The sequence below is a fragment of the Euleptes europaea genome, chromosome 1 (genome assembly GCF_029931775.1).
Source record: "Euleptes europaea isolate rEulEur1 chromosome 1, rEulEur1.hap1, whole genome shotgun sequence".
NCBI lineage: Eukaryota > Metazoa > Chordata > Lepidosauria > Squamata > Sphaerodactylidae > Euleptes > Euleptes europaea.
The window spans coordinates 23,958,214-24,060,217 of NC_079312.1; the positions used below are offsets into that span (position 1 = coordinate 23,958,214).

General features: G+C 44.0%; 2 protein-coding genes across 2 annotated transcripts; one reads left to right on the forward strand and one right to left on the reverse strand.

The window, feature by feature from the left end:
* Positions 1-16,467: 16,467 nt before the first annotated feature.
* Positions 16,468-33,957, forward strand: LOC130479659 (C-type lectin domain family 2 member A-like). Its single transcript, XM_056852054.1, has 5 exons — positions 16,468-16,603; positions 18,994-19,092; positions 26,520-26,704; positions 32,543-32,646; positions 33,846-33,957. Exons 1-5 carry the CDS (start codon positions 16,468-16,470, stop codon positions 33,955-33,957), a joined length of 636 nt encoding a protein of 211 aa, XP_056708032.1.
* A 9,604-nt stretch (positions 33,958-43,561) lies between these two features.
* Positions 43,562-92,660, reverse strand: LOC130473796 (killer cell lectin-like receptor subfamily B member 1B allele B). Its single transcript, XM_056845394.1, has 6 exons — positions 92,576-92,660; positions 62,518-62,607; positions 59,907-60,038; positions 55,443-55,597; positions 50,780-50,892; positions 43,562-43,688 (listed from the first exon to the last, which is right to left on the reverse strand). The coding sequence occupies exons 1-6, from the start codon at positions 92,658-92,660 to the stop codon at positions 43,562-43,564; spliced, it is 702 nt and encodes a 233-aa protein (XP_056701372.1).
* Positions 92,661-102,004: the final 9,344 nt, after the last annotated feature.

Sequence of the window (102,004 nt, forward strand, 5' to 3'; positions counted from 1 at the left end):
TGTGGGTGTCACATGACATCATGCAACATGTCTCCCCATTCTGAAAACCACCTGCAACCACCCTAGAGATTCTCCTTTAAATGAAGGGGGGCGGGAGGCCGTGTTTCTGTGGATTAAACAAGAAAGCCCTCAAAGAAGGAGGAGGAGAAGAAGAAGAGTTGGTTTTTATATGCCGATTTTCTCTACCTTTTAAGGAGAATCAAACCAGCTTACAATCTCCTTCCCTTTCTCTCCCCACAAAAGACACCCTGTGAGGTAGATGGATCTGAGAGAATGTGACTAGCCCAAGGTCACCCAGCAGGCTTCATGTGGAGGAGTGGGGAAAGCAACCCGGTTCTCCAGATTAGTGTCCACTGCTCATGTGGAGTGGGGAATCAAACCTGGGTCTCCAGAGTCCACTGTTCTTAACCACTACACCATGCTGCCTCTCACCTAAGAATGGCCAAGATGAATAAGAACAACATTGTATGGCTGTTCCCATTTAGTTGGCAGTTTTACTGCATTCAATGCTAGGGAAAATCCAGGATGACTAGATTCACGATAGTGTGGGTAGGACGCAACTTTGTAATTGAAAGAGATGCAGTGTGGGTAGACAGCACTCACAATATGTAAACTAGCTGGGAGATTATGAGATAGATATTTCCTATATCTTCTTCTGCTTTCCAACTACATGCTACTTTTGAGTTACCTTTTTTATTTTTTATTTTTTTCAGATTTGTAGCCCTCCCCAGCAAGCCAGCTCAGGGGGGTAATATCAGTTTTGTATCTCTTTGTGCCTCCCATTCACACCTTTAACCATTCCTACCACACTGACAGCCTGATTTTGCAGCACCAGCTCTATTTCCACCTGGCATGGCTTTGCTCTACTTCAGCTCAGCTCTTATTGTTTTTTTGTTAGTCTCCTGGTGCTTTGTTTCCTTTTTGTGGTGATGCTAGGGAGCCTGGGAACTGTCATTTCCTTTCTAAGGAATCCCAACAGAGATGTCCTATGCAGGAGACGGTGTGTCAGAGCTCTTCTTCAGGATTTAGAAGTTCAGTTTTTCCCAGGTTTCCATCACAAAGGATTTCACTCGTTGAAGAGGGTTCCACTGGCTTTTCCTGTCTCTTCATTGGACCTAACAGCCACAGATCCTGCCTTCCAGGACTGTGGGGCTTTCCCGTCAGGCTGAACATGGACTGACACAAACAGGACACAGGGTCTTATTCCAAGACACTGAAAGACTGGACAATTCTACCAACTATTTTGTCAGATTGCACAGAGAAGCCATTGAAATTCATAAACATCAGCACAACTTTAACAGAAAAGAGGAGAGTTTAAGAATGAATAAGGCTTGGCTTCCTGTTGTGAAAACCTCCAGACTAACAAAGACAACATTCAACAATAGCCATGCAGATTAGTTTTGGATTACACACATTAACAGATCACTTCAGGATACAATGGTTCCATATTAACATACCATACCATCATTAGCACATTATCTTGATACTTACAGGACAATGATTAGCACATTACTTTTGCAGGACAATACTCAGCTCAAACCCAACCCCTTTCTGACTATATATTACTCTTCCTACATCCAGTGTTAATCCTCTGAAGATGCCTGCCACAGTTGCTGGCGAAACGTCAGGAAAGAAAATTCCAAGACCACGGTTACACAGCCCGGATAACCTACAAGAACCAGTGAAACCCTCTGTTTCCAGCTGTGACCACATGCAGAAGTCTGTCCCTGGCTTTGTCTAATGCTGCTGGGAGCCTCTAGCTGGCTACTGCCTGGGCATTCTTGACACTGGTGAACTTTACTACTTGTTCCCTTACCTGTTTGGACTGCAAGGAGGTGGAGGAGGTCAGGAAAGAGCCACAACTGTGCAGCAGGACAGGGAAAGAGCAGCTGGCTGGCTATAGCTCCCACCCCACCACTGCCCTAGAGCCTCCTCACAGGGCTGTCCAATGAGCTCCACCCAATACTTTCCCAGGAGCTCAGCACAGGCAGGAAGAAAAAGCCAAGTCCATTCAAGTCCAAATTTTTGGTACTCTAGACAACAGCCTGGTTTGCCTATATGTTTGTGCCAGTCCTAAGTGCCCACGTGGCTGGGATTGATGGTGTAAATCTCTTCTACCAAGAGGCTAGGAAAAGATGCATATGATTTCAGTGGAAAAGATGCACATGATTTGTCCTGCCCACATGGATCATGTTATTTATGCATGACCTACAACATGGGACCACATCACGTAGACTGTGGGGCTTTCCCGTCAGGCCTGGAAACAGATTTTTCTCCCCTTTTTCTTTTTTTATCAAACATCCTGCCCTAAAAGAAATTATGGAGAACTTGAAAGCTCAGTGTAAACATTTTAGTTTGGCCTAGTGAAAGCTATTAAACCACTGTTGCTGTAGGCAACCATATGGATCTAGTTGCTCAGAGGATGAAAACGGCAATTAAGCTGTGAAAGGGAACGAGATCACGGTCTCCTAGGGTCACCTTAAGTCGTGATGGTTACCAAGGATACTGCATCGTAACCATGGCAGAGCTGGGCAACATATCAGAAGCTCTCAATGTCAGATAAATTGACAGTGTTTTGATATTATTACCATTCAATAGGAGCACCCCTTCCTCCCTCTCATCCATAGCAGGCCATCCTTATACTATGGTAAGCAGAAGAACAACATTACATATACTATGGTAAGCAGAAGAACAACATTTTTGGCATACATATATTGTTGTTATAATACCGGTTTTAGCATGGCAGTAGAGAAGAGATATAATTTGAAATTGAAATAAGAAGATATTTGAATGGCAAATATGAGGATATTTGAATAACAAATATGACGGACAGAAAACCAGATCAGCACTCTTTATCCTTGATGTCCTGTCTGTAAATGACTATTCAGCCAGCCTGGTGTAGTGGTTAAGAGCATTGGTTTGGAGTGGTGGACTCTAATCTGGAGAACCGGGTTGGTTTCCCCACTCCTCCACATGAAGCTAGCTGGGTAACCTTGGTCTAGTCACAGCTGGCTGAGAATTCTCTCAGCCCCACCTACCTCACAGGGTGTCTGTTGAGGGGAAGGGAAGGTGATTGTAAGCCGGTTTGATTCTTCCTTAAGTGGTAGAGAAAGTCGGCATATAAAAACAACTCTTCTTCTTTCCCCATGGGTGCTGGTTGAAGCTAGGAGTGCCACTGCTGTGGCTGCCAGGAATGCTGATGCTTTGTGCACTACCCACATGGCCACCCATGGCAGCACTGGGCGGCGCATGCAGCTGGGAGCACAGCTGATAAAGCATTCACAAACAGGCAGTGGAAGGGAGTGGATGCAAGCATCCAAGTAGATGCAAGCACCCTCCTCAGCATATGCTGACACAACCCTGCAAGAGGCTTAATGCAGTTATAAACAAACCAGTGTGAACTTGATATCTTTAATCTTTGGTATCTTTAATAATCTTTAAAGCTAGGGTTGCCAGCTCGGGGTTGGGAAATATCTGCAGATTTTAAGGATGGAGCCTGAGGAGGGTTGGGTTTGGGGAGGGAAGGGAAGGGATTTCAACTGGGTATAATGTCATAGAGTCCACACTCCAAAACAGCCATTTTATCCAGGGGAACTGATCTTGGTTGTCTGGAGATCAATTGTAATAGTGGGAGATCTTTGTATGCCACCTGGAGGCTGGCAACACTACTTAAAGCCCTAAACAGTCTGGTAATTTCATATCTACAGGACCTCCTCTCCCTATATGTTCCCCTAACAATACTTTGTTCTTCATCACTTGGTCTGCTGGTAGTGCCTGGCTGTCAGGTCTGAGTTCACTTGGCTATTCCCAAAAACTAGACGACCAGGAAGGTCTCCTAAGAAGCAGGTTTATTAAGGAAAACACAGAGTGGAGCAGTAACTAACGCAAGGGATTCATGGACTTCAATGGGGAAAGAGGAACAGGGTAAAACATAATAAAGGCAATCTACAAATATGATGGTTGCCAGGGCGATCCCTGGTTCCCAGGAAGGTTTATCGTTATCACGCTCTTAGAGGCCTCCACAGACAAAACATAAACATAGCTGCGCAACTCAAAGTCCTTGAAGAGCCATCTGCTTTCGGGGTATGATTCTCAGGCCAGTGCCTGACACTGGCCCACAGGTGACTCAACTGTCCTCACCAAGATCAAGAGCTTTTTCTTAAGTGGTTCTTGCCTGGTAGAATTCTCTGCCAAAATTACTTTCTAGATTCTGTAAAGCCTGTAAGATGAAGTAATTCTGCCTAATTAGCCGGGGGTTTCTCAACAATTTTGCCCTTAACCGACTTGTTAGGGACAAAAGGGAAGGGGAGTTCAGCTACTCTGTATCTTCCCGATTGACGTGGACGCCAGACTGCCAACGCGCATTTGAGACTTTGAATAGATTGTTTACTTCTGAACCTGTACTCAAGCATCCTGATTGTGACAAACTGTTTGTGGTTCAGGTAGATGCGTCTGATGTAGCCATGGGAGGGGCGCTTCTTCAGAGGGAGGAAGCGGAACAGCTACATCCTTGTGCATATTTTTCTAAGAAGTTTTCCCAATCGGAGCTCAACTGGCCCATTTGGGAAAAGGAGGCCACCGCAGTTAAACATGCCTTAACAGTGTGGAGACATTTCCTAGAGGGGGCCAAGATTCCCTTCAAGGTGTGGACAGATCACAAGAACCTAGAGACGTTAAAGGGAACACATAAGCTGGCTGCAAAACAAGTGTGCTGGGCGGACTTTTTTTTCAAAGTTCCGTTTTGTGTTGAAGTATGTTCCCGTCAAACAAAATCAGTTAGCGGATGCTCTGTCTCGACTCCCCCAGTACCAGGGTAAGGTGGAATGCCCAACTGGCTCCCTCTTTACCCCAGAGCAAAGGGGGGTTATGCCCAGTTTGGCCGTGCAGACTTGTTCTCAGGCATGGCAGACCCCTGCTGCAAATGGGGGTCCAGATACAGCAAGGGAGGATCTACCACCAGACTCCTCCCAAGAGGAGTTGCCGGTGTCTTCCAAAAATGCCCCAGGAACTTTTCCCTTAGAGGGGTTACCGGACTCATTCAAGGTTGCCTTGGTCCACACATACCAAACAGAAAGCACCGCGGGTACCCTGCCAGACAAAATGACATTGAAGGAGGGTTTGTGGTTCAAAGACACTAAACTGTATAAACCTCACTGCGGAGGGAGGCGATGGCTTGAGCTCATGGTTCTAAAGTGGCAGGTCATTTTGGTTTTGTGAAAACCTTACATTTACTTCACAGACAGTTTTGGTGGCCAGGAATGAGAATGGACTTAGACTCTTTTATTCGTAGCTGTCCCACTTGTGCCACTGCGAAATGGGTGATGGAAAAACCACCCAGACTATTGAAACCTTTGGAAACGCCCTCAGGACCCTGGGAAGTTATTGCCATGGACTTTATAACCGATCTTCCCCCCAGTCGGGGGGAAACAGTACTCTGAGTGGTTACAGATCTGTTCCCTAAACAGATACATTTGGTTCCTTGTGTGGGGCTGCCCACAGCCCAAAAGTTGGCATGGTTGTTTGTGTCACATGTTTTCAAATATCACTCATTTCCGCTCAAGATAATTTCCGACTGTGGGGTCCAATTTGTAGCTAGGTTTTGGAAGGCCTTCCTCAAGCTAGTGGGGGTGGAACAGGGTTTATCTAGTGCGTATCATCCCCAGACCGATGGGCAAACAGAACATGTCAATTCTGTGTTGGAGTGTTATTTGCGTTGCTATGTTAATTACCACCAGGACGATTGGGTAGATTTACTGCCTTTTGCTGAATATGCCTACAACAATGCCACACACCAGTCCACAGGTTTCAGCCTGTTTCAAGCGGTATACGGTAAAGAATTTGGACCCTTTGGTACCATGGATCTCTCAGGGGAGGAGGGGTCTGCTGAGGTGGCCAACTGGGCCAAAGCGGTACAAGATACCTGGCCGCGGCTACAAAAGAATCTTGAACAAGAACAAATACAAAATACAGGCAGATAAGCGTTGTTCCCCAAGTTGGAACTTTGCGGTGGGGGACCTGGTCTATCTGTCCACAAAGAACCTGCGTTCCTTATGCCCGTGCAAGAAACTGAACAAGAAATATGTAGGACCCTTTCCCATTGCACGGCTCATAAACGAGGTCACTGTGGAACTCAGTCTTCCTAAGTCCCTGAGAGGGATTCATCCGGTTTTCCATGTCAGCCTGTTAAAGAAGCATATACCCTCTCCGGAGTGGCATCCTGAAACCCCTCCCGAGATCCCAATACTGGTGGGGGGAGAAGAACATTTTGAAGTGTCTAAAATCCTTGATTCCCGTATCTGCAAAGGGAAGCTCTATTATCTGGTTCGTTGGAAACATTTAGGTCCAGGTCATGACGAGTGGGTGGCCGAGCACCACGTGGCTGCCCCCCGGCTAGTCCGCCAGTTTCACACCGCCTACCCCGACAAGCCTCGCCCGGTTGTAAGAAGCGGGGGGTGGGGCTTGGGGGGGGCAGAATGTCAGGCATTGCTACTTTGGAGTAGAGGTCTGGCAGGCAAGTGTGGGCCAGAGGCTGGCCTCCTGTCAAGGCCCTGGCTGGGCTCCTTCCACTGTTAAGTTTTAGCTTCTGCAGACCAGAGGCTGGCCTCCCTTCAAGGCCAGGTGCTAGCTGCTGGTCAAGGCTATGTTATTATCTCATGCTGGCTCCTGTTTGTGTTTTGCTATTATGGCTTGAAGCCATGAGAAATGTATCTTCTCGTAACCTGAGAGTTCACTCTGTAGGTTGCTTTCACTTTGAATGCTTTTCAGTTGAAACCCATTTGCTTTACCTTCTGTAAATCTGTCTTTTTGCTCCAAATAAATTAGCATTGCTTAGGATCCTGCCTGAGCGTGTCTGTTTATTGGAAGCTAGGGATAGACACCTGAGTCTGACAGCCAGGTTCTGCCATTGAGGACAGTTTTCTATCACCTGTTAGCTGTGCTGCCTGTTTTTGACAGCAATCAAGGATGTTGGTTGTCGGGTGCCAAATGATCATGCTTTATTCTGATGCCTGAGCTAGGATACTATTTTAAAGATTGTAATGTAAGATTTTGTAAGTATGTTTTGTTTGTATTGATAGGTGGGGGTATTCGGCAAAGCTGTATTGACCCCTCTTGAAAGAAAACCAGTATTTTGGGGGGGGGGCATTCCTCCTGAAAAAATGGCAGCAATTTAAAGGAAGCCAAAAAACAGAACCTGAATCATGCAAATTTTTGGACCACTTTGGCCCCCTCACCATTAAAAAAAAATTCTGTGAAGACAACAATTTGTTCATTGCAAACACATGTTTCAGGCAACCAAATAGACGATTGTATACATGGACATCTCCAGACAGCTAGTACAGAAATCAAATAGATTATATAATTGGAAGCAGAAGATGAAGAAGCTCTATTCTCTGTTAAAACAAGACCAGGATCTGACTGCGGTACAGATCATGAATTGTTAATATCGAAATTCAAGATAAAGCTTGCAGAGAAACACCAGAACATTCATAGTACCAAAATACATCCTAAGCAATATTCCTGAAGAGTTTAAAGACCATGTAAAGGACAGATTTGCATTACTAAGTTCAAGTGAATGTAAACCAGAAGAATGATGGGTAGAAACTAGAGATATTATCAAGGAAGAATGTGCAAAGACTATTCCTGTAGCCAAAAGAAAGCCTCGATGGATGACTGAGGAAACTTAAAATTGCCAAAGAAAAACAAGAACCAAAAATAAACGGTGACAGAAACAGAATCAAATGTCTAAGTGCAACGTTCCAGCAACAAAGAGAACTATTATAATAACCAGCGTAAGGAAATAGAAGAGAACAACAAAAAAGGAACAAGTGATTTGTTCCACAAGATCCAATAAATCAAAGGGAAATTTAAAGAATGGTTAGGCGTGCTGAATGATCAACATGGAAATACATTAACTGAACAGGACAAAATAAAGAAAGGTGGGAACAATACACTGAAGAACTATACAGAAGAGATGAAAGGATGACAGATCCCTTACAAGAAGAATCTTATGAAGAAGAACCTACAGTTTTAGAAAGTGAAGTAAAAGCTGCACTGAGAGCAATTGGGAGAAAAAAATCACCAGGAGCAGATGGGATATCGATAGAAAATAGCAAAGACTTGAAAAGACTACTTCTGAAAGTTAAAAGAGAAAGTGCCAAAGCAGGACTACAGCTGAACATAAAGAGGACAAAAGTAATGACTACAGGAGAATTACACAACTTTAAGGTTGACAATGAGGAAATTGAAATTGTTCAAGATTTGCTATTCCTTGGCTCCATCATCAACCAAAAGGGAGACTGCAGCCAAGAAATCAGAAGGAGATTGAGACTGGGAAGGGCAGCCATGAAGGAGCTAGAAAAGATTCTGAAGTGTAAGGATGTGTCACTGGCCACCAAGATCAAGTTAATTCCTGCCATCGTATTCCCTATTACTATGTATGGGTGTGAAAGCTGGACATTGAAGAAAGCTGATAGGAAGAAAGTAGATTCCTTTGAGATGTGGTGTTGGAGTAGAGTGTAATGGAAACAGTGGACTGCCAAATAAATAAATCAGTGGGTTATAGATCAAATCAAGCCTGAACTGACCCTAGAAGCTAAAATGACTAAATTGAGGCTATTGTACTGTGGTCACACGATGAGAAGACAAGAGTCACTGGAAAAGACAACCATGCTAGGAAGAGTTGAGGGTAGCAGGAAAAGAGGAAGACCCAACAAGAGATGGATTGACTCAAAAAAGGAAGCCACAGCCCTCAATTTGCAAGACCTGAGCAAGTCTGTTAAAGATAGGACATTTTGGAGGACTTTCAATCATAGGGTCGCCATGAGTTGGAAAAGGTTTGATGGCACGTAACACACACACACCATTAAAAAGAACCTTTCCCCTTCCTTCCATCTCCCCTCACTTGCCTGCTAGCTGGCCAGGGAGCGAGAACTCTGCTGCCACACCCTCTGGGCTCCACATGGGGCTCAGAGGTGGCCAACTCCGTCACTGGACTCAAGGTAAGTGAGGGGAGGGAGAGATGGGGAAGGGGAATTGAGGGGTAAAATTCAGATTCAAGTCTAATGGAACCAATATTGAGAGGGGGGGGGGAGGAATCTAGCTATACCTGATACAAGGGTTCGGGAATATCTGGGTTTCACAAAAAAATTCAGGTTCATTAGATCCGAATCCAAATTTTACCAAATTCTTTTTGCACACTACTATTGTTAGATTGTTTTATTTAAAGTTATGAGGCACCCTGAGTCCTGTGACCCACAGGAAGTCTATAAATAAAAAAATAAAAATAGTGTTGTCATACCAAACCACACTGGGTGATGAAGATAGTCTAAATGTAAGCAATGACACCACAGCAAGGAAACTATATCAAGGAAATAATATCAATGTGATATTATTTTAAAAGCAAATGTTGATTTTTTCCCCCTGCTTCTGAAAACTTCCCTCTCACTTAAGTGTTAAATGCAAACTAGATGCTTTTTCTAGTTCTCCTTGCTTTTCCAGTCTGAGAGGACAGAGGAATATAGATAGTAACTGAAGTAAACAAAATTCCATAGCTAGGTAGTACTACTTCTTCTTTTTTGCTTCCTATTTCTCAGACTTAGGGACACCTCTTTGACCTGCCTCCTAACTATGAAATATAAACATGAATTTTTTTTGGTTATATAAAATGAACCTTGTATCCTGTACCATTCTTATCAGATTTTTATACCCTTGCACAAAAATCCCTACTCAACACACTAGCTAGCATGTGTTGTCTAGTTAAGAGCAGTGGTTAAGAGCAGTGGACTCTAATCTGGTGAACCAGGTTGGTTTCTCCACTCCTCCACATGAAACCTGCAGGGTGACCTTGGGCTAGTCACAGTTCTCTCTGAACTCTCTCAGCCTCACCTACCTCACAAGGTGTCTGTTGTGGGGAGAGGAAGGGGATTGTTAGCTGGTTTGATTCTCCTTAAAAGGTAGAGAAAGTCGGCATATAAAAACCAACTCTTCTGCTCCTTCTTCTTCTAGGCCGGGCTTTCTTGTTTACTCTAAAGAAACATGCCCCCCATTTAAAGGAGAATCTCTAGGGTGGTTGCAGGTGGAGATTCATGGGTGCTTTCAGAATGGGGCGACATGTTGCGTGATGTCATGTGACACCACACCACCATTTCTGGCCAAATTCTCACATGTGATGTCACATGTCTTTGCAGCACTCTTGCAATCCTCGAAACTCTATGGTGAACCATAGAATTTGGGGGGACTGCTAGAGTGTCACTGTGATGCATGACATCACTTCCAGTTACTCAACCTGAAGTGCTGCATTGGTTTTGGCCCCACAATTTCTCCTGCTGCTGCAGCAGGTAGCAGCGGGAAGTGCGGGCGGCAGGTCTCCCATTCACAGGAGCAGGTTGTAGGCAAAATTCCTATATGTTGTAACATCACTTGCTGCTGCTAGTGTGGGCGCCCATTTTCACTTCCTTGTCTGGAAGCACCCTATAAATTCTTTTATTTTGAAAGTAAAACTAGAAATGGTTCAGCCTGCCTTTCTCTTTCACCAGAAACCTGATATTCCTATGAAACTGAGTTCTGTCCCCATACCCCTTTTACAGTTCTACAGAAGGGTGTCATACTCTGCTTTCTGCCTAATTGTTTCATAGTGTGACTGACGCGGAAGCCAAGCGGATTAGCAGTCTTGTCCAGGATACCCATCAGAAAGTCCACGGCCACATAGAAAAAGTGTAGTTTATTTGTACAGTGCAGAAATATATACAGATACTCCTTACACACTCTCCACTCATAACATCCCGCATAGAACTGCGGTCTCACTTCATTATATACACCTGGTGGACGCAGCCACCAATCACAGTAGATATCCAATTATCCTGGCATTGCTACTGCGCATCAGCCACCTGGCTATAGCTGGATCAGGCCAGCTTTCTCTAGCTCCCCAGGTACTTTCCAGGCTGATTACATCATCCTTAGATCTCACTGATCTATCCTGCACCTGTCAAACTAACTGACAGACTTGTAATCTTGACAGTGACTTTCTCAAGACAAGTCTAAATTGTTATCCTCATGGGAATTGGGTGAGAATGATTTTCATAATTTGCAACATCACATGTCTCTGCCTGGAGAAGAAGAGAAGAGTTGGTTTTTATATCTCGCTTTTCATTACCATAAGGAGTCTCAAAGCAGTTTACAATTGCTTCCCCCCCCCACACACACACACAACAGGCACCTTGTGAGGTAGGTGTTTTTGTGTGAGAGAGTTCTGACTGTGTCTGGCCCAAGGTCACAGAAGATGATATAGGAAATATCTATCTCTAATTTCCCAGCTAATTTATCACTACTATCTCTTTCACTTACCAAGTTGTGCCCCCACCCACACTATTGTGAATCTAGTCATGCTGGATTTTCCCTGGCATTGAATGCAGTAAAACCTGCCAACTAAATGGGAACAGCCATAAAATGTGCTTATTCATTTTGGCCATTCTTCGGTAGGAGCCAGCGTGGTGTAGTGGTTAAGAGCAGTGGACTCTAATCTGGAGAACCGGGTTGGTTTCCCCACTCCTCCACATAAAGCCTTGGGTGACCTTGGGCTAATCACAGTTCTCTCCGCCCCACCTGCCTCACAAGGTGTCTGATGCGGGGAGAGGAAGAGAAGGAGAGTGTAAACCGCTTTGTTTCTCCTTAAAAGGTAGTGAAACTCTGCATATAAAAACCAACTCCTCTTTTCCTCCCATGTTCTTCCGCTGATCTCAGATTAGCCGGAATGATCTAATGCACGAAAATGGGAATCGTTTAAGCGAAGACTCTGGTCCTCCCAGACGGGCTTTTATGAATTCGGGATGTAAGCACACCCACTCTTTACTCCCAAAATTATTGCATACTCGTTACCATTCTTAACCACTCATTCCAGACAGGCGCCTATAGCAAAAATAAAGCTGCTTTTTAAAGACTGACGTTTTTAGAATAGGGTTGCCAGGTCCCTCTTCGCCACCGGTGGGAGATGTTGGGGGCGGAGCCTGAAGAGGGCGGGGTTTGGGGAGGGACATCAAAGCCATAAGAGTCCAATTGCCAAAGCGGCTGTTTTTCTCCTGGCCATCTGATCTCTATTGGCTGGAGATCCGTTGAATTAGTTGAACTGAATTGAACTTCCCTCCCCTTTCCCCGCCTAAACTTGGGGGCGGTTAAGTTTCTCTTCTCTCCAACGGCTACGCAGTAGAAGCAAAGTTTGCACCGTTTCTGCGGGCTCTCTTTGCTGAACAGGTAAGTAGAAATGGGGCTCGGTGGGTGGGAGGGGCTCGCATTAAACTTACTGCGAAGAACGTCAGAAAGAGCCTTCAAGGGGAGGGGGCAGGAGGTAGAGTTGCCAACCCCAAGGTGGTGCCTGGAGTTTTCCTGGAATCAAAGCTACACAGATGACTTATCAGTTTATGAAAAACGTTATTAATTATTGGTTCTTGTAGGTTATCCGGGCTGTGTGACCGTGGTCTTGGAATTTTCTTTCCTAAGGAAAGAAAATACCAAGACCACGGTCACACAGCCCGGATAACCTACAAGAACCAATGAACTCTGACCGGAAAGCCTTCGACAATAGTTATTAATTATGTTCATAAGCCAGGAAAGTTACCTTGATTTTATGACCATGCAAACTTGTATGACAATGTGATCAGTTTTTTTTAACACTTGTATTGCCAATTCCCCCCCCCCCTTCCTTCTTTCCATTTATTTTGGTACCTTTTCCCTTTCCTAATAAATAATAAAGAAAAAAAAGATAGATGAGTATTCCTGGACAATACTTAAGAGGGTAGAATCTATGGCATTATGTCCCTGCTTAGCTCCCTTTTCTCCCTAAAGTCCCCCCTCCTCTGGCGCCACCCCCAAATCTCCAGGAATTGCTCAAGCTGGAGTTGGCAACCCTAGCAGGAGGAGAGGCATGTGGGGAGAGCTCTGTTGCCCGTGGGGTTAAGCATTTATGGGGGTCTACTGGATACCACGAGGAAGCTCAGATTGCCAACAGTTCTGGTGAGCTGGACAGCCTCCACAATGTTTTGTATCCGTTTGGCTGATCCTAATAAAAGGAATTGCACGTGTTCCATTTCTGTTTTTGAAAGTTTCAGACAGTTGATTGCTTTTGCCTTGCAACGGGTAACTTTACAAAGCTGCCCCATAAATCCAGCATTATTTGGGAAGGGGGGGAAGTCTCCATGAAGTATAATCAATAAATAGTGGTGGGTGGGTGGAGGTAACAAAGGAGAGATTGTATGTTTGTTCAGATAGGGCAGAAAATAGCAAGTTGCTGATGTAAATGTTTATTACATGTACTAGTGGATGTACTAAAACGCATGACAAGCCAGCCCATTAGAAGCAACGGGAGAGGATGCCCGGCCCATTGAAGATAATGGGAGTCTGGAATGTCAGATGACTTGCATGGGCTCCATTGAAATACATTACAGCACAAGAGAGTTGCAAAGAAAATGTGGAATGGATTTTCCAGTAAGGTCTCTAAACCCAGATACTCTACTCTGGGACTGGAATGGCAGCCCCTGGGACTTGCAAAAGTGTCCTGGAATGGGATTGACAGCCTCCCAAGGGGATTGACAGCCCCTGGACCTAGCACAAGTGTTCTGGGGCAGGACTGAAAGCCCCCCAAGGGGATTGATAGTTTCTGGGACTCACACAAGTGTTCTGGGGCAGGATCAGCAGCCCCCCAAGAGGATTGATAGCCCCTGGGACTCGCACAAGTGTTCTGGGGTGGGATGACAGCCCATGGGACTAGCACAAGCGTTATAGGGGGGAATGACAGACCCCAGGGTGGAATGATAGCCCCCGGGACTAGCAGAATTGTTCTGGAAATGGAAAGACTGCCCCAGGGATGGAACGACGGACTCTGGAAGTAGAGTCAGTGCTCTCCACCTGGAATAATAAATTGTACAGTGGCATGAAATACTTTACATTTTAATTAATACTTCAGGAAAGTGTGCAGTTTTCACCGAAATGGTTCCACAATAATTAACTTGCCTATGAGAACCTCTGTTTTCTTAGACTTTCATGATGTGACCCACCTCCTCTGTTGTAAAGTATAAATCTTGTCCTTTCCCCCCTTCTAGATCCAGTTTCCATTCCTTCTTCCCTCCTGACCTCCATGTTCCAAATTGTGTCACACCTTGCCTTAGTTCCTTGCACACTTTTACCCTGTCAATCCCCTTGGGGGGGGGACTGTCAATCCCACCCCAGAACACTTGTGCTAGGTCCAGGGGCTGTCAATCCCCTTTGGAGGCTGTCAATCCCACTCCAGAACACTTGTGCTAGTCCCAGGGACTGCCATTCCAGTCCCCGAGTAGAGGTTACATCAGACAGCAGCAATTTGATTACTATCCGGGTTTAGAGACCTTACTGGAAAATCCATTCCACATTTTCTTTGCAACTCTCTTTGTGCTGTATTTCAATGGAGCCCATGCAAGTCAGTGGACATTCCAGGCGCCCATTATTTTCAATGGGCTGAACATTCTCTCCGAGAGCTTCTAATGTCATGCGTTTTAGTACATCCTATTAAGGGCTCAATTAATTTCTGGTTGGGTTGCTTACTAAACATACCGGAGAAGTCTCTTTCATCTCCAAGCTTTTCTAGATAAGTTTGCTCAGCAAAAGTTTAAGGAAAAAATTGGATTGGCTCTGTAAGTTCTTCACTGAAAAGAACACAATTTCTTGTTGAAGGTGTTTTTTCAGTTTGTGTTTTCTAAATCAAACAATATTAAAAGCCATAATTTCCAAACTAAAAGCTGTTAATCTGTGTAAGAGGCACAAATAACATTTGATCGACCAAAAGCTCTCTAAAAAGGGCTCTTGGTTTATACAGCTCTTTCTGAACACTGATGGAGATTCTACAGCTCTCGCTTCACTGGGCTACCTATTCCACAAGGATGGGGGGAAAGCCTTTGTTCCGGCTGATACCAATCCAGCATCTGTTATAGCATCTGCTGCCAAGTGGTGTTTTATGCTATTGCCAGGGTGCTTCAGTACTAGAGCATCTGCTTGGCATGCAGAAAGTTTCTGGTTCAATCCCTTTCATCTCCAGCTAAAGAGGGTCAGGTAGTAGGGGATATGAAAGATCTCCCCCTGGAACTGTGGAAAGCAGCTGCCAGGCTATAATTATAGTCTAGTGAAATAATTATAAGCAGTTGCCAGGCAGAACAGGCTATAATTACCTTGAGGGACCCATTGTCTGACTGTATAAGGCAGCTTCATGCACCTGGTAGCTTTGTGCTGGGTGCAGAGTTTTAAAGAGCTGTGTGATGAGGAGAACTGAGGTCTCTGCGGTTTAGCATTTAGAGCAGGGGTGTCAAACATAAGGCTTGTGGGCCGAATGTGGCCCCTTGAGAGCTCTTATCTGGCCCACAAGCCAGCTAAGGCAGCCACCCTCCCCTGCTCCTGATCTGGGCTGGCGAGGCATGGCCTGGCCCAACCAAGTGACATTTATCTTATATCTGGCCCTTGTAACAATTGAGTTTGACACCCCTGAAAGGTGTGGCATACTTTCTGTCTAGATATGCCCTGCCATTACAGTGTATGGAACTTTACAGCAAAAAGATAGGTCCCTGTCCTGAGGAGATTACAATTTAAAATGGGTTGCCCCAGCTTTCTACTGTCCTTGCTCCTGACCCTATAACAGCCACTTAACATAAGGCTAAGGTCTGAAGACATTTCTTCCATCACTTTAGCTCCATCCCAGATTTGTTGATTCACCAAGCAGGAAGCTGCCTCATACTGAGTCAGACCCTCAGTCCACTCAGGATCGGTTACTCTGACTGGCAGCAGCTTTCCAGGGTCTCAGACAGAGGTCTTTCATGTCACCTGCTCCCTTCAACTGGAGATGCTAGAGAGTGAGTCTGAAGCCTTCTGCAAGACAAGCAGATGCTCTGCTCTTGATTCACGGCTCCCTCCCCTAGTTTGAGGGACTATTATAGAATCTCAGATTATAAATTATAACGATGTATTATTGAATTTTCTAACAGATTTGTTCTTAGTAGGTAGAAGGCAATAGAAATATAAATTATTAAAGGCTTGAAAAGACTAAATCATTTCTGTTGTGTGACTTCTTTCCACAAGGGCACTGACCAAAAAGGAGGAGGAACAGGCGCTTCAACTTCTGTGAGAAAGGAGGAACAGATGCTTTTGTGGCCATCCCGTTAGTTCTGTTTCTTCAACTATAAACGGCTATTTTAAAGCACAACAGTAGAAGATATATAAAGTCCAGTTTGGCTGGGCAATGGGTCAGAGCAAAACACACCATTAAGTGGTATTTACACTGTGTTTTCTCTGATCACATCACATAACCAAACTCTGCTTTAGGCTGTAATCCACTCACCTGTTTTGGAAAAAAATCACACTAAGAGAAAATACCAAGTTCAGCATAAGAAGGACCTCTGGGTTAACTCCCTAAAAGGCAGTTTAGGGTTTGTGTAGCCTTCTGGGATGAGAGAGAAGATGACTGGATTTGAAATTGAGAAAGCGATGGAAAATCATGCTATGAATTCACATATAAAATGGAATGGGGAATGTAATGGAAGCACGACTGTATGCTCAAGCACGTACAAAACATCCACTTTGAAACCTCCATTTGGTAAGTAAAGCATAAGCAGGATGTCTGTCTCTACCTGATGTTACAACAGTTAACAATTTGTGGCTAGGGTGACCTAGGAATGCTAATCTATGTTGATTGTGCTTTCTTTCCATCCTTCCTCAGGAAAGTCCTGGGCATTTTCCATTGGGGGGGGGGTCTACATATAATTCCCTCTTGCTTGAATCTTCTTTCCTTTTTTTGATTTTTTGTTAAACATCAGTAGATTTTCAGTGGGAAACACATTTTAGGGCTGTGACCTTTATTTGTGCCTGATTCAGTTGGAAAGCAATTTTCAGCAACTGTACCCCTCATATATGCAATCCTTTTTTGTCAAATTGCAGCTAGTTGGGAAAAAGTGTCCGAGTTATACAGCCAATCACATTCTGGGGTGCAGAACAGGCACAGGGTGGTGTTTGGCAATGCAAGAAAGATAAAGATAGTGTGGCAAAGTGGATCTTGAGGCTTGCATTTGTCAATCCCACAATTAATTTGTTAATTACAAATTATCGCAGTATATTACACACAGCAAACAATATACATGGAATACTAGCAAGCAATAAAGGCAATGTATTACATTATTAAAATATTGATATCCTGTGTTTCTTCTAGGATTTGAGCATGCTTCTTGTAGCATATCTATGTGTGTCTCTTACATAGCTCAGTATAGCAGCAAACAGTAAAGCAAACTATAGAAGGGGAACCTTTAAAACTCACAGGGTGAGAATTGGTACCCCTCTGCTAGCTCATATAGCTCCAAGTCCTCTCCAGACCAGTCTGAGATGGTGTGATTATTCAGTCCTCTGCAGCAAGAACATAGGTTAACTCTTTTGGTTGGAAAAAGCATTTGTTGATTACAGCACACACACCTGAAGTCGGAAGCTCATTTGATGGTACACAAGGCGGACTTTTCGGTGGCAGCCCCATGATTATAAAACAGCCTCCCCAGTGAGGTATACCTGGTTCCCTCACTTTAAAACTTTAGGAGGCACCTGGAGACAGTTTCATTTAGGATGGCTTTTTTTGTGTGTGCCTACTGGTGTGTTTTAAATTGTGATTTTAATTTGTGGTCTCTTATGTATTTTCTGTATTCTCATATATTATGTTCTGTTTATATTGTAAGCTGCCTTGAGTTCAGTAAGGTAGAAAGGTGGCTAATAAAAGATAAATATACTATTGAGAATAATTAAAATGGCTTTTTTACTTAATTATTTCATTACAATCTAAGCGTAGAGTAAAAGTAAAGGTCCCCTGTGCAAGCACTGGGTCATTCCTGACCCATGGGGCGACGTCACATCCTGACGTTTTCTAGGCAGACTTTGTTTATGAAGTGGTTTGCCAGTGCCTTCCCCAGTCATCTTCCCTTTACCCCCAGCAAGCTGGGTACTCATTTTACCGACCTCAGAAGGATGGAAGGCTCAGTCAACCTGGAGCTGGCTTCCTGAAACGAACTTCTGTTTGGATCAAACTCAGGTTGTGATCAGAGCTTGGACTGCAGTACTGCAGTTTACCACTCTGCAGCATGGGGCTCCTATTCTTACCACAACCTTGTGAAATAGGCAAAATGAATATAACTGGCCTAAGGTCTCCCAGTAAGCTTTCTAGCTTAATCAGGCTGTAGTCCTAAGGACATTTTCCTAGGAAAATGCTCCATTTAATAACATGAGATTTACTTGCTTTGGATTGCTCCATAGGATTTTAATTTGGGTCTTTCTGATCTAAATCTAATCCACTGGGCACTGTCTGGAGATGAATAGTTCAGTCAATTGAAGGAAATTTGACAAAGGAATAATTGTTTGTGGTATATGTTCTCAGCCCACTTTTCTAGTTTCAGAAATCCCCAGAAGCTGTTTGAACAAAGGCAACAGTGAATTGGAAGATTTCCCAATGTCATGCAGGAAATTACCACATCTGAATAGCTAAAAGCCATGTTTGATCTGGATGCTTGGGTGGAGGGATATAAAAGGACTGTTTTCTCTAGAAGCATCCGGCTGGCCATGGGAAAACAGGATGCTGAATTAGCCCTGTTACAGGGTCAGCAAAATAATGTTGACAGCCCTTGTCCTAGTACCAGGACTTTTTGTTCTGTTTTCCTGCAGTAGGTTGATAGATTTGCGTCTGATATAAATCCATGCCTTCTTTTAGTTACTTTAAAAAGTGAATGGGACATTGGGTTGGGTTGTTCTAGTATTTGATATGACAACTTTAAACCTAAGTAGCTTTGGTGCAGCATATGTAACACCCAGTCAGAAATCCTACCCTAGCAGGAAAGGAAGTTATGCTGTTAGTGTCTTGGGCAGATTGCTTGGAGCAGTTTCTTTTAGTTACTTGAAAGGACTGCCTAGAACCACACTGAAACCTGGGAAGCATCAACACTTCTTTTCCCCCTACAGGGTTGCATTCTTGTGTCAAACGCAAAACCGTTTTTTACTTCGCAGTTGTGGGTGCGATACTTAATCTCAGTCTGATCACCGCCATCCTCCTGTTATCAGGTAAGTGAAGAGTCGCACTGATCCCATTATGCTGTGTTCTAGGGCTGTTGAATTAAAAAAAATTCGCTATAGTTCGGATTCGGCTGAATTCGGCAAGTTTAGATTCAGGATATGCCGAAGTCCGAACTCCCCCGCTTCGGGTCCGTGCAATTTGGAGGGAATTCAAAGTTCGGGGAAAAAATTCGGCCGAATAAAGCCATTAAAAACACAACCGCACCTTTCTGTGGCTCTGGGGGGGCATTTTTGGGGGTAGAGGTCCCAAACTTTGAGCAGAGCTTCAAAGGACGCTTCTTGAAAGACCCCCCAAGTTTTGTAAAGATTGGGTCAGGGGGGGCTGAGATATGGGCCCCGAAAGGGGTCCCCCCCACCCTTAATGTGCATCTCTGAGCAGAGCTTGCCGCCCACGCACAAAGCTCCCAGCCCCGACAAACAGCTGATAAGTTTGCAAAGCATTGCAACACAACTGCAAGCAACACGACTGCAAAAGCAACACAACCTTGTAAGCAACACCTTTGCAACTATGCAAAGCAACACCTGACACCTGGGAGTTTGCAAACCATGGAAAGAGACAGAGGCAGCTAGCTATGCATAATGAGCAGGGGTGGAATTTCCCCTTTTGCATCGGACTCCAAATGCATTCTTTAAGTCACCATTTGAAAACAAGTTTTGAGCAAGCATCCAAATAGACCTAACCGCTCTTATGAATGAGGGAAAACCTGAAGACACACAACTGAAACCCCCCCTCAAACCAGGGAGAGAGAGACTCGAGGGGGAACACCCCCCCAGGCAGAACCGGCAAAAGCCCCCTTTGGCTTCCCCCCCACCCACAGAAACTGCTCCCTCCCCACACACACACAGACTCTGCTTCCCCCCCCACACACACACACACAGGAGAAAAATTATAGATTAAAGCCCCCAAAGGGGTCTTACTGTGGCTGTCTTCTGTTCCATCAGGAGGGGCTGGGGAGGACTTGTAATCCAAGACGATTCCAATTAGGCACGGGACGTTTTGCTCTGGAGATGCACAGGATCAGCTGATCCATTCATCACAATAGGGGAAAGGGGAAAGCCCATATCTCGGGACCCCCTGACCCAATGTTTACAAAACTTGGGTGGTCTCTAAAGAAGCCTTGTCTGAAGCTCCGCTCAAAGTTTGGGATCTGCACCCCCAAAAATGCGCCCCCTGCAGCCACGGAAAGAGAAAAGGGGGGGAGCCAATATTTCTGCCCCCACTGAACCCATCTTTACAAAACTTGGGTGGTATCTTAAGAAGGATTGTCTGAAGTTATGCTGAAAGTTTGGGGCTGTATCCCCCAAAAAGCGCCCCCTGCAGCCACGGAAATGGAAAAGGGGGGAAGGGAAAAGGTGTGGAGCCCATATCTCGAGACCTCCTGACCCAATGTTTACAAAACTCGGGGGGTATCTTAAGAAGGCTCATCTGAAGCTCCACTGAAAGTTTGGGGTCTGTACCCCCAAAAATGCACCCCCTGCAGCCATGGAAAGAAAAAAGGGGGGGAGCCCATATCTCGGGACCCCCTGACCCAATGTTTACAAAACTTGGGTGGTCTCTTAAGAAGGCTTGTCTGAATCTCTGCTGAATGTTTTGTGTCTGTACCCCAAAAAATACACCCCCTGCAGCCACAGAAAGGAGTGAATGTTAGCAAGCACCCCCCCACACACACACACACAAGGATTTCCCTCTCTCTCTCTCTCCCTGGCCGGGCCGCACATCAGCTGATTCCTCCAGTACTCAATCCTGACTGATTGGCCAGAAGAAGACCCAGCTTGGCCACCTATTGGCCGGGGGAGGAGAATGCTGCTTACTGACGGTTATGCTGCTTACTGACGGCCGAATTTGCCGGATTTATTCGTGAACTCCCGAACTCGCTGAATTCGGCCCCCCCGGTTGCCCACCGTTTTTGAGTTTGGTTCGTCCCTAACTAAAAACCACCGAATCAGGGGAAATTCGGCTGTTTTTCAGTTCGGGCCGAGCCGAATCAACAGCCCTACTGTGTTCTGTTGATTATGAACTGGTTTAAGTCTTACAAGCAGCAATTCCTTTTGACCAGTTTGCTATCTCAGACTTCTTGTTCTCTTCCCCAGAGGTCACTTATTAGTTCTCTCTGTGATCACTATTAGCCTGGATGGACAGGCATCCTTTTATATACTTAAAGTAGGTCATTGAGCCCATACCAATTATCTAAACTAATAGTTCTGAATCTGCCCTCTTCTATGACCCACCAATTGTTCTGTCAAAGAACCATGACAGACATAAAAATCCTACTTTTCCCAAGAGGGCCCTTTATATTGGTTCTTGTAGGTTATCCGGGCTGTGTGACCGTGGTCTTGATATTTTCTTTCCTGACGTTTCGCCAGCAGCTGTGGCAGGCATCTTCAGAGGAGTAACACTGAAGGACAGTGTCTCTCAGTGTCAAGTGTGTAGGAAGAGTAATATATAGTCAGAAAGGGGTTGGGTTTGAGCTGAATCATTGTCCTGCAAAAAGTACCAAAGGTAATGTGCTAATCATTGTCTTGTAAGTATCAAGATAATGTGCTAATGAGGGTGTGGTATGTTAATATGGAACCATTGTATCCTGAAGTGATCTGTTAATGTGAAATCCAAGGCTAATCTGCTTGGCTATTGTGGACTGTAGTCTTTATATGTTTACAGTCAATCTGTTATTACTACCAGCATGCCCATAGGTCACAGATGGATAATCCATGGCAGGTAGAGTTGGCAGGAGATGGCATATCACACTTGCAGTTGGATATGGAGACTGAGGGAGAGCGAATTCTTGTTATGAAAACCCTGTGTCCCACCAGGACGGCTTCTGTATTCCACTGGTGCTGCACAAACTATTGGAAGAGTTGCAATGTCTAGCGTGCAAAGGAATGAGAAGAAGACCCAGCAGGGGCGGGAAAGTGGACAGCTAGTTAGGGCTGTAAAGGTTAGAGATCTTTCCAACGTTTTTTCACACCTCTTGTCTGTCCTTAAACTGATATTCTTAGGGGACAATTTCCTCCTTGGAAGTCATTCTACCCTCTCACGCCTTTCTCAGTTAGACAGACAGCTAGAGGCTCTGTCTCTCAGCTTTCCTATCCTAAAATGTAGTTCCCTCAATAAAGGCAACTTTATCTTTAATCAGTGAGTCCGACCCTTCTCTGTGTACTCCGCATACTCTGTCAACAAAGGTTAAGGTGGCCCAGACTCAGCTTGCCCCAAGGCTCAGCAGAGTTAGCGGACAGACACTTTGCAGACACAGAAAGAAAGGCAGCAGTACTGGTCAAGAAGCAGCAGGAGGGAATAGTCACCTTCTCAAACAAACTGTCATAAATGCTACTCAGGACCCTCCCCAGCTGCAAATAGTGTTAGCCATTACCAGACCCAGAGAGAAACAGACTATCAAATAAATTTTTCATATTAAAACCAGGAGGAATGCAATCAAATATGTGGATTATCGATAGCAGTTGCACATCCCATTTATGTGGTGATAAAAGCTTATGTGACACTTGGGATGAAAGTAAAAGGGATACATTATATGTGGCTAATGATCAGCCTTTAGAAGCAATGGGGACTGGAGATGTTACCATTAATTGCCTCTTACTGGAAGGACAGGTGAGAGAAACTTGCATAACAAATTGCCTTTATGTACTCATGCTTGTAAACAATTTAATTTCAATAAGTTCCCTAACAGACAAGGGAATGATTACACGTTTGGGGAGAAATGCCATATTAAAGAAGGAAGAGGTGTGACCACCCAAGGAACAAAAAATTAGGATGGATTATATTATCTTGATGCATATAGGCAGAAAGCCAATCTTGTTAAGAGATGAGATCATAGAAACTGCCTGAATCAGTGACACAGGAGATTTGGTCACAGAGACATTAATGCAATAAAGCAACTTGAAAGCCAGAGTTTAACTAAGAATATTCAAATCACTGCATACCCCCTGGCAGAGAAGTGTGAAATCTGTGTTAAGGCAAAAGGTGTCAGACCAAGTTTTTCCAAGGCTCAAAGTAGTGGGAGAACACAGCATCTCCTGGAATTGATACGTAGCAATGTTGTTGGACCTTTTAAGACACAAACCCCATTTGGAAGCAAATATTTGCTGACCTTTATAGATGATTTTTCAATGTATACTGTGACTAACTTTCTAAGAGACAAAAGTCAAATATTTGACAAGCTTAAAAGTTACATAGCTCTTGTAAACAACAGGTTTAATTGAATGCCAATAATTCTACATGCAGATAATGGAGGGGAGTTACGTGGGAAATGAAACCATTTTTGGCAGAATGTGGAATAGAACATCATCTGACCACACCATTTACACCAGAGATCAGTGGTCTTGCTGAGAGAAAGAACAGGTCCTTGACTGAAATGGCGATGCAAAATTACCAGAAAAATATTGGGGAGAAGCTGTTAATACTGCAACTTACCTGCAAAACAGATTACCTACCAGAAATCACAGATAGCACACCTTATGAACAGTGGTATGGGTACAAACATAGTGTGAATTATTTAAGAGTTTCTGGTTCAAAGGTGCTCAGCTACATCCCAAAGCAGAAGCGATCAAAGATGGATCTTAGAGCTGAAGAAGAGATTTTTGTAGGGTATGCACTAGGATGCAAAGGATACAGAATCCTTGAACCAAAGACAGAAACAATAAAAATCTGCAATGTGGTCTACTTTGATGAAAGCGAGAAAGCAGATTGCAGCAAATGTACTTCAGCAGAGCAAAATCTAGTAGGGCAGCCAGGTGAAGTCTATCTGAGCACCATGGACAGCACACTTGAAGCTCTGCAGATGAGAGTACCTCAGACAGCGCATAAGAAGTGTCTACAGAGCTTGTTCAGCCAGAAGGGGCCAAAGAGTCATCTGAAACGCTCAGCCAGATCAAACAAAGGAGTACCACCTTTGAGATTTGCTTATCTTGCAAAGGCAGCAGTAATCCAAGAGCCCTGCACATGGGAGGACATTGCAAGAATGCCTGCCAGAGAAGCAGAAAGGCGAAGAAAAGCTGCAAAAGAAGAAACTGATGCACTAATTCAGAACAAACTTAAACACTTACAGAACTGCCACCTGGAAAGCAGTGGGATGCAAATGGATCTTTAAAACCAAGGTTTATCTTTAATTACCGTATATACTCGGGTATAAGCCGACCCCCCAAATTTGAGGCCAGAAAAGGGAATTTCTTATTGACCCGCGTATAAGCCGAGGGTCAATAAGAAATTCCCTTTACTGGCAATGCTGCGGCCGCCATTTTAGAGCGCAGGGCCCCTGCCCCAGGTCGTCCTCCCGCCGGCCTCCCGGGCCCTCCCGACCCACCCCAACCCACCCCCAGTGCCATCCAAGGGGGGGAGGGGGAAGAGCCCCTGAACCCCCTACTCACCCGGAGAGGCGGCGAAGCTGCGGCGGCGGCGCAGCCTTCCTGGGCCGGCAGGAGGCCCCTCCAGGCCGCTGCCAGCCGGAGGAAGGCGCCTGGGTGTGTGGGCGGTGGCGGCGCGGCCGGCAGGGGCCTCCTGCTGGCCCGGGAAGGCCCCTGCCGGCTGAAGAAAGGTGCCCAGGCGCGTGGGCGGCAGCGGCGCGGCCGGCAGGAGCCTCCTGCCGGCCCTGGAAGGCCCCTGCCGGCCGAAGGAAGGCGCGTGGGTGGCAGCGGCGTGGCCGGCAGGGGTTTCCTGCCGGCCATGGAAGGCCCCTGCCGGGCGGAGGAAGGCGCCCGGGCGCGTGGGCGGCAGCGGCGCGGCCGGCAGGGGCCTCCTGCCGGCCCAGGAAGACTGCTGCCGGCTGGGGAAAGGTGCGCGGGCGATGGCGGCGGTGATGGTGGTAAGTTCACCCCTCCCCTCCCCTATTGACCCGCGTATAAGCCGAGTTCGGCTTTTTCAGCCCTTTTTTTGGGCTGAAAAACTCGGCTTATATGCGAGTATATACGGTAGTGAGTCTGAACCTTCTCTGCATACTTAGCATTCTCTGCCAACACAAACTACTGGTTGAGAACCACAGGTCTAAGCAGTATAAGTTAAACTGTGTTAAACTTTTGCTTTGAAAATTGGCCTTTGAAAAAGCAACGTGTAAATAGCCTGAGCCTTGTGGCAACTTTAGTTCAGGGGTGTCAAAATCATTTGTTATGAGGGCCAGATATGACATAAATGTCACTTGGTCAACTGAGCCATTTGTACCATAAAATCTAATGCTATGTACTGAAGATACAGACTTTATAGAAGACACAGGCAAAAGCAATTAATGATATTGTTGTTTACTTAAAATACAAACATGCTTAAAACAATAACATGTTAAAAGAAAATACTGTAAGTTATTGTTTTAAGCATGTTTGTATTTTAAGTAAAAAATCAAGTAAAAAAAATGATATCAATTGGCATTGCCTGCGTCTTTTTAAAAGTTTGTATCTCTGGTCCCTGGAATTACATTTTAAAAATTTTTTAACTGGGGGGGGGCTGCCTTGGCTGGTGAGCCTCCCTCAGTCCAGAAAGAAAGGGACAAAGAGAAAAAGAGAAAGAAAGGGGGAGAGAGAAAGAAAAAGAGGGAGGAGAGAGAGAGAGAAAGAAAGGGAGAAAGAGTGAGAGGAGAGAAAGAAAAAAGAAAGAAAGCGAGGGGCAGAAAGGGGGAGGGACGCTGGCTGGGCTCCTGAGGCCGCTGCAGCCCCGGGAAGCCCAGAAAGGGAGGGGGAGCGGGGGCTGGCTGCCACAGCTCTACGGGCTGGAAAAAAGCCCTCGGCGGGCTGCATCTTTAACACCGCTGCTTTAGTCAAAAATGTTGCCCGCAAAAAAAAACAAACCCTAACCAGATTAGAATTGAGATCACGCTCCCCCTTTCTGCGAATTCTCTCATACTACATACCAAAATAGAACTTTTTGTGGTCTTCAGAGCAAGCACCTGCATTCACAGGAAGCCACTGTCAGTTAAAATATGCACAGTGGATCTTTCCAAATGTTCTACTGCTCAGTGAATGGTATGCAGAGCAGCCTCTTCCTATCTGTACAGCATTTCACTGTCCAGAGACTGATAATATTATACAAGAGCAGAGGTAGCATTCTACCTACTGATCCTTCAAGTTTATCTGAGAAACCTGAAATTCTGATTAGACAAGGTAGAAATATAATGCTTTTCAATAACTATAGTATGACCATTATTTTATTTATGTAATTAATTAATTTGTACCCCACCTTTTCCCCCAGTGAGGACCCAGAGGACATTGTTCTCCTCTCCTCTGTTTTATCCTCTGTTTTATCCTCACAACAACCCTGCTTGGTAGGTTAGGCTGACTGGCCAAAGGTCACCCAGCAAACTTCCATGGCAGAGTGGGGATTTTAAATCAGGTCTCCTAGATACTTATCTGACACTCTAACCACTACACCACACTGGCTCTCATTAGAGTAACTCACCTTCTGAAATGCTTCTTATTTGCAGTGAGGACAAAGGAACCATCTCCAGCTCTTCCTACTTGCCCAGTGGTCTCCTGTCCAAATGGCTGGGTTGGATACCAAGGGAGATGCTACTTTTTTGCAGAGGTTGAAGCGAACTGGACATCTAGCAAGATGCACTGTTCTTCTCTCAATGCTACTTTGGCTGTGGTTGATTCCCAAGAAGAGATGGTGAGCATTTAGTTATTTATACGGTGCACATGTGAACAAATGAAGCAGCCTTATACTGAATCAGACCATTGGTCCATCAAAGTCAGACTGACAGCAGTTCTCCGGGGTCTCAGTCTTTCATGTCACCTAATGCTTGATCCTTTTAACTGCTCTACCACTGAGCCATGGCCCCTCCTCTTCCACCTCTGGTATGGAGCCAGAGATGGAAGCATAGGGATTCTGCACATAATTTCTAAGCACTTGGCATGGGTGGGGGGATTATTTTGCTTCAGATTACAATTGTAATTTTTGTGTATAGTTTTGAGTTTCAGAAATGAAATTCTGTACATGTTCATGTGCCTTTATGGTGATGGTCCAATACTGTCCAGATCCCAGTGATCATTAGCCTCTCTGAAGCTGATGCTCGTCTGGAAGAACCGCATCCCTCCAAGCTCTTCATTGACTTGCGCCTGGCAGGAAGACCAGTTGTGCCACCACTCAGTTGAGCATGAGCTTCTGGGAGGCTGGCATGCATGCATGTTTTTCCTTTGGCATAAAATACAGCCTGAGTGTAAATGCTGATACTGGGAGTAGGGATGCACAAACACCTCCAGTTCTCAGTCCACCACAACATATATTTAAATCCAAGCACCTGCAGTAGAAGCACAATGTCTTCGGTTTCAGAAATCTTTGTGTTTGAAACAAGTTTCCTCCTTTTTATAGAGAGAAACCCGGCTCAATTTAGAAGATGTCGTTTCGCATCTGAGTGCTAGGTTTTATAATGTTGACCCATAAGTAGACCTGGGCTGGGTCAGAGCCAGGTTCCATTCTCCTGGTCCCCATAGTGACTTGCTAGATGCCCATAAGCAGGCCATGGAAGAAGCAGCTTCCAGTAGCACTACACAAAATTATACACATCACTGATGAGGACTTGACATTTTGGGGGAGAGCAACTAAAAGGTACTACAGTCTAATACAGGGGTCCTCAGTGTGGTGCCAATGGGCCCCATGATTAGGGTTGCTGACCTCCAGGTACTAGCTGGAGATTTCCTGCTATTACAACTGATCTCCAGCCGATAGAGATCAGTTTCCTTGGAGAAAATGGCCACTTTGGCAATTGGACTGTATAGCATTGAAGTCCCTCCCTTCCCCAAACCTCGCCCTAGGGTTGCCAGGTCCCTCTTCGCCACCGGCAGGAGATTTTTTGGGTGGAGCCTGAGGAGGCGAGGTTTGGGGAGAGGAGGGACTTCAATGCTGTAGAGTTCAATTGCCAAAGCGGCCATTTTTCTCCAGGTGATCTGATCTCTGTCGGATGGAGATCAGTTGAATTAGCAGGAGATCTCCTGCTACTACCTGGCAGTTGGCAACCCTACCTCGCTCTCCTCAGGATCCGCCCCCCCCAAAACTCCAGGTATTTCCCATCCCAGAGCTGGCAACCCTACCCATGGTGCCCACCAACACCTTTCCTGGTGCCTGCCAATCATTTTTAGAAAGTGTGTTGGGCCAGGGGGAGCTTTAGCATAGCAGGGCTTCTCATTGGCCACAATATTTGTAACCAATAAGTTCATTTTAAAAGGCATCCTGTTAAACAGCGCTTTTGCCTGAAATGCTGAAGAGTTACTGTTAGAGTTATGCATGACCTTGCTCCCTGCCATTTTGAGTTTGGCTCTGCCTCTTGTGGCAGCCATTTTGTAGTTGCTCCCATCACTTTGTGACAGAATTCCAGAGGTGCCCACAGGATCGAAAAAGTTGAGGGCCCCTGGTCTAAGATAATTTCTTTTCTCTTAGGTCATACCCTGTCTTCCATTCCTTTCTCATTAGTTATGGAACGACAAAGTCTGGATGTCTGTTTCTGTAAATGTCTCATTTTTGGGAAGAGATGCTGTGTAATTCTTGATTCAGTCCCAGGATGATTCAGTTATGCAACAATTGTGTCTGGATGAAAGGTCTTTGCCTTTGTCTTTGCCTAGAGACTGGTGCCTCTGTACACAGGGTTGCCAACCTCCAGATAGTGGCGGGAGATTTGCTGCTATTACAATGGATCTCCAGCCGATAGAGATCAGCTCACCTGGAGAAAATGGCCACCTTTGGCAATTGGTCTCTATGGCATTGAAGTCCCTCACCTCCCCAAACCCCACCCTCCGCAGGCTTCACCCCAAAAATCTCCTGCCGGTGGCAGGGACCTAAATAAACAAACTTATGCTGAAAACAACTATGTTTAAACAATCACAGCACACAGGCTCATAAGTAGAACAACATTTACTAACAATAATCTGACTGCACTATGAAAACAATCAACAGTACAAAGTACAACTATCCAGTTTACAACATATAAAGAAATAATATCGAGGGAGTGGATTTCTCCTTTTCAATTTTCTTTATAAAGGCGTCAACATGTTACTTCACCAGGAAACGCTGATTTGCTATTCTTTGCCTTATGGCAGTATAAACCTCGCCCTTATCACCGTCAGCATATTGTCAGATTACTGCGTAGACAAGAAATGAGATTTGTACATCTTTTTAAAACAATGAATCCAGCAGGTTTGAATAATGAATTCGACCTAGCATGTTTCCTTTAAAAATTCTTTGCCTTTAAAAACAATATCAGCTTTTAGGAATAACCTCAGCTGTTAGAAATAAATCAGAATGAACTTAAATCCTAGCAATTCTGGGGCTCTTAGAAGCCTGCAGACAGATAGAAGAACCTTGTGAGGTCCACTGATTCTTGGCATGGTGAGCTTATAAGCAATATATTATTTTCAATTGTTGTAATGAATTATATTGTGCATGGTAAGATATATTTCATGTTATTTTGCAGAGGTACCCATGAAAATACTTCATAGCATTGCAATTCGCATATAAAAAGAAAAAAGACAAAAGACCAACTGATGAAGCAAGTTTTATTGCGAAACGAACACCAATCTGGAGGTGCCGTTTTGTTTGTTCATTATTGAACTCCATTGTTAAAAAATGGACATTTTTCTTTACATACAATTTGGACTGTGCATGATTAAGGAGGAATTCCAGTGTTTCCTGGTGAAGTAACCTGGTGACATCTTTATAAAGGAAATTGAAAAGGAGAAATCCACTCCCTCGATATTATTTTCATTTATATGTTGTAAACTGGATATTTGTACTTTGTACTGTTGATTCTTTTCATAGTGCAGTCAGATTATTGTTAGTAAATGTTGTTCTACTTATGAGCCTGTGTGCGGTGGCAGGGACCTGGCAACCCTATCTGTACATGATGCGAGCAGTTGAAGGGAATTCTGTGGGGAAAACTATGTATGATTCTTCCTTACCACTTTTCTATTAACTGAAAGCAGAGACTAGGTCAGAGGATCAGCAGGCTGGGAGGAGGAGATGAAAGTTTTCTTTGGCTGTTTTTCTGCTCAGAATCTCTCCTCTCAAGCTGCTTTCCCACCTCCACCTAGGCTGGAGAAGTGGGCTAGAACTAATAAAATGCACTTCAACCAAGACAAATGTAAAGTTCTGCATTTAGGTAGGAAAAATCAAATGCATAATTATAGGATGGGGGAGACTTGTCTGAGCAGTAGTGTGTGTGAAAAGGATCTTGGGGTCTTAGTAGACCAAACACTGAACATGAGTCAGCAGTGTGATGCGGTAGCTAAAAAGGCAAATGCAATCTTGGGCTGCATCAACAGAAGTATAGTGTCCAGATCACGCAAAGCGATGGTATCGCTTTACTCCGCTCTGGTTAGACCTCAACTGGAGTACTGTGTTCAGTTTTGGGCACCCCAATTTAAGAAAGATGTAGACAAGCTGGAACGTGACCAGAGGAGGGCAACAAAGATGGTGAGGTTTCTGGAGACCAAGTCCTATGAGGAAAGGTTGAAGGAGCTGGGTATGTTTAGCCTGAAGAGGAGAAGACTGAGAGGATATGATAACCATGTTCAAGTACTTGAAGGGCTGTCATATAGAGGAGGGTGCCGAGTTGTTTTCTGTTGCTCAAGAAGGTTGGACCAGAACCAACGGGTTGAAATTAAATCAAAAGAGTTTCCGTCTAGAGTCATTAGGAAGAATTTTCTAACAGAGCGGTTCCTCAGTGGAACAGGCTTCCTCGGGAGGTGGTAAGCTCTCCTTCCCTGGAGGTTTTTAAGAAGAGGTTAGATGGCCATCTGTCAGCAATGCTGATTCTATGACTTTAGGCAGATGATGAGAGGGAGGGCGTCTTGGCCATCTTCTGGTCACTAGGGGTGTGGTGTGGGGGAGGTAGTTGTGAATTTCCTGCATTGTGCAGGGGGTTGGACTTGATGACCCTGGTGGTCCCTTCCAACTCTATGATTCTATACTTGGAAAAAGATATTATCTGCATTTCTTCTCTTTTGGGTGGAAAAGCAGTTTGGAGTGGGTGTGTTTTGTCTGTGGTTTTGAGTAGAATTGGTAAGATGGAAAGATATAGGAACCCCTGGCCCTAATCATATTTGTGACCTCCCACATATGCTTTCAGTGTTATGTCTGTGGAAACTGTTTGAAATATGTAATTTGGCTGCTAATTAGACAAATAGCTACTAGCAACCGCAGACTTATTTTTTGGACAGCGTGGTATTCAGTGGAATTTCTCTATGCGACATTCTACATGAGTGAGATCATGTGGATAAAATAAGCGACTACCTCACATGTGTGAAGAAGTACATGCCATCAAGTTGCAATCAACTCACTGCGACCCCATTCACAAAGTGTTCCAGAGAAGAGAGAAGCCAAGGTGGTTTGGCATTGCCAGTTTGGCATTGCCTTTGTCTGCATAGCAACTCCAGTCTTCCTTGGGGTTCTCCCTTCATGGTACTAACTGTGGCCAATGCTACTTAGCTCCCAAATTCTGACAAGCTCCGCTTAAGCTGGGTTATTCAAGCTGCTTACAGGTGTGAATTGGCAGGAAAATATGAATCAGGTCAAGGAACTACCTTCCCTGGCCAGCTTTAAAAACAAAGTTCTGATCATGCCCTTTATAAGCTATTTCATTGTCTTAATCACCTTTTATTAGGGAAAACAATCCTATTATTTATTTTATTTTATTTTTCGATTTCTTGCCTGCCTTCCCCAGCCGAGGCCAAGCTCAGGGCGGGTCACATCATTTAAAATGTATATCAGCCATAAAAATTTAAAAACAAGAAAACAATAACATTTTAGAAAAAAAAAAACCAGGCAAGTAGACAGGCAGGCCACCCCCTCAGATGGAATCCAGCATATAATACAGAAGGCGGAGAGATAGGGAAGTCAGCAGATGAGAGATCCGTGGCTGCCCTCAATTATAGGCCTGGCAGAATAGCTCTGTCTTACAGGCCCTGCAGAACATTTTAAGGTCTCGCAGGGCCCTGATGTCACCAGACAGCATTCCACCAGGTGGGAGTCAGGGCCAAAAAGGCCCTGGCTCTCATCAAAGACAGCTGCACACTCTTAGGGCTGGGGATCACCAGTAGATTATTATCAGCAGATTGTAATGCTCTTCCGAGGTATACCAGGAGAGGTGGTCCCGAAGATATGAAGGTCCCAGACCATGTAAGGCTTTAAAGGTCAAAACAGCACCTTGAACCTGATCCGATACTCCAGCTGGAGCCAGTGCAGATGACGGAGCACTGGCTGAATATGCTCTCGGGACGGGACCCCAGTAATCTTATTTCTTCATCAATGATTTCCAGAATAAAATTAGGATGAAATGTCAAGAGCCCCTCTTGACATTTCATCCTAATTTTATTTTCCAGCTTGAAATTGTTCTGCATCTTACCATCTTGGATAAGGCTCTTATAGATGATCTGCATGTGTTTAATATCTGTACAGAATCAAATAGTGCACACCCAAAGTGGGATCAGTAATGTGTACATGCTTTTCTTTTTTCAGGAGTTTATGTTGCGCTACAAAGGTGATGCAGACCACTGGATTGGCCTCCAAAGAAACATAAGTCAGCCCTGGAAATGGACCAATGGTACTATTTTCAATGGTTGGTGAGTCTCTCTTTTGTATGTTTCAAGCAGTCCACGTCCAGAAAGCAGAAGTTCTGCTACATTATTCAGCAATGCTGGCCATGGAATAGTTAGGGCCATTCATAACATCTCTAAGAGTATGTAGTAATTCTACATCCCTCATACATTTTAAACTGAATTTCAACCAAAATTAAACCAAGAAAAAGTAGAAATGCAGTCTTGTGAACAGCATTACTCAAACCCCACCCTCTCCAGGCTCCACCCCCAAATCTCTAGGAATTTCCCAACCAGTTTGAAGCATGGCAACCCCAAGCTGATCAAATACAAAAGCTATGCCTGAAGAAATGTCTTAAGGTGCGGAGAAAAGGGGAAAATGCATGTCTTATACCACTCATGTCTAGTTTCACTCAATGAAACTGCTTTTATTTATTAAGATACAAAAAGTGGGAGCCATTTTGATTAGATTCCTAAGGCAGTTTAGTACCATTATTGATACTTACTGCAAAATACAATTGAAAGGAATGTCTGTAGTGGTTTGAAAGAAGTGCTCTTTGAAACAGTAAAAAACAAAACCCAACACCTAGTTATATCAAATTTATTTTTTATTGCTAACTTCTAACAGGGTGGTCTATTATTCAGCCTGATGTTTTTAAAAAGTTTGAAGCATAGTACCATTCATTAGTATCATATTTGAAACCTATGCAAAAGTACTCACCACATATCCATGTCTTTAGCAAAGTAGGATTATTTACGCACTCTTTCTCAAACACAAGAACAACCTTGTAACCAGGCATTGAAGGAGCTATGTAGAGCCACTTATTCTAAAGAATTTTAAAGATACAAGTTTGGGCCTGTGGTAAATCCCTAAGGGAAGACATTTCCAGCAGTGGAACAGGGATCCCTCATTTCCACCTTCCCACTGAAGTGCTGCTGTTTGGGGATAAGGGTCTCCCAGAGCCAGCTTGAAGGGGTCTGTGTCTGAGGCTAGCCCAATCTCATCAGCTCTTGGAAGCTAAGCAGGATAGGAGACAACCGAAGAAGTCCAGGGCTGCTACATGGAGGCAGGCAATTGCAAACCACCTCTGTTTTTACTTTTCTTGAAAACCCCTCTGGGGTTACCATACGTCAGCTGTGACTTGATGGCACTTTTCCACCAGCTGAAGAAGGGTGAAAATCACCCCCCTTACCAAAAATTACAATTCCGTTTTTGTACACTTCAGGTTTACAATTCTTGGAGGAGGAAGCTGTGCATATGTGAACCAACAAGGTATTGCCAGCTCCAGCTGCTCAAGACAAGAACAGTGGATCTGCAGTAAACCAGTTGTGAGGTGACCCAGATTATTATGTGCATCGCGTGAGCTTCTGATCCATACGGAACACACTTGTGGAGGTATTCATAATGCACCGGACCCCTGCTTGCCTTCACCTAAGCCAGGGGTGGGGAACCTTTTTTCCACCAAGGGCCATTTGGATATTTATAACATCATTCGCAGGCCATACAAAATTATCAACTTAAAAATTAGCCGACCAAGCCCCAAATAGGCAGCTGCCCCAGATGACCCCCGCCCCTGAGCACAGGCAAGCAGGTAGGCATCCAACCAGTGGCGCCCTCGCCCGTCTGGTGGCACAGGATGTTCTGTTGCACCTGCCGGGCATAGCCATCCAGCGGCACGCTGGAGTTGCTCCTGTTCTGCATGGTCGGGGCCGTATTCTACAGCCGGCTCCTGCTACCTCTGCCAGCAGGGATGAAATGAGGACACACTGGCTAAGAAGTCCCCCTCCCCCGTGCATTCTGCCCCTGCCCCCTTTGACCCCTCCATTGACACCACTTCTGCCCCCAGCCCTCTTGTATCACAGAGGGAATATGTTTCTCCATAGCCTGGGTGGGAAAGGGTTAATACAGTTTCTTGGGCGGTCCTAGCAGCTCAATAGCTAATGACTCTTCTGCAAGGGGGGGGGGAAGGTTCCTTTTCTCAGCAAAACTCACATTTGCCTTAAATAGAGGCTACTCCTGTCCGCGGGAGGGGGTGGATCACCAGTTTTAGATCCTTCTGAGCGAGAGATCTGCCAGGACCCAGAAAGGGCCAGACAAAATGATTTTGCGGGCCTTAAATGGCCCCCGGGCCTGACGTTCCCCGCCCCTGACCTAAGCAATAGGAAGTTCTGGGCAGCTTTCACTGCCTTCTTCAGAGAAGGAGGGACTAGACTTATGTTTATCCAGTGCTCAATAAATATTGGATGAGCAGACCAGTAAACAGACAGGTATGTTTATTCATATAGATGTCTATCATATCCCCCAGAATCTTAAAATCCAAGACGAATCCAGAATTTATGCCATTCAGCTCTCCTTGCAAACGCTGTCCAGACTCCAGAAATAGTGATATCAGCTCAGTTATCTGAGCTGATATCTAGCTCCCAGCAGCTAGATATGATGGGAGATCCACATACTTGAAATAAGCCAGAAGCTCTGCCAAAGAGGACATGCTAATTTAAAGGGAGAACCAGTTTCTCCATGGGATCTCTGTCGCCTAGAGATCAATTGTAATAGCAGGAGATCTCAAGCCACCACCTGGAGGTTGGCAACCCTACCAATAGTGTGCTAAGGATTAAATCTGGAGTGGATGTCCCCAGTCTGGCACTCCAGGAAGTGATGCTGATATAAAAGTGACTGAGGATAAATGTCTCTCTTATCACCAAGCTATGGTCCCTAGCCCCCAGCAAAAGACAAGACAGTTAACCAGCCCAAGCACCTGGACATCAATATGTATTACTTAATTCTTCCTTTCCTTCTCCTTAGATGAGATGGACTGTTTTCAAAGCCCCCTTGTGGTGAAAATGAAAGAGGAGAGGAGAAGGGTTATTGCTTACATGGCGTGGAAACTAAAACTGGAACTTTAACTCAGTGATACATTCAGTCAACACATCGCTAATTGATTAAAATTAATCCAATGTATTGGGGGTGAGAAGGGCTGGCATCTGCAGTATTCATGGTTCTGTAACAGCTGTAGGATTGCACAATTAAAAACAATGCAATACAATTAAAAACAGTACAATACCTACAACAAACAATGCAGTAGGAACTGGAGTACAAAATTAGACCATGCACTAGAAAACTATAGTACATATTATAAAGCATGATTACATTTTTCAAAAATTGCTTAATTTATCTGCTATAAAATACATTATAACCATTTATCACAAAAATTGCATGGTACCACCTTAAATCTCCATAGTTATATACCTGGTGGTGTCACGGTCTCTGACATAATTATGGTATTTTGTGTACATGTGCAGAATTAATTCCCTGTAGAGCTTGAACACATCATGCAAACTGAGCCACAAGCTGCAGAGGTTTGTGTAATGAAAAGCCTGTGTAATGCAAATGTCCTTAGAACAGGCTGACAGAATTCTCTCAAGGTCAGCTCTTTCAAGAGCTAACTAACTAACTAACTCTGGTCTTGTCCTTGGAGGGAGAAAAGCAGAGCACCTTTCATTATCTGTCAGAAAGATGTAACTAAAATCACCTTTTCTGACAGCTGTCAGCTGAATCTCAAAGGCAGAACAGTTTTGCCCTCCTCAAGGTCTACTGAAGATATCTTAATGTACTGAGAGTGCATTAATAGCTTAAACTTTGTTTTTTATAACTTAAAGGCATTAAAGATTCCTGCAGTCATATCAAGGATATGAGTAATATGCTTCCTTGCTTTCTGTAACCTTGCTCAAGGCTATGTGCTACTGACCAAATGGTCACAAAGTGACAATGTAAGCAATAATTGTGTTTTATGAGTTATATAGTTAAATATTGTGCTACAGATTTCTAAGTAGTCTCATTTAATGCGTATTGTCCTAATGAAAAGAGTGGTATAAAAATTAAGTATATAATGTGATCATGAAACTCAGAAATGAGTGTTTATACTTTAAGCAAAATAGACTGAAAGGAAAGGAAGCCCATATATGGTCATGGGGAGCTGAGCAGCTGTAACTATGGCATTACTGCACTGCTCATGATATCTGATAGAAGGAATAAAAGGTATCCCTCTTGATGGATAAAAATGTTGTCTGAAAGGGGGAATAAAAATGCCCCTTCACTCTTAATGAGTCTAAAACAGTATAAATACAGCCACAGTACAGCCAGAGAATCAGAACCTTCCAAAAGGCTCTCAGAAAAAGGCTGAATGGTATGTATGGCTTAAATACATTACTCTAGACTTTATGAATTAGATACTTTGAACTGAATCAGAATAATTTGACTGTTATATTTTAGAAGTTGGATTTGAAACTGAATAGTATGTAAGACTTGCTTTTACTTCATGCATTGTAAATACATACATTGTACTTTGCCAAGAGTTTTTATAGAAGTGTTAAAGACTTGATAATCTGCATTTATACATATTTTACTAGAAGTACTTCAATAAAAAGACTTGCTTTTTAAAAGTAGGTAAAGTTGTTGAGTCCTGCTTACTTGATGATTGGCTGAATAAGATAACTTCACTTTTCAGTAAGTGATACATTCTAAGAGCCTATCATCTGAACAGCACGACCCGCTTCAGTGGAACTCTCTGTGCAATTCTGCAAGGCCTGCAAGAAAGAAAAGTTCCGCGAGACCTATGGTTGAGGGGAGGAACAGTATCAATCTGTAGCTGGTCTCCTTCTCCTTCCCTTCATTTTATATGGTGCCATTTATGACAGTAGGCGCAGAGTGGCAAGGTGCAGTACTGCAGTCAAAAGCTCTGCTCACGACCTGAGTTCGATCCCGACAGAAGTCGGTTTCAGGTAGCCGGCTCAAGGGTGACTCAGCCTTCCATCCTTCCGAGGTCGGTGAAATGAGGACCCAACTTGCTGGGGGTAAAGGGAAGATGACTGGGGAAGGCACTGGTAAACCACCCCGTAAACAAAGCTGCCTAGAAAATTTCGAGATGTGACATCACGCCATGGGTCAGGAATGACCCAGTGCTTGCACAGGGGACCTTTACCTTATTTATGGACAACTGTATTAACTCAGCATTGTTTTAATTGTTATGTATGTATAACGATGTTAGCCGCCCTGAGCCCAATTCGCTGGGAGAGGGCGGGGTATAAATACAATTTCTATTCTATACAGTACAAAGTTTTATTTTTTGCATTTTCCTTTGGCTTAATCTTATTCAATTACAATGTAAACATGTGGCAGACAGATTGGGTGGGTCTAAATGGGGCAGGGCCCTTGGGGCTGCCGCTGGATAGCATGACAAGGGGGAAGTGATGGAGAGTGCCGGGGTCAGGGGGCACGAGTCAGCCTGACTATTGGGCCAGGTATGGTCCAATACGCATATGATTGGGCGGGGCTGGATCATGGATCCTGCAGCTCTGGCTGGAGAAGGGATACCACTGGGCATGTATGAGCTAGAGTGGGATGGGGGAAGAACGGGAATGAGGTCCCAATGGAGGGGCCAGTTATTATACCAGACATTCAAAACTATGCTTCAGCATGCCTTGGGGTGGTCAGCCAAGGGGGAGGGCCTGGATACTCGGTAACAAAGTGAGTGAAACTTCACCACGAGGGTATTAATAAAACTATTCTAACAGACCCAGACAGTGCAGTGTGGTCCTTTGCTGAGCCATGCAAGGCAGACCCTTGCCTAGCTTACTGCAGCTGACAACCTTGCAGGTGAGCTGGAGGATGTCAGCCTCATGTGACAAAACAGTTGCCAGTTTTCTATCAAATTATTTTGAGCCAACTCTCCCCCCCCCCCCCCCGCATTGGACTGCATGCTATACTTTCCCCTCTTACATAAAAAACTGTACTGTATGGAACCAGATCTCTTTGCTAGGAGCTTATCTTTTTTCCAATGCATTAATACTCTTATTGCTGTCGACAAAAGTCCCCGTGGGTGATGAAATCAGGCCCTGAAAGTAATTTAATACTGGGGACGTGCTATTGGATGCTCAGGATGACCTTGAACACATGAATACATGAAGCTGCCTTATACTGAATCAGACCCTTGGTCAATCAAAGTCAGTATTGTCTACTCAGACCAGCAGCGGCTCTCCAGGGTCTCAGGCAGAGGTCTTTCACATCACCTACCTGCCTAGTCCCTTTAACTGGAGATGCTGGGGATTGAACCTGGGACCTTCTGCATGCCAAGCAGATGCTCAACCACTGAGACACAGCCCCTCCCCACCTTGAGATGGAAAACTAATTCAGGGAGGCATCTAAAGGAGAGGGAATTGTAACTTTAACTACCCTCATATTGACAAGATAAATGTATGTTCCAGTTGTGTCAAAGAGGTAAAATTTCTAGATACCTTAAATAGGGTTGCCAACCTCCAGGTGGTGACTGGCGATCTGCTATTACAATGGATCTCTAGCCAATAGTGATAAGTTTACCTGGAGTAAATGGCCCCTTTGGCAATTGGACTATGGCATTGAATCCCCAACCCTCCCCAAACCCCACCCTCCTCAAGCTCTGCCCCAAAAACCTCCGGCCGATGGCAAAAACACTAACCCTAAATGACTGTGCCCTAGAACAGCTGGTCATGGAACTGATCACAGGGGAAATTTCCCTGGACTTAATTCTCAGTGGTGCTACTCAGGACCTAGTGTGAGATGTGGACCACATACATGTAAATTAAATTTGATGCCACCATAATCACTATTTCCAATAGGTTTTAAAGTGCCAGGGAACTTCAATACAGTTATATTTGACTTCAAAAGAGAAAACCTCTAAGATGAGAAATCTGGTTTTAAAAAAAAAGCTGAAAGGAACATTCAAGAGGGTCAAAATGCTTGAAAAGGCTTTTGAGTTACTCAAAATCTTGAAACTAGAGGCTCAGTTATCATGTATACCACAGGACAGGAAAGATAGTACAAAGTCTAAGAAGTTACCAGCATGGCTATCAAGCAGGGTGAAGGAAACTAATAGAAAAAGGCTTCCTTCAGAAAATGGAAGGCTTATCCAAATGAAGCAAACAAAAACTAACACAAACTTGCACAAAGGAAATGCAAACAGACATTTGTCTTTGTTGAAGTGCATTTTATTAGTTCTAGCCCATTTCTCCAGCCTGTCAAGATCATCCTGCATCTTGGCTCTGTCTTCTACCGTATTTGCTACCCCTCCCAATGTATCATCTGCAAATTTAATAAGCATCCCCTCTATTCCTTCATCCAAATCATTCATAAAGATGTTGAACAACACAGGGCCCAGCACAGATCCCTGAGGAACTCCACTAGTCACTTCTCTCCAAGTAGACGAGGAACCATTAACTAGCACTCTTTGGGTACGATCTGTCAACCAGTTGCAGATCCATCTAACAATAATAGGATCTAACCCACATTTTCCCAACGGAAGAATCAAATGGGCTTACAATCACTTTCCCTTCCCCTCCCCACAACAGACACCCTGTGAGGTAGGTGGGGCTAAGTGTAACTAGCCCAAGGTCACCCAGCTACCTTCATGTGTATGAGTGGGGAAACAAATCCAGTTCACCAGATTAGCCTCCTCATGTGGAGGAGTGGGGAATTGAACCCGTTTCTCTAGATCAGAATCCACAGCTTCTTTAAATACATTAGGATTTATGGAAGACAATGGAATTAAAGGAGTACCAAAGGATGATAACGTTCTCATCTGTCTACACTGCTAAAGATACTTGTCAGATACCTGTTCCTGAACAGATGTTTTCAGGAGGGGAGGATGTGGAGCTTGGGCAAATAGCAGTAACAAGGGAGGAAGTTCTAGAACATATAGCCGAATTGCAAACTAACAAACCATTTGGGCTAGATGGTATTCATGCCAGAGTTCTTAACTTACTCCTGATTTTTTTGGCAGTCAATCTACTAGCATTTAAATTGGCTTGGGAAAATTATTCCGCATTCATGCCCTTGCCTCTAAATCCCTTCTGCTGTTGAGTCGGCATATTTCTTCAGCACATGGCCAAACAGGACTATCCAGCAAGGGTGCTTACATGGCATCAGCAATGGTGATGGCATCAGCAATGGTGTCACAGCACCCACCCCCCTTTTTTATTTTTTGCACATGGAGTCTAGTGCTATTGTGTAGAAATGGTAGAGAGAATTCCTTCTCCACCAAAATTGTCACTGGCTATTCTCTGTTTACTGATTAGATGATCAGCGCACATGTGAAAGGCTCAGAGAAGAGAATGGTCAACAAAATGATCCACAATGATTCTCTATGAAGGTTCATTGAGGTTCGTGCAAGGAGAGTCCCTTCAAGCTACGCTGTGAATTTGGGGGCTCTACCTTGAAAAGTGCCCCCCAGGACCCCAAAAAGCCAAATAATTCATAGAATCAGAGTTGGAAGGGACCACCAGGGTCAACAAGTCCAACCCCCTGCACAATGCAGGAAATTCACAACTACCTCCCCCACCCCAACCAGTGACCAGAAGATGCCCAAGATGCCCTCCCTCTCATCATCTGCCTAAGGAATCAGCATTGCTGACAGATGGCTATCTAACCTCTTCTTTAAAACCTCCATGGAAGGAGAGCTCGCCACCTCCCAGGGAAGCCTGTTTGGCTTTTTCCAGAATTGCCTATTAGGCTTTAGCTTTCTCCCCAGGGTTTGTGCATTCAGTAAACCTGAACTGGAAATTTACCAAAATGGCTAATTTCGGGTTTATTTCCGGTTTGGGTTTATCGATATGCACAAGCTTACGACCCTACATTAACCAGAGCCATTTCAAATAAGATGGAATGCAAAACTTTGCCAACAAATAGTAGCAATTAACAGAAGCAGTCACCACTACGGAGTGGTAGGCACAACCCCCCCCCCCACATGTCTTTTGTTTTAAAGGACAATTTTAGCAATAGAACATTGAGGGGGAGGCAAACACACATGTGGAAGAATTGGGGAACAGAATGCTAAAGAAAATGACTCCTGAGCTGGTGTTAAGTGTTGCCATTTTCAATAGTATGTGAATGATTGGTGTCTCCTCCTACCCACCCCGAAGATTAGTGATTTCTTTTTTTAAAAAAATGGCAATAAAATCGCTAGGTGGCTGGAGCATTCAAATAGCAGGTTCTCTGAATTCCCAACTTTCATTTTTAAAAAATGCCTTTTTGCTTATATCTCTGCAAGGGAAGGAGCTAGAGACTTCATTCATAAATCTCTGGAACATGGCTAATACATTACATAGCCCAAATGGCATTACCAGGTACTCATACTGACTGTACCTAGAGCTAAAGGTGGTTTTCCACTCATCTCCCTGCCAAATGCACACAAGATCATAGGCGCCATGAAGGTCTAGTTTTATGTACACCTTTGGCCCCCACAGGCATTCAAGAAGTTCTGAAACCAAACGTAAGGGGTACCAATCTTTAATAGAAATTTTATTTAAAACTCAATCATTTCATAACCTCAGTCCCCCACCTTTCTTTTTTTTATAAATAGTACAGGGGCTGAAGTAGGAGAAGTGGATTGATGTATGAACCCTCTTTGCAAATTTTTTGCTAGAATGTCCTGAAGTTCTGTTAACTCAGGCTCTGACAATGGATAGAGGTGTCCTGCTGGTAACGGGGCTCCAGGCACCAAGTAGATAGCACAGTCATATGACCAATGAAGAGGTAGTTGATTGGCTCTCTTTTCCTCAAACACATCCTCAGAATCCACGTGTTTCATTGGTATGGACAACATCTCAGGTTGGGCTGTGGCCCCAAGCACCGTGGATTGCATCTGATGTGAGCAGGGCGTCCTAAACTGAAGTTTTCATTGGGCCCACCCAATAACAGGATTGTGCATCATTAACCAAGATAGCCCCAACACAACCAGAAATTGAGGCATACATACAATATCAAAATGCAGCTGTTCCTAATGCTGCTGCACATGCAGAGTGACTAACTGGGTTTCTTGGGTGATCAATGGCCTCTACAAAGCCAGGGGCTTCCTTAGAATGTAATGGCACCTGATACTGCCTTGCAAAGGCAGAGGCCATGAAACACCCAGATGCCCCTGAGTCTATGGTCGTTTATGCATGGGAGTTTTACCTAAGGTTCGTTGCTCACTGGACCCACACTTTCCTGTTGGGAATCTATACACCAGCAGTCTCCAAGCTCAAATCAAGAAGCATTTGAGTCCCCGCCCCTTGAAATGGTGCTTTGTAATTGGCTGTAGAGCTTACTATGAGAGAAAAGTCATCCCCCCCCCGGAAACCCAATTGCTGCATAAAAAAAGTATTTTAATAAATGGAGCTCTCTAAAAGGAACCGAGGGGGGGGGGGCAAGCCTCATTTCTAAAATCCTTTCTTCTTCTCAGAAAGAACTCTGAGGAAACCAGAAGCATTTTAATGCCCGCCCCTCGACATGCTGCTTTGTAATTGCCTGTAGTGCGGTCTGTGAGAGAAACGTCACTCCCCCAAGCCTCCGTGTCCCATGCTTTGCCTTATGCAAGGGGATTTTACCCAGGCTGAGCTCAGGGGAGATGGAAGAATCAGGTTAACAGAGGAATGGGAAGTGCCGGGATTTGTGAGGGCTGGCTGCGAGGTTATCTCTGATGGATGAAAAACTCATGCATAACTCCAAGGAACAACTGAGACAGACTGGGGGCGAATGTGAGTGAAAGTACCCATGCATAAACATCCTATAATAGCACACACTTGAATCTCCTGCCCCCCAGGCAAGGGAATTTGCACTGGAATCCAAAGTGGTCTGGGGCCAGTGCAAGGGAGGCCATCAGTTGTGGTGGAATGACCCAAGCCACCTAGCCCACCCTGGCTTGGGGCCTGTCCTTTGCCAGCCCTGATCAAAGTCTCCTCTTTCCTGGGCAGCCACTAGCATAATGCCATGAGAGTCACAACATCAGTTCCACATTTCAATAGATGACGAATGTAAATTATGTGCATTGTTGGTCAGATTCTTGCATTTCAAACCAAGGAATTTTGGTGAAAATAGATACATTATTCTCATGGGATTTTATGTTCCTAGCAAATATAATAATTTTATCATCTATCATAACAAAATGGGATCTTTCTGGCAAATCCACCTGCGTACAGCAGTGCAGATGTCAGATGTGATTTTGCTGCTTTTTATTCCTCCACAGTTTTCATTTCCAGAAAAGCTTGGTGGTTCTTGCAATCTGCAGAAGAAAAAAGGGGACAATTCCTCATCAGGCGTAAGGCTGTGGCAATTCTTCCCTGTCCTGATAAGAAGCTACATCTTCTGTCTCTCTCCCAGCTCTGCCTTTGCTCACTATTTCAGTTTGTGGTGCTTTTTGTATCATGTAGAAATGTAAAATCTCCAGAACTGCTGAAGCCATGGGACAAAACAAAACTATTTTTCTGTGTTTTTTTCCAGGTTAGGGCAGGGTTGAAGCAGCAGGCAAAGCCAACTACAAAATGTCAGGGAGAAAAACTCTACTAGTAACTCTTCAACATTTCAGGTAGAAGCTGGCTTAATAAGATGCCTTTTAAAATAAACATATTGTTTTAAAATATTTTCATGCGTACACACTGCTTACTTAAAGTCAAGCAGTGAGGATCCTTGTGCCGTGGTGGCAGTTTTTTTAAAATAAATTTTTATTAAATTTTTATAATGAAACATAAAAACAAACAAATACAATGAAATAAAAAACAAACCATAAAAAAGAAAAATATAAAAAAGAAAATACAAAAAAGTACAGAAGGGTATCTATATACCTTAATTATTACATTCATGAATACAATATTATAAAATTAAAGAAGATACCTCTTTTCCCTCCACCCACCTAAAAAGTGACCCTTCACCTGACTTCCGAAGAAGTGTCTAAACAGTTTTTATAACACTTAGTAACAAAAAAATTATAAAGTTATTAAAACTAGTTTCTATAACTCGTTAATTAATACTGTAAAGTCCATTTTTGCCAAATTATCCCAATATGAGGCGGCCTTAAACCATGTTTTTTAAAAATCTTCCATATCTTTTCCATGTAGGAATTCCGTTAATTTGGCCATCCTCATATACATCCATAATTTCTCTCTCCAGTCAATAATTGAAGGTTTATTCACTTGTTTCCAAACTTTAGCTATCACAATTCTTGCAGCAGCAAAACTATATTGGCAGATGACCCTATCTTGGTCATTCAAATTTTTTGGTGGAATTCCCAATAAACAAAATGCTGGCTTCCTTTTTACTCTACCATTAATCAAATTATTTGTTTCTGTCAGTATTTTTCCCCAAAATCTTTTAATTTTTTTACATAACCACCATACATGCATATATGTTCCTCTTTCCTTTCCACATTTCCAACATATTCCCATATATCCTCTATTCATCTTAGATATCATCACTGGGGTTATATGCCATCTATAAAACATTTTATATAGGTTTTCTCTAATTTCATTGGTAAATTTAAATTCTCTCTTCCATAAATTTTCCCATATTTCCAAATCAATATTAAATCCTAACTCCTTCATCCATTTAATCATAACTGGTTTAATTCTTTCTTGTTCTAAGTTGGTTACAATTAATAATTTATACATTCTATCTATCAATCCTTTATTTCCTTTTGTTAATATTTTCTCTAATTCAGATTTATTTTTATTAAATCCAAGCTGATTATCTTTATTAAATATGACTCTTAGCCTATAATACAAAATTAATCCTTTATATCTAATTCTTCCCTACTTTTTAAAACCCATTTTCCCTCTTTCCAGTCAATGATATTTCTATACATATCCATATCTAAGTTCAGCTGTATTCCCCTTCTCATATGAGCTTCTACTGGATTAACCCATCCCGGAGTCTTCTTTTGTAAAATCCCTCTATACTTTTTCCAAATTTGAAATAATCCGCCTCTAATAATATGAATATTGAATTCTTTATTTACCTTTTCCTTCTTATACCACAAATATGCATGCCAACCAAAATGTAAATTATAACCCTCTAATTCTAATATTTTAGTATTCTCTAACATAATCCAAGTCTTTAACCAAACGAAACAAGATGCCTCGTAATACATTTTTAAATCTGGTAGCCCTAAGCCTCCTGTTTCTCTTAGTTGAATCAAATTATTATATGTTATTCTATGTTTTCCTTTACTCCACAAAAAGTTTAAAATATCTTTTTTCCAAATTTTAAATATTTTAGTTCCTTTAATAATTGGTAAGTTTTGGAATAAAAAAAGCATCTTAGGTAGGACCATCATTTTAATTACCGAAATTCTACCCCATAATAATAAAGGTATTTTTTCCCAATTTTTCAAATCTATGTTAATTTGCTGCCAAATTTTAATATAATTATTTTTAAATAAATTAAAATTATTTGAAGTTAACCAAATACCCAAATATTTTACTTTATGTTCAATAATAAAACCAGTACATTTTGATAATTCTTGCTGCTGCAGAAGTGAGATATTCTTAACCAATATTTTTGTTTTATTTTTATTTATTTTAAAACCTGCAAGCTTACCATAAACCTCAACCATTTTGTTCCATTCTACAATATGAGTAATAGGGTTAGTTAAAAAACAAACTAAATCATCCGCATAAGCTTTAACCTTATAATGATTTCTCCCTATTTTATAGCCTACAATTTCTATATTATTTCTAATCTTTCTCAATAGAACTTCTAATGTTATAATAAACAATAAAGGTGAAAAAGAGCAACCTTGCCTAGTACCCTTTTGAATTTCAAATTGTGATGTTAAATCACCATTAATCAACAACCTAGCAGTTTGATAAGTGTAAATATTTCCAATAGCTAATTGAATTGTTTTCCAAAATCCATGTATTCTAATACTTTTCTCATAAATTTCCAATTTACATCATCAAACGCTTTTTCTGCATCCAAAAATATCATTGCAAAAGGTGTAGTATTAAATTCCGCATATTCTAAAAGATCTAACACTATTCCAACATTCTGACTAATCAATCTTCCTGGAAGGATTCCTGCTTGGTCTTCATGTATAATCTTATTTAATACAATATTCAATCTATTTGCTAAAATCGCCACAAAAAGTTTATAATCATTGTTCAAACCGTGGTGGCAGTTTTTAAAGATCTGCACGGAGAATCAGATCTCATGTGAACACATGAAGCTGCCTTAAACTGAATCAGACCCTTGGTCCTTCAAAGTCAGTATTGTCTACTCAGACTGGCCAGCAGCAGCTCTCCAGGGTCTCCAAGGCCAATCAGGAGCTCTGCTGGGTAAAAGCCCTGTCTGGCCCTGCCCACTTTCTAAAAACACTTGGTGGGTGCCAGAAAAAGTGTTGGCAGACACCATGGCACCCACAAAAAACTGAAATATATACAATTCCTATCAACTATAAACAGATTTAAATACATTATTTAAATGTGTTATTTATAACTTAAGAACATAAGAAAAGCCATGCTGGATCAGACCAAGGTCCATCAAGTCACACGAACACATGAAGTTGCCTTATACTGAATCAGACCCTTAGTCCATCAAAGTCAGTATTGTCTACTCAGACTGGCAGTGGCTCTCAGGTAGAGGTCTTTCACATCACCTACCTGCCTAGTCCCTTTAACTAGAGATGCTGGGGATTGAACCTGGGACCTTCTGCATGCCAAGCAGATACTCTACCACTGAGCCACAGCCCTTCCCTTAAAGTCCAGCAGTCTGTTCACGCAGTGGCTAATCAGGTGCCTCTAGGAAGCCCACAAACAAGACAACTACAGCAGCCTCCTGTCTGTGTTCCACACAATAGGGATGCTCCACTGACCCTGGGGAGAATAGAATATAAAATCTTGCTATTTGGAATATTTATAAAAGTATAAATACCTCTCAGACCAACCCTAAGTGCAGCACTGACACCATTAAACAGGATTTATGCCCACTCTGCAGAAGTAAAATATATGAAAGAAACACCCCTAACAAGATGCAGAACAGAGAAATTGTACCAGGCCAGCACCCTCTGCCACCTTATTGGAAGCCACCAAACACAGAATAGCACACTGCTTCCTCCCTTACAAGACACAAAGAGATAGTAAACTGGCACATGCCTGTGCATCAATTTCCCCCTGAAATCAGGCCACCAGTGCTCGCTGGGATGTTAAACACACCAAGGGAGAGAGCAAAGAGAAAAAGCAACCTCCAGTGGAAGAAGCACTGTGGTGTGACTGGGAGGTACCCTGGAGGGAATATTCTCCAGGGAACTCTTGCAGATGTGGGTTTGAGTCCCCTCTTGGAACCACGTTCCAGTTTGCCGGGGGCACACGAATGGAAGGAAACAACACCATTCCAGCCACAGCATTCACACAATTCAGGAGTTCGCTCAGAAGAGGCAATCTTGATAAAACACTCAAAACTGCTCCAGTGCAAGGGTTCAGGAGTTGGAGTTCCAGGCAATGAAAGGTAATCTTGGTAATCCCCTGATAGCTCCCTAACCAAAGTCACCTCTGTGTCCAATGGGAGGCCTGGAGGATTCTGCTCTTGCTAAGGGGGATGCTGGTCAGAAGGCAGAGCTCACCTTTGCCCAGGAACAGGCCAGGCAGCAAAACAGCAGCAAAACACAAGAACCCACAGCTCACACATTCTGGAGTAGTCTTCTAATCACACACCCAACAGGGCACATACCAGCCATATATATACCAGTGCCTGAAGTCACAGGGATAGCAAGTCACTATTTCAAGTTCTGCACATCACTAGGAAGCCCAGACATTAGTGCCAGGCATGACTGAGATCCATAAAAGGGGGAGGGCATTTTGTCCTAGTCCTGTTGGCAAAACTAGATGGGCCGCACATGCTTAGAGAAAGGTAGGGTATAAATTAAATAAATAAAAACAATAACATTATCAGACAAAGGATCTGGGGGAGTGTGTAATCGGGGTCCTCTTCCCCCCTTCAAGAGCATAGCAGAGCACACCCCTCAGCCCCCTCCAGTTGTAAGATGCCTGCTGAAGATAGCTGGGGTCAGTAAGAAGCTGGGGGTGGGAACCAATCCCTCGCTATCAAGCAACAATAAAACAGTTGCACAGCAAACCACTCTCCTCTTGAAGAGCATCAGGGAATGCTGAAAGCAAGTCAGATGAGTGGGGTTACCAAGTCTCTTATTCTGGCAGGGCTCCAGTCCTTTCACCAAGTGTACTGACACCACAGGTAGGACTGTTCCCCATCACTGCATACCACAGAGAGGGATATCCGTGCTGGTCAAATAATAGTTTGTTAACCAGCTTGTAATGGTGCAGGAGCAGGGTGAGAATGAGAGAGCTGGCAACTCCAGAGCAAAACAGCCAGATGCATGCTGGTCACTGCAGCTGTTGCTCATGTTGCAGGATTAGCAGATGGTTGGCAACATATTAGGAAAGGGGTCCTTCAGGGCTCTCCCCTATTGGATGAGCATTTATTGCCTCCCTTGGCTTTTTGTGCTCAGAGTTCATTTGCCATGTAAAGTACCCTTTCTGTGGGGTTCCTACACCAAAGTCCCCCTTGTGTATTCCAAATATGCTTAACAGCAGACAGATTTCTAATTGGTTCCAGATTTCTACCATTCTAACCCTATTGCATTGTTTATTGAATGTCCCATCCTGTTGATTATATTGGCTTGTTCTGTGTTATCCACCATGAGACCCAGTGAGAAAGGCAGTGTGAAGGTTGGCTACAGGGGGCAGGTCAAGAGCACAGCAGGTTCAGGCTACTGGCTTCAACTATCTCCACAGACCACCCAGGCATATCTAAGTTACTGGAGGAGAGCAAGCGGAAATACACAAAGAAGACCCTGTCTACTCCTCTCCTTCTGGGCGCAAATATATCTTGGAGTTGAGTGTTGTATATTTTTGTTGTATATTTTTACAGACAGTACACCTCTGAATCTTCCATAACAGAGTTACACACTTCTTACCCCATGACTTCAATGGATTTAAAAGGGTTTAGATCTGCTTTGGATGGCACAGCAATGCTTTACATCATCTTACATAAACATCTTCATACTGCACATTGTGAGCGTATATAATGTTTGCAATAAAAAGCATTTGTCTTATTTCAAAAAAGAATATTTTTCATAGAAGTTTTTTTTAGTGCTCCCCAAAATTTATATTTTTTTCACTAGAAAAGTGGGAAATAAACCTCGGGGTAGGGGAATAAAAGATAAATAATTTCTCTCCCATTCTTTCTCTTTATCTGAGCATCTATCCTAACTCTCCTTTTCTGATCAGGATGGGGGCAACTTAGTCAGAAATGGTGCAAATGGTACTCAATGCCAATTCACAAAGTCCTCATAGGTCAATTATGCTTAGGAGTTTTACTTGGGGTTCCATGCTCGCTTGACTCACACTTTTCTCTTACAAATTCCAAAGTTGCTATGAACCAGCAAAAGTCACTAAACTCAAATCCGGAAGTGTCTCCCCGCCCTTTGAAACACTGTTTTGTAATTGGCTGTAGTGCTTACTGTGAGAGAAGCGTCCAGTTCCCCCTCCCCCAAGGAAACACAAGTGCCATGTTAAATAGTATTAAAAACAAAAACAAAATGAAGCTCTCTAACAGGAACTGTGGGGGGGGGGAGAGAGAAACCAACCCTAGTTTTTAAAAGCCTTTCTTCTCCTGAGGAAGCAGGAAGCATTTGAGTCCTTGTCCCTTGAAACACTGCTTTGTAATTGGCTGTGGTGCTTACTGGGAGAAAAACGTCACCCCCTCCCAAGCTTCTGTGTCCTGTGCTTTGGCTTATACGTGGTGATTTCACCCAGGCTGATCTCATGAGAGATCAACAAATCAGATTATAACAGCAACAGGAAGGCCTGGGATTTGCAAGGGCTGGGCACGAGGTCATCTCTAATGGATGGGAAACTCATGCATAACTCCAAGGAACAACCGAGTCAGACTGGGGGTGAATGTGAGTGAAAGTACCCATGCATAAATGACCATAGTCACCGCAAGGACTTTGTATGAGGCATGCAATGGAAGTTCTGTGCCTCCCAGATGCATGCAGGTACAATTCTGATAATGACCACAGAATATAGGGAGAATGGCCTTCAGCCTCCTCCCCTCCTCAGCCTCATTTTCATATCTGAGGAGCTGCTATTTGCTCCATTGAGAAACTTACACATAGCTCTCATTACAAAGAAGAGGCCAATAATTCCCACTGCATGTCTGATATCAAGTCCACAGGGTGGCCACGAGGACTTTGTATCATGTGAACTGGCCCACAGATCACCCCAAACCTTAGAGACTTCATGTTTTATTCTTTAGATTTCAAAACAAATCATCGAAAGGCATCCTGAAGAAGGAACTACTTACAGATTCTGGTCAAACTCATGACCTGTAATCCACACCCATTTCTTCTCTGATGAAGAAATGAAGAGTCCAAGCCAGTATGTATGTAATTTCTCTGCAATCTTCTCGAAGAACTCCTGTATCATAAGTAGAGTAAGTGTTTTATGTAACTAGAGAGTGCTGTCATTTTCTTGTTATGTTCCTGGAAATAACTAACGATGGGCTGAAGTATTTTTTCAAAAACAATTTCTAGGCATGGGGGCTCCATTTGAACAGCAGAAATGCAGTGGCAATGTCTTAGCCACAAGGGATGCTAGTCTCTGGGACATGTAGTTTCCAGGGCACCCAATATTCATACTCAGTTGGAGCGTCAAGATGTCAGAGATGTAGGGAGATGTTTGATTCACATTCTCAGTTGGCATGGACATATTTTAGACATTTGGAAACCTTTTATTGAGGCTTATCTTTAGACTTGCCACTAGGGGTATGCACCAATAGTTTCCAGTATTTTTCAGGTTCGAGTTTAATAGACCTGAAAATTTCCAAAAACTCTGACAAAGCCATACCAGTATTTAGGGAGAAGGGTGTTTGGCTTTATTCAAAAATTTGCAAATTGTTGGATCTATTAAACTGAAACCCCAAAAAATCCATGCTGCCTCCAAACTCCACATGGGTCTCGGAGGTGGCAGTGCAGAGCTCTGAGCCCCCTGCAAGACCCACATGGAGGGGACAGAGTTCTGTGCTGGCCTGGCCAGCCAGCAGGCAATTGAGGGGGAGAGGGAGGGAGGGGTGAAGAGGGGATTCCTCCCCAGTTTTTTTTAATGGCACCAGGTCCAAAGCAGCCTGAAAAATGCTGAAACATTTTAGCATTATTAGGGATCTGCTTTTCAGCTCCCTTTAAATCACCACTATTTTTTTGGTAGAACCCTCCCCCCACCCTCAATATCAATAAGGTATTTTTTTTTGGGGGGGGGGTTGTTCAGTTTTGTTGAATGTACATCCCTTCTCGCCATCTGTGAGGTGGGGTGGTTCTTGTTCCCCCTTTGAACCCTCACAAATTTTCCCTGTTACCAGTAGCTGAGAGGAGGTTTAAATATTTTTAAATCCCCACAGTCTGTCACCCTTGTTTGTGTGAGGAGAAAGTTTCCTTTTCCTCCCCCCAGATGAAATAGAGAGGCTTAGAGGCTGAAGCTGATTTTAAAAGAATGAATTCAAAATTGAAGTTTATTATTTACAGAAAGGTTGTTGGATTGTTTTTCTTTAAGAGAGGCACAAAGCTTAGTTGGTTATAAGTGATTCAAATCTTAGATGGTTACAGGCACAGTACTTAGTTCTAAGTTCAATTTCTTCAGGTTACTCAGTAATATACTCAGATATTGTTCAATATATTCATATATTCAAAATACTCAGGGTGGACTCAGACTACTCTAGCACACAAAATACCAGAGAGTGGAGATTCATTCACAATCTTTCCCACTCCTTAGATTTGCCCTCCTCCTGTGGAAAACAAATCTTTCTTCCCCAAAACGCTGAATTAGGAGTCTCCCTATTTCAGGAGCCACCTCCCACTTAGTGACTGAAGAAAGGGTTATCTCTCTACCACAATCTTCCCCTTGTCAACATTCAGGTTTGGTTTAAACACACTAGGTAGTACATGAACACACAGGTTCCTAGTCTCTCTCTACACAACTGCACATTTATGGAGCTCAGGGGCATTTTTCACGGTAGATTTTGCTTGTTTTGCCACGGACTAAAAAAACCCACTATTTAAATGTTTTTTTCATGGCCGCGATTTATCCCTGTCAATCTCGATGTAGTTTTGGTTTTTCATGGGAACAAAGCACGCTGCATTTGACAACGGTTTGGTCTGTCCCTTTTGCAGGAGGCCTCCCCTTCCAACAGGCTCATTGTTTATGCCTGCCCCCAGCTCCGCCCCAACTCCGCCCAGCAGATTACCTCCTGCGGTTCACCAGCCCCAGCGCAAAAAACAAGCACCAGTCCCTCTGGTCTCCTCCATTTTTCTTCCACCCTCGCTCTGTTCTGCTTTTGGAACAGTCAGATTCCAAATTGGGGGGGGGGGGGAGGCAGCGCTTTCCTCAAAGCTTCCCTCTATTTTCTATAGGTGTGGAACCCATTGCCCTTTAATGATAGACAGGATTGGGGGGGGGGGGGCAGGAATTGCATCCATGTGCCCAGAGAAGTGTTTAGCTGAAAGTGGGAATGGCGGGCGGGGGGGGAGAGGAAAGAAGGCCCCTGGCTTGCGCTCCGGCCATGATCCGGCCACATTGCATCGTGAGAGACAGGAGGGCTCCTAGCTTGCACGCCAGCCCCGATCCAGCCAGTGTGCATGGAGGGAGTGGAGAGGAAAGAAGGCCCCTGGCTTGCGCACCGGCCATGATCCGGCCACAGTGCATCGAGAGAGAGGAGATAAGAGCACGCTGGCCGCCCCTCTTCAGAAGAGTGATGGGAGGGAGTTTTGCCTTGGATTTTCCGCTCTCAGCATGCACATTTTTCCCATCCGATTTCTCAAAAATCCCCCCTCCCCGCTGGGGTAGAGGGGCCAACAGCCCCTTCCCTTGAACATCCCCCCCATGGGTCCAGCTGCCCTAGACAGAGCTGCCACCACCACCACCCCCAGCACACGAGGAGCATATGGCGTGGCCCCGCCGGTCTCCCCTTGGAGCCGTCCATCCGACGTCCCCCTGGGCTTGGAGGTGTGGGCCCAGCTCCAAGGCCCATCCCGGGCGAGGGGCGGGGAAGGCGTGCTGCCTGCCCGCCCGCCAGCCTCCGGGACGGAGGGAGAGAAGTGCCAGGACTCTAGGCAGGCAGGCAGCAAAAGGGGCGGTATTCTTGTCTGAGCGCGAAACTCCCCCAGCCAATCACCGTTCTTGGGGGAGGAGAAAGGAGACGTCACGGGGAGGGACAGCGGAACCCAAGCAAACATTTTTTCATGGGCATCCGAGCAACAAAACACGCTTCTACTGGAAAGTACGGCTCAGAAGTGGTTTGGTTTGCCGTTGACATAACGCGGCTTTTATACCTCTATCAGGGAAAAGCCGGATCTGCAGTGAATAACCAAAATTTGACTCCGACACAAATCAGCGTCGAAACAGCAGCAAATCTCCGTGAAAAATTCCCCTCAGAGTTAAAAGCTCAAGAATGCTTCTCTCCCTCCCAAAAGAACCCTATCAGCTCTCCAAACTGACTGCTGGCATTGGCTGACTGTTCTTAAGCCTCAGAGTTTAACCCTGTATCCATCACACTATCATTTTTATTTTTTATAGTTTTAATTTCTTTCTGTTTGGGGTAATCAAAATTAGTAAATATTGTTTTTAAAATGTTTGATTCACATCCTCAGCTTTAGTAAAACCCTTCGGGACTATGCTGCTCAATTCATGAAGAGTAAAAGCTAGATGGGCTGTAATTCTAAGCCAGACAAATAAGACTTTGACAACATTAGGTGTGGTGAAATGCCTTATATGCCCAAATTTATGTCAAAGTTTTAATACTTGGGTTTGCACTCTGTAAATGCTCAGAGAATGCTAACCATTTTTTATAGGCTAGCTGGTACACAAAGAAAAAGTGGGGTGGACATGACATCTCCCAGCACAAGAGCCATCCAGCTTCATACATATGCAGATAGATAGAAAAGTTACACCAAAGCCACAGAACTGTGAACCTTGTTGCAGGCCTATAGTAATGTAGGTACATATAGCTTGGAAATATACCATAGTAGCTTGAAATTATGTATAATGGTTGCTATGAATGTTAATTAAAGTGGAGCTCCTGCCTGGAAATTGGTAAGCTTCTAAATACACTGTCTATTTCAACAAGGCGAGATGATAAACTAAAGGCTGGATGTTGAATCAGCAACCTTCACTAAGTATAAATAATAAGATAATACCAAATTATTTTTGGCCTGAGTGGGGGGTAATAGGCTTTCGTTTTATGAAGTTAAATAGCCTTGCTTCCCATCATTTTTATGTCATATTCTCACTATATTATAATTAATCTGTTTGACACTGAAGATATAATCACATATCTATGTTAGTTATCTACTGGACCACCTTTCTGGACCACCATTCTAGACAGGATAGAGTGGAGACAGGAGTCTCATCTAGTCTAACTAGCTAGGATGAATGGAGATGCAGGAGGTATATCCTGCCCTCATGGTGCCAAGATGGAGAAGAGTGTGGAAAGAAGATGTTAGCCGAAAGGAGGGAAGATTCCCTGAGAACAGCAGTCTACTCATCAAAAGGGATAGCATCAGAGCAATAGAAAGAAGGATGCTCAGGGTTCTGACCTATCCATTTCTCTGACCCTCTATATTCCCCCTCTTAAGTCTGAGGTTAAGGGACATCATGAAGTCCTTCATTTCCAGCATGACCTTGGTTCTTGGAAACATTGGCAGGGAATAAGTGGGTTCCTTTCCAGTTTCTTCCAAGCTGGCTCTTGGTCATGAGCTTTCCTCACTTGCCACCTGACCATTAACTTTTAAAAGGCTCATATTTTCAAGGATACTTACTGCTACTGCAATATCACTGGTCTGACAATGTTAACGCTTTATAAAAAAACAATTAATTAAATAGTTCCTAAAGCCATTGCTTTAACAATTATGCTTTTGGTCAAAAAGCTTTGACCTCACCATAAACTCAAAAGGTCATGAAATATGATGTTGTTCTGTTACCATCTTCTCGTCGTCTTGGATCACCGCCAGCTGAGCCCCCTTCTCTGAGCAGTCCCTTTCGCTCTCATTCCAGGATTTTAAATCCTTTGATAGCCAGTAGCACTTGTCCTGGTGGAGGTGCCAGTGTGGAGAGCATAGCTGGCAAATGGAATTCACTGGAGAGGGAGAGATAGACATGCAATTACGTTCCTAACTAATCACCCATTTATAATAAGTAAAGCTTAGCCAGCAAGTGTCAGAATCTCTCTCTTGTTAGCTAATTATATGCCTGCTGAGGCTGAGTAGCACTCTGGTCAGTGGCTGCGTTTCAGGTTCTGGCTGGAACTAGTGCACACAGGCTCACCATAGGACAGCAAACCTAGACAACTGGGTGTCAGGCATTTTCTGGTTTGTGATGAAGGGGGACATGGGGTCTGGGAGGAGCCTCCGGCATGAGGCACAGATCTCCGCCGAATGCAGGACTGGCGGGACAGGGAAGTAGGCTTCCAGCTCCAAGTGCAACGAGGGCGGGAGAGTGATGAGGAGTATTGACGTCTTCAACACCAGAACCAGGAGCTGGTCGAGCAGGTAGCCATGATGCAGGGCTTTATAGAGGGACTGGCAGGAGGTGGCTAACCTCTGTCGGGCGCAGGTGTCCCAGCCGGCGCCTCTGCCGCCCCAGCAACTGGCTCCATTGCATCCTCAACCACCACATGCTCTGCAAGCGCCTGCTCCTCTGCAAGTGCCCGCTCCTCCACCCGCTCCCCAGCCGCAACCACCAGCTTCGCAGAGGGAGCTTTGAGCCTCATTTGACGGCTCAGGGGACAAACTCCCGTACTTTTTGCTCCAAGTGGACGGTTTCATGAGGGAGCAGGGGGCTACTTTTGTCTCAGAGGAGAGTTGGGTACAGTACATGGCATCGTTACTGGATGGAGAAGTGGCGAGCTGGATGGTCCAACAGTTAGACCTTCGTTCCTGTGTGCTGCGGTCCCTAGATGACTTTACGGTTGTGCTCAGGCAGCGTTTCGAAGACCCATTCCAGAGGGAGCGGGCCAAGATGGCCCTTCTTCAACTCCGCCAGCGGACCAGGTTGGTGATGCAGTACGTGGGAGAATTTCAGTTGCTAACAAGCAAAGTGGTGGACTGGAGCGAAGCCACGCAGGTGCAGTATTTCCGAGAAGGACTAAACCCAGAGATTCTCCACTGGACGTTCGTGAAAGGCGACCCTCCTGATCTTGAGGGATGGGTTTTGCTGGCAATGGAAGTGGAAAACCATCAGCAGCTATTGAACTTGTCAAAGCAACGAAGAGCGCAAGACTTGGGGACGCAACCTGAGCAAGCAGCCCAGAGAGGGGGCTCCCGACCGCCTGGGAGGTCAGCTGCCCCGACTACGGAGAAAGCGAGGCGGTTTCAGAGTGGAGCGTGCCTAACTTGTGGCGGAATGGGACATTTCGCTGCTGCTTGCCCTTTCTGGCCCGAGGGGCCTCCTATTGCTTCCTGCTCGACCAAGGACGAACCGGCATGGGCTGGGGGCAAGGATCATCACAAGAGTGCGGCTCCCAGAAGGCGAGGAACTTCTGCTCTCACCCTCGCCCCAACCACCCAGGAAGACAGGCATACGGCGCCACTCGATCCAACGGGATCACGGATTACAAATGTGACCATGCTGAGCCTGCATGGCTCGTCAATGGCAGAGGAGGACGAATCTTGGAGCAACCAGCCAAAAAACATCCCAGGTTTGCTGTAACCGGGGCTCCGCAGCAGACCCTGACCGTCGAGAAGCAGGGAGCTCCAGTGATGGTGAGTGATGTGGGAGAGACTATTTTTAGATGTTACTTTACAGAATTACAAGCCCCCCCCCCCGGATGACAGTGGAGACCTTAGTGGACTTGGGGTGCACACGCACTTTGATCAGTGAAAAAACTTTTAAAGCTTTAAAAGTAAAGGAGGTATGCTTTCCCCAGGCTGTCCAGTTCGCTCAAATGGATGGCAGCGACTTTCGGCCCCCCCCCCCCGGTGGATAGGCATACGGGCCGAGTGGCGATGGGAGTTGGGGCGCATTGGGAACAAATACATTGTACCATTGTTCCAGGCATTCGGTACCCAGTGGTACTTGGAGCAAATTGGTTACAAGGACATGGCCCCACCATAGATTGGGCAGCCAGGACTATTGCTTTCTCCCAGCCGCAGTGTGACCACCACTGCAGAGAAGTGGCTGGGCGAGAGTGTGTGGCCATGGCATCGGGGCCTTGGAGTTCTATACCCCCCTTACTCCCCGAAGGGTTCGCCCCGTTTGCGGATGTATTTAATGAGAAGGAGTGTGATGTTCTGACCCCCCACAATAAGATGGACTGTGCTATTGAACTGGTAGGGGAGGGCAAGCTACCGAAAGGAAAGATTTATCTCATGAGTTCTAAGGAGAAATCGGTGCTGCGGGAGTTTCTGGACAAAAATTTGGCCCGTGGTTTCATCCGACCCTTGTCCGCTCCTTTCTCCGCTCCCTAGTTTTTTGTGCGTAAAAAGACGGGTGATCTACGCTTATGTATTGATTTTCGCAGACTCAGTGCAGTCACACAGACTAATGCCTACCCTCTTTCATCGATTCCAGACCTGCTCAGCCAGCTGAAAGGTCACATTTTCACCAAATTGGATTTGGTGGAAGCTTATTACCATGTTCGAATATGGGAAGATGACGAATGGAAGACCGCCTTCTCCAGTTGTTTTGGAATGTTCGAATACCTGGTTATGCCCTTCAGGTTAAGTGGGGCTCCTAGTTGTGTAATAGGAAGTGACACCACACAAGGTCTTGAAGGACATTGTGTTTCCCACTTTTGATGTGGTCCACATGACCCTTACCAACTCATTTATTTAGGGCTTATCCTGGATTCAGAATTATTACTGCAATGCTCTATTAATCCTCCAAGTCTCTAGGATAAAAGCATAGAGATTCAGGGGATTGCTACAGCATCACATGATGTGTGATGTTACTTTTGGTTGCATGACTGGAAGTGGCATTGTGCAGCATCATGCAACACTGCATGACACTTATCCTTGCCCCCCCCAAAGATTTCTAGTATTGACAGTCCTCAGCTGACAACCCTAGCAGGAGTCACATACACTAATGCATTAACTTATTGACTCACCTTAGGAAACCTCCCAGCAATTTTAGATGGTGCTCACCAATACTCAACTGGTCGATGGGTGGAAGCAGGCCAGCCAAACAAACAGGGGGGCAGCAATCATCATCCCCACGTGATGAAGCCACTTTTGGTGAAACCTGGAAGTGCCAGCGTCAGGGTGACACTGTAGCACTTGTCCCAAAAAACCCTACCTCACCTCCATCTCCCCAGTACACATGTGTACACAATCAAGGCATGTGCTAAACAAACAAATAAGATCTTAAATAACGAAATGGAATTGGGAAAACCAGACTGTGAAGGGCAGAAATGTGCAGTTATTAATACCCTTTTGCCTAAAATACCTGTGATCTGCCTCGTTGAATTCCAAAAAATTCAGTAGAATTTCAAGCAAATCCTAGACAGGCTTGACACCCAGGTTTTGCTGGAGGTGATGTCATGCCATTGCTGATGGCCACCCTTCACGTCTCACTCCACTGGGTCTCCCTCTGTCTGGCAACCCTATCTGAGGCAGAGGTACCACCACCAAAATCTGTGCATTTTTATTTTGGGATGAGCTGGAGAGTAGTCAAGGACCTGCTAGGTGAGGCCATTAGCTTCATCCTGGACAACAGACTTGGCTAAACAAGGGTTGTGCATATGTGCATATTGTGATAATGCTCTCAAACGGCTACATTGAGGTACTACTCTCTGCACTGTCGACTCAGTTTGTTTTTCACTGAGATAGGAGTGTGGACGCTACCAAAATGAATTACTTAGTTGTTGAAGTTACTGCAGGAGCAAACTGTTCTACTATTGTGGACACAACCATAAAGCAATAGGGAGTTTATTAGGCAGATATCCTGTTTGCTTGCCAGTTTGCTTAAAGCACTGGTTCCCAACCAGGGGTCCGTGGACCCCCAGGGGTCCGCGAGAACTAAATTAAGGTCCGCGAAACAAAGTTATAAACCCATAATAAATTAATATTTTCAATTAAAAGTTCTCTATTATAAAAATATATTCAAATATTATTCTAAGTTTAATGTTTAACTAACAGTTATGATTAAAGTTTATTTTCAAATTCTCAGAATTTTTATTTTGAACCTTGGGGTCCCTGCACTGAACAAAAAAGTCCTAGTGGTCCCTGGTCAAAAAAAGGTTGGGAACCACTGGCTTAAAGTAATGCAAAGAGAAGAAGACTGGCGCCTTCTAGAGGTTTAGCATGGAACATACACAATATATACCATGATATTTCAAAGCAAGCACAATAGTGAAGTCCGTCTGTGAAGGGCTGTGAAGCTCTGGTAGCTTGACACTTTCCCCTTGACTAAGGGGTCAGCAAAATAAAGGTACAGTTTATTTGTTTTACCTGAAGAGTTGCCTTGGCTTTGGTTGCAGAGTCTGCTCCGCAGAGAAGCCTGGAAACTGTCTAATGAGCAATTGCTTTTCACTGGGCAAGAGTCAGCCCCAGTTTTCCTTTTCTCAGCCTCCAACTGCAACACTTCAAAAAGAAAACAATAAAATAAAATAAAAAGGAATATAACGGGGACTCCCCTTTAAATCTGCTTTTTAAAATAAGAGCTGCATCATCCATATTAGAACACCAGCTATGGGAAAGTCACTTTGGGGTCAGTGAGGATATTGCAATGTGTGAATCTTAACTGGAAACACTTAATAGAATTTGTGTCACTAGAGGGCAACCTGCTTTCAGAACTCTTGAGAGCTATCACAGAGCCCCTGAGACACCCAGTGGATCCTTTCATTTCTGTGACGCGGAGAAAGATAAAGCTGCCAAAGGCCTCATCTAGAGCTCAGCTGTTGCTGTATTATTCCCCCTTTAAAGTCTGTATTGTAAATATTAATTAACATTGCCTGAAAATGCCCTAGACATGCTGTGGAAGACTATGCATCTTGAAAGCATAGTAAATCTGTATGTTGCATGTAGGGCTGCCAACCTCCATGTATTTGCTGGAGATCTCCTGCATTAACAAAGGTTGCATTAGATGACCCTGGTGGTCTCTTCCAACTCTGAGATTAAATAAAATAAATAAAATGGGGCTTCAATATGGTGAGTTTCCTCTCATTTTCTCAGCTCAGTTCCCCATGGCTGATATTTACTGCCCCACCGCTTCAGTAGAGCTTTTCAAGTTTTTTAAACTGATAATTGACATATCAAGATACTGCTATAGTGATATGTAAATTAGTGATGTTAAATTTTTTTTGAAGCCCAGTCATGTTATGCAGCACAGACATGATGCCTAGGTAGTTGTATTTGATTTCATTTGTGTGTGTGGTCCACTGAAATTGGCACCAAGATGTTATCTTCCTCAGGTTTTGTGAGGAGTGGGTCAGTGTGAAAGTCTGGAAGCTTCCTTTCCTAGACTCCAAACAGGGGAGGCAGGAGGCGTAGCTCAGTGGCCTATTGCCATCCTGAGGGTGGTTGAATTTCCCAAGAAAGGTTTCTTTATCTTCACATTGTCAGCAACCAATGGTAAGTGGGCTGGTGATGAGGTGAAGCTTTGCCATCTGTTGGGCACCACACAGTAACCTGGGATAGAAGGCAGGTCTCTGGCAGAGAGGTAGAGGAAAGAGCAACAACTCTGAGCAACTTTAGGATTTGCTAAAACAAGCCAGGATTCAATTATTTGTTTGTAGACCAAATCCTGGGGCCACGACCTAACCACTGCTGAAATAAGCTGTTCATATTATATCTGAATCAACCCAATGAAGCCTGCATTTATCAAGGCAAACCAGGATCTAAGTGATTGTCACTGTGCTGAATCCTATTTTCACAAAGTGTGTATGTAAAGTGCCATTAAGTCACAGACGACGTATGACAACCCAGTACAGTGCTCAAGGCAAGAGGCTAACAGAGGGGGTTTGCCATTGCCTTCCTCTGAATAGCGACCCTGGTATTCTTGGGTGGTTTCCTATCCAAGTACTAACTAGGGCTGACCCTGATTAGCTTCTGAAATCTGACAAGATCGGACTAGCCTGGTCCATCAAGGTCAGGGCCTTTCCATAAAGTAACCATAGCTAAAATAAACCATGGTTTCATGTCATATCTGAACTGAAATACCAAGCTGAAGGATTATGAGTTTTAAAAATGAATTTTGTATCCCATCAAATAATTTTCAACTTCTTTCTTAATAATTCAGTTTTGAATATTAGTGCAGAGTGGTAAGCTGCAGTACTGTAGTCCAAGCTCTGCTCATAACCTGAGTTTGATCCCGACAGAAGTCAATTTTAAGTAGGCAGCTCAAGGTTGACTCCGCCTTCCATCCTTCCAAGATTGGTAAAATGAGTACCCAGCTTGCTGGGGGTAAAGTGTAGGTGACTGAGGAAGGCACTGGCAAACCACCCTGTAAATATAGTCTGCCTAGGAAATGTTGTGATGTGATGTCACCTCATGGGTCAATAATGACCCGGTGCTTGTACCTTTACCTTAAACTTTTTACGCCATTTGTTTGTTCAAAATTGCAATTCATAATTAGTGTATCAAAGTTGAGGCCAGAGTTCCAGAATCAGAAATGCCTGCCCCTAAACTGATTTTTGACAGTGGAAGCAGAAAACCATCCCTAAGCATTCAGTTCCATGCTTGGTCCATCTAGAGAAGTAATTCTTCTAATTTTTCTCAGCCACTACCTACAGGCACTTCCTATTGCCCTCCACAAAAGCATTTCCACTCATTGGCTTAACATTTTCACAGAACAAATAGTGCTAAAAATAAGGGCAGAATACTTGCCAGACCATACCTAGCTTCCTTTACAGGAGAATGGAAACCAGTTTCTTAGAAGATGGATTTTAAAAATAACCAATGGGCAATTTCTGCTAAAGGTAGAAACATCCTGTTCTTCATTTCATGGTAAGAGAGTAGAGAGGGGGATGGACTTCCCAAAAGAGCATTGGTAGAAAAGAGGAAAACCTGGTAAACATAAAAAGCCGAAGTGCTTATAAGTAAAAATTCCTCTATTACTCACCCAGGGCTATCACAACAGCCACCAGAATGACAATCCCAAAGCACGCCACCCATAGTGTGATCTGGTACCAACGGGGATTCCGGGGTGCATCTGTAAAGGATGGCAGACAACTTATGCAAACAGAAGAATGCAAGGAGAATAGTTTGCCTCTTGATAATTGATTGTGTGTTGAAGAATGTTGCAGAGTAAAAGAACACTTGGCTGGAAGCAAGGCTTTCTCTACACTATGTTACTTTCATCCAATTTTTTTCAGCAATGATTTTATCAGCTATTAAAGAAAAGGAGCCCCGTGGTGCAGAGTGGTAAGCTGCAGTACTGCAGTCAAAGCTCTGCTCACGACCCGAGTTTGATCCTGACAGAAGTCAGTTTCAGCAGGCTCAAGGTTGACTCAGCCTTCCATCCTTCTGAGGTCAGTAAAATGAATGCCCAGATTGCTGGAGGTAAAGTGTAGATGACTGGGGAAGGCAATGGCAAACCACCCCATAAACAAAGTCTGCCTAGAAAAAGTCAGGATGTGATGCCACCTCATGGGTCAGTAATGTCCTGGTGCTTGCCCAGGGGACTACCTTTACCCTTTTAAAGAAATTTAAAACCAATTTTTGTCATGGGACAAGTTTAAGCTATTTGGAGGAGCAGAATGAAGTTGGTAGTTTATCCAGAGATGCTGGGTTGGATCCAAAGGTTGGGTTCTGCTAAAAGTGGAACTTTCCTCCCGTGCAAGGGATCCTTCCTCCAACACAAGAAGCCTCGCTCTAGCAGAAGAGGAATATTCTTCCAGTGGAAACCTGCGAGTGTCGGAGGAAAGCTCCACTGTTAGTGGAAAGAAACCTTTATTTATGGCACTTCTGCGCTATATTGATAATGCTGACATCAGAATGTGGTAGCAGTATATTACTATATATTTTCTGTGTTGGGAAAAGCCATGTGCGAAACTGATGTTGTTACCAAATACAAGGAAAGGCATGCTAAAAGTAATCTGATGCTATCATCAGCAGGACCCAGCAGAAACAAGAGAAGCTGCAGCTTGGGCTGCTACTACAATGGTGGCACCAGAGTAAGCACATCTCTATCATTCTGTTGGTCTAATATCTGTTTCCTCCTTTCATTGAGAAGTAGCCATCTAGTTGTGGTGAAATCCCTTTCACCCCAGGATTTATATCAAGGCTATATTGAATTGTATCTATATTCTTCTCATGACTGTGGGGGAGGGGGAAGGTGTGTTTTTGCAGTTTGAAACAAGTGCACAGAGGAAATATCAGTGGTTGTGCGACACCTCTTGACACCAGAGCAATCCAACACTGTTATTAATGCAGATGAATCAAGTTAGGAGAATGCAAATGAAGTGAGGGGCCTACTTTACAGCTAGAGTCACACCTAGAGTCACAAAGTTTGGAAGACCACAGTGACAAAACAAAAACTCTTCCTGTAGGACATCTGGGTGGTGGTAAGAAGAAATACAGAGGTTATTTACACCTTTGACACAAGGGTCAAGGGACAGCTGTTTTACCTTCATTCAACCAGCTGGTTCATACCTGAGCTTCATCTTGATAGTTTCATTTATTTCTACAGTTTTTATCTCGTCCTTTTCCCAATGGCAGCAACATCCCATTTATTTAGTTAGTTATATTTGTTAGATTTCTAGGCTGCCCTTTCCTGACAAGTCAGGCTCAGAGGGACTTACAACCATATAAAACATAACAATTGAGCTTGACACCCCTGCTCTAGAGATGAGATGGTGGCAGCAGGAATAAGAGAAATTGCCAGAAGCACCCGTTCCATCACACTAGCCAACTGGAAGAATCCTCTATGACCATTCTCAGGGTGTCTGTTACCTCCACACCTCTTCTCTCCCCCCCAGCACACCTGTAATTTGAAGTCTTTTATATTATGGTGACACAAACACCTTCTTCTTTCCCTTATAATTATAGATCATTTAGGTGACTGAACCATGCATAGAAACAAGAATTTTTTTAAAAAACTTTTTAAATGATTCCTCCTGAGTTGATGGATCATTCAGAGGCAACAGAGGCCTAGTTTCTTTAACTCAGATTTTATTACAAGCAACTCGGAAATAAACTGATAGGGCTGCCAAGCCCCTGGTTGGGGTGGGGGATCCTCTGCCCCCATTGCCTGCCACTGCTCTGAGTGGCAGCAGGGGAAATGTTTTTAAAAACCCACGAAAGTAACTGCAGCATCATGTCATTTCGGGTAAAAACAAACAAACAAATAAATAAGTGTAGTTCAAGTGTCAATATTTGATTTATAAAGCGCCTTCCATATTTCCACATTTTCCTTCCTTTCATCATAGAATTGAAGGGATACAGAGTTCTCAGCTGGTCTATGATCCATGCATTGGTGCAGGTGCATACCTCATGTTTAGCTGTGGCAAAATTGCAATATCACATGCTGCTTCACACCTCACTTGGAATAATCTGTGATTAACGTCAATGAAATATTGGTAGAAGTAACCTGAGTTGGCTCACTGGGAAATTCAGAAGCATAGGAATGATTTGTTGGAAGATCGTAAATACGGTAGACCTTTTATCATATCAAAATGTAGTTGTATGAATTTTGGTGTAGCAATTCTGTTGTCATATTCAGTATTTGAAGATTTTATATTTTATAAATAATTTACTTCTCCATTTTGGAGGGGATGTATGTATGTATGTATATATGTATCTACTCAAAACATTTTTTATCTTCCTTTCTACCATTATTGTCCAAGACAATTGTTCAACAACTGAATGGTATAAAATTATAATTATTTTTTATTAAAATTATTCACTTAATACTTTAAAAATCTGAAAGGATGAAATTCCCTAATATGAAAGGAAATGGAAGAAGGATCTTTGTATGTCAGTTTCACAAAATGTATGAAATTTCATTTTGGTTAATGTACTTCAAGATTAAGCTGTATAATGTAAACTCTACTTAGGACGGCAAAATCTTTGGTATGTAGCTAGAGTTAACTTGGCAGAAATTGGGGATGGGGGAATGGCTTGTTTGGAATTGTCAAATGCAAGTGCACCAAGGGTTGGGAAGTGCTTCAGTTACAAAATACATTTGTGAAGTGCTGGCCAATGCTTACCTAATACTGGAATGAGACATACAATGAGAATATTTAAAACTTTATATTTTAAGCTATTTGGATATTTTCTAATATGATGATTTCCCCCTCTGTTGTTTTTACCATGGGAGGGGTTGAAGAATCTTTAACTAATATAAAGTTATTAAACTACTCAGAGGTCACTTCAGTTTCCCAAGTTCTGGCATTAAAATTTAGGTTCTGTAAACCAAAATACCGGGCGGGGGGGGGGGGCAATTTAGAGAAATAACTACAGAACTCAGGTCTGAATGTTGATTATGGAATGTTGCTTGTTTCACAGAAAAGAATGAGACTTAAACAAGATAATAAGAAAATAGGTTGATTAACCTATAATCAGATGATTACAAAATTTAAACAAGACTGTTACCCACAAGGTAAACCAAAAGAACATACAGAATTTGAAGTTATGGTAAATAAATGGATCATATTTGGGGTAAATTATATAAACTGTTGATTAAATATGAGACTGAGCAAGAACAGATCAAAACATGCACGATAAAGTGGATGCAAAACTTCAAGAAGGAGATTTCAGTGTATATGTAACCAGGACACATTAGAAATGACTGAACACATCCCATTTGAGTGCATGTTATATGATCATACACAATCAGGCCCTCTGATTCCCTTGTTAGTGGATTGTCCCAGACCTCTCAGAAAATATCGTCTAGAGCGCCTTTTGTCAGACACAACACCAAATTTATCTGTTAGTATGGCCAGATTTGCCTGGCTGGCAACTAAAATAAGACAAAATGCACTTAAGGCACTGGAATAACCAATCTATGATTAGAATCTCTACTGTTTTATGCATACCTTGGAGGATTTTATCCCTTTATTCTACTTTTTAATCTCCACTACATTTTTATCTTTTGCATTATCAGATCATAACTATTTATGTATGTATTTAATTACATTTTTTTGGGATATTTGATGGTCTACGACTGCAAATAAAGTCTGATACACACCACAAGGCCAGGGCACCTGAAAACAGCCAAACAGTAGGGCTGTTGGAAAAAAAAAATTCAGTAAAATTCGGATTCGGCAAAATTCAGCCCATTTTAATTCGGGAAATGCCGAAGTACGAACTCCCCTGATTTGGATACGTGGAATTTGGCACCAAGTTCCGAGTTCGGGGAAAAATACGGCCGAATAAATCGATTAAAAACATATTCGTGCCTTTCCACAGCTCCGGGGGGGCATTTTTGGGAGTAGAGGTCCCAACATTTCAGGGTAGCTTGAGGGGACCCTTCTTGCAAGAACCCCCTCAGGGTCCCCTCAAGCTACCCTGAGTTTGGGACCTCTACCCCCAAAAATGCCCCCCGGAGCTGCGGAATGCCGCCAATGTGCTTTAAGTGGCTTTATTCCTGTCGGGGATTTTGGGGGGTAACCCCTTCCGGGCCCCATATGTTGGGACCCCCTGAACCAACCTTTACAAAACTTGGGGGTTCTTGCAAGAAGGGTCCCCTCAAGCTACTCTGAAATTTTGGGACTTCTACCCCCCAAAATGCCCCCGGAGCCGTGGAATGCCGCCAATGTGCACACGCACCCCCACCCCCATGGGGATCTCTCTCTCATACAAACACACTCTCTCTTTCTCTCCCTGGGCCGCGCAGCAGCTGGGCTCATACACTCAACCGCGACTGATTGGCCAGAATAAGACCCAGCTTGGCCACCAATTGGCAGCGGGAGAATGCTGCTAGTTGCTTACTAACTGACAGTTATGCTGCTGATTCAGAGACCCCGAATTTATTTGGCGATCACCCCGAACTCGCCGAATTCGGCGTGTCATTTTCCCGTCTTTTTTGAGTTCAGTACCATCCGAACTGAAAACCGCCGAATCGGGAAATTCGGCTGTTTATTCGGTTCGGACAAATAATAACTTGGTTCGGCTAGTAATAACTTGAGAGAAATTTGGTACAAGCAATTTTTTAGATGGTACATCACCCCAATGGACATTAAAAATGATCAAATCATCTGATAATCGTTGATGGAAGTATAAAGAATAAGACGGAACTTATTTTCATTTGTGATGGACATGCAAAAAAGTAAAGATATTTTGGATATAAATTGACCAAGAAATACAAAATGTGTTGAAAGTTCATTTTCCCATGGAACCAGAAATGATGCTGCTGAGAATAGAATTTGGAAATTTAGAGAAGAAGCACAGAGACCAATTTCATTATATGATTACTGCCACAAGAGTGGCATTAGCAATGTTGTGGAAACAAGAAGATATCCCGAAACTGGAAAGATGGCAAGATAAGATGGCTGAATATGCAGTGATGGTGAAACTATCCAATTTGTTAAAAGGAGAATCGAATCGATGGAAGAATTTCAGAAGAAATGGGCATCATATTACGAATATGCAAAACTCAAGATGTAATACAGTAATGTAGAAGTTAGTAAATATTTGTATTTAGATGCATAGATGTTAGTAATTATTCGTATTTAGTAAGTTAGTAAATATTCGTATTTAGATGCATAGTAACATGCCAGTGACTTGGTGCGGGATGTGGATGTAGTTGAGCCAGTTGGCAACAGTGATCACAATGGCATCAAATTTAATTTATATGTAAGTGGGAAAGGGACTGGGAAATCTCACACAATTACCTTTGACTTTAAAAGAGGGAACTTCTCTAAAATGAGAAAACTGGTAAAGAGGAAGTTGAAAGGAACAGTTAGGAGGGTTAAATCTCTGGAAAAGACTTGGGGGTTATTCAAGTCCACATTACTAGAGGCTCAGCTAGATTGTATACCGCAGGTCAGGAAAGGTAGTAATAAGTCCAAGAGGTCACCCCCATGGCTAACAGGTAAGGTGAAAGAAGCAATTAGAGAAAAAAAGTCTTCCTTCAGAGACTGGAAGCTTTGCCCAAACGAGGCGAACAGGAGCAAACACGAACTTGCACAAAGGAAATGCAAGCAGATAATTAGAGATGCAAAAAAAGATTTTGAGGGGCATGTTGCTAAACACATCAAAACAAACAATAAGAAATTCTTTAAGTATATTAGGAGTAGGAAACCAGCTAGGGAAGCGGTTGGACCATTGGATGACAATGGGAGTAAAGGAACACTAAGGGAGGATAAAGCGATTGCTGAGAAACTAAATGAATTCTTCTCATCTGTCTTCACTATTGTACAGGACAGATTCATCCTCCTGATTTTTAAGAGGGGAGAATGAGGAACTGGGGCAAATAGTGGTAACAAGGCAGGAAGTCCTAGAACGTCTAGACAAACTGCAAACTAACAAGTCACAGGGACCAGACGGTATTCATCCTAGAATTCTTCAAGAACTCAAATGGGACATTGATGAACTTCTAACAAAGATATGTAATATGTCCCTTCGATCAGCCTCTGTACCAGAGGACTGGAGAATGGCCAATGTAACACCCATTTATAAAAAAGGTTCCAGGGGGACCCAGGAAATTACAGGCCAGTTTGCTTAATGTCTGTTCCAGTTAATTGATGGAAAGCATTATTAAAGATAGAATTGTCAAGCATATAGAAGGGCAGGGTCTGCTGAGCAAAACCCAACATGGCTTCTGTAAGGGAAGGTCCTGTCTCACTAACCTGTTAGAGTTTTTTGAAAGCGTCAATAAGCATGTGGACAGAAATGAGCCTGTGGACATTGTGTATTTGGATTTCCAAAAAGCTTTTGACAAAGTCCCCCACCAAAGACTACTAAGCAAACTCCATAGTCATGGGATAAGAGGACAAGTCCTCTTATGGATTGAGAGCTGGATGAAAAATAGGAAGCAGAGAGTAGGAATCAATGGTCAGTTCTCACAAAGGTGGGATGTGAGCAGTGGGGTCCCTCAGGGATCTGTGTTGGGACCGGTGCTTTTCAACCTGTTCATCAATGACCTGGAGGTGGGGTTAAACAGTGAAGTAGCCAAGTTTGCAGATGACACCAAATTATTTAGGGTGGTTAAAACAAAATCGGACTGTGAAGAGCTCCAGAAGGATCTCAACATCCTGGAAGAATGGCATTAAAATGGCAAATGAGATTCAATGTGAGCAAGTGTAAAATGATGCATATTGGGGCAAAAAATCCTAACTTCACATATACACTGATGGGAACTGTGCAGGCAGTGACAGATAAAGGGATCTTGGGGTGGTAGTGGATAGCTCAATGAAGATGTCAACCCAGTGTGCGGCTGCTGTAAAAAAGGCAAATTCCATGCTGGCCATAATTAGACAAGGAATAGAGAATAAAACTGCTGCTATCATACTGCCCTTGTACAAATCTATGGTGAGACCACACTTGGAATACTGTGTACAGTTCTGGTCACCACACCTAAAAAAGAATATTACAGAGCTTGAGAAGGTGCAGAAAAGAGCAACTAAAATGATTAGGGGACTAGAGCAACTGTCCTATGGGGAGAGGTTAAGACGCTTAGGCCTGTTTAGCTTGGAAAGAAGGCGGCTAAGGGGTGATATGATAGAGGTCTATAAAATTATGCATGGTTTGGAAAGAATGGACAAGGAGAAGTTTTTCTCCTTCTCCCATAATACTAGAACGCGAGGTCATCTGTTGAAGCTGGAGGGTGAGAGATTCAAAACAGATAAAAGGAAGTATTTTTTCACACAACGCATAATTAAATTGTTGAACTCCCTGCCCCAGGATGTGGTGATGGCTGCCAACTTGGAAGGCTTTAAGAGGGGAGGAGACATATTCATGGAGGAAAGGGGTATTCATGGCTATTAGTTAAAATGGATACTAGTCATGCTGCATATTATTCTCTCTAGTATCAGAGGAGCATGCCTATTATATTAGGAGCTGTGGAACACAGGGAGGATAATACTGGTGCAGTCGTCTTGTTTGTGGGCTTCCTAGAGGCACCTGGTTGGCCACTGTGTGAACAGACTGCTGGACTTGATGGGCCTTGGTCTGATCCAGTAGGGCCTTTCTTATGTTCTTATGTATATTCTAAAAGGTATAAGCTGAGATGATAATGAATTTCATATGTAATAAAAAGTAGAAATAGAGGGTGCAGCAAAGCCAGAGGGTAGAATAAACTCAATCAAGAATAGTCGTAATAAATATTGTATACTTTTTAGGCAGAGAATCGGGGACAGTCATGAATAGTTGGAATAGTCATGAATACAATTATAATTAAAGCAGATATAATGGCAATGGTTATAGAATAGTATATTAAGATTAACTTTTTAAAAGATATAAAATGCAAATTTTTGAAAAGGCAATTATGTACCAGAACCCCTAGAAGGGTAAAAAAAGACTGTGTGAATGTGTGTTTGTTATTGTCTTGTCTGTTTTATAAAATTCTTAATAAAATATGTTTTTTTAAAAAGAAAATAATGACACAAAAAATTCACACAGGTTTGTCACCCCTTAAAACAACTTAAGAAAGCCTTCGACAATAAATTAAGAAAACCTTTATTCATGTACAGTGACCTGCTCACTTCAGCACAATCCCACATATACATGATGTTAAGCTTAGTTAATTTTGTCCCAAGGTACGAGATTATTCAGGCTATGATAACCACACACACCGCACACAGAGACATCTTTCCTCCTGTTCTTCAAAAGAAACATCTGAGTTTGGGATGCCCTACCATACCATTTTATCTCAGAAACTGTACAGAATATATTTTCCCCAAGAGCAAAGACAATTCCTATGTATTCAGCGTTAACAGCACCATATGCACACAATCACCTGGGCATGGCTATGGAAGAATCTGGTCATGGTCGTTGAAGAATAGGATTGGAAGAGACCTCAACCCATCATATTGACGGAGAGCTTCATACGTACTTTCTGGCCCCTTGTTCACAAGGTAAACATTTTTTTAAGCACTAGATAAAATCTGGGAAATAACACCAAAGCTCACTTACTGAGCTGTTGAGTTGGATGAAAGAGGCTTGAGGCTTGACGTTCAGAAGGGGTCTTGAGATCAGCATAAACTATTTCCCCAGCCATGCTGGAAGCAGAAGCTGCTCTCTGTGGCCAGGGGAAGCCGTCCACGCTTTGTGAGTCGCACACGAACCTGACTGAGCAACACAATCCATACCCAGGAAGTGCTGGTCACACTCAGCTATTGAATTCCTCCACCACCACCGTGTGGGTGGTGGAACTTTAATGATTTTTTTCATCTCTACCTAATCACGAAATCTCCATGTAGACACACTAAGTTAAAATGTGCCTCTCCAAAATGGCCAGTTCAAATCAGCTTCTAAAAGATGGATTGACATCTCAATCTGCTCCTCTGCATCTCAAAAGGGAAGACAGTTGTGAAACAGCTGCAGAGCAGCCCCTTGGAATATTTATGCGAATGTACTTACTGTCCAGTTATTGTTAGGGATGCCAGGAATTTCATGGTGAGCATATTGGTCAGGCAAACACACCATGTTTGAAAACTGCAATCACTCATGAGTCACTCATGGGTAGCCTTCTCTTACTACCATACAAGCCGAACAGCTGACAAACAGCTGTGCACAGTACCTGCTGTGGCAGAATTTTGTTCATATGCTTAGCATGCGCTTGTGCATCTGTGCTAGGGTTGCCAACCTCCTGGTGAGGTAGGATTGCCAGCCTCCAGGTGGTAGCTGGAGATCTCCTGGTGTTACAACTGATCTCCAGGCAACAATGATCAGTTCCCTGGGAGAAAATGGCCACTTGGGATGGTGGACTTTATGGCATTATATCCTATTGAAGTCTCTCCCCGCCCCAAACGCCATCCTCCTCAGGTTCCACCCTCAAAATCTACAGGTATTTCCCAACCATGAGCCGGCAACACTAACGGTGAGGCCTGGAGATCTCCTGGGATTACAACTGATCTCCCAATGACAGAGATCAGTTCCCCTGGAGAAAAATGGCTGCCTTGGAGGGTGGTATCATGGGTCAGCCTGCTAAAGCTTCTATCAGAGATCAGTCTGCTGAGGCTTCCTCAGGAGTAGAAGAGCTGGAAACTGCTGCCAGGGAGGAACCACAGCAGGCAGAGCAGGCGCAGGCAGATGACTGTGCCCCATGCCTACAACCACCCAGGGCAGAGGACTCACCTGGACCCAGCAGCAGTCCCCCACCACTGCTACAACAGCAATGCCAAAGGGGTAGAACCCTCCTCCTTCAGTGTAGGAGAAGTGCGAGATTGCAAGCTCTATGGAGAACCATGCCAGCTGACAGCAATGAGGAGGATAAGCACCCTCCTACAAGAACTGCTGAGTCAGAGGAATCAGCAACAGCTGGGTCCTCTTAGGCTATTTAAACATTAGCAGGCAGGCTGTTGTGGGAGCAAACTGTGTTTTCACTCCGTGCTATTTGTGAGTTACTGACCTGAAACCCTTTGTGAATCTTTGACTCTGAACCGGACTGTGACTCTTTTCTTGGACTGTGTTTACCTGCTTCTGACCCTTGGCTTTGAACTTGGACTTCTCTTGACCATGCTCCTCTGGCCCTGGGACCTGACAGGTGGACTCTGTCATTATACCCTACTAAGATCCCTCTCCTCCCCAAACTCCACCCTCAAATCTCCAGGAATTAACCTGGTGTTGGCAACCTCACCTGTGCAATAATTAAGTTTATTCTCTCCCAGAGTCAAGAAGAAGAAGAGGAGGTGATGATGGTGGGTTTTATACCCTGATTTTCTCTATCTTTAAAGAGTCTCAAGTCGGCTTGCAATCACCTTCCCTTCCTTTCCTCACAACAGACACCTTTTGAGGCAGGTGGGGCTAAGGGAGTTCAGAGAGGACTGTGCCTGGCCCAAGGTCACCCAGCTGGCTTCATGTGTAGGAGTGGGGAAACCAACCTGGTTCACCAGATTGCAGTTCACCCCTCCTAACCACTACACCACGCTGGTTGGGTCTACTAATTATATGCTGTTGGAGGCTAAGCCACATATAAGGCTGTGAAAACTGTGCATGTGTAAAATAACCTCAATAACACAGATTTCAATAAACACCAAACATTAAAATTTTCAAAAGCATGCATTTATTACCATTGATTTATATGATATTTATGTGATTGGATTGCTGAGTGGCCTGCAGTGACTGATCTATTGTATGGTATTTATTGCATATATGTGGGAGATTTTGTATGTATAGCATTGATTTGATTTATGTCTAGCATTATATAGTGTAGGCATATCATCATTAAATGTGCAACCTTGATATGAAAACTTGGTAAAGATTATAAATAGGTTGTTTTTGCTAGAACACAAGCCCTGGAGGTTGACAACTACAGAATTTCAGTCCAGAGAAACCCTTGAGATTGGCAAACACTCTTTTTTCCAGGCAATTCCTGGAGGGTGGCAACACAGAATTCTTTCTTCGGGTCAGCCCTGGAGGTTGGGAATGCATGTTTTTTCCCCTCAGGTTTGTCCAGGAGGGTAGTAACCACAGAACTTGCAAGTTATTGAAACTTGATTAAGATTATAATAGGTTGTTTTTGCTAGAACACTATCATTCTAACAACCTAGGTTCTTCTTTTTGAGTGAGTGGCCTGCAGTGACAACAGATCTGTGAGGAGATAGGAAGCTAGAACTCTTAGTAAGCTGTGTGAGAATATGTATGTGTGAAACACTGCCGATTGCACCACATTGACAGGTGAGTCTGTATGGGGACAGAATTCCAGAGATCTCGTGCCACAACCAAGAAGAGCCTTTCCTGGGTCACACCATCCTAATCTCAGAAGGCAGGGCACCCAAAACAGGGCCTCAGAAGTTGACCACAGGCAGGCTCATAAGGGAGTAGGCAGTCCTCCAGGTTTGTTGGTTCCAAACCATATAGGGCTTTTGAAGATCAACACCAGCACCTTGAATTGTGCCCAGAAACAAATTGGAAACTAGTGCAGATTGAACAAGAGTGGTGTGATATGCTCCCTGCAACCCTCTTCAGTCAACATGCTGGCCACAGTGTTCTGCACCAATTGCAGCTTCTGGACAGTCTTCAAGGACAGACCTACATAGGGCACACTGCAGTAATCTAGTCTAGATATTACCAAGGTGTATATCACAGTGGCCCAGAAAAGACCACAGATGGCTGACCAGTCGAAGCTGGTAAAAGGCACTGCTGGCCACACCTGCCACCTGTTCATCCATAGTAAGCCACAGTTCAGCAACATTTCCAAACTACAGGTGTGCTTCTTCAAGGGAAGTGCAAACCCATCCAGAATGGGGTACCTCCAGGTCAGACCTTCAGTTCACTAGTACAGAACAAATAATGCAATAAAAATATAAAATTGGATAGCAATGCAATAGAAACCATATAATGCATGCAATAAAATAAACAGTGCAGTAAAGGTAGATCACAACATTATAAATGATGAAATAAAACAGCATAATACATTCAATAAACAATGGAATGAAAATTGTTGGGTTAAAATTTCTACAGCCATTAAAGCTACATCTCTATTCCTTTATGTTCCTTTTCCCCCTTAGATTCCTTTTATTTTGGTCATCTTCTGGGCATGGAGTATGGGGTCACTGGGGGTGTGTAGGGGGGAGGTAGTTGTGAATTTCCTGCATTGTGCAGGGATTTGGACTAGATGACCCTGGTGGTCCCTTCCTACTCTATTGTTTAGGAAGGCATTTCATAGAATCATATTCTTTTATTATTAACTGCAAAAACAGAAGCAGTTAATTCATTTATTTTGCAACAACAGGGGCAAGGAGACAACTCACAAATGGATTTCCGGTGTAAATTGCTGAAATAATAGGTTCCAGAAAATTTTGGATATGGATATTTTGACATTGTGATGATACAGATGTTTTTGAAATAAACTTTGCATCTGCTTAATTTTTTTAAAAAAATGGCATTTCAGCTTATAAAACAAGGGGTAAGCTCCTTAACTGAGAACTAAACTCAAACCACAAAAATAGTTGCATAGTAAGCCATGCATTTTGACCATAGACTTTGCAGCCTTGGCCTGAGCTCACAGTGGAACAAATGAGTCACTGGGTAGCTTGAAAAGGCATAGGGGCTTGGTGGTTAACACAAGCTATGCAACTGAGCCTCCATTACACAAAGGACCCCTTGTTTGAAAAGGATGTGGGTACACAACATTTCATGTGACACCCCGATTCTAATACCACCCACCCCACACTCTATTTATTTATTTCACTTATATACTGCCTTTCTCCTCTATGGGTAGAGTTGCCAACCTCCAGGTACTGCTAAATGAATCACTGGTGTGATCAGGTAGACAATTAAAAAAATCAGCTTGCAGCTCATATTCAAACACACACATATATATATATAATAAATGGAGAGACAACTTAAATCCTAACACTGTGCAGTAATATCTACAAGTGAACTAACAGGGGAACTATGATCCTAACACGAAAATAACGTTATTTTGTGCCAGCTTGGTCCTCTTGGAAATTCCCGCAGCACCTCTGGGCCAGCGGCTTGCAATGTCTGTTCATTGTTACAGACCTCTGTTGAATAATTCTTCTTCATTTCCTAGGACCGGCTTTTACAAGGACTGTTTACTTTATGGAAAGTCTCATGGACTCTTAGGGAAACTTTGACATATATTTTGTATATAATTTGTGTTGGTATTTCGTGTTAGGATCATAGTTCCCGTTAGTTCACTTGTAGATATTGCTGCACAGTCTTAGGATTTAAGTTGTCTCTCCACTTATTATATATATGTGTTTGAATATGAGCCGTGTGCTGATTATTTTTTGATTGTCTAACCTCCAGGTACTAGCTGAAGATCTCCTGCTATTACAACTGATCTCCAGCCGACAAGAGATGGAGAAAATGGCCGCTTTGGCAATTGGACTCTATGGCATTGAAGTCCCTCCCTAAACCCTGCCCTCCTCAGGCCCCGCTCCCAAAATCTCCAGGTATTTCCCAACCCAGAGCTGGCAACCCTAACTATGGGGACCCAAAGCAGCTTACATGATTTTCCTTGCCTCTGTTTTATCCTCACAACAACCCTATGAAGTAGGTTAGGCGGAGAGTATGTGACTGGCCCAAGGACAGCCAGTAAGCTTCCATGTAGGGTTGCCAACCTCCAGGTACTTGCTGGAGGTCTCCTGCCATTACAACTGATCTCCAACCGATAGAGATCAGTTCCCCTGGAGAAAATGGCCATTTTGGCAATTGGACTCTTTGGCATTGAAGTCCCTCCCCTCTCCAAACCCCGCCTTCCTCAGACTCCGTCCCAAAAACCTCCCGCTGGTAGCGAAGAGGGACCTGGCAACCCTACTTCCATGGCAGAGTGGGGATTCAAACTTGGGCCTCCCATTCTCTAGTCTTACACTCTAACCCAGGGTTGTCGAACTCATTTGTTATGAGGGCCGAATATGACATAAATGTAACTTGGCCGGGCCATGTGTTCCATAAAATTTAATAGAATAATAGAATCATAGAGTTGGAAGGGACCACCAGGGCCATCAAGTCCAACCCCCTGCACAATGCAGGAAATTCACAACTACCTCCCCCCTCCACACCCCTAGTGACCAGAAGATGGCCAAGATGCCCTCCCTCTCATCATCTGCCTAAGGTCACAGAATCAGCATTGCTGACAGATGGCCATCTAACCTCTTCTTAAAAACCTCCAGGGTAGGAGAGCTTACCACCTCCCGAGGAAGCCTGTTCCACTGAGGAACCGCTCTAACTGTTAGAAAATTCTTCCTAATACTAGACGGAAACTCTTTTGATTTAATTTCAACCCGTTGGTTCTGGTCCGACCTTCTTGGGAAACAGAAAGCAACTCGGCACCATCCTCTATATGACAGCCCTTCAAGTACTTGAACATGGTTATCATATCCCCTCTCAGTCTTCTCCTCTTCAGGCTAAACATACCCAGCTCCTTCAACCTTTCCTCATAGGACTTGGTCTCCAGACCCCTCACCATCTTTGTTGCCCTTCTCTGGACTTGTTCCAGCTTGACTACATCTTTCTTAAATTGTGGTGACCAAAACTGAACACAGTACTCTAGTTGAGGTCTAACCAGAGCAGAGTAAAGCGAAACCATCACTTCACGTGATCTGGACACGATACTTCTGTTGATGCAGCCCAAGACTGCGTTTGCCTTTTTAGTTACAGCATCACACTGCTGACTCATGTTCAGTGTTTGGTCTACTAAGACCCCAAGATCCTTTTCACACACACTACTGCTCAAACAAGTCTCCCCCATCCTATAATTATGCATTTGATTTTTCCTACCTAAATGTAGAACTTTACATTTGTCTTTGTTGAAGTGCATTTTATTAGTTCTAGCCCATTTCTCCAGCCTGTCAAGATCATCCTGCATCTTGGCTCTGTCTACTACCGTATTTGTTACCCCTCCCAATTTAGTATCATCTGCAAATTTAATAAGCATCCCCTCTTTTCCTTCATCCAAATCATTTATAAAAATGTTGAACAACACAGGGCCCAGCACAGAACCCTGAGGAACTCCACTAGTCACTTCTCTCCAAGTGGACGAGGAACCATTAACTAGCACTCTTTGGGTATGATCTGTCAACCAGTTGCAGATCCACCTAACAATAATAGGATCTAAACCACATTTTCCCAATTTGTCAACTAGAAAACTATGTGGAACCTTATCAAAAGCCTTACTGGAAAAGCCTACAGCATTCCCCTGATCCAGCAAGGTAGTAACTTTCTCAAAAAAGGAGATAAGATTAGTCTGACATGACTTATTTTTGAGAACCCCATGCTGGCTCTTAGTGATCAGATCTATCCTTTCTAAATGCTCAAGGACGGACTGTTTGATGATTTGTTCGAACACTTTTCCTGGTATAGAAGTCAAGCTGATGGGTCGGTAGTTACCTGGATCCTCCTTTTTCCCCTTCTTGAAGATAGGGACAACATTTGTCCGCCTCCAATCTTCTGGCACCTTACCTGTTTGCCAAGACTTTTCAAAAATAATGGACAGAGGTTCCGAAACTACATCTGTAAGTTCTTTGAGTACCCTTGGGTGCAGTTCATCTGGCTCAGAGGATTTTGTTTCATTTAAAGAAACCAGGTGTTTCAAATTAAACTCAGGATCGATGAACACCGATCGCGCGTGCGCAATAAGAACTTAGAGGCGCCGCTTACCGCACATTATCTCCAGGCTAAACATGCAGACCACGAAATGCAGTTTTTCATGGTCTGGCAATTCCAGGGTAAACCACACCATCACCAAGACATTGACAGGTTATTATTTCAGCAAGAATGCAGATTTATTTTTTTATTTGATACGTTAGCGCCAAATGGCCTGAATATGAATTTCGATTTGTCCAGATTTTGTAAAAATACAGCAATATTTTATATTGTTCAAGCATTGTATATGACTGTATGTATGTTACAATCACAGTTATAAAATTGTCTTTTTTGTATGTAATTAATAACAATGACCCAGATTCTAGGTGCTTGCCCCTAATTGGATATTTATATCCCAGCTGTGGGGAATTAGACACGTTCTCTTTAAATCAGGAACAAATGTTACACTGTTTAGATGATGCAGATTAGACATCCATTATTACACGGGGGCTATGAGCCTGTTTTTGGGTATGTAATGTCTTATCTTTATGTATTTATTTATGCGCTTAAACTCCTTGTAAGTTTTCTTTGACACTGATGAGCACTAACACATTTTTACAGAACAGAAGTTCTGAAGAGAATATGTATTTGTGGACTGCCAATGATGAAAAAGTGGTTGCGAAATAGGATATTTACCAGAGACCTATTTTGGCTTTCACCCCACAACGTTGAAGATCTTTATATCATTGGACCTTTGATGCTACTTTAGAAGAATTCTACACATGTTTGATCATGTTTTGGCATCATTTGTATTAAGTCATTTATGTGCTGTGCTTGTGCTAATTATACTATTTGCAGTAGCAACATTGTTTTTGCGTTTTTGCCATTAGTGCCTGAGATTTCCAATAGCCACACTTGGGGCACTCGTCCTTGTTTTGATTGCCACCTGGAGGTTGGCAACCCTACTCTACACCCCCATAATGTTTAGGCATGCTGAGTCACCTTCACTCCAACACTATAGGGTCTCAATATACTCATGACTTTCCCTTCCTTTCAACCAAAAAACTCCTTATATTCAGGTATTATAAATAGTACAAAGGTTAACAAAGTGGAATGTAATCTCTTGACTGCAACACATATCTTTTAATAAGACCAGGTGCTCAAACAAATTAGAGGAGGGTAAAAGGTGTTTTTGATCAGATTATGTTGGAAATTTTTATGCTTGGAAACCAGTTCCCACAGGCACAGGGGCACAATTGGGATAGAGGCACACACGGGGAGGGGACTTTACCCCTCCCCTGGCCATTTTCCTGACCTGAAACAGACCTGGGGAGCCACTATTTGCCCCATTATGGAAGAGGTTTAAGCTCCAATCCAAATGAGGCTTTGGGAATTGCTTTCTGAGCTTGGAACTCACAGCAGATATTTGAGTAACAGGACCACAGGTGGACCTGGAGAAGATGTGAAGAAATTGTAACATGCAGTGACTAAGACCTGTTCACAGTTTGTTTGATTGTTATGGTTCCAGTGGAGTAGGGTTGCCAGCTCTGGGTTGGGAAATTCCTGGAGATTTTGGGGTGGAGCCATGGGGAGGGTGGGGTCTGGGGAGGGGATGGACCTCAGCAGGGTATAATGTCATAGAGTCTACCCTCCAAAGCAGCCATTTTCTCCAGGGGAGTTTATCTTTGTTGGCTGGAGATCAGTTGTAATTCCAGGTTTCCAGGCCCTACCTGGAAGTTGGCAACCCTAGAATGGAGGCGGTTTCAGTTCAGTTTCGTTAGACCTGTGCTTTGTGAAAATGATTTAAAACTACACAAAGATGTGCTGGGGAACAGAAACAAAATAAGTTACCTGGTGGCATTCTCCCTTTCATAGTAATCGTAGCATAACAAAGCCCCAAATCCCTTAGGAACCCGAAATGCCAAGCTAAACAGCTAAATAGAGGACTGAGAGTGGCCCACCAGATCTAAAAATGTTTCCTGCTCCATGAATTGTGTATCCTAGGGGGACTAGCACACTTGCTGTGTGTGTCTTTCAATTGTACATACTTCTGTAAAGTTACCACCAGGTCGTACACTCTGTTTTTTGTGTCCCACAGTTCTGAAGAAGCAACACTGTTCTCTCTTTCCCACAGACTGGCTGTTCTGGCGATCTCAGATACAGTGATATATGGATGAGTGTCCTTAATTAGTGTCTAGAGACCTAGAAGGAAGAAAAAACAACGGCTTTGACATATTGAACCTGCAGCCTAAACCTTTGGTCTTTGATCAGAACACCAAGCAAGTATGGAAGAAAATACAAATGTACCGGTATCTTTAGAGCATCGCTGAAGTGCTTGCCAGCCTCTGCTTAAAGACTGCCAGTGAGGGGGAGCTCACCACCTCCCTGCATAGCTGATTCCACTGTTGAACAATTCTGACTGTAAAAAAAACTTTTTCCTAATAACCAGCTGGTACCTTTCTGCCCGCAATTTAAACCCATTATTGCTAGTCCTATCCTCGGAGAGGGGCTGTGGCTCAGTGGTAGAGCATCTGCTTGGCATGCAGAAGGCCCCAGGTTCAATCCCCAGCATCTCCAGTTAAAGGGACTAGGCAGATAGGTGATGTGAAAGACCTCTGCCTGAGACCCTGGAGAGCCGCTGCTGGTCTGAGTAGTAGACAATACTGACTTTGATGGACTGAGGGTCTGATTCAGTAGAAGGCAGCTTCATATGTTCTTCTGCTGCCAACATGAACAGCTCCCTGCCCTCCTTTGCTCACTCAGTTAAGAATTTATTACTTATACTGGACCCAGCACCATTGCTGGTAGGGCAAGCTATTTCAGTGAAAAAACACTTTCTTCCATCTCCATTTAGCCCAGACAAAGGTTCCCTTCCTTGACCCAGTCAATCTGGCCACATTATCCATGCCATGATAACGTTGCCATGAGGCTACCATAATGTCCTCTACATAGATCTGCTCCTTGAAGACAGTTAGGAAATTTCAGCTGATATGGAAAAATATAGCTCAATTACTATAGGGAGCTAGATCAGGATGGGTAGCCATGTTAGTCTGCCTGTAGCAAGAGTCCAATAGCAACTTAAAGACTAACAAAAGTTCTAGCAGGACTTTCCTGAGTCCTGTCTCATTACCAATGCTGATTTCTCTCTGCATATCGCACCTGATCCGGTCATATCTGCTAATGCCATTTACTTGCTATTGACATTTATATGCTATTGCCATTGGGTGTGTGAATTCACTCTTCTCTACTTAAGAACTCACATTCTCACATTCTAGCTGTATCTGAAGAAGTGAGCTGTGTCTCATGGAAGCTCTGCCAGAAATTTTGTTAGTATTTAAGGGGATATTGGACTCTTGCTTTTCTACTGCTATAGGGAGCTAAGCAAAATATGCACATTATACCTAGTCTGCAATAATTCCTCTGGTTACTGACTAGCATCTGGGTTCAGATCAAGGTACTGATTATTACATACAAAGCCCTTCATGGCCTTGGACCAACATATCTTCAGGGCCACCTCTCCTTATACTTTCCACTGTGACACCTTCACTTATTGAACAAAGCCTTCTGAAGATGTGCCACTGCAAATGTTGGGTCACAACTGTGCATACCTGCGTATTCTATGTTGGGAAACCAACCTGGTAGAAGGGCCTGTCTGAAGAAGTCAGGAAGGTTCCCACTCTTTCATCATTCTACAGAATGTATAAAATAGAATCATTCAAGAGAGCATAAAAAGAATGGGGTTGGGGACGAGCTGTGACTCAGTTATGGGGAATCTGCTTGGCATGTAGAAGAGCCTAGGTCTGTGTTGGCAAACCTATGGCACGCGTGCTGACTCTGGCACACGTAGCCCTCTCTGCCGGCATGCGTGGCTCAGCTGTTCCTCGCCCCTCCCTCTCTCAGCTGAGCTGCGGACCGTGGCTCAGCTGTTCCTCCAAGCCGCTGTCCTTTCCGGCTCTGCCCCGGATGGGGGAGGCTGTAGCCTAGCAGTTCCCGGCATGCCTAGTGGTGCCTCGTGTTTTTTCTGGTCGAGGCAGGAGCTACCTCCTGAGCTGCAGCCTCCTGGAGCAGGCGAACTGGCCCTGGTTCTGGGACGGCTGGGAGCAGGACAGCAACGGTGGCGGCAGCAGTGGGTCTAGCCCCCCGGCCGCCCAGCAGCGGGAGAAGGAGGGCCAGCCTGATCGCAGCAGGCTCGACGGGGTCGGGGAGAGCCGCCGGGCCTGTCCACCAGGACCCCTGCGTGGATCCGGTATGGTTTGGGGCACCCCGGGGTAGGGGCGCGGGGAGCCTTGATCTTTCGGCGTGACCTTGAGCCAGGCACTGGCGGGATGCGGGAATGCAGAGGTGATGCAGTGGGGACGGGGTGGGGTGGGGATCTGGCTGGCAGGAATGAGTCGCTGTGGAGCCAGGTGGGTGGGAGGGGGCGTCGTCGACGTCCATCCCTCCGCAGCCGCCGCAGGATGTTCATCTTTGATAGGCGGTGGGGGGGAATCCTTCCCACCCCCGGCTCTAAAAACATCAAACAGCTGGGCGCGGCTGCGGGTCCAGGAGGGGAGGGGCCGTGGCTCAGCGGTAGAGCATCTGCTTGGCATGCAGAAGGCCCCAGGTTCAATCCCTGGCATCTCCAGTTCAAGGGATTGGGCAAGTAGGTGATGTGAAAGACCTCAGCCTGAGACCCTGGAGAGCTTAGGGGAGGGGCTGTAGCTCAGTGTTAGAGCATCTGCTTGGCATGCAGAAGACCCCAGGTTCAATCCCTGGCATCTCCAGTTCAAGGGACTGGGCAATTAGGTGATGTGAAAGACCTCAGCCTGGAGAGCTGCTGCTTGTCTGAGCAGACAATACTGACTTTGATGGACCGAGGGTCTGATTCAGTATAAGGCAGCTACATGTGTACAAAACATAGTGGCATTTAAACAGATGGTTAGGTTTTGTAATATGGTTTACACAACAGCAAAAATCACATTACTTGTTCAAAAGCATGCCAAATGCAAACTTTAACCTTTCAATAAAAAGTTGTTTGTATCATTGAAAGCTCTGTTATTGTGTTTTTCTTTTAAGGCAAAAGATGTTAACATATGAGTTGTTTTTTCTAAACTAAAACCTAAGTATTCAGGTTAAATTGCCTCATTGGCACTCGGTGATAAATAAGTGGGTTTTGGGTTGCAGTTTGGGCACTTGGTCTCTAAAAGGTTTGCCATCACTGCTCTAGGCTGATCCTTCATTGAGCAGGGGGTTGGACTAAATGGCCTGTATGGCCCCTTCCAACTCTATGATTTTCTGATTCTAAGGGCAGCTGAACACCGTCAAACATGAGAAGCTCAGTGCCTCCAAGACCCCAGCCTTCCTGGCCAGCATCGACTCCATTTTGTCAGGATTCAGTTTAAACTTCTCCACCCTCAACAGCTTGATAACAGCAGGCAGATACTCTCGCAGGACAGCTGCAGAAGTGTAGGGCAGTTTTGGCAAAGAAATATAGAGCTAGGTGTCATCAGCATTGTGACTGTGGTGGGGGTGATGCTGGAAAGTGCTGTCAAGTTGCAGCCAACTTAATGGTGACCCTGTATGGTTTTGAAGGCAGGAGACTAAAAAAGGTGGTGGTTTGCCATTGCCTGCCTCTGGAGAGCAACCTTGATATTCCTTGGTGGTCTCCCATTCAAATACTAACCAGGGCTGACCCTGCTTATCTTCCAAGATCAGGACTAGCCTGGGCCATCCAAAACCACAAATGGTCTCTCCCAAGTGTGTTACCTAAAGACAGCAGCAAGCAACCTAGAACACTGCTCAGTTCATAAAGCATTACAAGATAGATTATCTTGTGTTCTGCGTCAGGCAAATCAATAGGGTTGCCAGGTCCCTCTTCACCATTGGCAGGAGGTTTTGGGGGCAGAGCCTGAGGAGGGCAGGGTTTGGGGAGGGGAGGGACTTCAGTGCCATAGAGTCCAATTGCCAAAGCATCCGTTTTCTCCAGGTGAACTGATTTCTTTCGGCTGGAGATCAGCTGTAATAGCAGCTAGTACCTGGAGGTTGGCAACCCTATAAATCAACACTTTGGCAAAGAGTGACATTTTTGTTTTTCTAAAATTTGCACTCTGCCAGAGGCACCTTGCCTGTTGCAGGCATCTGATGCAACAAGAAGTCCATGAAAATGCAAACACTTCAATCTAGTGGAGAGTTTCTGTTGTTTTTAGAATTTACTCAGTAGAACTCAATCATGGTTATGTCCCCCAAAGCCTTCCACCACAATCAGCTCCCTATGTGAAAACATTAATATCTCACCATGCTTGGCCTCTTAGCACATGATCACAGTGGATTATAGATTCCAGATCTAGTGGTTCACTCTGATGTTTGAGCAAAGTGTCCTGAAACCATTTCAGCCTCTGCTCAAACTCTGCAGAGTGCAGCCCCTTGGTTCAGTTGACCTTGATTCGGGAAAAGATGAGCAGTGAGTCTGGGCCTCCTGTTCTCTTTCGAGGTGAGGTTCAGTCATGAGGTTTACCTGCTTTCTGTCTGAGCAGCATCTTTGAAAAAAACCTCATATTACCTAGGATACATAGGGCCTCTGCAATGCAACACTGCAAAACCTTGCCATATAACACTTTAATAAATAACATTGTCTCCAAAAAGCCTTTGCATTTAAAAAGGATGCTTTGGTTGCAAAGCTTTTGACATCACTGTAAACTCAAAAGTCATGAAAATGTAACCACGTTACATGTTACCATCTCCTTCTTGTCTTGGATCACCACCAGCTGAGCCCCCTTCTCTGAGCAGTCCCTTCGACTCTCATTCCAGGATTTAAAATCCTTTGATAGCCAGTAGCACTTGTCCTGGTGGAGGTGCCAGTCTGGAGGGCAGATCTGGCAAGTGGAATTCACTGGAGAGGGAATGACACTTTTATTGTGTAATGTTGCTGGCTAAGCTTACACATTATCCTGGTCACAAGTTATAGTGAATGTATGTACAATCTGTGTACTGTGTTGTAATGAACTGTGGACCTCGAAGTAAGGATGCCAACCTCAAGGTGGGACCCGGGGATCTAGGGTTGCCAGGTAGGCAATTGGCTGCCAATCCTCCCAGGTACTGTGGTGTGGTGACCATGTGTGCGCGCCTGCGCATACACACGCGATGACATCACTTCCAGGTTTACCCCCAGAAGAGCCGCATTGCTGCAGCTGCTGTAGCACTCAAACCCTTCAATCATGATTCTGTCCCCAAAAGCAGCCGCGGCGATGTGGCACTTCTGGAAGCTGGGGCAAGAGAAAGCCAGGGCAGGCAGAGGATGGCCATCATGGCTCAGACAGGGCTGACGTGACCTCCAGTGATGACATCAGCTAGCACCGCTCACCATGAAGCCTTGGAGAACCCAGGCCAGCCAGACAGGAGAACAGCTGGGCAAGGAACGACAGTGGTGAGCAGAATGGGGCAAGAGGGCTTCAAGAGCCCTAACCCAGCCCAAGAGGAGGTGACGGGCCTGATGGAGACTGGCTGGGCCCAGAGTAGAAGTGGAGCAGGATGGAAAGGTATGTAGTAGACTGAGCAGACACAGGAGGATGGCTTTAAGGAAGGGAGAAGCTGGGAGGATGGGGAGAGGAAGACAGCTACTTCCCCAGCTTTTATGCCTTTCTGGAAGGGAGGGGGAAATGGATTGGGTCTGGACCAGGAAGAGGTGGGGCTGTAAAAGCCTATAAAAGAATCGCTCACACATGTGGGTGAGGGGTACATGGGCTGAACGTAGACCAGGGGCTTTCCCCATCTCATCACACAACGCATAGTTAAACTGTGGAACTCCCTGCCCCAGGATGTGGTGATGGCTGCCAACTTGGAAGGCTTTAAGAGGGGAGTGGACATGTTCATGGAGGATATGGCTATCCATGGCTACTAGTCAAAATGGATACTATTCATGCTGCATACCTGTTCTCTCCAGGATCAGTTGAAAAGAGCAAGAGTTCAGTAGCACCTTAAAGACTAACAAAAATATTTTCTGGCAGGGTATGAGCTTTCGTGAGCCACAGCTCACTTTTCAGGTATCTGAAGAAGTGAGCTGTGGCTCACGAAAGCTCATACCCTGCCAGAAAATATTTTTGTTAGTCTTTAAGGTGCTACTGGACTCTTGCTCTTTTCTACTACTGCAGACAGACTAACATGGCTACCCACTGTGAATTATCTCCAGGATCAGAGGAGCATGCCGAATATATTAGGTGCTGTGAAACACTGGCAGGATAATGTTGCTGCAGTTGTCTTGTTTGTGGGCTTCCTAGAGGCACCTGGTTGGCCACTGAGTGAACAGACTGCTGGACTTGCTGAGCCTTGTTCTGATCCAGCATGGCCTTTCTTATGTTCTTATGACAGAGCCTGTCAGCAAGACAGTTCAGGGGAAGGCAGGACAACCAGGGTGGTTCAACCCCTCCCCTTCCTAATTCTGACTATACTAGCCATTAGATAGGTGGCTGATGGTGGGACCCCTACCAGGGGGCGCAGGGGACTTCACATTATCCCCTGCTGTCCTGCTGCCGCCTCCTTAAAGACGAAACAAGAAAGCAGGAGAACAGAGCGACTGAAATTACCCCAGAATAATATCCAGAGCAGCTCAATCCTTACAGGACCTACGTCCTTCCCTCATGGTGAAAGATGGAGAAGAAGGTGTGTACGCGCTGAGTGGAGGTGCTAAAAAGAGGAAGGAAAGAAGTGTTTCCCTGAGAGTAGCAATCTACACACCAAAGGATAGTGTTGGAACAGTAGAGAAAGGATGCCCAGTGCCTCGACCCCTCTATCTCTCTGACTCTCTAGTCTACTCTCCCTCTCTGAAGTCCGAGGTTAAGCGACAGCAGAGTCCTTCACTTCCAACTTTTTTTGCTCTGCCTTACCTGTGCCCCTAATGGCTGCAGAGCAGAACGGCACTAAAATAAAATAAATGCATTAGGATGAATAAAGGAGGATTCCAGCTTCACTGGGCCCCAAGCTGTATTTTGTACTCCCAGTCCCCCACTGTTGGCAGCCCTGCCTGATTCTAAGGGATCAGCAGAATAAAATTGCAATTTATGAAGTTTACCTGAGGAGTTGCCCTGGCTTTGATTACAGATTCTGCTTCTTAGAAAAGAGTGGAAATTGTCTGATGAGCAATTGCATTTCACTGGGCATGTGCTGGCATTGGTTTTTCTCCTCTCCGCTTCCAACTGTAAAATTTCCATAAAACAACCACTCTTATCAATAGGAATAAAAAGACCCCTGTTTTTCATAGTAGTGAAACTATATATGTTTTCGCCTCAGCTATGAAAATATTTTCTTTGTAAAAAATGGGAGACAGGCTCAACAGAGTATTTGACAGTACCCTTGAGTAATATAGTTATCATAGAATCATAGAGTTGGAAGGGACCACCAGGGCCATCAAGTCCAACCCCCTGAACAATGCAGGAAATTCACAACTACCTCCCCCCCCCCCCCGCTACCCCTAGTGACCAGAAGATGGCCAAGATGCCCTCCCTCTCATTATCTGCCTAAGGTCACAGAATCAGCATTGCTGACAGATAGCCATCTAACCTAAAAAACCTCCCGGGAAGGAGAGCTTACCACCTCCCAAGGAAGCCTGTTTCACTGAGGAACTGCTCTAACTGTTAGAAAATTCTTCCTAATGTCTAGACAGAAACTCTTTTGATTTAATTTCAACCCATTGGTTCTGGTCCGACCTTCTTGAGAAACAGAAAACAACTCGGCACCCTCCTCTATATGACAGCCCTTCAAGTAATTGAACATGGTTATCATATCCCCTCTCAGTCTTCTCCTCTTCAGGCTAAACATACCCAGCTCCTTCAACCTTTCCTCATAGGACTTGGTCTCCAGAGCCCTCACCATCTTTGTTGCCCTCCTCTGGACATGTTCCAGCTTGTCTACAGCTTTCTTTAATTGTAATGCCCAAAACTGAACACAGTACTCTAACTGAGGTCTAACCAGAGAAGAGTAAAGCGATACCATCACTTCGTATGATCTGGACACTATACTTCCGTTGATGCAGCCCAAGACTGCATTTGCCTTTTTAGTCACCGCATCACACTGCTGACTCATGTTCAGTGTTTGGTCTATTAAGACCCCAAGATCCTTTTTACACACACTGCTGCTCAAACAAGCCTCCCCCATCCTATAATTATGCATTTTATTAGTTCTAGCCCACTTCTCCAGCCTGTCAAGATCATCCTGCATCTTGGCTCTGTCTTCTACAGTATTTGCTACCCCTCCCTATTTAGTATCATCTGCAAATTTAATAAGCATCCCTTCTATTCCTTCATCCAAATCATTTATAAAGATGTTGAACAACACAGGGCCCAGCGCAGAACCCTGAGGAACTCCAATAGTCACTTCTCTCCAAGTGGACGAGGAACCATTAACTAGCACTCTTTGGGTATGATCTGTCAACCAGTTGCAGATCCACCTAATAATAATAGGATCTAACCCACATTTTCCCAATTTGTCAACTGGAATACTACGTGGAACCTTATCAAAAGCCTTACTGAAATCTAGATAAACTATGTCGACATCATTCCCCTGATCCAGCAAGGTAGTAACTTTCTCAAAAAAGGAGATAAGATTAGTCTGACATGACTTATTCTTGAGAAACCCATGCTGGCTCTTAGTGATCAGATTCATCCTTTCTAAATGCTCAAGGACTGACTGTTCGATGATTTGTTCAAACACTTTTATCAAGGCCTAATACAACACAGGAAATTGAGTGTCATATGTTTGGAGATGGCTCTGAGACAGGATACTTTAAGCCTTTACAATCAATGTGGGACTGAAGGCAAAATGGCTTCTTCTCATACTAAAAAATAAAGGAGTCCTCCTTCAGCCACAGAAGCTTTCTGGTTTGGTATTAAAGGTAAAGGTAAAGGTCCCCTGTGCAAGCACCGGGTCATTTCTGACCCATGGGGTGACGTCACATCCCGACGTTTCCAAGGCAGACTTTGTTTGCGGGGTGGTTTGCCAGTGCCTTCCCCAGTCATCTTCCCTTTACCCCCAGCAAGCTGGGTACTCATTTCACCGACCTCGGAAGGATGGAAGGCTGAGTCAACCTTGAGCCGGCTACCTGAAACCAACTTCCGTTGGGATCGAACTCAGGTCGTGAGCAGAGCTTTTGACTGCAGTACTGCAGCTTAACACTCTGCGCCACGGGGCTCCTGGTTTGGTATTACTGTTCACTTATGTTTGTTTTTAGCTGCGTGAAATTATAAACATCAGGGTTATAAACCAGGTTATAAATCAGGTTTCTAAACATACCCCCTCTGATGCTCACCCAAAAGTCTCACAGCTATGACCATGATGACCATCCCAGTGAATGCAACGAACAAAGTAATTAGTTGCCAACTGGTAGCCTAGGAAGGATCTGCAGAGGTGTCAGCCAAGTTAGTAAATTCAAGATTATGTTTAAGAATAGCTTAGTGTCTGCCACCATATAAATGACGGCAGGCTGAAGGACATTACAGTGATAAGATGTTTATTAAGTCAAGGTTTTTTCCTATACAATGTGGCCTGCACCATGCAGTTATCAATATAGTCATATGTAGTTATCAATTCAGCAAATAACACAATTGTTTCCACTGTAAATTAAAAGCAGACTTTGGCAGCACAATTCATAAATCCATTGACATTTTCAAATGCATATTAGGCCACATTAAAAAAAATCTAATTTTGAGGTCAAAAATTGGGGTTCCAAAATACTAAAGGAAAAACTGTATGTGTAATTGAAACAGCTGCAACCCAAAGGGTGAATTTTGATTGCAGAATCTAGAGTTGCAGATTTCTTCACAGATCCTCAGCAGGTAGGGTTGCCAACTGCCAGGTAGTATTCAAAACAGTAAATTCAACTGCAAAGTGAAGTAGTACTCAAAAACACAGTTGTGGGCTACTCATATAATACACAATATTCTTTTCCGTATACAATTTTTTTTCTCTTAACTCTAGTGGTAAGAAAGAAAATTCCAAAAGCAATTATTTTTGCTGTCTATACATCATTTTATATGCATGATGCAAAGTCTCAACATGAATAGATAGGCGTAAGTAATAATAACATAATACAAATCTTTTGATGAATATCATATATGTTCATATTCAATAAAAAAGATGTTTTCCGTTTGGTAGTGGTACAGGTTGCCGGTAAATGCCTGTTTCAAATTCTTTTTTTCTTTTTTTTTACATTCATTTTAATTGTTGAAATACGGCCTAACCAAGAAATTTGAAGCCTGCCCCATCTTTCCAAGTCTTTTTTAATTTTAGTCCATGTCTCATTGTAATTCAAATCAAATAGTGAGTCATTTCTATTTGGGATTTTAATTCCTAAATACTTGACACTTTTTTCAGGGTTGAGCATTGCAAATAGTCTGAAATCTCCAATTTTTCTTTGTTGGACAGATTGAAGAGAATCATGTCAGTTTTTTGTTTGTTTAATTTGTATCCTGAGAAGTAACTGAATTGGTCAATTTGATGTTTTATTTCTGTCACAGACGACGTGGTGCTGTTTCAAATTCTTCATCAGCTACCCCAATAATTCACGGAAGCCTTTGCAGCAAACCTCAGCGTCTGGGATGGAATCCTGTTCCTCAGAATGCTATATATGTATTTTTTACAAACGCCAACAATTTGTTCTTATAAACACAATTCTTCACAGTAACTTGTGAGGTCTGACCTGACAACAATTCTATCCTTATTCATGGTCTGCCAGGAGATCTGTCCCCGGACAAAATCCGTCCCCCGAATGTCCCCGGATTTGATTTAATGTCCCCAAATTTATATTTTAAGTTGTGGGGATCCACCGGCCGTGCCTTCCCATGTTGGAGTTTTGTCGGGCGGGGCCTCCTCGGCCTCAGACCATTCAGAAGGGGAGCTAGAGCTGTCTTCCCCTTCTGTCGTCGCCAGGGTTGCTCTCTACAAGCGAGAGCCACACCTCTGGCTGAGCAATCCTCCTTGGCCTCAGCCCCGCTGACCTTCCCTTCCCCCCCAATCGTGCTCTACCCCTTTTCTTCCCCCTCTGACGCTTTTTCGGGGCCTTGATGCCTTTCAGGCCCCTCTTTTCCATCCCTCCTCCCTGTTGGTGCCGGCCCTGAGATCCTTCTGGCTGTTTGCCTAGCCTGCCTGCCTCTCAGCTGTTGGGCGGGGCTGGGCTGGTTACGGGAGAGGTCTCTCTCCCTGCCTCCTGACCCATGGGGTGACGTCACATCCTGACATTTCCAAGGCAGTGTTTGCGGGGTGGTTTGCCAGTGCCTTCCCCAGTCATCTTCCCTTTACCCCCACCAAGCTGGGTACTCATTTTACCAACCTCGGAAGGATGGAAGGCTGAGTCAACCGCAAGCCGGCTACCTGAAACCAACTTCCGTTGGGATCGAACTCAGGTCGTGAGCAGAGCTTGGACTGCAGCTTATCACTCTGTGCCACGAGCCTCTGGTTGATGGGAGAGGGTTTTAGTCTTCTGTTTCCCTCTCAATTTATGTTTACTGTTTTATATTGGCCACATTATACGTGTTTTATTTTTATTCTAACCATTTGTTAATCTTCTGGAGCTGATTTTAAATCGAAATAAATTTTGATGATGTATTTAAAAAAACAACCAGTTTGATGTATAACCGCAGAAAGAAAGGGGGGAGATTTGGCGTTTGGTATTTTATTTTTGGTTTTAACAGAAAATGTTTTTAACTGTTATTATAAGCTGCCTCGAACCACAAAGAAAGGCAGGATACAAATTGTTTTAATTAATTACAAAATATTTGCGTCTCAAATGACATTTTAGATTCAAAAACTTACAGCTATAAGTTGTACCCGAAGTAGAGCTTGTGCAAATGGAAAGAACTTCAGCCTGCTTAATTGGGGGAGGAATGCCTTTGAGTTCCAGCAATTGACCTTTTGAACTGCCACCCCTCAGACTGCATTCTCCAGCTCTGGAGAATAGCTTTTGGGGTTGCAAGTCTTGGGGGCTGCAGAAGAGGTCTATTTGCATGTGGCGCTCATGGTTCTTTGGGTCCAGCTTAAGAAAAGTTTGAAATTGGTACCTCGTTTCTCAGCAGGAGAAGCAGCTCTTGAAGCATTCCTTCTAGCCTGGATGGTCAGAACAGTGTAGCCTTCTTCATCCTCCATTGTGGCCTCTTGAAAAGAAAAAGGTGCAAAAGGCAGTTCAGAGTCTCAGTCGGAAGCTGACGGAAGCTGAGGATGTGACAGCGGCCAGGATTGATGGTCAAACGTTTATGTCTTCATAGCTTCCAACCACAACAAGCCATCTGCAGCTCAGCAAATGGCAATGGAAATAATGTCTTTTAAAACTTTTTACTCTTGTGGGGAAGATGGGTAGAAGAAATTAGTTTATGATAGAAGATAAGAATTTTTCAAATGTAGGTTGGATTTGAGGTTCTAGGGGATATGTGTGTCTGTTTGCATGATGGTACACAGGGCCGGTCCCAGATTTTGGGGTGACCTGGGAGACACTGCCCAGGGCCCCTCATCTGACCACCATCATTCATTGGAAGATAGCCCTGATTACTGTGGAGTGTTTAACCATTCCTAGTTCTTTTACTGGGAGGGAAGGTGACATAGTATAGCCCAATCTTGTCTGATCTCAGAAGCAAAAAAGGGTCAGTCCTTGGAAGGGAGACTACCAACGAAGACCCTGCAGAGGAAGGCAATGGCAAACCACCTCTGCTTCTCAGTTGCCTTGAAATCCCCTTGCTGAGGCCGTCATAAGCCAGCTGAGGCTTGATGGCACTTACACACACACAGTTCCTTGACTCTTTCAAATAAAGGGCAAGAGTCCAGTAGCACCTTAAAGACTAACAAAAATATTTTCTGGTAGGGTATGAGCTTTCGTGAGCCCCAGCTCACTTCTTCAGATACAGCTAGAATGTGAATCACATCGGTCTTTAAGTAGAGGAACAGTATGTAAATGTGAATAGCAGGCTTGATTGGATTAGGTGTGATATGCAAAAGAGTCTGTGATGTCCAGGGGAGAGATGGGTGTGGAGAAATCAGCATTGGTAATGGGCCATGAATGCAAGTCAGCATCATAAATTTCTTTCACCCTTCCATCTCTTTACAGTGTTCCCACTAGATGGCACTCTGCCTTATTTTTAACACATGGTGAAATATGACACACCTTCGATTTAGTGCCAAAGTTGGCAGTCTTCAAGGATAGTTCTCAAGTTTACACTCTGTACAGGCTCAGAGGTTATAAAGCTCAGAGGTTATAAAGTGCCTTTGCCTGGCTGGCAAGGGGGAAGAGAGAGAGGAGTGGGTATGACTTGCCTCCCAAGTATAAAGCCATCCTGTACTCTGACTGCAGTGCCTCTCCAGAATCTCAAGCAGGGAAAGATAGTATCCAAACAAAGGAACCTTGGGGCAGGGCTGTTACCATCACACCCTGCTTGTGGGCTTCTCAGAAGCATCGGATGGGCCACTGTGGGGAATAGATGGGACTTTCATTTATTCAACAGGAATCTTCTTGTGAAGCAGAGAACTAACTTGGAGGGGGAAAGAAATTATGTGATAGAATCACTTTGACCATGCACTTTGCAAGTTTGCAGGGGAACAAATGAGTCAAATTCATCTGGCAGGCAGCAGGCAAAAGAATAGGCCACAATGGTTAGCAAGTATTTAGACTAGAGCTAGACAAGCAGACTATCTCTGTGGTCAATATGAACAGAGATGGCATTGTAGTCTATCTTTTTATTTTTTTTTGGAAAGGATGTGAGTATAGTGTGAGTGGGGAGGGAAGGCAGCATGGTATAGCTATAGCCTGATCTTGACAGATTTCAGAAGCTAAGCAGGGTCAGCCTTGGTTAGTATTTGGATGGGAGACCACCAAGGAATACCAAGGTTGCTCTCTACAGGAAGGGTTTGGCAAACTATCTCTGTTAGTCTCTTGCCTTGAAAACCCAATCAGGGGTCATCATAAGTTGGCTGCGACTTGACGGCACTTTACACATACACACATACCGTGACAAGAGGCTGGCTATAGCTTTGGACTGCCACTTTGACACATCACTGTGACCAGGATCCAGCAGAGAGACAGTGTGAAATTCCATGCAGGTGTCTATTCTTCCATTGTGCCAGGGCATAGAGATTTTAATTCACTCTTTATGATAAAATGTATTCCTTTCCTCCTGAGGTGTGCAGTCATCCCATAAACTCAGGAGAGAACCTAAGAGGAAACCTGTTGTGATTGGAGCAATGTTCCATCTAACCCAGCATATGGAGACAGATGCAGCCAGATGCTTGCAGATGATTAGGAGAGGTGTGTGGCTCAGTGATAGAGCATTTGCTTGGCAACCAGAAGATCCCAGGATCAATCCTTGGCATCTCTACTTAAAAGAATCAAGTAATAAGTGATGGGAAAGACCTCTGCCTGAGATCTTGAAGAGCTGCTGCCAGTCTGAGTAGACAATAAGGACCTTGATGGACCCAGGGTCTGATTCCATATAAAGCAGATTCAAGTGTTCATTATAAAAAAGGGGAGGAGCCATGGCTGAGTGGTAGGGCATCTGTTTGGCATGCAGAAGATCCTGGGTTCAATCCCTGACATCTCCAGTTAAAGGATCTAGCTGTAGGTGATATGAAAGATCTCTGCCTGAGTCTAACTAGACAATACTGACTTTGATGGGCCAATGGTCTTACTCAGAATAAGGCAGCTTTATGTGTGTTCATGTGTTCCATCAAGCTGACAAATAGAGCTTGATTTAGATATATTTTGACTTGGTTTTTCTCTCACATTTTAGACCAGGTTTGTGTTAAGAGAATAAAATAGGCAACAGGAAAATGATGTAAGCCGCTTTGGGTCCCCCTTGGGGGAAAAGGTGAGGTACAAATGAAGTAAATAAATAATTATACAAAACTGCAAACTGCGGGAGGGCAGATAAAAGAAAGGATGACTGATGAGTGGGAAACAGGAAGCAGGGAAAGGGGGGAGAGGATATGGGGGCTGCCAGGAAAAGAGAGAGGAAAGAGTGTGAGGAAGGGGATATGGGTCACCCCTTCAAGTCCTTGAAGGTTCTCCACTTGAGGTGGTACTAACCATAGCTGACCTTGCTTAGCTTCCAAGATCTGACGAGATCAGGGTAGTGGCACATTTAACAATTCTTTCTATATAAGCTTTTGTAATCATGCTCACTTCTTCTGATAACTCCATACTGGAAGAAGCAAGCATGACTCACAAAAGCTCATATACAAATAATTGTTGTTAGTCTTTAAGGCGCCACTGGACTTTTGTTTTATTTCCCTGGATGTGGCATCTTTGCCCTTCTCTGCCAGTCATCCACCCTTCCTCCTCGTCTCTGGCTGTAAACAGAAAAAGACTCAGATATCCTCAGCAACTGCTGCCTCATGTGTGTGTGTGTGTTAAGTGCCGTCAAGTCGCTTCCGGCTCATGGCGACCCTATGAATAAAAGTCCTCCAAAATGTCCTATCTTTGACAGCCCTGCTCAGTTCAATTGATCAATTGCCTCATACTAATTGATAAAGAGCAGGGTGGTATTTCCAGAAATTATGAAAACAGACTAGAAATGAAGTGTTGTTGTTTTTTTAAATGAAAAGCCATTGTTTCTTCTGCTCATAGCCATTCTTGTCTCCTCCTCCCTCTTTCCCTCTCTTGAGCTGTATTTGGAGACTCCTTAGGAAGTAGACCCCCACCCTGATAGTTAGAGGCAGTGGCACACTTCCCGAAGGTATCAGACTCCCTCTATTATAGCTCAGCAGCGTGGTGTAGTGGTTAAGAGCGGTGGTTTGGAGCGGTGGACTCTAATGTGGAGAACCTTGTTTGATTCCCTACTCCTCCACATGAGCGGTGGAGGCTAATCTGGTGAACTGGATTTGTTTCCCCACTCCTACACATGAAATCAGCTGGGTGACCTTGGATTAGTCACACTCTCAGTCGGCATATAAAAACCAAGTCTTCTTCTTCTTCAGGTGCAGGGAGCAGACAAGAACAGCTGAGAGAGAAAAACTAGCAAAGAAGGCGTTTTAAATGCGAAGGCTTTTAAAATGTAAAGCCTGTCTCTTGCCTGTGGCGGCAGCATGGATCATGGGCCGCCTTCTGACTTCACCACCTCTGCAGGGTCTAGGATGGACTCGTTGGGCAGCACTGCTAGAGCCTGTACTGAACCCCAGAGAAAGCAAAATTGGGGAAGTCCCCCCCCCCTCCCAATGTACCTTTTCAGGACAGCCCTGCACTTCACTAGGGCAGGATGCAGGTGGATGAGCCAGACTAGCACTTTGCAAATCATACGTGGTTACAACACCCAACTTCAAACCACAGTTTCAGGTCCTGGCTCAACTGGCCCTAACTAGCCATCATTAGTCTAAAACTATAGCTTTGTATAATTCTGTTCCATTGATGTTTCTTGAGTTCAAATTGTTGCTTTGTGATGGCTTAGGGTCATGAAATTTTACATTTGTAGAAGTTTTATGTTCAGTATGGTTTGAGAATCTGTATGTCATGACGGGCTACCATGCTGCTAAGATGGGACTTTTAATTTATACCCAGGCCTGCAGATAAAGTGGGGCTGGTGTGCCCTAGGAATTTATGACCTCCAAAGTGTCCTATCATTAACAGCCTCGCTCAGGAATTGCAAACTGAAGGCTGCAGCTTTCTTTGTTTCAGTCAAAACAACTGGTTTGCCCACCTAGATATGTGGCTGCCCTACCTGTTGAGAAAGGCAGGTTTATACTGCTTGTAGTATTGAAGACCACTGGATGGTTGGAATTTAGCTCTTGAGCCAGTTTGGCTTCTGCAGTGGCTTGTTTGTTGTGAAGGTGATAAAAAGAGACTAAAGCGTTCTTATGAGGTACTTTAACAGGAAAGGAAGAGGAAGTGGTAGATATTCTGATAAAGTCTTATTTGTGCTGGACAGTAATCCGACAATTCAATCAACCAGTCTGAACATTTTTTTTAAATGTTAGAGTACAATTTCAGATGGTTGCAAGCAAACATGAATTAGGAAAAGTAGGTGAGACCTCTCTCTCCCCCCATAAGTTTCAGCTGTAGCAGAGAATTATACAACAGATTGGTTTTCACACATTTTTATTAAGCATTTTTATAATATATTAAGTTATAAACATATTGCAGACATAAATTATATAATTTATAATTATATAAGGACAAAAAATAAACACATTCTCGTGAAAGATTTTTTAAAAAAACAGAGACTGCGATGACTGACTGAACACAGGAAACTCAAGACAAAGCTTCTCTCTCACGAGGGGAACATTTTTTCACAGGGCCTTGATGTGAGAGCCAACAAAGCTGTGAAGAAACGGGACAACAGATACAGAAAAGGTAGCCTCTTGACAAGGCCCCTTCGGCTTTGAGCAGGCCTTGTTCATGTCCCATTCTTAGACTGCTCGAGAATGGTCTTAAAGGCACTTCACGCAGTTTCGTCTCTGACGTGAGGCAGGCCGGAGCTTGGGTGGTACCAGATTTGGAAACAGCCTGGACAGCCTATGTACACTGGGAGCAGGTTTCCATGGTGACTTCAAGGGGTAGGGCTGCCACCCTCCAGGTAGCACCTGGAGATCTCCTGCTATTACAATTGATCTCCAGACAGCCAAGATCAGTTCCTCTGGAGAAAATGGCTGCTTTAGAGGGTGGACTCTATGGTATTATACCCTGCTGAGGTCCCTCCCCTCCCCAAATCCTGCCCTCCCCAGGCTCCACCCCCCAAATCTCCAGGTATTTCCCAACCTGGAGCTGGCAACCCTATCAAGGGGTCTGTTTTAAGGGAATCCACAAAGTAGGAGATTCCCAAGCCGACTGAAGAGAAGCAGCCTTTGAGACTCCTGTGTGGAAAAATCCCATCTTCTGCACTCCATTTAATAGATAAAGCCCTGTCCTCTCTATTCCACCTAAAAAAAGGTAAAGGTAAAGGTCCCCTGGGCAAGCACCGGGTCATTCCTGACCCATGGGGTGACATCACATTCCCAAAGTTTACTAGGCAGACTTTGCTTACAGGGTGGTTTGCCAGTGCCTTCCCCAGTCATCTTCCCTTTACCCCCAGCAAGCTGGGTACTCATTTTACTGACCTCAGAAGGATGGAAGGCTGAGTCAACCTTGAGCCGGTTACCTGAAACCAACTTCCGACGGGATCGAACTCAGGTGGTGAGCAGAGTTTGGACTGCAGTACTGCAGCTTTCCGCTCTGCGCCACGGGGCTCTTCATCTATTCCACCTAGCTGTCCTTATTTAAATAGTATATGAAAATGTTCAAATAAATACTATACAAATAACTGAGACTTCAGGGATATTATTCACTCAAGATTTTGCTTTCAGTGTGATGGGTTCAGTTCTCCATCTACAACAGAAACAGCCTTCAGCATCCTAATGAGAGAACGATCAGTATTACAACAATTTATATCAACACATCATAACGTCAGTTTTTCTTCACATGAGATCATTGCCTTTACCACATTGCTAAAATGCATAGTAACATATACAGTTTGGTTACATAAATATATTTCCAGTTTGTTTGTTTTTTAAAGTAGGATTGCTACAAGAAGACTTAGTGTTGCCTGAAGCAAGGATACAGGATATACTAAATAGGAATTGTGTAAATACAACAGTGTAAACAGAAGTGGCAGCAGAGTCTGGTTTATCTAGGTTTGGCATGTTATATATCTTTAAGCTTCTGTGCCCTTGAGAGTCGTATGAAAAGAAAAAATTCATGCTGGTACAGTTTCTTCCATTTTGACAGCACTGGGATAGGAAAAGCCATGTCAGGGAAAATTCTCCTTTCCATATAACTCCTGGCAACCCTAGTGCTTCCTGGTTATTGTTTAAGAGCAGAACAGGCACCTGGTTATTGTTTAAGAGCAGAACAGGCACTTGAGCAAAATTAAGGCAAAAATCCAGGTTTCCAGGACTTGAACCAGGAATCTCGTAGCTAGAAGCTGGGGATTCTGGCAGGTGATTTACATGCGTAGGTGCCAGAAATAGAAGGGATAGTATAGCAGCCCCTGGTTGGCAAGCAGTGGGCTGGATCTAGTGATCTGTTCATGGAAGGCGGTAATGAATGTAGATATTTGCCCTGCTCTTCTTCCTCACCTCCCACAGCAGTCGGGAAAGTTGAATCCTGGGGTCGTATGACCCATGTGGACTAATAGCCATGTGGGTAGGGGGGCTGCTGCGTGGGGGCAGAAGTTAAAGTTGCTGGGACCAGATTCAGAAAGGAAAACTTTTCAGGAGTTGATTTCCCCCATCATAGTGCCATGGACACAACAGAAGCCGCACCACGCAACATTTCCCCTTTAAACAACCCTTCAAGGTACAGGAGCCCTCTTTGGCTCTGAATGTGGTGAGTCTACCCTTAAGAGTCACATGAGGTGTTTCTCAGTCAAAAAGGCAGCAAGATTACCTTCTTCTGTAGTTAGGCAAGTATTTGTTCTTTAACTAAAGAAATTATGATCGTTTTAGCCCATATTAGAGAACTGAATAGTTAAAGTTTAAGGGGACCTTGACACAAACTTATGAAGAGAACCCTGGGGATTCAAGGAACCGTAGCAACTACATTTCCCATGATTCCCAGCTCCTGGATGCTGCATGTTTATGGGTGCGCACACAAGTGGTTTTAATTACATCACCATAAAAAACATTCCTCTAATTCTACAAATCCTTTGATATATGCATTGATATACTGTTCTACAATGCGTATAGTGTGCATGGAGCCACCAGCGGTTGTCTCAATTCAATTATCAGCTACAAAAAGACCCGATTCCAATCATGATGAAGGCCTGAGGAAAAGGGGGAATTTAAACCTACCCGTACCTCCTTTTCCCAACTGGAAGCTCCACCTGGGGGATGCAGTTTGCTCCATACAGCTACTAATATGGGTACCTGACCAATAAGGTAATTCTCTAGGGCTTTTTCAGATCAGGAAAAACAGCATTGGGGAGGGGTGGAGGATTAAATCCCACCCCCTCACTCTGATGTCCCTATCAACATCAAGACCCCCATGAACATGATAACTGAATCTTAAAAAACCAAACTCACAGCATGAGAAGGCTCCTGTACTTCTAGTCATGGAATAGACAGAAACATTTCTTTAGGTATAGCTTTTCTCAATAAGAGAAGCCACGGCCAGTAGGATATTGCCTTTAAATGCAAGTCACAAAGGATGAATTGGTTGACTAGGAAGAAAATTCAAGGTGAGTCTTGTCAGACTGGGATCTGGCACTGTTACAGACATAATTAATGCTACATTCATTACTGCAACTAAAGAACGCAAGAAGAGCCGTGCTGGATCAGACCAGTGGTCAATCCAGCCCAGCATCCTGTTTCATACAGTGGCCAACTAGTTGCCTTGCAAGGCCAACAAACAGGCCAGAAACACCAACATTTTCCCTGTTGGAGGCGTATAATGTAATAACATGCAGAAATTCAGTGGGTGTAGCTTTTCTCAGCAAGATGACAGCCAGTGTTTATTTCTGCAAATTGTGCAGCTGTTTCAGGAATGGAGTTCCTGTTGAGAAAAATGCCTTTGCACCCACTTTGGATCACACTTTTTATTACGTTTCTGCTCTCCAAATCATCCATCCAAATCCATGCTCCCTGGTCTGGATTTGTAAATAACATTCTTTGGTTTCTCTGGAATCCATTGGTAATTGGTGCTTTTAAAAATAATAATAAAGTTATAAATAATAAAATGTGTATAAATAATAAGTTTATAAATAATAAAAATAATAAAAGTTTATAGTTATAAATCCTTTCTTTAGATATCGGGGTCACATACTTATCACCAAGGAATAGGAATGTGTATAGTTCCTGAGTTATTGGTCGCCAGATGATAAAGGCATTAGTTGCATTCATGGAGAACAGATCCATCAATAGCTACTAGCAGTGGTCACTAAAGGCAATCTCCAAATTCACAGGCACCAAATTTCTGAATGGAAGTCCTCTATGCCTAGTTTGTTGGCCTTCCAGGGCAGCAATAGATGGGACCTAGGGTTCCCACTGGCCACTAATGACAGGCAATCACCCACCGATTCATGCTGCTGCCCGCCGACACTTAGCTGGTCAACAGGCAGAAGCAGGAAGGCGGAAGGGGGAGAGTGATCTGCGTCCCCTGCATGATGACATCACTTCCAGCTTTATGTGCACACACCAGCATTACACTGGGGACACTCTAGCACTCTCCCCAAAAACTATATGGAAATCATAGAGTTTTTGAGCAAGGGCTAGAGCGTCCCCTTGGTGCGATGCCAGCACTTCTGCATCAAGACAGAAGTGACGTCATTGCCCAGGGGACGCAGATCGCTGTCCCCGAACCTGCCTCCCTAAAGCTCCTGCTGTTTGCCAAGAGGGACCTGGGAACCCTAATGGGACTACTGGTCTGATCTAGCTTGGCTCTTCTTATGTGACATAAGGCTGTCTCCTGCATATACTCAGACACCCACTTTAGTGTACTCAGCAACCACAGACAAAAGTAGAATGTATATAAGTCACTACCC

Excerpts from the sequence above, each read along its gene's own strand:
- LOC130473796 (XM_056845394.1), bottom strand. The coding sequence starts at position 92,660 with ATGGAGGATGAAGAAGGCTACACTGTTCTGACCATCCAGGCTAGAAGG. Across the intron at positions 50,893-55,442 it reads TCCAAGACGACGAGAAGATG|GAGTTCTTCGAGAAGATTGC; the intron begins GTAACAGAACAA and ends CTTATGATACAG. Across the intron at positions 43,689-50,779 it reads CATGAGTTTGACCAGAATCT|ATTGCAAGAACCACCAAGCT; the intron begins GTAAGTAGTTCC and ends TTTCTTCTGCAG.
- LOC130479659 (XM_056852054.1), top strand. The coding sequence starts at position 16,468 with ATGACTGGATTTGAAATTGAGAAAGCGATGGAAAATCATGCTATGAAT. Across the intron at positions 26,705-32,542 it reads TTGATTCCCAAGAAGAGATG|GAGTTTATGTTGCGCTACAA; the intron begins GTGAGCATTTAG and ends TTCTTTTTTCAG. Across the intron at positions 32,647-33,845 it reads GGTACTATTTTCAATGGTTG|GTTTACAATTCTTGGAGGAG; the intron begins GTGAGTCTCTCT and ends TGTACACTTCAG.